Source organism: Rhinoraja longicauda, chromosome 27 (genome assembly GCF_053455715.1).
Source record: "Rhinoraja longicauda isolate Sanriku21f chromosome 27, sRhiLon1.1, whole genome shotgun sequence".
Classification (NCBI taxonomy): domain Eukaryota; kingdom Metazoa; phylum Chordata; class Chondrichthyes; order Rajiformes; family Arhynchobatidae; genus Rhinoraja; species Rhinoraja longicauda.
Window position 1 is genome coordinate 8,311,657 of NC_135979.1, and position 144,179 is coordinate 8,455,835.

At 47.9% G+C, this 144,179-nt stretch overlaps 1 protein-coding gene across 2 annotated transcripts; it reads right to left on the reverse strand.

Moving 5' to 3' along the window:
* Positions 1 to 4,951: 4,951 nt before the first annotated feature.
* LOC144606949 (arf-GAP with SH3 domain, ANK repeat and PH domain-containing protein 2-like) lies at positions 4,952 to 106,035 on the reverse strand. Of its 2 annotated transcripts, none has more exons than XM_078423474.1 (28): positions 105,731 to 106,035; positions 82,379 to 82,451; positions 75,274 to 75,419; positions 71,942 to 72,016; positions 59,893 to 59,942; positions 54,483 to 54,612; positions 52,767 to 52,852; positions 48,211 to 48,286; positions 47,394 to 47,480; positions 43,784 to 43,887; positions 41,388 to 41,457; positions 39,112 to 39,199; positions 38,112 to 38,160; positions 35,744 to 35,910; positions 33,021 to 33,154; positions 32,146 to 32,240; positions 30,496 to 30,676; positions 28,163 to 28,248; positions 26,776 to 26,891; positions 22,347 to 22,414; positions 22,147 to 22,254; positions 19,299 to 19,554; positions 17,515 to 17,619; positions 15,845 to 16,109; positions 13,855 to 13,916; positions 11,542 to 11,630; positions 10,576 to 10,698; positions 4,952 to 7,751 (listed from the first exon to the last, which is right to left on the reverse strand). In XM_078423474.1, exons 1-28 carry the CDS (start codon positions 105,854 to 105,856, stop codon positions 7,677 to 7,679), a joined length of 3,090 nt encoding a protein of 1,029 aa, XP_078279600.1. In that variant the 5' UTR covers positions 105,857 to 106,035; the 3' UTR covers positions 4,952 to 7,676. The 2 variants fall into 2 exon arrangements, with proteins under 2 accessions (XP_078279600.1, XP_078279601.1); XM_078423475.1 differs by lacking the exon at positions 105,731 to 106,035 and adding an exon at positions 103,577 to 103,695.
* Between the last annotated feature and the right edge of the window lie 38,144 nt (positions 106,036 to 144,179).

The following is a 144,179-nucleotide window of genomic DNA, read 5'->3' on the forward strand; positions in this document are numbered from 1 at the left end:
CACACATATATACACACACACACACATATATATATATATATACACACACATATATATATATATACACACACACATATACACATACATACATATACACACACACATATACACACACACATAAATACACACACGCATATATATATATATACACACACACACATACACACACATATACACACATACACACATACATATACACACACACACATACATACACACATACACACACGCATATATATAAATATATTAACACATAAAACAAACAATAATAGTGCAAAAAGACAAAACCAATGTCCCCCAAGTCTATGTAGTTCGGAGCTTATTTGGAGGTTGTAGTGTTTAATAGCCTAATGGCTGTAGGGAGGAAGCTGTTCCTGAACCTGGACTTTAGTTTTCAGGCTCCGATATCTTCTTCCCGATGACAGGAGTGAAATGAGTGTGGGGCCAGGGTGGTGTGGGTCAATGAGAGTGTGGCCAGGGTGGTGTGGGTCAATGAGTGTGGGGCCAGGGTGGTGTGGGTCAATGAGAGTGTGGGGCCAGGGTGGTATGGGTCAATGATAGTGTGGCCAGGGTGGTGTGGGTCAATGATAGTGTGGCCAGGGTGGTGTGGGTCAATGAGAGTGTGGCCAGGGTGGTGTGGGTCAATGAGAGTGTGGCCAGGGTGGTGTGGGTCAATGAGTGTGGGGCCAGGGTGGTGTGGGTCAATGAGAGTGTGGGGCCAGGGTGGTATGGGTCAATGATAGTGTGGCCAGGGTGGTGTGGGTCAATGATAGTGTGGCCAGGGTGGTGTGGGTCAATGAGAGTGTGGCCAGGGTGGTGTGGGTCAATGAGTGTGGGGCCAGGGTGGTGTGGGTCAATGAGTGTGGGGCCAGGGTGGTGTGGGTGTCGCCTGATGCTGGCTGTCTTTGCGGTAGCAACGTCTGGTTATTGAATACTTGCTAAGACATTTTTTGCTGAATTCTGACATTTTACTCCCCCCCCCCCCCGTGAAAGGCCTGGATAGAGTTGACGCGGAGAGGATGTTTCCACTAGTGGGAGAGTCTAGGACCAGAGGTCACAGCCTCAGATTTAAAGGACGTTCCTTTAGGAAGGAGATGAGGAGGAATTTCTTTAGTCAGAGGGTGGTGAATCTGTGGAATTCATTGCCACAGAAGGCTATGGAGGCCGTCAATGGATATTTTTACAGCGGAGATGGATTCTTGATTAGTACGGGTGTCACGGGCTATGGGGAGGAGGCAGGAGAATGGGGTTAAGAGGGAGAGAAAGATCAGCAATGATTGAAGTGGCAGATTAAGGCGATGGGCCGAATGGCCTAAATCTGCTCCTGCACCTTATGAATTTTGTGATCTCTGGGAGAAATGACAGCCAAGGTAAGCAGAATATTCTACATTTCCAATTCCTCACTGTTAAACCTCTTTAATGATTGACCAAGGTCAGTTAAGCAGGGCACATTTGCTTTGCTGATATTAAACGTTACCCCTCGGCTTTTGCACGCTTCAGCGCAGAAGGTCAGGGTCGTTTGTGTGTCCTACCTCCACTGTGCAGTTCCAGCACAACCAGCACACTTTTAGATGCACAGAGTCTCTTGCCCAGAGCAGGGGAATCGAGGACCAGAGGACATAGGTTCAAGGTGAAGGGGAAAAATATTTAATAGTAATCTGAGGAGTAATTTTTTCCACACAAAGGGTGGTGGGGATGTTGGAACAAGCTGGCAGAGGAGGTAGTTGAGACTGGGACAATCCCAAGGTTTAAGAAACAGTTAGACAGGTACATGGATAGGACAGGTTTGGAGGGATCTGGACCAAGCACAGGCAGGTGGGACTAGTGTAGCTGGGACATGTTAACCGGTGTGGGCAAGTTGGACCGAAGGGCCTGTTTCCACACTGTATCACTATGACTCTACAGTGTACGATTACCGATGCTATGTTACTTAGGGCAGAAGTGCGAGTGGCATTGAAAGATGTTGGTGTCAAGCTGATAGCGATGGCCTATGCCCTGTGGGAGACAGTCTTAGATTGACATCTTCATAGCTATAATATTGAAGAGGTTGGATGCCAATTCTGTTTTATAACGATAAGGCGTTCAAGGGCAGACCCGCAGCACAGAGTCAAGCCATCAATCACCGAGGATAGACACAAAAAGCTGGAGTAACTCAGCGGGTCAGACAGCATCTCCGGAGAAAAGGAATAGGTGACGTTTTGGGTCAAGATCCCTCTTCAGACAGTCCTGTAAATGCTTATTAGGAGTGCCAAGCCTTGACATTGGTGCATCGAACACTAACAACCGGAGAGAAATTTGAGTATATTGTTGCAATAGAATAAGAAACTACGGCAAATATCACCAGTCATAAGTATAATGAAAGAATTTCAGTTTAATCATGTCGCTTATTACTGGAGCCAGGATTTTGCCATAAATGCCTTTTTTTGATGATTTCAGCAAGATGATGCTGTGGCGATGCCCGGGGGGATTAGGCCACTCCCTGGGTCATTCCCCTCGGCACTGAGTGGACAGGGGGGGATTAGGCCACTCCCTGGGTCAATCCCCTGGGAACAGACTGGTCTGTGGCTGCGGGGTTTGTTGGAAGGGGCTTGAGTTTGACTCGTGTAGGTGACTGAAGTGACTGAAGGTTCAGATACTGCATTAAAGTTATTGTTAATTCTTGCCTGGCGTCTAGCCCGATTCCTGTCACGCCCAGACCCACTGCAACGCCTTGTTCACGATCGAGTGCCTAAATCAGCCTTTTTTTGCCGTGACTTACAAGAACATTTCCACCACCGGGGGGGGGGGGGGGGGGGGGGGGCACCATCACTCGTTCATTCGTCGGTAGTGGACAAGGTCCCCAGTCTTTTGCAGTCAGGCTGTAAGTGGGTGTTAAGTCAAGTCAAGTCAATTTTATTTGTATAGCACATTTTAAAAACAACCCACGTTGACCAAAGTGCTGCACATCTGATTAGGAAGAAAAAAAAAGAAAAACATACATAGTGGCAGGCAGCCAAACACAACGGCGCGGCCACCTTGAACAAAATGTTTAACTAAAGCAGAATGGTGTCCCGTGGTGGTTGGAGAGGGGTGGGTGGGGAAGGGTTCAGCCTTTTCAAACTGGAGTCAGGCTGTGAGTGGGTGTGAAGTGTTGGTTGGGGGAGGGGGTACCAGGGTTAAGTTTCTGTTTCTCGAACCTGCAGTAGAACTCGTTCAGGTCGTTGGTCAGCTGACGATTGTCCAAGGAGGGGGGGGGGGGGTTTCCTCTTGTACCTTGTGATTTCTTGCAAGCCCTTCCAAACTGAAGAAGGGTCATTAGCTGAGAACTTGCTCCTCAACTTCTCAGAGTACCTTTCCTTGGCAGCTCTGATTCCCCTTCTCAGCTTGTACATGGCCTGCCTGTAGAGATCTGTATCCCCGCTCCTGTAGGATCTACCCCTGCAAGCGTCAAAATGCCTAAAGTCAAGTCAACGCCATGTAAAAAACTGAACGATTTGGTGAGAGTGTACGGGAGTGATATATTCTCTACAGACAACTGTGTGCTGTTTTGCAAAGCATGTGAGAAAGCAGTGAATCATGAGAAGAAATATTTTGTCTCCCAGCATGTACAGATAGCTGAACACATTTTTAACCATATTTTGGTGGTGGAAATACCTGCCTTCTTTTGTCAATAAATGCCCTTTTCATAATTTTATAATGCCTATTTGCCTGCCTATTTCAGAGATTTTTAGCGCCTAAACACCCTGGCTCTACTTATTACGGTAGCCAGATTTTATGGGGTTGGATCCTCGTATCTCTCCTCTCAGCGGCAAATGCATGTCTTTATTGTGGAATTTATTGAAATGCCTTAGCCGATACTCAACCAGAATCGAATTCTGAGCCACACGAGTGTAGCGCAGTGGTAGAGTTGCTGCCTTACAGCGCCGGAGCTCCGGGTTCAATCCTGACCACGGGTGATATCTGTACGGTAGTTGTACATTCTGTAACCCCATGACCGTGTGTGTTTTCCCCGGGTGCTCTGGTTTCCTCCCACACTCCAAAGTCACACGGGTTTGTAGGTTAATTGGCTTTGGTAAAGATTGTAAATTGTCCCTGGTGTGTGTAGGATAGTGCGAATGTGCAGTGTAGGTTTACTAGGTTAATTCACGGAATGGCGGGACTGTCATGTGTTGAAAGGCGGGAGCGACTAGGCTTGTATACACTGGAATTTAGAAGGATGAGAGGAGATCTTATCGAAATGTATAAGATTATTAAGGGGTTGGACACGTTAGAGGCAGGAAACATGTTCCCAATGTTGGGGGAGACCAGAACAAGGTTGCCACAGTTTAAGAATAATGGGTAGGCCATGTAGAACTGAGATGAGGAAAAACTTTTTCAGTCAGAGAGTTGTGAATCTGTGGAATTCTCTGCCTCAGAAGGCAGTGGAGGCCAATTCTCTGAATGCATTCAAGAGTGAGCTAGATAGAGCTCTTAAGGATAGCGGAGTCAGGGGGTATGGGGAGAAGGCAGGAACGGGGTACTGATTGAGAATGATCAGCCGTAATCACATTGAATGGCGGTGCTGGCTCGAAGGGCTGAATGGCGTACTCCTGCACCTATTGTCTATTGTCTATAATGTGCGGGGATCGCTGGTCGTCGCGGACGTTGGTGGGCTGAAGATCCCGTTTCTGTGCTGTATCTTTAAACTAAACTGATATATTAGGAGATAAGACCAATATCCAGACAAAGGAGGTTGATTTGAAGATAAAGTTTAGGGGGGAGGGCGGGGGGGACAGGGGGCGGGGGGGACAGGGGGCGGGGGTGGGAAGCCAGGGAAGTGGAGGTCTTAAGCTTTTGGCAAGGCATGGATGGCAGAGGTGGAGTAAAGGAATTGTGGGATACACAAGAGGACAGAATTAAAACGCAAAAATAGAAAACGCAAATGATACATCAAAGCAGGTATGTTATTAATTTTAATAAATAGTGAATTACATTGCAATGCATAACAAAATGCAATATTTTTCTTCAGTCTTTATACCAGCAAGTCTCACCTCTCCCTCTCTCTCTTTGGTACTGGAGTTTGTACACTCCTCTTTGCAGTTAGATACATCAAACACATTTTTGTGCGAAGAAGGGTCTCGATCCGAAACATCACCCATTCCTTCTGTCCAGAGATGCCGCCTGTCCCGCTGAGATTCTGCAACATTTTGTGTCTACGTTTTTGTATTTCTTGGCCCATTTCACACCCATGCACAAACCTTCAGTTACTCAAGGTTTTCTCAAGAGCTCTCTTGGGAAATACATTGTGTAAGAAAATAACTGCAGATACCAGTACAAATCGAAGGTATTTATTCACAAAATGCTGGAGTAGTTCAGCAGGTCAGGCAGCATCTCAGGACTCACCTGACTCACAGCCTGACGAAGGAGCTCAACCCTATTCCTTTTCCCCAGAGATGCTGCCTGGACCCGTTGAGTTACTCCACCTTTTTGTGCCTGTCTTTCGTTCCTATGCTTGCAGGTGATCAATCACTTCTTTTTCAAGTTGCAAAGTTGGCCCTGGACACTCCATCTTCATCATGCTTCACAGCAGTGACATCAACGGCATTCTCCACTTTGATCATCTCATCTTTATGCTGAATGATGTAGTCCGTGCACAGTTGTTTCAATTAAACGCTCCAGTGTCTTCATGGAAATGTCATCCATTTTGACCTTTGTCAAACAATGGAAGTTTTTGACAGGAAAAGTTCTGGGGTTTATCAATGTTTTGAAAGCTCAATTAATGGGTTTCGTTCGAGAGACGATTCTGATGTTAATACTTCAAGACTGCGAGTAAAAATCCAGACTTGGTGGAACCATTGCTGTTATATACAAGCTGACTTGTACATCTCAATGACAGCCAGATTAGAGACCAGTGAAAAAAAATCAGAGTGCAAAATTCCATCAAACGTAATTGTGCGGACCGATTACTCTACTCTGTTCCTTGGGCATAGAGAAAAATCCCTTCTGATTGTGTCACTCTAATAATAGCTCATCCTGCTTTCTCCCAACCAGAGAGATGGTTTTAAATTGAAATTAATCTAAAAGTCCAGCTGATTTCCTACAGGATGTGCTAGGATAAAAAAGCTTAGCCCATTTTCTGCACGTGACCAAAAACTATTAGCCCCCTTTACTGTGTCACCACTCGATCCATTTATCGTTGGTTTGAGTTAAACGTGCTCTCGCGCGTGGCCTGGGTTCAGAGTGCCAGCGGTTGCGTGACCACCTCACTCAAAAACCACCTACACTCCATACCACCCAAGACCCTCTTGTCTTGTCCCATCCCCTTTTACTTCGGCCATTTTTTTGCAAACTCTTCAGTGTAATATTCTGTCGATATCTATTTGAAAACAATTGATGTTCGTGCGTGCAAATAAGTGAAACCCTCCTACATTTCCCCCCGGCCATCTGCAGGTCCTTCAAGTGTATGAACAATAAACTCTTTGAAACATAAAGGTCGCGTCGAGACTCCATCAGACTAACATTCTTCATTCTTCGTGCAGTTCATGAGGAATTATGGTGAGAAGCAAGGTTTTGGAATGTACACTAGTAAGCTGTGGATTCCTCCAATTGCTATTTACTTCCGAAGCCCCTGTATTTGGCAGCCAACATTGTAGTGTGGTTCAGGTGGTTACAATTCAGTAGATCATGTTAAACATTTAACATCACCTCATAGTTACAGTATTCCTATTCCAACCTATTCTCAAATTGTGCAAAACATTGTCCAAATACGGCAATGCAACCTGTGGATTGCACCATCCAGTTGGCCTGTGCTTTTTATTGGATGTACGCAATACTCCACTCGGTCCTTGCACGCTGATACCACCTGGGCATTTCTCCATTCAATCCATATACAGCACTCCATTTGTTCCTTTGGCCCACCGTATCAATTTAACTAGTGCAACGCTCCACGACGCGCACACACCCTTATCAATCCATGCACTGTGTTTGTACTCCAGTTCAATTTATGACACAAAGCATTTTACGCGCACCTCAACTCTAATCTAGGCAATGCTCCATTCCACCCGAGAAATGCTTTATATACAATCCATAAATCCCAATTGAATCTGGTAGGACCTTTACACTTCTTTCAGCTAGAATCCCATTCCCCATACCCCAGTCCATCGTGGAATGCAACATTCAACCCTTGTTCTTTACTGACCCTACAAAATAGTACCTGTCTAATGTAACGTTTCAGCCACACATCGACAAATGCCTACAAGACTCCTCAGTGAAGCACGGCTCACTCGTGAAGACGCTCCCATTTCAGAGCATCTCCTGTCTGCAGCATCCCCCCGTCATTATTCCTAGAGCTCCATCTACCTCTGTGGACATATATTGGTCAAATGAGGCAGTGAAAGACAAATCCTTTGAAAGGGATAAAGGTTTAAATATCAGGACAAACTGGTCACCGTGGACTGAGGCCCAGCCTTCACATAAAACGGTTCCAGCTTTTGATCGGTACTTGGTTGGAGCAACCAGTGAGTCTCCAATGATTACAGGAACAATTTTCAAAGGGCAGAAATCTTGACACAAAGCTGATGTACCGGGTTGGCATTCCAACGAAGGCGTGGCCCATCGTGCCAAGCCGGGAGAGAGAAACCCAACCTTTCCAAAGGGCTTCCGGAGTTTTCGTTTGAAGGTTCACGCGATCACAAGTCTGTTCCAAATGGAGGATCTGGTCATTCAGACAACAGATGAACATAGTCCACCGGAAAAGCCCCCGCCCTTGACTTGCCTCCTTCTATGTGGCCAAGCTGTGAAAGAAACGGATTCACTCAATTATAAATCATTTAACAATAGCGGGACGGTAGCGGCACGGTGGCGCAGCGGTAGAGTTGCTGCTTTACAGCGAATGCAGCGCCGGAGACTCAGGTTCGATCCTGACTACGGGTGCTGCACTGTAAGGAGTTTGTACGTTCTCCCCGTGACCTGCGTGGGTTTTCTCCGAGATCTTCGGTTTCCTCCCACACTCCAAAGACGTACAGGTATGTAGGCTAATTGGCTGGGTAAAAATGTTATTTTTAAAAAAAATAAAAAAAATTTAAAAAAATGTCCCTAGTGGGTGTAGGATAGTGTTAATGTACGGGGATCGCTGGGCGGCACGGACTTGGTGGGCCGAAAAGGCCTGTTTCCGGCTGTATATATATGATGATATGATAAGTCATTTATCTCTGACTGATGAAAGTTTATGGGGCAGCACAGTGGCACAGCAGTAGAGTTGCTGCCTTACAGTGCCAAGGACCCGGGTACGATCCCAACTACGGATGCTGTCTGTACATTCTCCGTGATCGTTTGGGTTTTTCCTGGGTGCTCTGGTTTCCTCCCATCTTCCAAAGACATGCAGGGTTGCAGGTTAATTGGCTTCTGTAAACTGTCCCCAGTGTGTAGCATAGAACTAGTGTACAGGTGATCTCTGGTCTGCACAGACTCGGTGGGCCGAAGGGCCCATTTTCATGCTATATCTCTAAAATAAAATAAAATAAACTTAAAGTGCATTACGCCATATTGTGTTCACCCGTTTCCAAAATGGTTCTGATGTCCTTGTGTAACCTGTGCTGGAGCTAAAGAGCCATTTGATTTAGCACTAAGTTCTAGACGTATGCCTCCACTGTTAATCAATGTATATTTAACCATTCCCAATGTGGGTCTCCACAATTTTCACTGCAGAGCGCTGGGTTCAATCCTGATACGATACGAGAGAACTTTATTTATCCCAGAAGGGAAATTGGTCAGCCAACAGTCAAAGAACACAACAAGATACATGAAACATGAAATTAAAGTGACGAATGGAAAGGATTGGGGATTGGGGATGTGCAAAGATTGGAGACTCCATAGACATACAGGTTTGTAAGTTGATTGGCTTCGGTAAGATTGTAAATGGTCCCGAGTGTGTGGGATAGTACTAGCATACGGGGTGATCGCTGGTCGGCACGGACTCGGTGGGATGAAGGGCCGTATCACTCTAAACAGACAATTGGGTTGAAGGATTTTTTTTTTGTACTAGAGGACTCCATGAATCGAAAAACCACAAGAAAATGCACCCGGGTTTTGTCATCTATATACTAAAACTCTCGTTTGTTATCTTGTTTGTGACTAAACTTCAGCCAAAACGGTACACGACAGCGCGACAATTTTAGGCCCACCTCACTCACCATTGTCACTTTAGTGATAACGCAAGTAGTTTTATTGAAATCGGTGTTATATTTTTAAAGTTATTCACATTTTAAAGTTTAAAAGGAGGGGAGGGGGAGGAGGGAGGGGGAAGTGGGGGACAAGGGAGAGGGGAGAGGGGGAGGACAGGGTGCTGCACCAATGCAAGAGAAGTTTGGGCCTAACGGGCCTACTATATTACCTCACAGGTAGGGAATAGAGATGAGCTGTTCACAGAGGGGGACTTTATACGAATAAAGTCAATTTTATTTGTATAGCACATTTAAAAACAACCCACGTTGACCAAAGTGCTGTACATTTGATTAGGTTCCAATAGAAAAAAAAAGAAAACATACAGTAGCACGCAAACAGTTCACAGCGCCTCCTCAATGAGCCTCAAACACTAGGGAGTAGAAATATGTTTTGAGCCTGGACTTAAAGGAGTCGATGGAGGGGGCAGTTCTGATGGGGAGAGGGATGCTGTTCCACAGTCTAGGAGCTGCAACCGCAAAAGCGCGGTCACCCCTGAGTTTAAGCCTAGACCGCGGGATAGTGAGTAGCCCCAAGTCGGCCGACCTGAGGGACCTGGAGTTAGAGAGGGGGGTTAGAAGATTTTTGATGTGGGGGGGGGGGAGTGTCCATTTAGGGCTTTATACGTGAATAGGAGGAGCTTGAAGTTGATTCTGTACCGTACAGGGAGCCAGTGGAGAGAGGCCAGAATCGGGGTGATGTGGTCCCTTTTACGGGTACCCGTCAGGAGTCTCGCTGCGGCGTTTTGGACCAGTTGCAGGCGGGACAGGGAAGATTGGCTGATCCCAGTGTATAGGGAGTTGCAGTAGTCTAGGCGGGAGGAAATGAAAGCATGAATGATTTTTTCTGTGTCGTCGAATTGGAGGAAAGGTTTGATTTTAGCTATGGTTCGAAGTTGGAAGAAGCTGGCTTTTACCACAGCGTTGACTTGCTTATCAAATTTTAATGCAGAGTCAAATATCATGCCGAGGTTTTTGACATGCGGTTTGACTAGGCAGGATAGACTTCCAAGACTGCCTGTTATCAATTTGATGGAGTCGGGGTCTCACACGAAAGAGGGTCTCACAGAACTCCCAGAGAAAGGAGGAGACCTCCTTCAAAGTGGGCATACCTTGAGGCGAGATCACAGCAGACCAGTCAAAATTTAGAAACCAGGATCTTCAGATGCTGGTTTACAAAAAAAAGTGTTGGAGTAACTCAGTGGGTTAAGCAGCAAACCTGGAGAACATGGATAGGTGACGTTTCTGGTTTGGACCCTTCTTCAGACTGGTCATCGTGGTAGTCTGAAGCAATGCCAAGTACATGGTGAATGTCCAGTGTCCTACAAGGCACTTTCAGTGTGGTTAGGTGGAAGCTTGGATAACAGTGGGAAGGAGCTTCTGGAGAGCAGATACTCACCCACCAAAACAAGTCTTCCTCTCCAGTTACAACAATGACCTCTCCCTTGGTGAAGGTCAGCTCGTCGGCATTGTCCGCGGTACAGTCCAAGATTGCCTTGACCCTTTTCTGTTTCAGCTTCACCTGTAGAAGTCAACACAGTGAAACACTGCACCATTGCCTCGTCCCCAATATTCTGCCGCACAGGATCGCAAGGCATTTCTATCGTTATTTTTCAATTCTCAGCAAATGTTGAAAGACTGGAGCGACTAGGCTTGTATACACTGGAATTTAGAAGGATGAGAGGAGATCTTATCGAAACGTATAAGATTATTAAGGGGTTGGACACGTTAGAGGCAGGAAACATGTTCCCAATGTTGGGGGAGTCCAGAACAAGGGGCTACAGTTTAAGAATAAGGGGTAGGCCATATTTAAGAGGGAGTTAGATGTGGCCCTTTTTGCTAAAAGGATCAGGGGGTATGGAGAGAAGGCAGGTACAGGCTACTGAGCTGAATGATCAGCCATGATCATATTGAATGGCGGTGCAGGCTCGAAGGGCCGAATGGCCTACTCCTGCACCTATTTTCTATGTTTCTATGTCTTTGGAGTGTGGGAGGAAACCGAAGATCCCGGAGAAAACCCAGGCAGGTCACGGGGAGAACATGCAAACTCCGTAAAGACAAGCATCCATAGTCAGGATCGAACCCGGGTCTCTGGCGCTGTAAGGCTGTAGCTCTACCGCTGTGCCACCGTGCCACACCATTATCATAGTGTCTAGCATAGAACTAGTGAATGGGGTGATCGCTGGTCAGCATGGAGTCGGTGGGCCGAAGGGCCCGTTTCCAAGCTGTATCACTAAACGAACCTCAACTAAACTGAAATGAAAAATCAAGAGTTTGGTCTTCACCTCATCACATTGAATGATTTCTGATCTCCCAATGGAAGAATCACTATATAGCAGCACAAGAAGACACTACACCAACTCACCCCAACAGATTTTCTTGGCAGTGGCACAGGGATTGGTTTGGAGCTCACGGGGACAATATAGACATCTTCATGATTTCTTGAATTTGGCTCTGTTGGCAAAATAATGTTCTTTTTATAAATGAGAAGCACAGAACGTAACTATTTGGCCGTCGTGCCCAGCTATTGTGTTTGTGTAACGATCCAATTAGATGCATCCCTCGCCACTCACAATTCTGCAGCACGCTCTTGGAATTGATTATAACAATTAAACACAACCGAGACCTGACTATGCTTAGATCTTCAACTGATGAAGCATTAATGCTAAAGATTGGATTAAAGTTAAATAAATGACTTAAGGTTTATCGTTTGAGTTCATTGTCACGTGTACAGAGAAAAGTTTTTTGTTGCGTGCTAACCAGCCAGCGGAAAGACAATATATGAACACAATCGAGCCATTCATAGTGTACAGACACATGGTAACGAGAATAACGTTTAGTGTAAGGTTAAGTCAGTAAATTCAGATCAAAAATTCCCAATCAGCAATTGATTGTACGTTGAACTTTGGTGGGAAGATTGGCCAGGCAATTTGGTTTGATATATTGAAGACAGACACAAAATGCTGGCGTAACTCAGCAGGTCAGGCAGCATCTCTGGAGAGAAGGAACGGGTGACGTTTCGGGTCGAGACCCTTCTTCAGGCTGAGAGTCAAGGGGAGAAGGAGACACAGAGATATGGAAGGGTAAGGTGTGAAAACGAGGGATCAAAGGGGAGGAAGTTCAAGGCAAATGTAGGACAGATCACTGTTAGCTAGGGGGAGCTGACACCGAGGCATACAAAAATAAAATGTAATCGTGAGGCCAGTCTGACTGGTCGGAGAACTAGGGTGTGATGAGGGACGGAGAGAGCCAGAGAGCAAGGGTTCCTTGAAGTTAGAGAAATCAACATTCATACCACTGGATTTTTAACCTGCCCAAGCAAAATATGAGGTGCTGTTCCTCAAATTTGTGTTGGGCCTTACTCTGACAGTGCAGGAGGCCCAGGACAGAAAGGTCAGTGTGGGAGGGGGGGGGGTTAAAGTGTTCTCTGAAACTAATTGTTAAGAGACCACCTCCAATTATAACCACAGGAGTGGATTTCTAAAGGACCACCTCCAATTATAACCACAGGAGTGGGATTCAATGCAGTTTGCTTTTGAGTGGTATCTTCGGAAAGCATCAGAAAGTACATCCTGATTCTGATCTAAGGAGGCCATAATGTCCATGTTTGGCAATGTTAAAGAAAAAATGTTTTTCTACTGTTGTTGTACATAAAAAGCAGAATCAATAAGGCCTGGGTGGTGTTTAACATGCCCAGGAAGATCTGGAGTTCCAAATACATCTCAATCAACACCAAAATAACGTTTAGTGCAAGGTAAAGCCAGCAAAGTCCGATCAAGGATAGACCGAGGGTCACCAATGAGGTAGATAGTAGTTCTGCAGTTGGCTTGAAGGTTATTTAAGGTGTGAAATATTCCAACCGTTGGGTTTTGAATGCCACTTTCTTTGCAAACATCTCCACAGTTTGTATAAACTAACAATGGTGTGAAAACTCGTTCCGCGTTGCATGCACCAAGTCAGGTTTGCGGTAAAGTTTGCACATCATAAGATCAAAAATGATAGGACCAGAATTAGGTCACTCGGCCCATCAAGTCTATTCCACCATTCAATCGTGGCTGATCTAGATTTAGAGATACAGCACAGAAACAGGCCCTTCGGCCCACCGAGTCTGCGCCGCCCAGCGATCCCCGCACATTAACACTATCCTACACACACTAGGGACAATTTTTACATTTACCCAGTCAATTAACCTACATACCTGTACGTCTTTGGAGTGTGGGAGGAAACCGAAGATCTCGGAGAAAACCCACGCAAGTCACGGGGAGAACGTACAAACTCCTTACAGACGGCGCCCGTAGTCAGGGTCGAACCTGAGTCTCCGGCGCTGCATTCGCTGTAAGGCAGCAACTCTACCGCTGCGCCACCATGCCACCCTAAAATGTCTCCCTCCTAACCCTGTTCTCCTGCCTTCTCCCATGACCTCCGACACCCACACTAATCAAGAATCTATCTATCTCTGCCTTAAATATATATATCCACTGACGTTGCTTCCACAGCCTCCTGTGGCAAAGAATTCCAGGCGGAGAAATATTGGCCACCACTTCCAGAGAATTCAGCTCCATTGGTTTCAATGGGACTGGGACCAAACCTATGAAGTCAATAGAAATCATTGCATCAAAGACCCCACCTGGCACAGAAAACATACCACCTTCATTACCAGGTCTATGGTGAAACATACCTCTAGGCTTCTTTACTGCATGGCCCCCACTGGGTATCCTGATGAATGTTGTACGATTGGGACTGCAAAACATGATGTAAAATGATATGGGGATTTATTTATTTATTTATTTATGTTAAGGACACCACAGCACAGAATGGACTTCACAAACCAAAAAGACAGACACAAAATGATGGAGTACTACAGCGGGTCAGGCAGCATCCCTGGAGAAAATGGATCAGCGATGTTTCGGGTCGGGACCCTTCTTCAGATTATACTAAACTAAGGAATCTGGTCCTAGGCTTCCTGTGGATGAGACTGTGTAGCCCTGTGAGCAGATACAGTGTGGCCCCAGCTAAGAGCAAACACACCAGAACTACCTCGTTTAATTTAGTTTCGAGATACAGCATGGAAACAGGCCTTTCAGCCCAACGAGTCCGTGCCGACCAGCTATCCCCACACACTAACACCATCCTACACACTCCAGGGACAATTTACAATTAATTATACCTAGCCAATAAGTCTCTTTGGAGTGTGGGAGGAAACCGGAGCTCCCGGGGAAAACCCACGCAGGTCAAGGAGAGAACGTACAAACTCCGTACAGACAGCACCCGTAGTCAGGATCGAACCTGGGTCACAGACGCTGTAAGGCAGCAACTCTACTGCTGTGCCACTGTGCCGCCCTACTTGACATGGCTTGTAATTTATTGTAGCTAATTTAGCACCCATTAGATGATCACACCAGTCAATGCCTACATTCAGATTATCATGCACTAATCAGAAGTGCAACAGGCGAGAAAAGGCTTTTCACTCAGATGCCTCCATCTCTCACGCTGAATTTCCCATGTGTGTGGGCGTCCATCCCAAAAGCACACAATTGGAAAACTTCAGGTTAATGAGCTTTAAGCTCTAACCAGATGCACGGCTCTGAGCTAAATAGCCAAGTCAAATGCAACAGCCATCAGAGAAGCAATGATGGCAGAACAATTAGGCCAGTTGTTCCCATGGGGATGGTACAAGTTTAGGAAGGAATTGCAGATGCTGGTTTACACCGAATATGGACACAAAATGCAGGAGTAACTCAGCAGGACAGTCAGCATCTCTGGAGAGAAGAATGGGTGACGTTTCGGGTCGAGACCCTTCTTCAGACTTAAGTTCTTCAGTTTAAGACCCTTCTTCAGTTTAAGTTTAGACATACAGCACGGACACGGACCCTTCGGCCCACCAAGTCTGCGCCAACCAGCAATCCCTGTACACTAACACTATCCTACACACGAGGAACAATTTACAATTTTCACTGAAGCCAATTAATCTACAAACCAGTATATCTTTGGCGTGTGGAAGGAAACCGGAGCACCTGGAAAAAACCCACGCGGTTACAGGGAGAACGTACAAACTCCGTACAGACACCGCCCGTAGTCAGGGTTGAACCGGGGCCTCTGGAGCAGTAAGCCAGCAACTCTACCACCATGCCACTGTAATAGTAGTTTAAGTGGTGTCCATTGAGCATAAACCCAAGTTTCACAGCTGAAAAGCACAGTCTCCAGTGAAGGAGCCAAATCAAACTCTTTGGAGTTGCATTTCCCATGCAAAGTGGCACAGTGGCACAGCGATAGAATCCCTGCCATATTGCGCCAGAGACCCGGGTTCGATCCTCACTACGGGGGGGGGGGGGTGTCTGTACGGAGTTTGTACGCTATCCCTGTAACCTCGTGAGTTTTCTCCGGGTGCTCCGTTTACTCCCACACTCCAAAGATGTACAGGTTTGTGGGTTAATTGGCTTCAGTAAAAAAAAAAAATTAAATCTCCCTCGTGTGTCGGATGGTGCTAGTGTACGGGGATCGCCGGTCGGCGCCGACTCGGTGGGCCGAATGGCCTGTCTCCGTGCTGCATCTCTGTACGCGTCTCTAGCAAAGCAAGTGCACAATTACGATCTCACAGCAGACCAGCTGAGGCAGGGCTCGGGTGCTGAAAGCACAATGGTCAGCCTGGTGAAGGGAGAGCTCCTTACCTGGTGGGCGGCGGTGGTTCATGCGTGGGTGCTGGCTGCATGGGTGCTGGCTGCATGGGTGCTGGCTGCATGGGTGCTGGCTGCGGCTCGGACTGCTGCTGGGCCGGCTCGGACGGGACCTCCTGCCTCCGGCACTCTGGCAGGTCTGTCGGCGCCAGTGAACCCCAGTGGTGGGACAACCTCTTCTGAGAATTCGACCAGCTCTGGCAGCTCAAGGCATCTGTGGACCCATCAACCGAGTGTCTCCAGGGCAGATCCAGACGGCCTGACCAGAGGTAAAGAGTTGGGATCGTTCATCATTTCAGAGGCAATTTTACTGACAGAACACCGACAAACCAACAGATCATTCCGCACCTCTGCCATGTCACGGGCCAAACGCAGGCAGATGGGACTAGTGTAGGTGGGGAAAGTCAGTCTCCCTGTGACAGCATCATCAGGTCATGTGATAGGAGTAGAATTAGGCCATTCGGCCCATCAAGCGTATTCTGTCGTTCAATCGTGGCTGATCTATCTCTCCCTCCTAACCCCATTCTTCTGCCTTCTCCGCATAACCCGCATAATGGTGTCGTTAGGAAAAGGGGACGTACAACGAGATCTGGGTGTCCTAGTGCATCAGTCACTGAAAGGAAGCATGCAGGTACAGCAGGCAGTGAAGAAAGCCAATGGAATGTTGGCCTTCATAACAAGAGGAGTTGAGTATAGGAGCAAAGAGGTCCTTCTGCAGTTGTACAGGACCCTAGTGAGACCGCACCTGGAGTACTGTGTGCAGTTTTGGTCTCCAAATTTGAGGAAGGATATTCTTGCTATTGAGGGCGTGCAGCATAGGTTAATTCCTGGAATGGCGGGACTGTCATATGTTGAAAGACTGGAGTGACTAGGCTTGCATACACTGGAATTTAGAAGGATGAGAGGGGATCTTATTGAAACATACAAGATCATTAAGGGATTGGACACGTTAGAGGCAGGAAAGATGTTCCCAATGTTGGGGGAGTCCAGAACCAGGGGCCACAGTTTAAGAATAAGAGGTAGGCCATTTAGAACGGAAATGAGGGAAAACGTTTTCAGTCAGAGAGTTGTAAATCTGTGGAATTCTGCCTCAGAAGGCAGTGGAGGCCAATTCTCTGGATGCTTTCAAGAGAGAGCTCGACAGAGCTCTTAAGGATAGCGGAGTCAGGGAGTATGGGGAGAAGGCAGGAATGGGGTACTGATTGAGAATGATCAGCCATGATCACATTGAATGGTGGTGGTGGTTCGAAGGGCCGAATGGCCTACTCCTGCACCTATTGTCTAACCCCTGACACCCGTACTAATCAAGAATCTACTTATCTCTGCCTTAAAAATTATCCATTGACTTGGCCTCCACAGTGAATGAATTTGCAATGAATTCCACAGATTCGCCACCCTCTGACTAAAGAAATTTCTCCTCATCTCCTTGCTTTGTTGCTTGCAGGTTTGCCCAGCCAACCTCCAGGCTGTGGTTTGAGAGCTGGTCTGATTTGACACGCAGGTAGTGAACAAGGACGATAGTCAAAGAGAACTGCAGTCCCAGATCTCAAAAGCACCTTCTCTTTCAGTTCAACTCTGCGTGTGAAATGGTTCATCTGCTCCCTGTACAGGGCGTGCCCTGGTCAAACACGGAAAAGGGTCTGTGGACCAAAGGGAGTGATTACCTGGAGCTTTGGTAGTTGGGGTCACGTAGCTCGAAGCCAGCGAGTGGACAGGGCTATGCCCCGGTGACGAGGAGGCACGTCTGTTTTGCCCATCCATGGAGCCAGCTGAAAGAGGGCATCACAATGCTATGAATCCATTGTGTCCGTAAACTGGGCGGAGAAGGGTCTCGACCCGAAACGTCACCCATCCCTTCTCTCCCGAGAAGCTGCCTGTGTTACTCCAACTTTTTGTGTCTATCTTCGGACCAAGCTTGAACGCAGGCAAAAAATGGCCATGGAGGACATGCACAACCAAGGCGTGGCTGAGAGGCAAGGCCAATGGCTGGGGGAATCAAGCTTAATCCAACCCAGTACAATAACCACTCCTCAACCCGTTAGAAAATCCAGCGGCAGGGACCCACAAGGTGAATATGCCGAGCACACAGAGATGATGGTGAGACACGACACAAAAAGCTGGAGTAACTCAACTTGTGGGTCGGGCAGCATCTCTGGAGAAAAGGAATAGGCGACATTTTGGGTCGAGACCCTTCTTCAGACTGAGATCCAGGGGGAAGGGAAATGAGAGATATAGAGCGTAATATAGAACAAATAAATGAAAGGTAGGCAAAAAGTAACGGTTGTCAAGGAAACGGCCCATTGCTGGGTGTGGGCTAGGGGAACGAGTTATACAGACAATGAAACTCAACAGGACGACAGTGAAACTAGTACGATGACCAAGGTGGGGATGGATGGAGAGAGAGAGAGGGGATGCAAGGGTTACTTGAAATCAAACATCATACCACTGGGTTGTAAGCTGCCCAAGCGAAATACGAGGTGCTGATTTGCTTTTGGCCTCACTCTGACAATGGAGGAGGCCCAGGACAGAGAGGTCAGTGTGGGAATGGGAATTAAAGTGTTTGGCAACCGGGTGAGGCAAGTTGAATAGAAATGCTCAAGTGAAAGTAAACGACCATGAAAGGGAGAAGAATATAAGAAAATAACTGCAGATGCTGGTACAAATCAAAGGTATTTATTCACAAAATGCTGGAGGGACTCAGCAGGTCAGGCAGCATCTCGGGAGAGAAGGAATGGGTGACGTTTCGGGTCGAGACCCTTCTTCAGAGTGAAGAATGGTCTCGACCCGAAACGTCACCCATTCCTTCTCTCCCGAGATGCTGCCTGACCTGCTGAGTCCCTCCAGCATTTTGTGAATGAAAGGAGAAGAGGACAGAATGGTAGAAATGATAGAGATAACGGAAAGGCAGGAGAGCTGAAATGGAGGGTGGACCGAATGCTACAAACAGAGGCAGCAGGACCAGCTGAGTGAATATCACGCCAGCACCTCACGTTGTTTAGTTTAGAGATACAGCACGCAAACAGGCCCTTCGGCCCAACCTGGTCCGCGCCGACCAGCGATCCCCGCACATTAGCGCTATCCCACACGCCCTAGGGACAATTTTCTTTTTGCATTTGCCAAGCCAATTTACCTAGGTACCTGCACGTCTTTGGCCTTGTGGGAGGAAACCGAAGATCTGGGAGAAAACCCGCGCAGGTCACGGGGAGAACGTGCAAACTCCGTACAGGCAGCACCCGTAGTCGGGATCGAACCTGGGTCTCCGGCGCGGCGAGGCAACAACTCAACCGCCGCGCCACCGTGCCGTCCAGTAAATATCATCGTTAACATTTCAGAACTTTTAAGTCAACTTTAAGTCCACGATGGGTTGTGCCCAAGGTGCTGTAGCCCCTATCCAGGTTGACCACATTTCTAAAGGCCTCCTGGTCCCGGTCTACCCTTGAACACTCACCCCTGGTGAACGTCTTGACCGGCAGTGGTGGAGGGACGGAGTCAGAGGATGGAGACGGAGCTACTGTCTTCGGCAGAAGGACCAAGGCCCCGTACGTCTCATTCACGATGTTGGCGCCGGCAAAACTCCATCGTTCCTTCTTGGAGCCGGACGGACTGGGGTTGACGAACGGCGAGGAAGTCACGGAGCCACTCGGAGAAGTGGGCGAGTGGTGACCGGGGCCGCTGGACTTGAAGGATCTCTGCGAAGGGCTGACCTGGTGCAAGGAGAGAGACAACAGTGGTTGCGGTGAGCCAAGTCATCACTACGGCCAATGGCATTGGAATGAACATCACGCAATACAGAAACAGGCCAATGCCTCGCGCTTCCTCCAAACTGGGAAAGATCAAAGCTCACCCTGCACCTCCATCCCTCCCACCCATCCTTCACGTTTCCCCCCATGTCCAAACATCTACCTCAAGAAAGATCCCAGGAACGAGTAGGGTAACCTATGATGGGCGTTTGTCAGCACCGGGCCTGGACTCGCTGGAGATTAGAAGAATGAGGGGGGACCTCATTGAAATGTACAGAATAGTGAAAGGTTTGGATAGAGTGGATGTGGAGAGGATGTTTCCACCAGTGGGAGAGTCTGGGACTAGAGGTCACAGCCTCAGAATTAAAGGATGTTCTTATAGGAAGGAGATGAGGAGACATTTCTTTAGTCAGAGGGTGGTGAATCTGTGGAATTATTTGCCACAGAGGGCTGTGGAGGCCAAGTCAGAGGATATGTTTAAGGCAGAGATAGATAGATTCTTTGTGTGTGGAATTTGCACATTCTACCTGTGACCACGTGGGCTTCCTCCTGCATCCCAGAGATGTGCGGATTTGTTGGTTAATTGGCCTCTGTAAAATTACCCCCCATGTGTTGGAAATGGATGCAAAAGTGGGTTAACGTAGATGGTCGATAGTTGAAGTGATCAAAGGCTGGCATGTACTAGGTGGGCCGAAGGGCTTCCTTCCACGCTCCATCTTCAAATTAAACCAAAAGCTTAACTCTGTCTGGAATTATTCTCCGCACAGAACTCGTGTCAATTTTTAATCACCTAAGCAATTGCCTCATGCTGCAAAATTAACTTGTAATTCTGAGCGGCATAAGAGGGCTAGGGGAAGTAAATTAAGCAACATAAAATGAGCAAAATATGGAAAAAGGAAGCACAATATTCTACTCCACACCACAGTCTAAAGAAGGGTCTCGACCAGAAATGTCACCCATTCCTTCTCTCCAGAGATGCTGCCTGATCCGCTGAGTTCCTCCAGCATTTTGCGTCTATCTTTGGTGTAAACCAGCATCTGCAGTTCCTTCCTACACAGTATTCCATTCATCACAAACAGGCCTCTTGTTGTACGGGACAGTAACCCACCACAAGAGGGCAGCACAGGTTCACCTACCCCATCACGCAACTGATCTCCCGGTGGCCCAGCACTTTAACTCCCCCTCCCATTCCCAGTCTGACCTCTCTGTCATGGGCCTCCTCCAGTGCCATAGTGAGGCCCACCGGAAATTGGAGGAGCAGCACCTCATATTTCGCCTGGGCAGTTTGCGGCCCGGTGGTATGAACGTCGACTTCTCCAACTTCAGATAGCTCCTCTGTCCCTCTCTTCCCCTCCTCCTTCCCAGATCTCCCTCTATCTTCCTGTCTCCACCTATATCCTTCCTTTGTCCCACCCCCGACATCAGTCTGAAGAAGGGTCTCGACCCGAAACGTCACCCATTCCTTCTCTCCCGAGATGCTGCCTGACCTGCTGAGTTACTCCAGCATTTTGTGAATAAATCGATTTGTACCAGCATCTGCAGTTATTTTCTTATAATGCAAGAAGAAATAGAGTTGGTCTTGTGGGATTTTCCCCTTAAGATTAAAACCCGAATCACTTAACAACTTCATTTTACAGAGCACGTTTAACTTGTAAAATGGTTCACTCCACTTCAAAGGTGCATTATCAAACAAATACTTCCCCCCTAATCCACAACAGGAAACACGATCCTGCATGGCATAAACCTTGTTTTAAAGAATAGGCTTTTGAGAACATCTTTAAAGTTGGAAGTGCAGCTTAAAGCTGAGAGATCCGACTTAGGAAAGGAGTTCCAGACCCTTCACTGTTGAAGACACAACAGATCAGAGCAGAACAATTCACCATTTTGAATGTTTCAATCAAATCATAAGTCGGATCAGGCCATTCGGCCCATCAAGTCCACTCCTCCATTCAATCCTGGCTGGTCTATCTTTCCCTCTCAACCCCATTCTCCGGCCTTTTCATAATCCTCCACACCCTTACTAACCAAGAATCTGTTAATCTCCGCCTTTAAATCTCTGTCTAAAATCTCCTCTTAATGTTTTCAGGGCCCTCGTACCATTCTACTAAATCTACTCTGCACTTCCAAGTGGCTTTGATATCCTTCGTGTGTAAGGATGCCAACTGTACTATGGGCAGCACGGTGGCGTGGCGGTAGAATTGCTGCCGTACAGCGTCAGAGACCCCGGGTTCGATCCTGACCACGAGTGCTGTCTGTGCGGAGTTTGTACGTTCTCCCCGTGACCGCGTTGGTTTTCTCCAGGTGCTCCGGTTTCCTCCCACACTCCAGAGACGTACAGGCGTGTAGGCTAATTGGCTTCTGTAAATTGTCAATCGTCCCTAGTGTGTGTAGGATAGTGCTAGTGCACGGGGTGATTGATGGTCAAAACGGACCCGGTGGGCCGAAGGGCCTGTTTCCACGCTCTAAACTAAACTAGATGCAATGATCCAGCAGAGGTGCAAACACTGGATGAAAGGCCAGCAGGCCGACAACAAAACCGCACGGGTCTAACGTTACCTTTTCATCCGTCTCCTCCTCACTGTCGTAAACATAATCCTGGTGCATCCCCCACTCGTACTCCACGTGAACTGAGGGGCCGAACTTCCCCGCCAGCGCTTGACCAATCTGCAAGGAAGCCACACAGGACAGTTCAACCTCTGCTACACGCTCACCACAATGAGCTTAGAAATGGTTGAGCGTTCGTTCCAAGACCGTACCAGTTCCTCGCAGCGTGTGTGGTTGAACTTCTTCGCCACGTCCAGGGCCGTCTCTCCGACCACGTTCCCTGCGAGAGGAAAGGTCAAGAGATTACTTTACTTTCGTTTGGAGATGCAGCAGAAACCGGCCCTTTGGCTCACAAGTCCGCACCAACCAGCGATCCCATACACTGACACTTTCCTACACACACCAGCAACGATTTACAATTTTACCAAGCCAATTTAGTCTACAAACGTGTACATCTTTGGATCGTGGGACGAAACCAGTGCTCCCGGAGAAAACCCATGCAGGTCACGGAGAGAACGTACAAACTCCGTACAGGCAGCGCCCGTGGTCAGGATCTGAACCCGGGTGTCTGGCACTGCAGGGCAGCAACTTGACCGCTGCGCCACCGTGCCACCCGACGGTGTTAATCAAGTCACACAATCCCAGTCAATGATCCCATGTCTTGGCTAGTTTCCAAAATGGGGCCCAACTGAGCAAAGGAGCCACAAGAATGCATCCTGTTCTAAACAAATGCTCCACCCTTCCTGCCCACGGTGGCTCTCTGCTGCAATTATTCAGTTTCAATGAAGACCACCATCCCACAGCTTTGCCCTTCCTGTGGCAGCTGCTTCAAAGTCATCTATGCACGGTGGCGCAGCGGTAGAGTTGCTGCCTTACAGCGAATGCAGCGCCGGAGACTCCGGTTCGATCCTGACTACGGTCGCCGTCTGTACGGAGTTTGTACGTTCTCCCCGTGACCTGCGTGGGTTTTCTCCGAGATCTTCGGTTTCCTCCCACACTCCAAAGACGTACAGGTATGTAGGTTAATTGGCTGGGTTAAATGTAATTGACTGGGTAAAATGTAAGTGTGTGTAGGATAGTGTTAATGTGCGGGGATCGCTGGGTGGCGCGGACTTGGTGGGCCGAAGGGCCTGTTTCCGCACTGTATCTCTAAATCTAAAAAATCTAATTTCTCCTGGTGAACAAGGTAAGGCAACGCAGGAAGATTTCTCAATTTTTTCCTTTTCTCTGTCGGATGGAACTGCAGATGCTGGTTTGCAAAACGATAGACACCAAATGCCGGAGTAACTTAGCGGGTCAGCCAGCATCTCTGGAGAAAAGGAATGGGTGACGTTTCAGGTCAGGACCCTTCTTCAGACCGAGAGTCGGGGGAGAGGGAAACTAGAGTATGAAGAGGTGCAAAGAATAAATGAATGAAAAGGTGTTGACAAGACCAAATCAAAGCCAGCAACGATGATCAAGGAAAGGTGGAGCCCACAATGGTTCATTGTTGGCAGAGGGAAAAGGTGATAACGAGGGGATACTAATGAGTGAAACTAAGCAGGACGACAGTGAAACTAGGGTGATGTCTAGGGTGGGAGAAAGATGGAGATACTTGAAGTTAGAGAAATCAATATTCATACCGCTGGGTTGTCAGCTGCCCGAGCAAAATACACCCCAGTGGTATGAACATTGACTTCTCTAACTTCAGGTAGTCCCTGCATCCCCTCCCCCTTCTCAGTTCTCCCACTAGTCTTCCCGTCTCCGACTACATCCTATCTTTGTCCCGCCCCCTCCCCTGACATCAGTCTGAAGAAGGGTCTCGACCCGAAGCGCCACCCATTCCTTCTCTCCCGAGACGCTGCCTGACCCGCTGAGTTATTCCAGCATTTTGTGTCTACCAGTAAAATACGAGTTGCTGTTCCTCCAATTTGGGCTTGCAGCAAGAAAAATAAATGAAGTGGTGGGGGGGGGGTGGAGAGGAAAGGCGATGGATTGGAAGCTCAACATCAGTGCATGAATGAATAGAATGAGACGCATACTGATTTTTTTCTTTAAACAAACACATGCTAGTAGGCCTGAGGGGGCCCCAAATTCATTCTGCTCAACAAAGGCAATTTCTTGGCCCGGGTTTTGTGTTGATTTACGAGATGATTAACAAACTGAGATTGGAACTCAAAAAAACCACATGAACTGCTGAAGGGAATGCTGGAGCGAAGGGGCCCAGACGGATTGCCAACTGTATCGTATTAGCCGGGACATCCCCGTATTTTTGGCTAAATTGGTTTGTCCCGTGCGAGACCGCCCTTGTCCCGTATTAGTACGGTTGCCAACTTCCAAATAAGGGACAAAGGGTGACGTCACCGCCCCGCGCCCCACGTGACCTCACCCAGCCAGCGGCCACGTGCTCCCGCTCCACCAATGGCGGCCGCCATTGGTGGAGCGGGAGCACGTGGCCGCTGGCTGGGTGAGGTCACGTGGGGCGGTGTGCAGCGTAGGTTTACTAGGTTAATTCCCTGAATGGCGGGACTGTCATATGTTGAAAGACTGGAGCGACTAGGCTTTAGAAGGATGAAGAGGGGATCTTATCGAAACGTATAAGATTATTAAGGGATTGGACACGTTAGAGGCAGGAAACATGATCCCAATGTTGGGGGAGTCCAGAAAAGGGGCCATAGTTTAAGAATAAGGGGAGGCCATTTAGAACTGGGATGAGGAAAAACTTTTTCAGTCAGAAAGTCGTGAATCTGTGGAATTCTCTGCCTCAGAAGGCAGTGGAGGCCAATTCTCTGAATGCATTCAAGAGAGAGCTAGATAGAGCTCTTAAGGATAGCGGAGTCAGGGGGTATGGGGAGAAGGCAGGAATGGGGTACTGATTGAGAATGATCAGCCATGATCACATTGAATGGCGGTGCTGGCTCAAAGGGCCGAATGGCCTACTCCTGCACCTATTGTCTATTGAAGTTGGCAACCCTGGGGCCCAGGGTCTTGCAGGCCAAACTCCACAGGGGCAAGAAAAAAAAAATCTTCGTACAACAATTTAATCCCTGCAAAACCACCGAAAATACTTTGACAGGGCGCTGGAAAATAAAACATAACATTAAAGCACTCTGGTAAAGTAGCCGAGGCAAGTATATCAGTTGTTGCCAAAAAGGGAGCCATTTTGGGCCCCCTATCCGAGGAAGGATGTGCTGCCACTGGAAAGGGTCCAGAGGATGTTTACATGAAGGATCCCAGGAATGAGGGGGTTAACATACGATGAGCGTTTGACAGCACTGGGCCTGTACTCGCTGGAGTTTAGAAGGATGAGGGGGGACCTCATTGAAACGTACCGAATTGTGAAAGGCCTCTACTGAGTGGATGTGGAAAGGATGTTTCCACTAGTGGCAGAGTCTAGGACCAGAGGCCACAGCCGCAGAATTAAAGGACGTTCCTTTAGGAAATTGTTCTGTCAGAGGGTGGTGAATCTGTGGAATTCATTGCCACAGAAGGCCGTGGAGGCCAAGTCAGTGGATATTTTTAAGGCAGAGATAGATATTTCTCGATCAGTACGGGCGTCAGGGGTTATGGGGAGGAGAACGCGGTTAGGAGGGAGAGATAGTGTAAGGAAATAACTGCAGATGCTGGTACAAATCGAAGGTATTTATTCCACAAAATGCTGGAGTAACTCAGCAGGTCAGGCAGCATCTCAGGAGAGAAGGATCAGGAGTGATAGATCAGCCGTGATTGCCTCAGAAGGCAGTGGAGGCCAATTCTCTGAATGCATTCAAGAGAGAGCATTCAAGAGAGAGGCGGCACGGTAGCGCAACGGTAGAGTTGCTGCTTTACAGCGAATGCAGCGCCGGAGACTCAGGTTCGATCCTGACTACGGGCGCTGCACTGTAAGGAGTTTGTACGTTCTCCCCGTGACCTGCGTGGGTTTCCTCCGAGATCTTCGGTTTCCTCCCCACACTCCAAAGACGTACAGGTATGTAGGTTAATTGGCTGGGTAAATGTAAAAATTGTCCCTAGTGGGTGTAGGATAGTGTTAATGTACGGGGATCGCTGGGCGGCACGGACTTGGTGGGCCGAAAAGGCCTGTTTCCGGCTGTATGTATATGATATGATATGATAATAATAATATTCATTTATTGTCATTGCAACGAGTACAACAAAATTAAAAAATAGCCAATCCTGACGGTGCGTAAAAACATATATGCAATAAATGCAAAAACAAATAAATACAATTATATTAAGTACAAAAGTTTTAACAGTGTTGCCTAGTGCAGAAGGTAGTGTTCAGTTCTCGTATGGAAGTGGAGTCTCTGCTGTGCCTTCTTCACTGTGGTGATGGTGTTGGTAGACCAGGTAAGATCCACCTAGATAGAGCTTTTAAGGATAGTGGAGTCAGTGGGTATGGGGAGAAGGCAGGAACGGGGTACTGATTGAGAATGATCAGCCATGATCACATTAAATGGTGGCGCTGGCTCGAAGGGCCGAATGGCCTACTCCTGCACCTGTTGTCTATTGTCTATTGAATGGCGGAGTGGACTTGATGGGCCGAATGGCCAAGTTCTGCTCCTATCACCTATGAATTTATGAAGGCAACTAGAGAAGCAGAAAGGGGAATCCCGAGGCGAAAACTCGAGATTGCCACTGGACACGTCGTTTAGTCAGCCTCACCGATCTGCATGCCGGCCTTCCCCTTCAGTAGCAGCTTGAGGCTCTCGGTTTTGTTGTACAGGCAGCAGTAATGGAGGGCGGTGTTGCCCTCTGATGTCTTCACGTCCAGCCCACCCCTGTGGGGAACACCACACAACTATTTTTACAAGGCTGGGCTAGCGCACGCAAGCAAAATCCCCCGGCTGCTTTTAATCATTTACTCAACTTCACAACCTTGAAGCTAGCCAAGCGATATCGAGTTGCTCGGTGCAGTGAGTGTATAAATAGTCTGTACAGTAAATACGAGTGGGGCATGTAACAAATAAAGCATGTGCTTTTTTATTTCCACATTCCCCCCCTTCCCCTTCCTAAAAAAATCTGCATAGACCGTTGTGGTTTAGCATCTGGCTCGGATGGCAATTACTAGAAGGAGCTCAGAGGGGATACTCTGACTTGGAACAAAGTCCAGCAAACATCAGGAGAGGAATACACCAGGTAGAGGAGCAGAGAACCAGAGGACACAGCCTTGAGGTGAAGGGGGAAAGGTTTAAATAGGAACCCGAGGGGGCAATCTTTTCACACAAAAGAGTGGCGGGTGTATGGAACGAGCTGCCAGAGGAGGCAGTCGTGGCAGGGACCATCGCAACGTTTAAGAAACAATTAGACTGGTACATGGATAGGACAGGTTTGGCAGGATAAGGGCCAAACGCGGGCAGGTGGGACATGTTGGTGGGTGTGGGCAAGTTGGGACGAAGGACCTGTTTCCACGCTGTGTGACTCTAAACAACAACAACAACATAATCTAACACAAGCACTCTGGTGTCGACAGACAGATCGCTGGAATTTAGAAGATTGAGGGGGGATCTTATAGAAACTTACAAAATTCTTAAGGGGTTGGACAGGCTAGATGCAGGAAGATTGTTCCCGATGTTGGGGAAGTCCAGAACAAGGGGTCACAGTTTAAGGATAAGGGGATTTATTCACAAAATGCTGGAGTAATTCAGCAGGTCAGGCAGCATCTCGGGAGAGAAGGAATGGGTGACGTTTCGGGTCGAGACCCTTCTTCAGACTGAGGATAAGGGGGAAGTCTTTTAGAACCGAGATGAGAAAGTTTTTTTTCCACACAGAGAGTGGTGAATCTGTGGAATTCTCTGCCACAGAGGGTAGTTGAGGCCAGTTCATTGGCTATATTTAAGAGGGAGTTAGATGTGGCCCTTGTGGCTAAAGGGATCAGGGGGTATGGAGAGAAGGTAGGTACGGGGTACTGAGTTGGATGATCAGCAATGATCGTATTGAATGGCGGTGCAGGCTCGAAGGGCCGAATGGCCTACTCCTGCACCTATTTTCTATGTTTCTAACAGCCAGAAATACGTATGCGCCAGACTCAGAGAGCAGAAGCAGTACACACCCGTTCTGGATGAGGAAATCGACCAACGCCAGCGAGGATCCGTCTGCCAGGCGCACGGCAAGGTGCAGTGGTATTTCTCCAAGCTCCTAAAGTTTAAAAATAGGGGCAGGAAATTACTTTACACTTCCTGACAAACTTTCAGTTTTAAACCAGCAACCCCAGACAGGACCGGCAACACACAAACTTCAGTTTAGTTTAGAGATACAGCGCAAAAAACAGGACCATCGGCCCACCGACTCCGCGCCGACCAGCGATCCCCGCACACTTACGCTATCCTACACACACAAGGGACAATTGTCATTTTTTTTTAACCATTTCTACCAAGCCAATTAGCCGACAAACCTGCCAGTCTTTGGAGTGTGGGAACAAACCGAAGAACTGGGAGAAATCCCACGCAGGTCACGGGGAGAAGGTACAAACTCCGTACAGACGAGCACCCATGGTCAGGATCGACCCCGGGACCCTGGCGATGTAAGGCCGCAACTCTACCGCTGCGCCACCGTGACGTCACAGATGTTCTTACTAAAAACACAAGATCTATCTATTCAAATAATTTGTTTCCTTCTTTCATTTCCTCACTGGGATCTGGCGCAAAGGGAGAGAAGACAACTCCTCGGCACGTTGCCTTACAGCGCACACAGTGCCGGAGACCCTGGTTCGATCCCGACCGCTGGAGCTGTGTGCAAGGAGTTTGCACGTTCTCCCCGTGACCGCGTGGGTTTCCTCCAAGATCTCCAAGCTCCTGGGATCACGTTCCTGGGATGGCAGGACTTTCATATGAAGAAAGACTGGATAGACTCGGCTTGTACTCGCTGGAATTTAGAAGATTGAGGGGGGATCTTATAGAAACTTACAAAATTCTTAAGGGGTTGGACAGGCTAGATGCAGGAAGATTGTTCCCGATGTTGGGGAAGTCCAGAACAAGGGGTCACAGTTTAAGGATAAGGGGGAAGTCTTTTAGGACCGAGATGAGAACGTTTTTTTCCCACACAGAGAGTGGTGAATCTGTGGAATTCTCTGCCACAGAAGGTATTTGAGGCCAGTCCATTGGCTATATTTAAGAGGGAGTTAGATGTGGCCCTTGTGGCTAAAGGGATCAGGGGGTATGGAGAGAAGGCAGGTACGGGATACTGAGTTGGATAATCAGCCATGATCATATTGAATGGCGGTGCGGGCTCGAAGGGCCAAATGGCCTACTCCTGCACCTATTTTCTATGTTTCTATCTTCGGTTTCCTCCCACACTCCAAAGCGTGCAGGTTGGTAGGTCGATTGGCTTGGTGTACGTGTAAAATTGTCTCTGGTGCGGGATAGTGCTATTGTGCGGGGATCGCTGTTCGGCGAGGACTCGATGGGCCAAAGGGCCTGTTTCCGCGCTGTATCTCTGAAAAAAAACCTTGCAACAGGTGAAGGGCAAAGGTGGGGGCTGAAGGTTGCAAACATCAAGGGATGACAATTTCGAGGGACAGAAGCAGAAGTAGCAACCATCAGAAGGATATATAAGAAAATAACTGCAGATGCTGGTACAAATCGAAGGTATTTATTCACAAAATGCTGGAGTAACTCAACGGGTCAGGCAGCATCTCGGGAGAGAAGGAATGGGTGACGTTTCGGGTCCAGACCCTTCTTCAGACTGATGTCAGGGGGGCGGGAATCCGGGAACCCACCCCTCTGACATAAGTCTGAAGAAGGGTCTCGACCCGAAACGTCGCCCATTCCTTCTCTCCTGAGATGCTGCCTGACCCGCTGAGTTACTTCAGCATTTTGTGAATAAAAAACGTCAGAAGGATCTCAATGATTTGGAATAAAATCCAACAAACAACAACAACAACATAAAATCAAACACAAGCACTCTCGTCTCTGAGGTGAAAAATCCCATTGACATCCAGAAAATTGTATCCATCTAATTCAAACCAGAGACAGTACCCATCTATTCTGGCTCAGAAAATCTTTTATTTTTAAAAGATACTAGACCAAGTTTACCCGTTGGGCCCAAACCTCTCCTGCATCAGCACCCTCTCCTCCCACTTCTCCTCCTCTCCTCCCATCCCCCTCCCCTCCCTCCCCCTCAACCCCTCCCCCCTCCACCGCCCCCTCCCTCAGAGATAGATTGAAACTTAAAAATGTGAATAACTTTAAAAGTATAACACCGATTTCAATGAAACTTCTACCATTAGCACCAAAGGGACGACGGTGAGTAAGGTGGGCCTAAAATTGTCGCGTTATCGTGTACAGGTTTTGGCTGTAGTTCCGGAACAAACAAACAAACGAGAGTTTTAGTATATAGATGGATGAATCTGGGAAACATCATCCATCAGAAGGCTACAAGAATCACCTGCCCATCTGGTAGTGTCAGGGGTGCAGTAAAATCCACACCTTCCCCGTGCATCTGCAACAGAGCCAAGAGGTCCCTGTTCCGAACGGCTTCAAAAAGCTTAAATCCCCCTTTGCAGATGCCTTTTTTTGTATATTTATGTTCCACATATTTTGCTGTAATATATTCTTTCCGGGCATTCCTGTGGATACAGGAATAAAAGATTTCAATTGCACAGTTCCTTTCAGAATACAGCAATCAATAATGCACTTTGAAACACTGCAAGCCTTGCAAATTTAGTTTAGTGTAGCTATTGCTAATCGGCCTCCACTGCCTCCTGTGGCAAAGAAATCCACAGATTCACAACTCTCTGGGTGAAAAGGTTTTTCCTCATCTCAGTCCTAAATGGCCTACCCCTTATTCTTAAACTGTGACCCCTGGTTCTGGACTCCCCAAACATCGGGAACATTTTTCCTGCATCTAGCCTGTCCAACCACTTAAGAATGTTATATGCTTCTATAAGATCCCCTTGCATCCTTCGAAATTCCAGCGAATACAAGTCCAGTCGATTCATTCTTTCATCATATGTCAGTCCCGCCATCCCGGGAATTAACCTGGTGAACCTACGCTGCACTCCCTCAATAGCAAGAATGTCCTCCCTCAAATTAGGAGACCAAAACTGCACACAATACTCCAGGTGCGGTCTCACCAGGGCCCTGTACAGCTGCAGAAGGACTTCCTTGCTCCTAAACTCAAAATCAAATCCCATGCACAAACAGAGTTTTGTAGAAACTGGCATTTTTATTTCGTAGTCTTTATGTTCAAACTCTTTAGGTGGTTTGGATATTGTCTACACACGCGCGCATACAGGCACACACAGCACCCATTCACAGCACCCATTCACAGCACCCATTCACAGCACCCATTCACAGCACCCATTCACAGCACCCAGTTTCGGGTCGAGACACTTCTTCAGAAATCCATGGATCTCAGTCTTCAGACAGGGTCTCGACCCAAACGTCACCCATTCCTTCTCTCTGCTGGACACAGAAAAGCTGAAGCTATGTAAAATTTAATTGAAAAAGATCTCATTCAATCTCTTAAGAATATGAATTACATGCACCCAGGTGCAGTATTTGCTCTCGCTGGCAGTCTGTTTGTCCTTTTTGTTTGTGTGTTGGTGGTGGGGTGTTTTGTTTTGGTTGTGTATGTGGGGGGGGGGGGGGTGGGGGTGGTGAAGGTGGGTGGGTATGTGGGGGGTGGGGGAAATCTTTCTTTTTTTTTTAGGTCTCTTCCGCGGGGCCTTCCATCGCCCGGCGCGGCTCGGCCGCGGGACTGAACAGCGCCCGGTGCGGCTCGGCCGCGGGGCCTTCCATCGCCCGGTGCGGCCGCGGGACACCATTCTGCTTTAGTTAAACATTTTGTTCAAGATGGCCGCGCCGTTGTGTTTGGCTGCCTGCCACTGTATGTTTCTTTTTTTTTTCCCTAATCAGATGTGCAGCACTTTGGTCAACGTGGGTTGTTTTTAAATGTGCTATACAAATAAAATTGACTTGACTTGACTCACAGCACCCACTCACAGCACCCACTCACAGCACCCACTCACAGCACCCACTCACAGCACCCACTCACAGCACCCATTCACAGCACTGGGCCATGTTTAGTACTCACATGTCACTAGTTGGAGTAGGTTTCACACCACACTGAGCTGGCAAGTTTGCCTCAAAGATTTCATTCAATCGTGTGTTGCCAATATTGACAGCAAGCTGCAGGAAACAAGACAAGCTCAGGTCAATGGCACGAACAGTCTACATGGCCAAAACACCAACCAACCACCCAACCACGAAAACAGCAGTCTCTTTGGCTGGGTCACGGCGGGCCAAACATATTATGTGCATCTCCCGACACGGAATTAAAGGATATGGGGAGAAGGCAGGAACGGGGAACTGATTTTCGATGATCAGCCATGATCGTATTGAATGGCGGTGCTGCCTCGAAGGGCATAATGGCCTACTCCTGCACCTACATTCTATGTTTCTACGACGCAACTCACGATGTGCCAACCCACCCCACACTGCCACAGCTGCACAAAAACACCATCCCCAATGTGCCTTCCATGCCAACTCCACCCCATTCCAAAATGGCCAATCTTCAAGATTCTGCAACTCCCGTGCTCCAATCCACAAGGAACAACAAACAAATCCCTCACCCCATTCTTCACCATAAAGACGAAGATAACCCTAGATTTTCTACTGTGTCCAAGACAATATCGATTCTATTAACACTCATCGGCAACAGCATTACCATTATCTGTACGAAAAGCTGTTCTGCCTTTGTCGACCACAGTCTGTGGCTGCAACTCAAAAATGCTTCAGCCCGACCGAAGGGTGTCCTTGGAGAACCCGAGGCCTGAATCCAGTCCTCTTTGACACCTGGGCCGCCGTGATAAACAACGACTGAGAGAAGACGAAAAACTAAGAGGGAAATCCTGGGCATGCTTGGATGGTGGGGGCGGGGAGAGGTGGGGAAGAGAATATTTCACGCACCAAGAGCTCGGAGGTGCTCAGCACATCCAGATTGAGGGACTGGATCCTGGAATAGTGAACCCCCATCTCCCGGTGAATCCCAGAACACTCGATGCAGGTCACGATACCCAGGTTGGTGGAGAGCCAAGTAGGATCTAGAACAAAAAAAACCAGGAGGGATTATATACATTTAGCTGCAAAACAAAAAGATTATTAAGAAGATCAAATTCCTTGAACAATGGTAAGCGCTATCTAACAGATTATCCCCTTGATACCGCTATCTGCTATTTGCTGTTGTCCAATGCAACTCATCTTTATAAACGAAAACGTGTGCAATCATCCTTGCAGCGCCAGAGACCCGGGTTCGATCCCAACTACGGGCGCTGTCTACGGGTACAGTCAGGGCCGTTTTTACAGCATTATGGGCCCCCGGGCAAAGCAGTGTACTGGGGCCCCTACCGTTACTCTCCCCCACCTCCCTTTCCCTACCAGCCCCCCCCTGTCGTGCCGGCAAAAAGCACTTACCGAAAAGCACTTAGCGATGGACTTAGGGTGCTACATTGTTGAGAAAAGCACTTGCAGATCGCTGTGAGAAGCACTTAGTGACCGAAAATGTTGCGAAAAAAGCACTTATTGAACCTACATTTTTAAAGTAGTATTTATTTATTGCAAGTCACTTAACATACACAGATCAGCATGGGGCCCCTATGCTCGTGGGCCCCCGGGCAAGTGCCCATCAGGCCCATGCGTTAAGACGGCCCTGGGTACAGTGTTTGTACGTTCTCCCCGTGACTTGCGTAGGTTCTCTCCGAAATCTTCAGTTTCCTCCCACACTCCAATGATGTACAGGTCTGTTGGTTAATTGGCTTGGTATATATGTAAAATTGTCCCTGGTGTGTGTTAAAGTGCGGGGATCGCTGGTTGATACAGACTCGGTGGGCCGAAGGGCTGGTTTCTGTGCTGTCTCCCTAAACTAAACTATACCTCTTTATCAATTTTAATTTCAATTTCAATTTAAAATACTTTATTGGCATGATAAGATACATCATTATATTGCCAAAGTATAGAACATAACATACATATTTACAATGCATGAATATAAAAACAAGTATACAATGCATGGGTCGATATGCCCCTGTACATATATATATATATATTCACGCAATACATTTATAGCCTTTTATCAATTGCTACTCGTTCTTGCAGTTGTAAACAGTACAGCAAGGTAGCACGTTTAGTAGGTCGATATTAATTTCCTTAGTGTCATAGAAACATAGAAAATAGGTGCAGGAGTAGGCCATTCGGCCCTTCGAGCCTGCACCGCCATTCAATATGATCATGGCTGATCATCCAACTCAGTATCCCGTACCTGCCTTCTCTCCATACCCCCTGATCCCTTTAGCCACAAGGGCCACATCTAACTCCCCCTTAAATATAGCAATGAACTGGCCTCAAATACCTTCTGTGGCAGAGAATTCCACAGATTCACCACTCTCTGTGTGAAAAAAAGCTTTCTCATCTCGGTCCTAAAAGGCTTCCCCCTTATCCTTAAACTGTGACCCCTTGTTCTGTACTTCCACAAACATTGGGAACAATCTTCCTGCATCTAGCCTGTCCAACCCCTTAAGAATTTTGTACGTTTCTATAAGTGTATGAGTGTGAGTGTATGTGTACATGTTGGTCATTCACTGTCTCTCAGGTTGTGGCATGCTGGTACGTATTGTGCGCCAAGATGTGCCGTATTTCCTTCGCCGAGGATTATTCTTAGTTTTGACATATCGTCTAGTTCTTTAAAATCTGGGGTCGCCAGACGGAGTTTTTCAAAATATATTTTTCTTATTTTAATCGATTTTTTTACATTTTAAGAGGAAGTGCACCTCTGTTTCAACCTCGTCTGTCAAGCAGTGACCGCATATTCTATTTTCTCTTGGTTGCCTTTATCCCTTCAACCCAAGATTCATGCAATCCCCAATTTCCATCACTCCATCAATGGCAACCATGCCGTGGTGATGTCTCCCTCTATGCCACCCTCCCTGTACACATAGCCTGTGGCAACGTGCTCAGTAGACCCACCTTGGCTGTACATTTCCCAATACCTCCTGTCTGTCGTATGTTGAAAGACTGGAGCGACTAGGCTTGTATACACTGGAATTTAGAAGGATGAGAGGGGATCTTATCGAAAGGTATAAGATTATTAAGGGGTTGGACACGTTAGAGGCAGGAAACATGTTCCCAATGTTGGGGGAGTCCAGAACAAGGGGCCACAGTTTAAGAATAAGGGGTAGGCCATTTAGAACTGAGATGCGGAAAAACTTTTTCAGTCAGAGAGTTGTGAATCCATGGAATTCTCTGCCTCAGAAGGCAGTGGAGGCCAATTCTCTGAATGCATTCAAGAGAGAGCTAGATAGAGCTCTTAAGGATATAAGAAAATAACTGCAGATGCTGGTACAAATCGATTTATTCACAAAATGCTGGAGTAACTCAGCAGGTCAGGCAGCATCTCAGGAGAGAAGGAATGGGTGACGTTCGGGTCGAGACCCTTCTTCAGACTGATTAAGGATAGTGGAGTCAGGGGGTATGGGGAGAAGGCAGGAACGGGGTACTGATTGAGAATGATCAGCCACGATCACATTGAATGGTGGTGCTGGCTCGAAGGGCCTCCTCCTGCACCTATTGTCTATTGATGTGGCTCAGCAGTAATTACTGTTCGATTCTGTCCCTGATGACAGATTGGCTACACTCACCTGGTGCCCCACAGTCACAGCACACCTCGTTTCCAGCCATCCCTCGGACATCTGCAATGACGGCTTTGGTCAGCTCTTGCACCGTGTCATTGGTGCCATGGCTGACATCTCCTTTGAAGGCATTGTTGAGTGCCTCCTCTTTGCTGTTCTGCAACACAGCGACCCACCTGGCAACACAAGAACATGAATGCATGCCATCAACAAGGAATTCCTGTTTTAGTTTTAGAGATACAAGGAACGGGTGACGTTTCAGGTCGAGACCCTTCTTCAGAACACCTTAGGCCCACCAAGTCCGCGCCGGCCAGTGATTGCCCTCATACACTAGCACTATCCCACACACAATTAGTCTGAAGAAGGGCCTCGACCCAAAAAGGTCACCCATTCCTTCTATCCAGAAATGCTGCCTGTCCCGTTGAATTACTCAAGACACAAGTGTTCGGAGTAACTCTGCAGTCAGCCAGCATCTCAGAAGAACATGGATAGGTGATGTTGCGGGTTGGGACTCTTCTTCAGACTGATGCCCAACCATTTCAGGTACTTAAGGTGCCTTTAAACTATAGAGACACAATGCAGAAACAGACCCTCAAGCTCTCAGAGTCCGCAACAAACAGCGATCCCTGCACACCAACACTATCCCATACACACTAGGGAACATTTACATTTATGCCAAGCCAATTAACCTACAAACCTGCACATCTTTGGAGTGTGGGATGGAGCCAAAGATCTCAGAGAAAACCCACGCGTGTCACGGGGAAAACGTACAAACTCCGTACAGACAAGCACCGGTAGTCAGGATGGAACCCGGGTCTCTGGTGCTGTAAGGCAGTAGCTCTACCGCTACGCCACTGTGCCATCCTGCTTTGGACTTGACATAGATCACAGTGGCCACAGTCTCACTAGATGAGTGTCCTTTGCTGGTAAACTAATAAACAGGATAGGACCATGCAATGTTTGAGGTAGATGTACACAGTTTTATAGGACTCTGATTAGGCTATATTTGGAGTATTGCATGCAATTCTGGTCACCCCTTACAGGAGGGATGTGGAGGCTTTGAAGAGGGTGCAGGGATGGATGGTTTACCAGAATGCTGTCTGGATTAGAGGGTTCCAGCTGCACACAGTTATTGGATAGACTTGGATAATTTTCTCTGGAGCGTTAGAGGCTGAGGGGAGACTTGATACAAGTATATAAAATGATCGTAGGCATAGATAGGGTAGAGAGTCAGAACCTTTTCCCCCAGGTTCTCCAGTCCAACACTAGAGGGCATAGCTATAAAGGGGAGGAGGAGGAAAGTTTTTTTTACACATAGGGTGTGTGGCGGCCTGGAACATATTGCCAATGGGGTGGTGAAGGTAGATGCAATTGTGGCAGTTAAGAGGCTTGTAGATAGGCACATTGATTCTACCTTCGAGTTTCTACGTTCGAGTTTCTACGTTCGAGTTTCTACGTTCCAGGTTCTATGTTCCAGGTTCTACGTTCCAGGTTCTACGTTCCAGTTTCTACGTTCCAGGTTCTACGTTCCAGTTTCTACGTTCTAGTTTCTACATTTCCGTTTCTACGTACCCGTTTCTACGTTCCCGTTTCTACGTTCTACATGCTACGTTCTAGTTTCTACGCTCTAGTTTCTACGTTCTAGTTTCTACGTTTGAGTTTCTACGTTCCAGTTTCTACGTTCCAGTTTCTACGTTCCAGGTTCTACGTTCCAGGTTCTACGTTCCAGGTTCTACGTTCCAGTTTCTACGTTCCAGTTTCTACGTTCCAGGTTCTACGTTCCAGGTTCTACGTTCCAGGTTCTACGTTCCAGGTTCTACGTTCCAGGTTCTACGTTCCAGTTTCTACGTTCCAGTTTCTACGTTTCCGTTTCTACGTTCCCGTTTCTACGTTCTACATGCTACGTTCTAGTTTCTCCGCTCTAGTTTCTATGTTCTAGTTTCTACGTTTGAGTTTCTACGTTTGAGTTTCTACGTCCTAGTCCCTACGTCCTAGTCTCTCCGCTCTAGTTTCTACGTTCTACTTTCTACGTTCTACGTTCAACCTTCTATAAAAGCTCCTATTTTGGCTGAGACATCTGCGCTTCCTTGATTTACACAAACATTACATAAACATGTTGTAATGGGAATGACCTCCCCAGGCACTGACACGAACATTAGGGGTATGAGGGCAACCCATGCAAGTTCAAGGACAAATTTCTACCCTGACACAAAATAACCCACAAATACTCAATTGCACCGATCACTCCAGAGAGAAAACTAAATGGCTTCACCTTGTGCAAGACATTAAAACAAGAAAGGCACTATGCGATTGAACTTCGAGTTGATCTACCATCTACCGTGTGAAATGGTGTATAAAAGCCACCCTTTTTACTCACACTTGACATTCTTGCTCGTCTTCCGTCTGGAAGTGGTACGTTCGATTATCTGCGGGAATTAAGAGATGTTGGAGTTAAGGGAAGCCACTCAGTTTCAGCTTCAGCTTTGCCGATCAGAGCATCAGGCCCACTTTCCCAAAGGTGTGCTTCATTGTCAGAGGTGTCATCCTTCAGTTCGAGATATCACACCAAGGTCACGTTAAATCTCCCAGGTAAATGCAAAAGATTATGGTTGATCTTCAAAAGCATTAAGGGCGTGCAGCGTAGGTTTACTAGGTTAATTCCCGGAATGGCGGGACTGTCATATGTTGAAAGACTGGAGCGACTAGGCTTGTATACACTGGAATTTAGAAGGATGAGAGGGGATCTTATCGAAACGTATAAGATTATTAAGGGGTTGGACACGTTAGAGGCAGGAAACATGTTCCCAATGTTGGGGGAGTCCAGAACCAGGGGCCACAGTTTAAGAATAAGGGGTGGGCCATTTAGAACAGAGATGAGGAAAAACTTTTTTAGCCAGAGAGTTGTGAATCTGTGGAATTCTCTGCCTCAGTGGGCAGTGGAGGCCAATTCTCTGAATACATTCAAGAGAGAGCTAGATAGAGCTCTTAAGGATAGAGGAGTCAGGGGGTATGGGGAGAAAGCAGGAACGGAGTACTGATTGAGAATGATCAGCCATGATCACATTGAATGGCGGTGCTGGCTCGAAGGGCCGAATGGCCTACTCCTGCACCTATTGTCTATTGTCTATTACGAGTTCTCCACAGTGAACAGGGTGAATGGCTATTCCTTATTTATTTAACAGATTTTTTTGGTTACTTATTCAGCTTGGAACCAGGCCCTTCGGACAACTTGCCCACAGTGGCCAACATGTCCCAGCTGCACCACCCCACAGTTGCAAAGAGTTTGGGACATTTGGGAGAGTTTGGGACATTCCAAAGCCCGTGAATAGCCCAACGCAGATGAAAGATCATTGACACATTGCAACAACTACACTTACGTGCTATAAGATCAAAGCATTTTCTTTCCTCGAGGTTTGGCCTCACCTGGCAGGTGAGCAGGTTGAGTTTTGCCGGAGGTCTGTTGATCTGAGAGAAATGTGGAGAACAAAATGAGAAAAACGGGACTGGAACAAACAAATTGGGCAAATTTACTTCCCAACCTTTCCCCATTATAAGAGGCCAGAGATCTTTCTATCCCAAGCTAACTTAGTTAAAAAAAATATTTTTAAACTGTATTTCATACCCAATGCCATTAAGCTAAAAAACTATTTAAACTAACTCGGATTATTCATTTGCGTAAGAACTGCAGATGCTGGTTTAAACCGAACATAGACACAAAAAGCCAGAGTAACTCAGCGGGACAGGCAGCATCTCTGGAGAGCAGGAAGAACCCTATTCTATCTCCATTCAATATCCGCAGAAGTATTCAGGTTAGTTTGGAGATATTGCTTGAAAACAGGCCCTTCGGCCCACCGAGTTCGTGCCGACCATCGATCAACTGCACAGTAGTTCCAGGTTATCCCACCTTCGCATCCTGCACACTAAGGGCAATCTACAGAAGGCAATGGACCTGCACACCAGCATGCCAGAGGAAACAGGAGCACCTGGAGAAAACCCACATGGTAACAGAGAGAACATACAAACTCCACATACAGACAGCACCCGTAGTCAGGATCGAACCTGGGACTCTGGCATTGTGAGGCTGCAGCTCTACCGCTGCGCCACCATGGTAAATGGTCGACCGTTAGAAGACTGAGGGGGGATCTTATAGAAACATATAAAATTCTTAAGGGGTTGGAGAGGCTAGATGCGGGAAGATTGTTCCCGATGTTGGGGGAGTCCAGAACCAGGGGTCACAGCTTAAGGATAAGGGGGAAGTCTTTTAGGACCGAGATGAGAAAACATTTCTTCACACAGAGAGTGGTGAGTCTGTGGAATTCTCTGCCACAGAAGGTAGTTGAGGCCAGTTCATTGGCTATATTTAAGAGGGAGTTAGATGTGGCCCTTTTTGCTAAAGGGATCAGGGGGTATGGAGAGAAGGCAGGTACAGGCTACTGAGTTGGATGATCAGCCATGATCATATTGAATGGCGGTGCAGGCTCAAAGGGCCGAATGGCCTACTCCTGCACCTATTTTCTATGTTGTCTCAACAGCTTGATATCAATAAAGGTACAGCATCCTGGGTCTTACTATCCTCAAGGATAGAAGGGTGAGAGGGGATCTTATCGAAACATATTAAATTCTTTAGGGATTGGGACAGGCTAGATGCAGGAAAAATGTTCCCCATGTTGGGGGAGTCCAGAACCAGGGGTCACAGTTTAAGAATAAGGGGAAGGCCATTTAGGAGTGAGATGAGGAAAAACATTTTCACCCAGAAAGTTGTGAATCTGTGGAATTCTCTGCCATAGTAGGCAGTGGAGGCCAATTCACTGGATGTTTTCAAGAGAGTTAGATTTAGCTCTTAGGGCTAATGGAATCAAGGGATATGGGGAAAAAGCAGGAACGGAGTACTGATTTTGGATGATCAGCAATGCTGACTCGAAGGGCCGAATGGCCTACTTCTGCACCTATTTTCTATGTTTCTAAAACATGTAGCAACTTTAACATTCCCATTCAGACTGGCCAAGTCTATATATCCTAGAGCATTTATCCTGCATGGTTCACCACACATTAGGAAACACTAATGTCCACAGAAGGGCGGCACGGTGGCGCAGCGGTAGAGTTGCTGCCTTACAGCGAATGCAGCGCCGGAGACTCAGGTTCGATCCTGACTACGGGCGTCGTCTGTACGTTTTCCCCGTGACTTGCGTGGGTTTTCTCCGAGATCTTCGGTTTCCTCCCACACTCCAAAGACGTACAGGTAAGTAGGTTAATTGACTGGGTAAATGTAAAAATTGTCCCTAGTGTGTGTAGGATAGTGTTAATGTGCAGGGATCGCTAGGCGGCGCGGACTCGGTGGGCCGATGGGCCTGTTTCCGCGCTGTACCTCTAAATCTAAATCTAATGCCCAACATTACTTCTGCTAGTTATCAGCAACATGACCCTAAAAGCAATTTGTACCTCTAGCAATTTCAATTTGTATAGAAACACTTTAGTGTTAGGGTAGGAGGGATGTCATTCAATATGATATTCCAATAACCCAATTAAAAAGAAAAACATAAGATAGTAGTACATTATTTGATTGCACTGTTCAATAACAGCAGGTTTACATAAAGCAGCCTCCAACATTCTAAAGACTACCCTCTACGAGTTTGTAGCACCACATTTTACTCACAGTACTGTGCGATATCGTAAGATAGCCATATTTAACTCCACATTTTCTCTTCTGCCACACTCTTCGGATCCTGACAATTGAAAAAGATTAAATAAGATTCGCAACAGATGCAGCGAATTCAACACAACTCCGCTTACACAGTCTATTGATGGTTGGTGAAATTGTAGTTGAGGCCACACATTTAATGGAACTTTAATTTTTCAGGTCCAAACACAATGGTTTCTCATATGGAGACACAAGGAACTGCAGTATAAGAAAATAACTGCAGATGCTGGTACAAATCGATTTATTCACAAAATGCTGGAGTAACTCAGCAGGTCAGGCCGCATCTCGGGAGAGAAGGAATGGGTGACGTTTCGGGTCGAGACCCTTCTTCAGTCTGATGTCAGGGGGGCGGGACAAAGGAAGGATATAGGTGGAGACAGGAAGATAGAGGGAGATCTGGGAAGGAGGAGGGGAAGGGAGGGACAGAGGAACTATCTAAAGTGGGAGAAGTCGATGTTCATGCCACTGGGCTGCAAACTGCCCAGGCGAAATATGAGGTGCTGTTCCTCCAATTTCCGGTGGGCCTCACTATGGCACTGGAGGAGGCCCATGACAGAAAGGTCAGACTGGGAATGGGAGGGGGAGTTGAAGTGCTCGGCCACCGGGAGATCAGTTTGGTTAATGCGGACCGGAAAAAAAGACCAAAAAAAAGTGCTGGAGTAACTCAGCAGGTCAGGCAGCAGTGGATAGGTGATGTTTCTGTTCGGGATCGCAAAACGTCACCTATCCACGTTCCCCAGAGACGCTGCTGGATATGCTGAGTTACTCTAAGGCTTGATCTTGTTTTAGCATCACATACGACAGGATATATCAAGGCACAAAGAACTAAAGATTTAAAACTACACCAGAGGTGGATTCCACTGCCTCTCTGCTCTCTTTCTTTCCATGAGTGTGGAAAACTCGGAGCTGGACATCCAAGTTGCTGCCCTGTAGGAGCTGTTAGTTGCCTTAAAGGTTGGAAGTCCAGGGGAAATTGGGTTTGATAACAAAGTCAACAGGAAAGAGAGGACGAATCATGGGCGAAGGCATTAACGGCCCTTTGTACACTAGCAAAATAGGCAAAATGTCACCAGTAAAATTGGAGTAGATTACATACAATTAAGAATATTGTCCATTTTGCAGCAGGGTTACCAAGCTCTGTCTGAAGGAAGGGAATTATGACTGAGGAGGAGAAGGATGAAGCTTGTACTCCACATTCAAAAGGGGGTGAAGGATTGTGGAATAAAATTTAGCGAGCCACTATAGAGAAATACAAGTGGATTTAAAGAACAGTGATAGACACAAAAAGCTGGAGTAACTCAGCGGGTCAGGCGGCATCTCTGGAGAAAAGGAATAGGTGACGTTTCAGGACGAGACCCTTCTTCAGACTGAGCAGTGAGTGAACAGTGAGCTCTCTTAATGGCGAAGCGTTAAAAAGTTTCACTGAAAGCATTATATCATTTTACATCACAGAGGTAGCCACTCGGCCCATTGTGCATTGCCCAGAGAGAAGGCTAACCAATTTACTCTACTGTTTTTCACTTTGTATCCCTACAATTTTTCCCCAGCCAAGTATTTTTCAATTTCTTGTCAAAATTTACCATTTCAATTATCCCACGTCGCATATTCACAGTGTATTCCAGGTCAAAAACAACTGTGGATACAAGGAGCCGAGGATACCAGTTTACAAAACAAAAACACACAGAGCTAAAGTAACTCAATGGGTCAGGCAGCATCTGTGGAGAAGATTGATAGGCAAGGTTTCATGTTCAGCACCCTTCTTCAGTCAGAAGATTATGTGAAATTCTCTGCCTCAGAAGGCAGTGGAGGCCAATTCTCTGAATGCAATCAAGAGAGAGCTAGATAGAGCTCTTAAGGATAGCGGAGTCAGGGGTTTATGGGGAGAAGGCAGGAACGGGGTACTGATTGAGAATGATCAGCCACGATCACATTGAATGGTGGTGCTGGCTCGAAGGGCCGAAAGGCCTACACCTGCACCTATTGTCTATTGACCTGAAACGTTACCTAACCATGTTCTCCACAGATGCTGCCTGACCCACTGAGTTACTCCAGCACTTAGCGCCTTTTCTTGTCACCTTTGCTTTTTTTGCAAACAGGTTTTTTTGGTTGTAGGCGCTCCTGCTAACAGAAACTAGTTTCACCTTGTTTACATTACCAAATCTCTTTACGGCGTTGAAGTATTTTTTGAAATCAAACTTCCCCTTAAACTCCTCTATTCTTGGAAGTGAAGAGAGAATAGAGAAGAGGGGTCTTTTGGCAGCAAAGGATTTGTGTTTAAAACGTTTCCTGGAGGGTAACCCAGCTCCAGGAATCACACAAGATGGAAGCCTCGCAAACTCTCCGTTTCTCACCCGTCACTTTTCTTGTACAGGAAGCCAGATTTTTCTGTTCCATACATGCGGTTTCCTGGTAGAGGGTGGATGCTGTAGCCAGAATTTTTCCGATTCAAACATTCCTTGAAACAAAAATGCAGAAAACCAAATGTTTTACAACAGTTAATGGAAAACCAAATGGAGGGGGGAATTCGCACCCTTAATGGAATTAAAGGGAATTGGCAAGTAATGAGAAAAAATTTCTTCACACAGAGAGTGTTGAGTCTGTGGAATTCTCTGCCACAGAAGGTAGTTGAGGCCAGTTCATTGGCTATATTTAAGAGGGAGTTAGATGTGGCCCTTTTTGCTAAAGGGATCAGGGAGTATGGAGAGAAGGCAGGTACAGGCTACTGAACTGGATGATCAGCCATGATCATATTGAATGGCGGTGCAGGCTCGAAGGACTGAATGGCCTACTCCTGCACCTATTTTCTATGTTTCTATGTTTCTATGTAACATTAATAATGAGATGCATAACATGAGGAGATTTCTGACTTTAAATCATTGTAAAATGGGGGAGGCGAAAAGTTGCAGATTAACTTTAACGTCTTGTATTTCATGACACAGGCCACTCAGATTAATGCACCCTCTTCAAAAATTACAGATGCCTCCTCTCTTTCTATGCTTCCTTCCAACCCTGCCTCCACATCGCATCCAACTATCATTTTCTCCAATTAATGGTGGCGTAACGATAGAGTTACTGCCTTACAGCGCCAGACATCCAGGTGCTATCTGTACGGAGCTCGTACGTTCTCCCCGTGACCTGCGTGGGTTGTCTCCGAGATCTTCGGTTTCCTCCCACACTCCAAAGACGTGCAGGTCGTAGGTTTGCAGGTCGATGCGGACACGGTGGGCCGAAAGGCCTGTTTCCGCATTGTATCTCTAAACCAAACTTAAAATATCTCAAGTTGCAAAGTCGTCCTCTACCATGCCTGTCATGAATTCCACCCTTTTACTATCAACGTAAAGCCGCACTACCTGCGACCAACTTGGGGTGAAACCATGACCTGAAATGTTAATGCTCATCATTATTTCACTTACCAGAATGGTTCCACTCACCCCCATCACTAACACATAGCATCCTATACTCATTCAACCATGCTGGGGTCTTCCTTATCGTATTTCACAAGTTATAGGAGTAGAATTAGGCCATCCGGCCCATCGAGTCTACTCCGCCATTCAATCATGGGTGATCTCTGCCTCCTAATCCCATTTTTCCCCCTTCTCCCCATAACCCTCGACACCTGTTGTAATCATGAATTTGTTGGATGGGCCACTGCACTGCACCGCCGAGAACAAAGAGGGACTTGGCGGAGGGGGGGGGAAGGGGGGGGGGGGGGGGAGGGGAGGGGCACCGAGATCAAAGAGAGACCGACATGATGCTAATGTTTGGGAAACCTGGGAGGAAGATATGTGTTGTGTCAATACTCCAGATGCTGGAAATCTGAAGAGAAACCTGGAAATGTTTAACCCAACAGGAAGTGCCATCTGGGAATGAGGAAAAAAAATCAGATTTCGTGCTTCAAACCAGCGATGTTTCATCAGGATGGAGGGATCTTGGTGAGGTGAAGCATTCACTCTGTCCACAGGAGCTGCCTGTGTTCACATGAACATCTCCAGGTCTTTGTTTTCCTGCGCTGTGTGGCATTTGACTGGCTGGAGGTGGGGAGACAATAGATGCAGGAGGAGGCCATTCAGCCCTTCGAGCCAGCACCACCATTCAATGTGATCATGGCTGATCATTCTCAATCAGTACCCCGTTCCTGCCTTCTCCCCATAACCCCTGACTCTGCTGTCCTTAAGAGCTCTATCTAGCTCTCTCTTGAATGCATTCAGAGAACTGGCCTCCACTGCCTTCTGAGGCAGAGAATTCCACAGATTCACAACTCTCTGACCGAAGTTTTTTTTCCTCAACTCCGTTCTAAATGGCCTACCTCTTATTCTTAAACTGTGGCCCATTATTCTTAGACAGGTGGGAAGAGGTGAAACCAATTGGGAAAAAAAATACCCAAGAGATCAATGAAGTACCTGTCGCCAAGGGATACCAGTTAGCAAGTGGGTGATGGGCAATTAATTCAATGATTCAATTCCATGAAGAAGGGTCTCGACCTGAAACGTCACCCATTCCTTCTCTCCAGAGATGCTGCCTGTCCCGCTGAGTTACTCCAGCTTTTTGTGTCTATCTTCGGTTTGACTCTGTGTTTCTTCGTAACTTTATCTTTGCCATAAACTCTGTGTACTTTGTGCATTATCATATCATATCATATATCTACAGCCGGAAACAGGCCTTTTCGGCCCTCCAAGTCCGTGCCGCCCAGTGATCCCCGTACATTAACACTATCCTACACCCACTAGGGACAATTTTTACATTTACCCAGCCAATTAACCTACATACCTGTACGTCTTTGGAGTGTGGGAGGAAACCGAAGATCTCGGAGAAAACCCACGCAGGTCACGGGGAGAACGTACAAACTCCTTACAGTGCAGCACCCGTAGTCAGGATCGAACCTGTGTCTCCGGCGCTGCATTCGCTGTAAAGCAGCAACTCTACCGCTGCGCTACCGTGCCGCCCAAAAACAAAGAATTTCACTGTACACGGGACAATAAAGTTATCATTGAATTGAATCATTGAATTAATTGCCCATCACCCATTTACCAACTGGTATCCCTTGGCGACAGTTACTTCAATGCTCACTAGGGTATTTTTCCCCCACAATGGATTCACCTCTCCCCACCTGCAGCCAGGCAAATGCCACACAGAGCAGGAAAACAAAAACCTGGAGATGCTCATATCAGGCAGCTCCTGTGGACACAGAGAGTTTAAGTTTCACCTCAGCAAGCTCCCGCCATTTTGAGGAAACATCACTGATTTAAAAGCACTACATCCAACTTTTTTCATCCCCAATGACATTCCTTGATGGGTTAAACATTTCCAGGTTTGACTACAATAGACAATAGGTGCAGGAGTAGGCCATTCGGCCCTTCGAGCCAGCACCACCATTCAATGTGATCATGGCTGATCATTCTCAATCAGTACCCCGTTCCTGCCTTCTCCCCATACCCCCTGACTCCGCTATCCTTAAGAGCTCTATCTAGCTCTCTCTTGAATGCATTCAGAGAATTGGCCTCCACTGCCTTCTGAGGCAGAGAATTCCACAGATTAACAACTCTCTGACTGAAAAAGATTTTCCTCATCTCCGTTCTAAACGGCCTACCCCTTATTCTTAAACTTCAGATTGCCAGCATGGGGAGTATTGGCACGGCACACAGCCTCCACTCTGGTCTCCTGAGCATTCACTGCCTTCATGCACGCCAGTATTCCCCATGTCTTCAGCTGACACGTCTACACGCTCTAGAATTCTCTCCCTTCCCCAACGTCTCCTTGGCTTCTTAAAAGCCTCCGCTTTGACCAAGCTCTTGGACAGGCCCCTCCAAAACCACTGAGAGCCTTTAGAACCCTCCACCGCTCTGCCCCCTTCCCTCGCTACTACCCCACCCCTCAACACCATTGCCTTTCCCCCTCCCGTCTGGCTGGTTTTCCCTGAAGACACTTTCACACTTCAATGTCCGTGACAACAGAGTCACCCACCTCTTTGTGGTCCACCTGGAGCACCGATCTCAGGGAGTCCCGGATCTGTGTGAGTTGCTTCATCTCCTCGTCCTGCACTTGCTTCAGCTTCAGGCCAAAGGGAAGATAACGCTCATTAGAGCAGGGCAGGAGTTCACCCATCAAAGAGGATAACAGAGCATGTACAACAAGCTAACACACAGGTCACTACGAGCTAGGTATTCAAAAAATATTATTTCTTTTCTGACAGGCTACCCTCACGGGAAAACTGGGCAGAAGTTACAAACCTCATCAATGGGGTTAGGAGGGAGAGATAGGTCAGCCATTGATAGGAGCAGAATTGGGCCATTCGGCCCATCACTCGTGAACACATAAGAAACAGACCTCAAAGAATTAATTTTAAAAGCAGGACGATATTGACAAGGTGTGTGGGAAAATAACTGCAGATGCTGGTACAAATCAAAGGTATCACAAAATGCTGGAGTAACTCAGCAGGTCAGGCAACATCTCTGGAGAGAAGGAATGGGTGACGTTTCGGGTTGAGACCCTTTTTCAGACTGATATCAGTGGGGGCGGGACAAAGAAAGGATATAGGCTTAGGGATATTGTGGCATTAGCAGGTAATGTGTATAAATTTGTGGGTGAAAATATTTACGCTGTTCTGGAAAAGGGGATTGGAGTTGAAGGGTCTCAACCCGAAACGTCACCCATTCCTTCTCTACAGAGATGCTGCCCGTCCCGCTGAGTTACTCCAGCATTTTGTGTCTACGTTTGTAGTTGACGGCTTCTGGAACAGAGCACGACCCCGGTGCTGAGCTGAAACATCTCGACAACTCACCGAGTGGATCATCATCGCCAATTTTTCCACAAAAGGAGTTAAGCTCTCAGCTGCCTTGAGACCATCCTGGAAAAAACTTTTGGAAAAAAGAAAGCAGAAAGGGGTTAGGAACACGAGCCCACTCGTAACAGGTGCAGTGGTCAATTCAAATTAGACGTTTTCTGTCATATTTTCCACACTTGTATATAAAGCGGGCAGTTAATGGAATAAATCAAGTGAATGGGAACATTGTAAGTGTGTCACATCACAAAACCGAACCGTGCGTTTCCCCTGATGAGCTAATGGAAATCTTATCGAAACGTATAAGATTATTAAGGGGTTGGACACGTTAGAGGCAGGAAACATGTCCCCAATGTTGGGGGAGTCCAGAACCAGGGGCCACAGTTTAAGAATAAGGGGTAGGCCATTTAGAACTGAGATGAGGAAAAACTTTTTCAGTCAGAGAGTTGTGAATCTGTGGAATTCTCTGCCTCAGAAGGTAGCGGGGGCCAATTCTCTGACTGCATTCAAGAGAGAGCTGGATAGAGCTCTTAAGGATAGCGGAGTCAGGGGGTATGGGGGAGAAGGCAGGAACGGGGTACTGATTGAGAATGATCAGCCATGATCACATTGAATGGCGGTGCTGGCTCGAAGGGCCGAATGGCCTCCTCCTGCACCTATTGTCTATTGTCTAATGGCAATATTTCCACAATATTTCTTGGTTAGCTATCCTATTCAGTACCAGGGTCCAGGACTCTATCCTTAAAAGGGTTTCATCGCTGGGTATCTGCTGGATTAGAAACACGTAATCCCATTCACACCTAAATCTGTACAAAACAAATGAAATTTGAAGGTGATGGGACTGCAGTGCCAATCGCAGTCAGAGATAATAAAAAAAGTCCTGCACTATGTAGGGTTTATATCCTTCGTTCAGTTTCAGTTTAATTTATTGCCACGTGTACTGAGGTACAGTGAAAAGCTTTCGTTGGTGCTAAGCAGTCAGCGGAAAGGCAATGCATGATTACAATCGAGCCATCCACAGTGTACGGAGACATGATAAAGGAATGATATATAGTGCAAGGCAAAGCCAGTAAGGTCCAATCAAAGATAGTCCAATGAGGTAGATTTGTAGGAAAAATAACCGCAGATGCTGGTTTAAATCAAAGGTAGACACAAAATGCTGGAGTAACTCAGAGGGTCAGGCAGTATCTCTGGAGAGAAGGAATGGGTGACGTTTCGGGTCGAGACGGGTCTGAAGAAGGGTCTTGACCCGAAACGTCATCCATCCTTTCTCTCCAGGGATGCTGCCTGACCTGCTGAGTTACTCCAGCATTCTGTGCCTATCAATGAGGTAGATAGTAGTTTTCCAGTTCTCCGGTTGTGGTAGGACGATTCAGTTGCCAGAGAACAGCTGAGAAGAAACTGTCTCTGAATCTGGATAAAGTTGCCTGCAATATTGATATGGGACACTAATATTGCTGCACCCCCAGAGAACTTGGAATCACTCGGACTGCCACAACTCTGCTGAGGAGAGTGGAGAAGTTGTCCCCAGTACACCCTGATGACTTGGAGGAATCTATGGAGACAAGGATTGAGCTCTTCATGGTCTAAATTCCATTTGATGCCAGTCCCTGGGTTCTTGTGGCAGTTCGATGCAGTTAGGACTTGAAACACAGGCACTTCAGCCCACCGAGTCCGCGCTGACCAATGGCTACCCCCTACACAAGCACTATCCTTGCACACCTATCCGGCACGGTGGTGCAGCAGTAGAGTTGCTGCCTTACAGCGAATGCAGCGCTGGAGACTCAGGTTCGATCCTGACTACGGGCGCCGTCTGTACGGAGTCTGTACGTTCTCCCCGTGACCTGCGTGGGTTTTCTCCGAGATCTTCGGTTTCCTCCCACACTCCAAAGACGTGCAGGTATGTAGGTTAATTGGCTGGGTAAAATGTAAAAATTGTCGCTAGTGTGTGTAGGATAGTGTTAACGTGCGGGGATCGCTGGGCGGCACGGACTCGGTGGGCCGAAGGGCCTGTTTCCGCGCTGTATCTCTAAATCTAAAAAAAAAATCTATCCAAAGCCAATTAACCTACAAACCTGGACATCTTTGCAATGTGGGAGGGAACCAGAGGACCAGGAAAAAACTCAGGCGGTCGCCCATGCAGGAGAACGTACAAACTCCGTACAGATAGCACTCGCAGTTAGGATCAAACCCTGGTCTCTAATGCTCTAGCAACTCTACTGCTACACCACTCTGCTGCCTCTATATAAAATTAAAAGAGTAGATACAGTGGACAGACAACCCCCCCCTCCCCACTCCTCCCCCCCCCTCCCCACTCCTCCCCCCCCCCACTCTTCCTCCCTCCTCCCCCCCACTCCTCCTCCCTCCTCCCCCCCACTCCTCTTCCCTCCTCCCCTTCCCTCCTCCCCCCCCACTCCTCCTCCCTCCTCCCCCCCACACTCCTCCTCCCTCCTCCCCCCCACTCCTCCTCCCTCCTCCCCCCCCCACTCCTCCTCCCTCCTCCCCCCCCACTCCTCCTCCCCCCCCCCCACATCCCCACTCCTCCTCCCCCACCCACCACCGCCAGGACGTTTTGCCAAGATATCCTGCAAGGTAACATCATGTGGCGTTTCTAGTGGAATGATCCGCGAGGCAAGACCACTAGCCCATCACGAGAATCAGTTCCAGAATGAAATACAAATGCATGAGATTTACAAAATGAAAATGCATACTGTTAGGAGCAAAAATAGCTCAATACTGCAGAGCTGCTGGGGATGGGAGGCCATGTGACAACATCTCCAGGAATAAGTCCAAAAAAAAGTTGGCAACATCACCCAACAGCTTAGATTAATTTGCAACATTTGGAGATCTTGCTCCAAATTACTATTCAATTCACTGCCACTTTCCTTCCAAGACTGACCACCGTGAAGTTCATCCCTCTCTCCGCACACATTTCCATCTCCCTCTTTAACACGGATCACGTTAATATATATATTTTTTTATTTTTTATTTTCCCTTCATGTCTTTGAAGAGGAGTTGGCCAAAACTCGCTTCCACAGCCACACATCTCGTTCCGTAACAGAGGTCTGCGGCTACAACCGATTCCACATGCATCCCATCGGAATTGTTCCCTTTCAGCTGGATCCACTCATGATCCCAGATACGTTCACACTATCCAGCGAGTCATTAATCACTCCAATCATCGCATCCCGATATGGAAAACAGAAACCATAGAAAATAGGTGCAGGAGGAGGCCATTTGGCCCTTGGAGCCAGCACCGACCGCCATTCATTGTGATCATGGCTGATCATCCACAATCAGTAATCCGTGCCTGCCTTCTCCCCACATCCCTTGATTCCGCTAGCCCCTAGAGCTCTATCTAACTCTCTTTTAAATTCATCCAGTGAATTGGCTTCCACTGCCCTCTGTGGCAGAGAATTCCACAAATTCACAATTCTCTGGGTCAAAGTTTTTTCTCATCTCAGTTTTAAATGGCCTCCCCTTTATTCTTAGACTGTGCCCCCTGGTTCTGGACTTCCCCAACATTGGGAACATCTAGCCTGTCCAATCCCTTAAGTATTTTATATGTTTCTGTAAGATCCCCTCTCAGACTTCTAAATTCCAGTGCCCTAGAACGAGAGCTCACAATCTCAGAATACAGGTTAAATAAAAAAGGACCGAGGCCAAAAATGTTTTCAAGTCAAAGACAATCAGAAATCCTTTTCACCGTGCCTCCCACATCCATCCTTGAGATTTGAACTTTTCAAGTGAAAACTTTGAGACAGAGATAGACAATAGACAATAGGTGCAGGAGTAGGCCATTCGGCCCCTCGAGCCAGCACCGCCATTCAATGTGATCATGGCTGATCATTCTCAATCAGTACCCCGTTCCTGCTTTCTCCCCATACCCCCTGACTCCACTATCCTTAAGAGCTCTATCTAGCTCTCTCTTGAATGTATTCAGAGAATTGGCCTCCACTGCCCTCTGAGGCAGAGAATTCCACAGATTCACAACTCTCTGACTGAAAATGTTTTTCCTCATCTCTGTTCTAAATGGCCTACCCCTTATTCTTAAACTGTGGCCCTTGGTTCTGGACTCCCGCAACATTGGGAACATGTTTCCTGCCTCTAATGTGTCCAACCCCTTAATAATCTTATACGTTTCGATAAGATCCTCTCTCATCCTTCTAAATTCCAGTGTATACAAGCCTAATCGCTCCAGTCTTTCAACATATGAGTCCCGCCATTCCGGGAATTAACCTAGTAAACCTACGCTGCACGCCCTCAATAGCAAGAATATCCTTCCTCAAATTTGGAGACCAAAACTGCACACAGTACTCCAGGTGCGGTCTCACTAGGGCCCTGTACAACTGCAGAAGGACCTCTTTGCTCCTATACTCAACTCGTCTTGTTATGATGGCCAACATTCCAATCAGAATAATTTTGTCAGGGAAAAAAAGATATTAATAACAACAAAACAAAGGCAGGTAGATAGAATTAAGATACAGATCAGACATGATCTCAATGGATAGAGGAAGGCACCCAAGAGGCTGAAAGGTCAAGTGAACATGTCTTACTTCTGCTGAGCATGGAAGTACTTGATGAGACTTTGGAGGAGATCAGGCCCTTCTCGAATCTTTATTTCACTCACCCTGAGAAGATACTGTGAAAGAAACAAAGTGTAATCAGTTCACAATCTTGAGGATGTTGCCAGGGAGAGGTTGAGTGGGCTGGGTCTCTATTCCTTGGAGCACAGGAGGATGAGGGGTGGTCTCATTGAGAGGACGAGATCGGGTTGAGGCACAGAATCTCTTCCTCAGAGTAGGGGAAATCGAGGACAAAACGACATAGGTTCAAGGTGAAGGGGAAAAGATTTAACAGGAATCCGAGGGGTAACTTTTTCCCCACAAAGGGTGGTGGGTGCATGGAACAAGCTGCCAGAGGAGGTAGTTGAGGCTGGGACAATCCCAACGTTTAAGAAACAGTTGGACAGGTACGTGGATAGGACCGGTTTGGAGGGACATGGACCAAGCGCGGGCAGGTGGGACTAGTAGAGCTGGGACATTGTTGGCCGGTGTGGGCAAGTTGGGCCGAAGGGCCTGTTTCCACACTGTATGACTCTATGACTAATCTCAAGAGCACCAAACGCTCACTCTTCCCTAGTTAAGAGTGTATTTTGCAAAGGGTTTAGATAAATGACAGAGAATTTAAAAAGCAGCAATATTTTGCGATGATGCTGGATGCAAAAGATTATTCCCTCCACTGCGTTCGTGGGTTATGAGTGATGGTTGCAACACTGGGGACAGGAAAGTATTTGCTTATTATCCTTCCAGTGGATAGTGAAGATTTTGTAAATACACTTTATGTTTCCCTCCTTCTCCAGTTTCGCAGTGGTAGAGTTGCTGCCTTACAGCGCCAGAGACCCGGGTTCGATCCCGACTACGGGCGCTGTCTGTACGGAGTTTGTAATGTTTTATCTGTGGGTTTTCTCCAGGTGCTCCGGTTTCATCCTGCACACTCCACAGATGTACAGGTTTGCAGGTTAATTGACTTCTGTAAATTGCCCCTGGTGTGTGTGTGGGATAGTGCTAGTGTACTGGACAGTGTGGACTCAGTGGGTCAAATAACCTGTTTCTCGCTGTATCTCCAAAGTCTACGGCAAAAAGTAAAGTCTAAACTATACACCGATCAGCCAAAACATTATGGCCTGATGAGCCAAAACATTATGACCACCTGCCTAATATGCTGTTGGTCCTCCGTGTGCAGCCCCATACGCAGCAGGGTGCGATGCACTGTGTATTGTGACACATTCCTCCCGTGACCACCATTAAAATTTGTGACTTGTGCCACAGTAGACCTTCTGTCGGTTCGGACCAGACAGGATAGCCTTCGTTGCCCTCGCGCATCGATGAGCCTTGGGCGCCCAACACCCTGTCTGTCGCCGGTTTGTGGTTTGTCCCTCCTCGGACCACTGTCGGTCGGTACTCACCATTGCTGACCGGGAGCACCCCACAAGCCTTGCCGTTTCAGAGATGCTCTGACCCAGTCGTCTGGCCATAACAATTTGGCCCTTGTGAAAGTCGCTCAGGTCTTTACTCCTGCCCATTTCTCCTGCATCCAACACACCAACTTCAAGAACTGACTGTTCACTTGCTGCCTAATATATCCCACCCCTTGACAGGTGCCATTGTAACAAGATAATCAATGTTATTCACTTCGCCTGTCAGTGGTTATAATGTTTTGGCTGATCGATAGATACAAATATTTGTTTTAATTACTGGCCTGCAACTTGCCTCACACATCTGGAGTTGGAACATCTTTCTCTCTTTCTCCAAATCCTCTGCGATTTCCGCAGGACTAATTTCAGTACGGTTCAGTCCAAATTGCTTGGCCCGGTCTCTCTTCTCCTTTTCGATCTTGTTCCTAATAGTTGGAAGGAACAAGGAGCTCATCGAACATGTCACACAGATGTTGAAAGGACAGACAGACACACACACACACACACACACACATATGCACAACTGGTCCTGACTTTACAGTTTTCCAACGCCCCCCCCGAGTTTGCCCAGGGACCAGAGTCAGTGATGGCCCACTATAGACAGCAGCATCTGGCAAAAATCAAACCGAGCTTAAAGCAATCTACGGACTATAGAGAGACATCGAAGAAAGACACAAAATGCAGGAGTAACTCGGCGGGACAGGCAGCATCTCCGGATGGAAGGAACGGGCGACGTTTCAGGTCTGCACCCTTCTTCAGAACACCTTAGGCCCGCCAAGTCCGTGCCGACCAGCGATTACCCTCATATACTAGCACTGTGCCACACACTAGGGACAATTAGTCTGAAGAAGGGCCTCAACCCGAAAACGTCACCCATTCCTTCTATCCAGAAATGCTGCCTGTCCCGCTGAATTACTCAAGACACAAAGTGCCTGGGTAACTCTGCGGTCAGCCAGCATCTCAGAAGAACATGGATAGGTGATGTTTCGGGTTGGGACTCTTCTTCAGACTGATGGCCAACCATTTCAGGTATTTAAGGTGACTTTAAACTGTAGAGGCACATTGCAGAAACAGACCCTCAAACTCACAGAGTCCGCATCGAACAGCGGTCCCTGTACACTAACACTATCCTATACACACTAGGGACAATTTTACATTTTACATTTACATTTATACCTACAAAACTGCACATCTTTGGAGTGTGGGAGGAAACCGGAGCATCCAGAGAAAACCCACGCGGTCACAGGGAGAACGTATAAACTCCGTGCAGACAGCACCCGTGGTCAGGATCGAACCTGGGTCTCTGGCGCTATGTAGCAACAGGTCTAGCATTGCACCACAGTGCCTCCCTCATCTTAATCTGATTAGTCATTCTCTGCAATCTTAATTAGCTAGAAGACCCTCTCCCAGCTCGATTGGCGCGTGTCAGGAGGAATCTTACTCTTTACGGAGATCGCTGGTCGGCACGGACTCGGTGGGCCGAAGGGCCTGTTTCCGCACTGTATCGCTAAACTAAACTAAAAATCACAGGAACCAACATGAACAAGGATCTCCCGCGCATTTAAATGGACTTCTCTCGCACTTTACAAGGAACGACTCGGGCAAGGAAGATCAGAAGCTGGAAAGTGTGAAATGTTTGCTTTGGAAAACCAATCACTCATTACACGGAAGTGAGAAATGACAGATCCTGAAAAAGAGCAGGATGTGCCAACATTATGGAAACAAAAGCTCTCTAGGGGAGGGTAGCACAAGGAGGTAGGATGGGAAGAAAGATAAAAAGAGGCGTAAAAGTCAGTGAAATACAGATCCTATTTTTTTTAAGCCTCCTTCCCTTGCCTATCTATCCTTCAGTGTTTTCAATGCCCACCTGTTGAAAATGGTATCTACGTCTTAATCAGACCTAGTCTGAAGAAGGGTCTCAACCCGAAACGTCACCCATTCCTTCTATCCAGCGATGCTGCCTGACCCGCTGAGTTACTCCAGCATTTTGTGTCTATCTTCGGTTTAAACCAGCATCTGCAGTTCCTTCCTTAACAGCTACGTCTTAAGTGCAGGTCAGATTTTAGTTTAGTTTGGTTTAGAGATACGGCGCGGAAATAGGTCCTTAGGCGCACTGATTCCGTGCCGACCAGCGATCCCCACACATCAACACTACCCTACACGCATTTAGGGACAATTGTGGGAGGAAACCGGAGCACCCGGAGAAAACCCACGCAGTCACGGGGAGAACATACAAACTCCGTGCCGACAGCACCCAGAGTCGGGATTGAACCCGGGTCCCTGGCGCTGTGAGGCAGCAACTGTACCACGGCCGATTTCAAATCCCTCCACAGAGTGTCGAGTGTATGGGAGAGTCTAGGACCAGAGGTCACAGCCTCAGAATTAAAGGACGTTCTTTTCGGAAGGAGATGAGGGGGAATTTCGTGAGTCAGGGGGTGGTGAATCTGAGGAATTCGTTGCTGCAGAAGGCTGTGTAGGCAAAGTCAGTGGATATATTTAAGGCAGAGGTAGATTCTTGGTTAGTACGGGTGTCAGAAGTTATGGGGAGAAGGCAGGAGAATGGGGTTAGGAAGGAGAGATAGATCAGCCATGATTGAATGGCGGAGTAGAATTGATGGGCTGAATGGTCTAATTCTACTCTCACTTACGATCTTATGATGTGCTCTATACTGCCATAGCATATGAGATATGGCGCCCCCTTTCGGATGAAGTTTGGGGCTGCAACCCTTTGTCTTTAAGGTGGGTAGAAAGGATCCCATATCATTTTTATTTCTAGAGATCAGGTGTTCTGGAGATTATTTATTCCAACCAACATCACTGCAACTGCACAGATTATCCAGCCATTGTAACATGGCTTTTTTGCAGCAATTCCTAGATACAGCAGTGCTTATACGTCAATAAGAAGTTAATTAACTGCAAAGTTCCCAGACATAGAGTCATAGAGTGTTGGGGTTGCCAACTGTCCCGTATTAGCCGGGACATCCCGTATTTTGGGCTAAATTAGGTTGTCCCGTACAGGGCCGCCCGGGCCTGGCAGGCCGCCATTGGTGGGGCGGGAGCACGTGGCCGCTGGCTGGGTGAAGTCGCGTGGGGCGCGGGGCGGTGACGTCACCCTTTGTCCCGTGTTTGGGAGTGAGGAAGTTGGCAACCCTATCCAGCGTGGAAACAAGCCCTTCCGCCCAACTTGCCCACATGTCCCAGCTACACTAGTCACACCTGCCAGTGTTTGTTCTCCAAACCTGTCCTGTCCATGTACCTGTCTAACTGTTCCTTAAAGGTTGGGACAGTCCCTGCCTCAACTACCTCCTCTGGCAGCTTGTTCCACACATCCACCACCCTTTGTGTGAAAAAAATTACCCCTTAGATTCCTATTAAAACCTTTACCCCTTCACCTATGTCTCTTGGTCCTCGATTCACCTACTCTGGCCAAGAGACTGTGCATCTACCAAATCTATTCCTCTCATGATCTTATACCCCCCTATAAGATCACCCCTCATCCTCTTGCGCTCCAAGGAATAGAGTGCCAGCCTACCCAACCTCTGCCGGCAGATCATACCCTCTAGCCCTGGCAACATCCTTGTAAATCTTTTTTGTACCCTTTCCAGTTTGACACCATCTTAGACAATAGACAATAGGTGCATTCGGCCCTTCGAGCCAGCACCGCCATTCAATGTGATCATGGCGGATCATTCTCAATCAGTACCTCGTTCCGAGAACACGATGTCCAGAACTGAACACAATCTGGGAAGTTATTCAAGGCACTTTGTAAATCTGCTTTGACTGTCCACCAGATCGTCATTGCTCTCATTTTATGGACTTGTTTATTTGCTGTGACATGTTACTGACACTGCATTAATAAAGGGTTATCCTACCACTGTAAGCAACGCTAAAGGAACCAACATTTCAAAGCAGCTTGCGTTTGTCTTTGCTTTTCTTTAAAACGAGTTAACTCTTTTGTCTCGGTTTGAAATATTTCGTGAACATTTTGCAAATCGCTTCCCTTTTCTGGGTCCATTTAATGTGGCTCGTGATGAAATGAAGAAGTTAAAATGGAAAAATAAAACAAGGTGTGGGACGGATTGATCACAAACTGACAGATCAATACACAGCGCGCAGTCATTAATAATCTTTAACATACAAAATATCGATGGGGATGCACATCGAGGATAAATCCGGCACCTTCGGAACAGAAGGACAGAACCAAAGAGTGACTGTTGTGGGAAGGAACTGCAGGTGCGGGACAGGCAGCATCTCTGGAGAGAAGGAATGGGTGACGTTTCGGGTCGAGGCCCTTCTTCAGACTGAGTCAGGGGAGTGGGAGATACAGAGATAAGGAAGTGTAAGGTGGACCGAGACAGGGGAGAGGGAGATGGCCGAATCGGGGGAGAGGGAGATGGCCGACAGGGGAGAGGGAGATGGACGAGTCAGGGGAGAGGGAGATGACCGAGTCGGGGGAGAGGGAGATGGCCGAGTCGGGGGAGAGGGAGATGGCCGACAGGGGAGAGGGAGATGGCCGAGTCGGGGGAGAGGGAGATGGCCGAGTCGGGGGAGAGCGAGATGGCCGAGTCAGGGGAGAGGGGGATGACCGAGTCGGGGGAGAGGGAGATGACCGAGTCGGGGGAGAGGGAGATGGCCGAGTCGGGGGAGAGGGAGATGACCGAGACAGGGGAGAGGAAAGAGTGACTCCCTTCCTCCCACCCCCAACATAAAGAAATTAATGTCAAAACCAACAATGGAAATTATTCCCAATGGAATAACTTCGGAAGATGAAGGAAAGCTTTGTGGTGGAGCATGGAGGATAGATTTTGTTGCCAGGAAATAAGTTTATAGGAACTGGAAATTCCAGCTAAAGAACACCAGAGGCTGTTACTCACACAGGATCAGTGTTTGGTTCTCGGGGCAGCCTTTATCCCATTTTGGACCAATGCTCCTGATAATTTCCAAAAACCTTAGCTTAAAAACATGTCCTCAAATAGTATTTATTCCATCCAAGGGAGTTAGATCTATTTGCCTCCAATTACGCTTCCATCTGTGCGCAGCGGTAGAGTTACTGCCTTACAGCGCCAGAGACCCGGGTTCGATCCTGACTACGGGCGCCATCTGTAGGGAGTTTGTACGATCTCCCAGTGACCTGTACGGGGAGTTCGGGTTCCCTCCCACACTCCAAAGATGTACAAGTTTGTAGGTTAATTGGCATTGGTGAGAAAAAAAAATCGTGAATGTTTTCTAACGTGTAGGAGAGTGCCAATGCACTATCGCTGGTCGGTCGGCACGGACTCAGTGGGACGAAGGGCCTGCTTCCGCGCTGTATCTCTAAACTAAACTAAAGCAATGGAAGGGGATCTTGCAGAGGGCTGTGGTGGCTTTGATATTGCCATCAGCCGGAAACTCATCTTAACCATATGCCATAAAAATATCAAGGAAAGGGGATATTTAGTCAAGAACTTCACCTCCCAATTCCATCATCTAATGATTCTGAATGCAATGGACAAGAGCAGTCAATGACTAAGTACATCTTTGTTTGGTAGAATTAGTTGTGGCACAATGCAATTAAGGAGTTGAGGAAGCCTCTCTTCAAACAGCGACGTGGGACCTTCAATGAAAAGGCAGGGTTCCAGTTCAACCCCTTCCAAAGAACAATGGTGCAAGGAAGAACGAGGAAACATTTCTTCACCATTCTTTCCTCTTATAGAATTGAAACTCACACTTTATTTTCATAATCCTTCCAAGCTTTCTCAATCAGCTTCTTCGGATCCTGTAGACAGAACAAAGACCAGTTGAATTCCCTTCATCTCTTGAAGTAGATATCAGGCTCATATTTATTTTAATATTTCTGTCGGACGTTGGAAGCCCATTGAGTCGACGTTGGCACTCAAGTCAATTCTACCCATCCCATTCTCCCACTTAGTCCTCCACAACCTATTCTCACTCACACCACCTCAAAATGCCCTATTCTCCGCACTCCCAAGAGGGATAATTTACAGCAGCCAATTAACCTAACCAGAGGTAGGGTCGTGGAAGGAGTGGTGAGCACTGCCCAGATCCATCGCGGGTACTGACCTCCCCGCCATCGGAGGGGTTTACAGGGTTTACAGCATCATCAGAGACCCACACCACCCTGGCCACACTCTCATTGACCCACACCACCCTGGCCACACTCTCATTGACCCACACCACCCTGGCCACACTCTCATTGACCCACACCACCCTGGCCCCACACTCTCATTGACCCACACCACCCTGGCCATACTCTCATTGACCCACACCACCCTGGCCACACTCTCATTGACCCACACCACCCTGGCCACACTCTCATTGACCCACACCACCCTGGCCACACTCTCATTGACCCACACCACCCTGGCCACACTCTCATTGACCCACACCACCCTGGCCCCACACTCTCATTGACCCACACCACCCTGGCCACACTCTCATTGACCCACACCACCCTGGCCACACTCTCATTGACCCACACCACCCTGGCCCCACACTCTCATTGACCCACACCACCCTGGCCATACTCTCATTGACCCACACCACCCTGGCCACACTCTCATTGACCCACACCACCCTGGCCATACTCTCATTGACCCACACCACCCTGGCCACACTCTCATTGACCCACACCACCCTGGCCATACTCTCATTGACCCACACCACCCTGGCCACTCTCTCATTATAGACAATAGGTGCAGGAGGAGGCCATTCGGCCCTTCGAGCAAGCACCGCCGTTCAATGTGATCATGGCTGATCATTCTCAATCAGTACCCCGTTCCTGCCTTCTCCCCATACCCCCTGACTCCGCTATCCTTAAGAGCTCTATCTAGCTCTCTCTTGAATGCATTCAGAGAATTGGCCTCCACTGCCTTCTGAGGCAGAGAATTCCACAGATTCACAACTCTCTGACTGAAAAAGGTTTTTCCTCATCTCAGTTCTAAATGGCCTACCCCTTATTCTTAAACTGTGGCCCCTGGTTCTGGACTCCCCCAACATTGGGAACATTCTGGACTCCCCCAACATTAGGAACATATTGACCCACACCATCCTGGCCACACTCTCATTGACCCACACCACCCTGGCCACACTCTCATTGACCCACACCACTCTGGCCACACCCTCATTGACCCACACCACCCTGGCCACACTCTCATTGACCCACACCACCCTGGCCACACTCTCATTGACCCACACCACCCTGGCCCCACACTCATTGACCCACACCACCCTGGCCACACTCTCATTGACCCACACCACCCTGGCCACACTCTCATTGACCCACACCACCCTGGCCACACTCTCATTGACCCACACCACCCTGGCCCCACACTCATTGACCCACACCACTCTGGCCACACTCTCATTGACCCACACCACCCTGGCCACACGCTCATTGACCCACACCACCCTGGCCACACTCTCATTGACCCACACCACCCTGGCCACACTCTCATTGACCCACACCACCCTGGCCACACACTCTCATTGACCCACACCACCCTGGCCACACTCTCATTGACCCACACCACCCTGGCCACACTCTCATTGACCCACACCACCCTGGCCCCACTCTCATTGACCCACACCACCCTGGCCCCACACTCATTGACCCACACCACCCTGGCCCCACACTCTCATTGACCCACACCACCCTGGCCACACTCTCATTGACCCACACCACCCTGGCCACACTCTCATTGACCCACACCACCCTGGCCACACTCTCATTGACCCACACCACTCTGGCCACACTCTCATTGACCCACACCACCCTGGCCACACTCTCATTGACCCACACCACCCTGGCCCCACACTCATTGACCCACACCACCCTGGCCACACTCTCATTGACCCACACCACCCTGGCCACACTCTCATTGACCCACACCACCCTGGCCATACTCTCATTGACCCACACCACCCTGGCCACACTCTCATTGACCCACACCACCCTGGCCATACTCTCATTGACCCACACCACCCTGGCCACACTCTCATTGACCCACACCACCCTGGCCATACTCTCATTGACCCACACCACCCTGGCCACTCTCTCATTATAGACAATAGGTGCAGGAGGAGGCCATTCGGCCCTTCGAGCAAGCACCGCCGTTCAATGTGATCATGGCTGATCATTCTCAATCAGTACCCCGTTCCTGCCTTCTCCCCATACCCCCTGACTCCGCTATCCTTAAGAGCTCTATCTAGCTCTCTCTTGAATGCATTCAGAGAATTGGCCTCCACTGCCTTCTGAGGCAGAGAATTCCACAGATTCACAACTCTCTGACTGAAAAAGGTTTTTCCTCATCTCAGTTCTAAATGGCCTACCCCTTATTCTTAAACTGTGGCCCCTGGTTCTGGACTCCCCCAACATTGGGAACATTCTGGACTCCCCCAACATTGGGAACATATTGACCCACACCACTCTGGCCACACTCTCATTGACCCACACCATCCTGGCCACACTCTCATTGACCCACACCACCCTGGGCACACTCTCATTGACCCACACCACCCTGGCCACACTCTCATTGACCCACACCACCCTGGCCACACACTCTCATTGACCCACACCACCCTGGCCACACTCTCATTGACCCACACCACCCTGGCCACACTCTCATTGACCCACACCACCCTGGCCACACTCTCATTGACCCACACCACCCTGCCCCACTCTCATTGACCCACACCACCCTGGCCCCACACTCATTGACCCACACCACCCTGGCCCCACACTCTCAATGACCCACACCACCCTGGCCACACTCTCATTGACCCACACCACCCTGGCCACACTCTCATTGACCCACACCACTCTGGCCACACTCTCTTTGACCCACACCACCCTGGCCACACTCTCATTGACCCACACCACCCTGGCCCCACACTCATTGACCCACACCACCCTGGCCACACTCTCATTGACCCACACCACCCTGGCCACACTCTCATTGACCCACACCACCCTGGCCATACTCTCATTGACCCACACCACCCTGGCCACACTCTCATTGACCCACACCACCCTGGCCATACTCTCATTGACCCACACCACCCTGGCCACACTCTCATTGACCCACACCACCCTGGCCATACTCTCATTGACCCACACCACCCTGGCCACTCTCTCATTATAGACAATAGGTGCAGGAGGAGGCCATTCGGCCCTTCGAGCAAGCACCGCCGTTCAATGTGATCATGGCTGATCATTCTCAATCAGTACCCCGTTCCTGCCTTCTCCCCATACCCCCTGACTCCGCTATCCTTAAGAGCTCTATCTAGCTCTCTCTTGAATGCATTCAGAGAATTGGCCTCCACTGCCTTCTGAGGCAGAGAATTCCACAGATTCACAACTCTCTGACTGAAAAAGGTTTTTCCTCATCTCAGTTCTAAATGGCCTACCCCTTATTCTTAAACTGTGGCCCCTGGTTCTGGACTCCCCCAACATTGGGAACATTCTGGACTCCCCCAACATTGGGAACATATTGACCCACACCACTCTGGCCACACTCTCATTGACCCACACCATCCTGGCCACACTCTCATTGACCCACACCACTCTGGCCACACCCTCATTGACCCACACCACCCTGGCCACACTCTCATTGACCCACACCACCCTGGCCACACTCTCATTGACCCACACCACCCTGGCCCCACACTCATTGACCCACACCACCCTGGCCACACTCTCATTGACCCACACCACCCTGGCCACACTCTCATTGACCCACACCACCCTGGCCACACTCTCATTGACCCACACCACCCTGGCCACACACTCTCATTGACCCACACCACCCTGGCCACACTCTCATTGACCCACACCACCCTGGCCACACTCTCATTGACCCACACCACCCTGGCCACACTCTCATTGACCCACACCACCCTGCCCCACTCTCATTGACCCACACCACCCTGGCCCCACACTCATTGACCCACACCACCCTGGCCCCACACTCTCAATGACCCACACCACCCCGGCCACACTCTCATTGACCCACACCACCCTGGCCACACTCTCATTGACCCACACCACTCTGGCCACACTCTCATTGACCCACACCACCCTGGCCACACTCTCATTGACCCACACCACCCTGGCCCCACACTCATTGACCCACACCACCCTGGCCACACTCTCATTGACCCACACCACCCTGGCCACACTCTCATTGACCCACACCACCCTGGCCATACTCTCATTGACCCACACCACCCTGGCCACACTCTCATTGACCCACACCACCCTGGCCATACTCTCATTGACCCACACCACCCTGGCCACACTCTCATTGACCCACACCACCCTGGCCATACTCTCATTGACCCACACCACCCTGGCCACTCTCTCATTATAGACAATAGGTGCAGGAGGAGGCCATTCGGCCCTTCGAGCAAGCACCGCCGTTCAATGTGATCATGGCTGATCATTCTCAATCAGTACCCCGTTCCTGCCTTCTCCCCATACCCCCTGACTCCGCTATCCTTAAGAGCTCTATCTAGCTCTCTCTTGAATGCATTCAGAGAATTGGCCTCCACTGCCTTCTGAGGCAGAGAATTCCACAGATTCACAACTCTCTGACTGAAAAAGGTTTTTCCTCATCTCAGTTCTAAATGGCCTACCCCTTATTCTTAAACTGTGGCCCCTGGTTCTGGACTCCCCCAACATTGGGAACATTCTGGACTCCCCCAACATTGGGAACATATTGACCCACACCATCCTGGCCACACTCTCATTGACCCACACCACCCTGGCCACACTCTCATTGACCCACACCACTCTGGCCACACCCTCATTGACCCACACCACCCTGGCCACACTCTCATTGACCCACACCACTCTGGCCACACCCTCATTGACCCACACCACCCTGGCCACACTCTCATTGACCCACACCACTCTGGCCACACTCTCATTGACCCACACCACCCTGGCCACACTCTCATTGACCCACACCACCCTGGCCACACCCTCATTGACCCACACCACCCTGGCCACACTCTCATTGACCCACACCACCCTGGCCACACTCTCATTGACCCACACCACCCTGGCCACACACTCTCATTGACCCACACCACCCTGGCCACACTCTCATTGACCCACACCACCCTGGCCACACTCTCATTGACCCACACCACCCTGGCCACACTCTCATTGACCCACACCACTCTGGCCACACTCATTGACCCACACCACCCTGGCCACACTCTCATTGACCCACACCACTCTGGCCACACCCTCATTGACCCACACCACCCTGGCCACACTCTCATTGACCCACACCACCCTGGCCACACTCTCATTGACCCACACCACCCTGGCCCCACACTCATTGACCCACACCACCCTGGCCACACTATCATTTCACTCCCGCCATCGGGATGAAGATTTAGGAGCCTGAAAACTAACGTCCAGGTTCAGGAACAGCTGCTTCCTTACACCCATCAGGCCATTAAACACAGCAAAAGAGATCAGGATCAAACCCAGAGTCACTCGAGCTGAAAGACAGCAGCACTACCTGCTCCTTCACTTCACAGTGTTCAACTCCAGGCGAGAGTGTACCAGTCCCCACTGTCACCATAGGTGGGCTGTAGAAGCATTAAGGAGCAAAAGGACACAAAGTGCTGGAGTAACTCAGCAGGTCAGGCAGCATCCCTGGGGAACATGGATAGATGACATTTCAAGTTGAAACCCAGTTTCAGACTGATTGTGGGTGATGGGGAAAAAGAAAGCAAGTAAGAGGAGAGGCAAGTTCACACAGTTATTGGTACAATTAGGCCATTTGGCCCATCGAGCCCACTCTGCCATTCAATCATGGCTGATCTCTGCCTCCTAAACCCATTTTCCTCTCTCTCTCATTTTCCTCTCTCTCTCTCATTTTCCTCTCTCTCTCTCTCATTTTCCTCTCTCTCTCTCATTCTCCTCTCTCTCTCTCTCTCATTCTCCTCTCTCTCTCTCTCATTCTCCTCTCTCTCTCTCATTCTCCTCTCTCTCTCTCTCTCTCTCTCTCTCTCTCTCTCTCTGAATAAGTTAATAAGTTAACAGTGTGCCTCAGAAGGCAGTGGAGGCCAATTCTCTGGATGCTTTCAAGAGAGAGCTAGATAGAGCTCTTAAAGATAGCGGAGTCAGGGGGTATGGGGAGAAGGCAGGAACGGGGTACTGATTGTGAATGATCAGCCATGATCATTCGCTGGCTCATAGAAACATAGAAAATAGGTGCAGGAGTAGGCCATTCGGCCCTTCGAGCCTGCACCGCCATTCAATATGATCATGGCTGATCATCCAACTCAGTATCCCATACCTGCCTTCTCTCCATACCCCCTGATCCCTTTAGCCACAAGGGCCACATCTAACTCCCTCTTAAATATAGCCAATGAACTGGCCTCAACTACCTTCTGTGGCAGAGAATTCCACAGATTCACCGCTCTCTGTGTGAAAAAAAACTTTCTCATCTCGGTCCTAAAAGACTTCCCCCTTATCCTTAAACTGTGACCCCTTGTTCTGGACTTCCCCAACATCGGGAACAATCTTCTTGCATCTAGCCTGTCCAACCCCTTAAGAATTTCGTACATTTCTAAGGCCGAATGGCCTACTCCTGCACTTATTGTCTATTGTGCGTGTGTGCGTGTTTAAAAGCCGCGTGTTTGCATGCATGCGTGTGATTAAACTGTGCGGTTAAACCGTGCATGCGTGTGCGTGTCATTAAACCATGCGTGTGCTCCACTCAGCTCATGGCACACACTTGAGGTCAACAGTATGGCAATAAAATATTAGACTTGCAGCCACAGATTCCACATCACCACATTGCTAAGCGCATTGTCCTTTCCTCCTGTCACTGAACGCAGACTGATTTCTCTCCACAGATTTTCTTCAGAAAATCAGGCTACTTTCACAAATGGCTGACGACCAAAAAGACAACGTCGGCAGTTACTTAATATTGAATGAAAACCAATCAGCCAACACGAGTCAAGTAATCTCCCTTTACACCAAAGAACTGAGCCAGTTTGTTGTTCCTTGGACTCGAAACCAATCTTCACTCATTTAATAGATGACTAAATAACTTTCATCTCTGAACAGTTGGAAAAGACCCAAGCACAGATTTGGGACTACACACACAGCTCATTTTGGTAGTTTAGAAATACAGCATGGAAACAGATCTTTGATCCCACTGAGTCCACGCCCACCATCGATCACCCGTCCACTCTAGTTCTATGTGATCCCACTTTCACATCCACTCCCTACACACTAAGGGCAATTTACAGAGACAACTAACGGACAAACCCGCACGTCTTTGGGAACGGGGAGGTACCTGGAGCACCCAAAGGAGACTCACGTAGTCACAGAGAGAACGTGCAAACTCCACCCGAGGTCAGAATTAATCCTGGGTCTCTGGCGCTGTGAGACAATGGTTCTACCATCTACGCCATTGCACCACCCAATGGATTTGGGAATGGCCTCCAAGTCTTCAACTTTACCTTCAGACCAAAGTGAGATCTGCTCAAGGTTTCAGCATCTACAGTTTCTTGTACATATCCTATCAGGCAAGTGGGAAGTTCACACTGGCTAACTACTGTCTGAAGATGCAAACCTTGACGAGGGGGATCACATTGAAACCTACCGAATAATGAAAGCCTGGATAGAATGAATGTGGAGAGGATTTTTCCAGTAGTGGGAGGGTCTAGGATCAGAGGGCACAGCATCACAATAAAAGGACATACGTTTAGAAAAGAGACGAGGAAGAACTTCTTTAGTCAAAGGGTGGGGACCTGTGCAATTAATTGCCACAGACGACTGTGGAGCCCAAGCCTATGGGCATCTTTAAAGCGGAGGTTGATAGATTCTTGATTAGTGCGGGTGTCAGGGGATACGGGGAGAAGGCAGGAGAATGGTGATGAGAGGGAAAGATAGAACAGCCATGATAGAATGGTGGAGTAGACTTGATGGGCCGAATGGCCTAATTCTGCTCCTACGTCTTATGGAACTTGTGGTGCTGCGATTGATACCCACAGAAAATCCCGGATTAAGACACAACGTCAGAGTAAAAAAAAGCCGTGAGGCATATTAGACTAATCATCACAGAATGGGATTGCGACCTTTAAAAAGTTGAAGATGTGAGGAAAATGCGGAAAAAGTTTTGATTTACTGACTTGTTAAAAACAGGTCCAACCAGGGTTTCAACAGTGTCAGCCCGGTGCAGAATGGACAGCAAACAGCCTGCCCAATTACAGACACACCACTTCATCTCAGACGATGAGTCAAGATGAGTCAAGCAGAGGTGACAATCTCAATTCAGAACTTGGCCCAAGCACAAAGCCTTGTTTGTGTTGTTTGAGCTCCAGGTTTCACAAAAGCCCTCAGTATAAATAACTCCATATCAATATCAGTGCTTGGAGTGGCTCCAGGTGAGAGTCCGGGTACCACCCAGAGGCTGGCACCATCCCAGCACACCTCTGCCAAGCTGCCCTGCTCTCCAATACACCGTTGCTAGGGGGAACCAGTGAAGAACTCGCTGAAGCTCAGCAAATGTCCCGACACATGGGCAAGTACATTATGTGCAGGAAGGAACTGCAGATGCTGGTTTAAACCGAAGATAGACACAAAAAGCTGGGGTAACCCAGTGGGTCAGGCAGCATCTCTGGAGAGGAGTGGGTGATGTTTCGGGTCGAGACCTCTTCTTCAGACTGGTTAGGGATAAGGGAAACGAGAGATATAGACGATGATGAGGAGAGGTAAAGAACAATGAATGAAAGATGTGCAAAAAAAGTAACGATGATAAAGGAAACAGGCCATTAGTAGCTGTTTGTCAGGTGAAAATGAGAAGCTGATGCGACTTGGGTGGGGGGTGAGGGGGGGAGAAATCGAGAGAGAGGGAATGCCAGGGCTACCTGAAGTGAGAGAAATCAATATTGCTACCACTGGGCTGTAAGCTGCCCAAGCGGAAAAAAACAACTTTTTTATTTTTATTTTTATATTTCAGATACAGCGTGAAAACAGGCCTTTTCGGCCCACCAAGTCCGCGCCGCCCAGCGATCCCCGCACATTAACACTATCCTACACACACTAGGGACAATTTTTACATTTACCCAGTCAATTAACCTACAAATTTGAGACGCTGTTCCTCCAATTTGCGTTCGGTCTCACTCTGCCAATAGAGGAGACCAAGGACTGAAAGGTCTGTGTGGGAATGGGAAGGAGAATTAAAGTGTCCGGCAACCGGATGATCACGTAGGTTCAGGCGGGCTGAGCGAAGTACATGATGGGTGCCCACAGGTCAGCGTGGACACGGTGAGCCAAATGGACCGAGCAATTGCCATGCTGCAGAACTCTACTGCTCCTCGCCCTTTCCCATCTCCCCCAATATCCCCCTTTCCCCAAATGCCAAACCTCTTGTCTGTGACAAGTGATTCTGGAATCTAATTGGGTTCAAGTTTGGTTTACTTTATTAATGTAACATGTTGTGCCGTGCAAAGCTTTTGCTTGCCCACTATCCAGTCAAAGGAAAGACTCTCGATGAATACAATCAAGCCACAGCTCACAGATAAAGGATAAAGGGTACAACATTTAGTGTAAGATGAAGTCCATTTAAGGATAGTTCAAAGGTCTCCAATGAGGTGGATGGGAGGTCAAGACCACACTCTAGCTGATGAGAGGGCTGTTCAGTCACCTGATAACAGTTGGCATGATTAAATCAACACTACATACACCAACTAAACTTCGAGCCATGAACTGTCTTGGTTGCAGTCGGGACTTTGGACTTTCATTTTCTACTAATATATATACATTTTTTTTTCTGAACCTTTTTTGTTTATTATATTATCTATTGGGCGCTGTGTTTAACTCCTTAATGCTGCTGCAAGCAAGAATTTCAGTTTTCCGTTTCAGTACATATGACAATTAAACGCTCTTGGCTCTCCAAGTTGCAGTACTTTTGCACAATATACATACAGTGCAATTCAATTTTTTTTTTTAAAGCCAATAGGTTAGTAGGTTAAATTTCCATGCCCACCATTCCATGAGTACCACAGTTTACAGCAGCACACTGCGAGACTTTATTGCAGGAAGTTATTGGAGGAACAGCACCTCACATTGGGCAGTTTACACCCCAGCAGTATGAACATTGACTTCTCTAACTTCAGATAGTCCCTGCTTTCCCTCTCTCCCCCTTCCCAGTTCTCCCACTGGTCTTCCCGTCTCCGACTACATCCTAGCTTTGTCCCGCCCCCTCCCCTGACATCGGTCTGAAGAAGGGTCTCGACCCGAAACGTCACCCATTCCTTCTCTCCCGAGCTGCTGCCTGACCCGCTGGGTTACTCCAGCATTGTGTCTACCTTCGATTTTAACCAGCATCTGCAGGGGGTTTTTTCCTACGGAAGAAAGGGTTTTTTTTTTCCTACCCCCCTTGGGCTACTCAGTTAATCTCCAAATCTTACAAGAAGCCGCATGCAGATCCTGAATTGCAATCCCATTATCTGTTCTGTTGTCGGATTGCACCGGCCAATCAGATAACCTTGCTCATTCCAAGCCTTTAGGCCCAGACAATTCGTATCAGAACACGAACATAATTTACAACTCAAATTTGCTCGGATGCTTTAAGAATGAGCACCGCACCTTTCAATATTCCACCCACGTGTGCCCGTTAAGGGTTCAAATGCTCATCACTCCTTCAGCATCTTTTAGGACTCTATCCTTTGGAATGCAGGAACATGAGGGGTGATCTTATAGAGATAGATCTAAGAGATCGGGCAAACGCACAGAGTCTCTTGCCCAGCGTGAGGGAATAGGTGTAAAGTGAGGGGGGGGGGGGGGGGGGGGGAGAATTTTAGTAGGAACCAGAGAGTTAACTTTGGTTTCCTCCCACACTCCAAAGACGTACAGGTTTGTAGGTTAATTGGCTTGGTAAATGTAAAAATTGTCCCTAGTGGGTATAGGATGGTGCGGGGATCGCTGGTCGGCGTGGACCCGGTGGGCTGAAAGGGCCTGTTTCCGCGCTGTATCTCTAAACTAAACTAAACCCCGTGTTTATAAGAAAATAACTGCAGATGCTGGTACAAATCGATTTATTCACAAAATGCTGGAGTAACTCAGCAGGTCAGGCAGCATCTCGGGAGAGAAGGAATGGGTGACGTTTCGGGTCGAGACCCCATGTATGTTCCTGCACTCAGTTGCAGCTTGTGTGGAGATTATACCTCCCCCTTGCGTGGGTCTCCCCCCACATCCCAAAGAGGCGGTGGTTTGTAAAATTGCCCCTGGTGTGCAAGGGGTAGATGAGAAAGTGAGCTTTCTCACTTATAAAACTAGCGTGAACAGGTGAAGACGAAGATCGACACACAAAGCTGGAGTAACTCAGCGGGTCAGACAGCATCTCTGGAGAAAAGGAATAGGTGACGTTTCGGGTCGGGACCCTTCTTCGGACCGAGTTGACCATTGAATGGGTGATCAATGGTCGCGGTGGACTCCATGGGCCTAAGTTTCCGTGCAGTATGTCTGAAGTAAACTTTAACCACACTACACCCTCTGGTAACCAGCAGCCAACATGAAGAGAGGACTGAACAAACACAAACTAAACTGGTATCGTTCCATAGAACTCAGAGACCATGCCTTCGGAAGAAAGGTCTACACTCAAAACTCAACCAAACATGCAATCATGTTCGTCTGCACCATCGCAACATGCAGTTACACACCTGGACTGCACAGAATAATGTTATAATTCTTCAAAGACATAAAAAGAGAAGCAACTTCACCCCTTTTCCTTCCTTCAAATCCCCCTTCAGCAGGCTGTCCAACGGGAAGGAGAGGATGTTGTTCATGTTTTGTGTCTGTAAGCAGATATTCAACATCAAAAACATTATTTTGCAAGGAAAATAACAATCACTTTTGAACAATGAAAGACAAATAGAATGCAAAGGTAGAAAGTGCATTTTGGTTTGGTTTGGTTTAGTTTAGTTTAGTTTAGAGATACAGCGCAGAAATACAGTGCTTGCAACTCCCAAGGCCCGGGTTCGATCCAGACTACGTGCGCTGTCTGCACAGAGTTTGTACGCTCTCCACATGACCGCGTGGCTTTTCTCAGAGATCTTCGGTTTCTTCCCGCGCTCCAAAGACGTACAGGTATGTAGGTAAATTGGCTTGGTAAATGTAAAAATTAACCCTAGGATAGTGTTGATATGCGGGGTTCGCTGGTCGGCGCAGACCCGGTGGGCCGAAGGGCCTCTTTCCGCGCTGTATCTCTAAACTAAACTGAAAATAGGCCCTTGCTGCCTTACAGCACCAGAGAGCCAGGTTCGATCCCGACTACGGGTGCTGTCTGTACGGAGTTTGTACGTTCTTACTGTGACTGCGTGGGGGTTTCCTCCGGGTGCTGCAGTTTCCTCCCACACTCCAAAGAATACAGGTTTGTAGGTTAATTGGCTTCTGTAAATTGCCCCTAGTGTGTGGGATAGGACTAGTGTACGGGGTGAGCGCTGGTCGCCATGGACTCGGTGGGCCGAAGGGCCTGTTCCTACGCTGTATCTCTTAACTAAATGAAACTAAACTTGTGTTCAAGTGATTGCTTAACTGGTTATTGCAGTGATGGGATGTGGCCACAGGATGTTCCGTTGCTTAATGTACTGAGTGCTGCTGCATTAAAATAAAGGGCATTGGTGACTGGAAGGAGAACCACAACCAAAATGTGGCAGTTGAGGATATTTTACTATTTCATAGGGGTGTCTACAAATAGTTTATAAGAACACTAACAAAAAGATCGGGGGAAATCTCATATAGCCCCTCAATCACATTCACTATTCCGATACATTATTACTGGACGAGTAGGAAAGGAGCTGCAGATGCTGGTTTCAATCGAAGATAGACACAAAATGCTGGAGTAACTCAGCGGGACAGGCAGCATCTCTCTGGAGAGAAGGAATGGCTGATGTTTCGGGTTGAGACCCTTCTTCAGACTGATGTCAGGGCAGTGGGAGGTACATAGATCAGGGAGTGTGTAGATAAGGAAGTGTCAGGTGTGAAAACAGGACAAAGGGAATGGAGATCGAGGAAAATGTAGAATAGATCATTGTTAGGTGGGAGAAAGTAACAACAAAGCAAACATAAAACAATGTCAGAGACAGTAAGACTGGTCAGAGAATTGGGAAGGGGAGGGATGGAGAGAGGGAAAGCAAGGGTTACTTGAAGTTGGAGAAGTCAATGTTCATGCTGCTGGGGTGTAAGCTGCCCGAGTGAAATATGAGGTACTGTTCCTCCAATTTGCTTTGAGCCTCACTCTGACAATGGAGGCCCAGGACAGAAAGGTCAGTGTGGGAATGGGAGGGGGAGTTAAAGTGCTGAACAACCGGGAGATCAGGTAGGTTTAGGCGGACTGAGCGGAGATGCTCAGTGAAACGATCGCCGAGCCTGTGCTTGGGGTCTCTGATATCTCTTTCCAAATCCAGTTCTTTCTACCTTACATCTCAGTTTCACACATGATCTTTCAGTGACAGACAATAGACAATAGGTGCAGGAGGAGGCCATTCGGCCCTTCGAGCCAGCACCACCATTCAATGTGATCATGGCTGATCATTCTCAATCAGTACCCCGTTCCTGCCTTCTCCCCATACCCCCTGACTCCGCTATCCTTAAGAGCTCTATCATGCTCTCTCTTGAATGCATTCACAGAATTGGCCTCCACTGCCTTCTGAGGCAGTGAATTCCACAGATTCACAACTCTCTAACTGAAAAAGTTTTTCCTCATCTCCGTTCTAAATGGCCTACCCCTTATTCTTAAACTGTGGCCCCTTGTTCTGGACTCCCCCAACATTGGAAACATGTTTCCTGCCTCTAACATGTCCAACCCCTTAATAATCTTATATGTTTCGATAAGATCCCCTCTCATCCTTCTAAATCCACACCAACCACTCCCCAGTAAAGATTTAAACATTTGAGAGTGAAAAATTATCCTGTCTTTTGTCAGAAGCTACCTGATCCTGACTCTATGATTCATCGATGTAGGCGGAGAGAAAACAACTCACCATTTATCAGGGCAAGCTCTCATTACAGATGTAATCTCTCTCATTCTTTTGAACTCTTTAGAACACCAGACTTTCCGACCCATTTACTCTCAAAATAACTCGCACCCCAGAAATAAATTTTAAAAGAATATTTCTGACTTTTCCAAAAACAGGAATATCTTTGAAGCCTAAACTGTGCAGAACTTTCAAAAAGCCATCACCAAAACTCCACGTGTTTGCAATAGGAAAGTCCTCACTCTTGTTGTCTAACAAGGAGACACAGTATGCCATTTACCTCTCCAGTTGCTTTCCACGTGAGCAGGCTAGCTATTCACTCTTCAAGCAAAAGGACTCTCACTTACAAGTGTCCAACTTTAAGATCTTGCATAATTTCACCATTATCCCCACATAGTACTCCACCCTCGTGTCCCATTACATAATTGGGACACTTCCGTTTGCAAGGACTTTAGACTTGCAGCGTGGAAACAGGCCCTTTGGCCCACCGAGTGCGTGACGACCGGCGTTCACGACGGCCAGCGTTCACCCCTTACACTAGCACAATCCTACATGCACGCGGGGCAATTTACCAATTTTTACCAAAGCCAATTAACCTACAAACCTGTACATCTTTGGAGCGTGGAAAGAAAGCAGAGCGCCCAGAGAAAACCCACGTGGTCACAGGGAGGATATATAAACTCCGTACAGACAGGGTCAGGATCGAATCGGGTCTTTGGCGCTGTGAGGCAGCAACTCTACCGCTGCGCCACCGTGCCGCCCTGTACAAATTGTCTCACTATCTACATAGAAACATAGAAAATAGGTGCAGGAGTAGGCCATTCGGCCCTTCGAGCCTGCACCACCATTCAATATGATCATGGCTGATCATCCAACTCAGTATCCTGTACCTGCCTTCTCTCCATACCCCCTGATAACTTTAGCCACAAGGGCCACATCTAACTCCCTCTTAAATATAGCCAATTAACTGGCCTCAACTACCTTCTGTGGCAGAGAATTCCACAGATTCACCACTCTCTGTGTTAGAAAAACAACAATAAACAACTCGGAGATCGTGGTCGCCCGAACAAGCTTACCAGGTTCTTGAAGAGTGCAGTCACTTCACGCGTGAAAACGCCCAGGTTCAGGAAGCCCGTTGACAACTCATTCTTATTTTGAGTTAGGTGGTGGTTTCCAAAGCTTTCCAGAACTTCGATGTACTGCTCTTTATACTCCACGTGGGCTGGAAACAGCACACAAAGGATCTGATCAGAGGTCGATCCATGGGTCCGATGTGATATTCCGCACATTCAGATAGCTCAACCATCAGTGTCACAAGACTTGAAGTTGGTCCTCTCCCCCATTTACTGTGGAGCAGGGCATCAGGTCACCTCTTACCTCCATGGTCCAGAGCTACAAGGGCCAACATGGCATTGCAGCATCTAACTCAGCTGGAATGTACCAATTCAACACAGTGCGCAGATCGTACAGTAGAAACAAGTGACTGCAGATGCTGGTTTACCAAGGAACGACACAAAATGCACCAACCCCTCTGAGATGTAATACTGAGGCTCCACAAGGCGCTGGTCGGGTCACATTTGGAGTACCACGAGCAAATTTGGGCACCATATCTGAAGAAGGATGTGCCGGCTCTGGAGAGGGTCCAGAGGAGAATGATTCCAGGAATGAGTGGGTTGGCATATGATGAGCGTTTGACAGCACTGAGCCTCTACTCTCTGGAGTTTAGAAGGTCGAGAGGGGTCCTCATTGAAGCTTACAGAATAATGAAAGGCATAGATAGAGTGGACGGGTCCTTTTCAGAATGGCAGGCAGTGGCGAGTGGAGCGCCGCGAGGCTCGGTGTTGGGGCCGCAACTGTTTACCATATATATTAATGATTTGGAAGAGGGAATTAGAAGCAACACTTGCAAGTTTGCGGATGTCACAAAGCTGGGTGGCAGTGTAAACTGTGAAGAGGATGTTAGGAGGTTGCAGGGTGACCTGGACAGGTTGAGTGAGTGGGCAGATGCGTGGCAGATGCAGTATAATATAGATAAATGTGAGGTTATCCACTTTGGTGGCAAAAACAAGGAGGCAGATTATTTTCTCAATGGAGATGGGTTAGGTAAGGGGGAGGTCCAACGAGCCCTGGGTGTCCTTGTACACCAGTCACTGAAAGTTGGTGTGCAGATACAGCAGGCAGTGAAGAAAGCTAATGGAATGTTGGCCTTCATAACAAGAGGATTTCAGTATAGGAGTAAAGAGGTTCTTCTGCAGTTGTATAGGGCCCTGGTAAGACCACATCTGGAGTATTTTGTACAGTTTTGGTCTCCTAATTTGAGGAAGGACATCCTTGTAATTGAGGCAGTGCAGCGTAAGCTTACGAGATTGATCCCTGGGATGGCGGGATTGCCATATGAGGAAAGATTGAAAAGACTAGGCTTTTATTCACTGGAGTTTAGAAGGATGAGAGGGGATCTTAGAAACATATAAAATTATAAAAGGACTGGACAAGCTAAATGTAGAAAAAATATTCCCAATGTTGGGTGAGTCCAGAACCAGGGGACACAGTCTTAGAATAAAGGGGAGGCCATTTAAAACTGAGGTGAGAAAAAACTTTTTCACCCAGAGAGTTGTGAATTTGTGGAATTCTCTGCCACAGAGGGCAGTGGAGGCCAAATCACTGGATGGATTTAAGAGAGAGTTAGATAGAGCTCTAGGGGCTAGTGGAATCGAGGGATATGGGGAGAAGGCAGGCACGGGTTATTGATTGGGGACGATCAGCCATGATCACAATGAATGGCGGTGCTGGCTCGAAGGGCCGAATGGCCTCCTCCTGCACCTATTTTCTATGTTTCTATGTTTCAAATAGATCCAAGGGGAACAGACACTAAATGCTGAGTAACTCAACAGGCCAGGCAGCATCTCTGGAGAAAAAGGATGGGTGATGTAATCGGGACCCTTCTTCATTCATCTAAATATATTGCAATATTTAAGGGATAAATCCTGAAAGAAATTAATTCACAATAATGTCCGTAGGACATGCCCTTGTGATTAGGTTATGACCAAATTACAGTTAGAAACAAGGAACTGCAGATGCTGGTTCACAAAAAAAAGTACACAGTGGGTCTGAAGAAGGTTTCCCGAACCTAAAACGTCACATAGCCATGTTCTCCAGAGATGTTGCCTGACCTGCTGAGTTGCTCCAGAATCTTGTGTCCTGCTTTGAGGTTAAACTTCTCAACTTCTCAATGGTACACTGCTGCCTCTGATACGCAGGTCCAACAGCCAGGGTTTGATGTTGACCTTGGGTGCTGTCTGTGTGGAGGTTGCACGTTCTCACTGCGCTGGCACAAGATCCCCCAACATATTCCACCTTATTCCCACTTCCCAAAGTTACTGGAAATGACCCCTGGTGGAAGTATTGATCACAGAATCAGGGATGAACGGGTGGACATTTAGTTTTAGTTTTTGAGATACAGCGTGGAAACAGGCCCTTTGGCCCACCAAGTCCCTGCTGCCCGTCGATCACCCATGCACTAACACTATCCTGCACACGAGGGGATAACTTATGGAAGCCAATTAACCGACAAGTCTTTGGATTGTGGGAGGAAACTGGAGCACCCCAGAGAAAACACAAGCGGTCACAGGGAGAACGTACAAATTCCGTACAGACAGCACAAGTAGTCTGGATCAAACCTGGTTCCCCGGCACTGTAAGGCAGCAACTCTACCGCTGCGATGTGAAAGATAATACATTGCTAGGAAATAAATGGGGTAGTAGAACTGATCAGAAAACTCCGAGAATGGTGGCGCAGCGGTAGAGTTGCTGCCTTACAGCGCTTGCAGCGCCAGAGACCCGGGTTCGATCCCGACTACGGGTGCTGCCTGTACGGAGTTTGTACGTTTTCCTCGTGACCGCGTGGGTTTTCTCCCAAGATCTTTGGTTTCCTCCCACACTCCAAAGACATACATGTTTGCAGGTTAATTGGCTTGAAATAATTGTAAATCGTACCATGTGTGTGTGTGTGTGGGATGGTGTTAGTGTGCGGGGATCGCTGGTCGGTGCGGTCTCGGTGGGCTGAACGGCCTGTTTCCATGCTGTATCTCTAAACTAAAAACTAAACTGGCATAGACTAAATGGGTTGAATGGCCAAGGTCTATGCCACAAGATAAAAAATGATGCGAATATTGGTACTATTCTGGTGAATCTCCTTCGAAGTACAAGAGGCTTTCAGACTGGCAGGTGGAGGGATGTGGATCAATCAAGATCAGTTTGACTTGACATCATGTTCGGCACAGACATCGTGGCCAAAGCGCCCATTCCTGTGCTGCACTGTTCTATGTTCTAATGTTCTATTAACTCCTCCAAGGTCCTTCACCCCACCCAAGGTCCTCAAGTTTATACGTCAGTCCAATTTAACAGTCATTTGCACTTTTCTCCTTGCAACAAAAGCTTGCCAGACTAATCTTCGCAGTAACATCCACGTCCCACTTGGTCGCAAGTGATCCTTGTCAAAGATTGAGGCGGTATTCACAACATAAAGGAACTTCCTTCCTTCCTTCCTACGTGCTGTGCTGCTAATGACAGGAACGCCCAAATGGAGCCGTTGATCTCTCCCCTCATTGAGATCACCGTCTGATTTGAAATGAGGAATCACGGGCGGCACGGTGGCGCAGCGGTAGAGTTGCTGCCTTACAGCGAATGCAGCGCCGGAGGCTCAGGTTCGATCCCGACTAGGGGCGCCGTCTGTACGTTCTCCCCGTGACCTGCGTGGGTTTTCTCCGAGATCTTCGGTTTCCTCCCACACTCCAAAGACGTACAGGTTTGTAGGTTAATTGACTGGGTAATATGTAAAAATTGTCCCTAGTGTGTGTGGGATAGTGTTAATGTGCGGGGATCGCTGGGCGGCGCGGACTCGGTGGGCCGAAGGGCCTGTTTCCGTGCTGTATCTCTAAATCTAAACCTAAAAATCTAAATAATGCTTGGCATCTTTAGCCATCGCTGGGCAAGGGACTGTTAAGGGGAGAGTGGAATTTGCGGGCCGAGGAAAACTGAGTTACGTTCCCTTCACTTCAGACTCCACACCAAGGTCAGCCACCAGTACAAAACGCCTCTAATCTCCCCCAGCAACTGAAACCGAACTAAGTGAGATTTAATCACAAATTCTTGGCAAGAATTATGTTTTCACAGGTTTCCTAATGTATGATTTGTTTTCTTAATCTAATTGTTGCTCTCTTCAGCCACGGGGAAGGGTGACAGTGGTCACATCTTGGCTCACTGCCCAGAACTTTCCCTCCGGAAATTTTCCTTGGATCTTTCCCCGAAACCTCCGAATGGCCAGGAATTGATTTGGAAAGAGGACTTTGGTTGCTACGTTGGTCACATTGTCAGTTCAGACACAAAATGTTGGAGTAACTCAGCGGGACAGGCAGCATCTCTGGAGAGAAGGAACGGGGTGACGTTTTGGGTAGAGACCCTTCTCTCCAGAGATGCTGCCTGTTCCGCAGTCACTCCAGCTCTTCGGTTTAAATCAACATCCACTGTTCCTTCCTACATATTGTTAGCATAGTTTGTTTAGAGATACAGTGCGAAAAACGGGCCCTTCGGCCCATCGAGTCTGCACCGACCAGCGGAGGGGAGTTCAACGAGATCTGGGTGTCCTAGTGCATCAGTCAATGAAAGGAAGCATGCAGGTACAGCAGGCAGTGAAGAAAGCCAATGGAATGTTGGCCTTCGTAACAAGAGGAGTTGAGTATAGGAGCAAAGAGGTCCTTCTACAGTTGTACCGGGCCCTGGTGAGACCGCACCTGGAGTACTGTGTGCAGGTTTGGTCTCCAAATTTGAGGAAGGATATTCTTGCTATGGAGGGCGTGCAGCGTAGGTTCACTAGGTTAATTCCCGGAATGGCGGGACTGTCGTATGTTGAAAGGCTGGAGCGATTGGGCTTGTATACACTGGAATTTAGAAGGATGAGGGGGGATCTTATTGAAACATATAAGATAATTAGGGATTGGACACATTAGAGGCAGGAAACATGTTCCCAATGTTGGGGGAGTCCAGAAACAAGGGGCCACAGTTTAAGAATAAGGGGTAGGCCATTTGAACGGAGATGAGGAAGAACTTTTTCAGTCAGAGAGTGGTGAAGGTGTGGAATTCTCTGCCTCAGAAGGCAGTGGAGGCCAGTTCGTTGGATGCTTTCAAGAGAGAGCTGGATAGAGCTCTTAAGGATAGCGGAGTGAGGGGGTATGGGGAGAAGGCAGGAACAAGGTACTGATTGAGAGTGATCAGCCATGATCGCATTGAATGGCGGTGCTGGCTCGAAGGGCTGAATGGCCTACTCCTGCACCTATTGTCTATTGTCTATTGTCTATTGCAATAGTCCCACACACTTGCACTATCCTGAAAACTAGGGACAATTTACAATCTTTGCCAAAGCCAATTAATCTATACATCTTTGGAGTGTGGGCGGAAACCGGAGCACCCGGAGAAAACCCACGCGGTCACGGGGAGAACGTACAAACTCCACACAGACAGCACCCATGGTCAGGATCGAACCGGGGTCTTTGGCGCTGTAAGGCAGCAACTCTACCGCTGCGCCACCGTGACAATTCCTTTTTTGAGATAAAATTATTTTTCTTATTTTTGCACATCGATGAGGGGAGGACTGGAAAAGTCGAGGACTGCTTGGGAGATTGCCAGTGAACCGTTCTGTCCTAATGATCTGGGAACAGTGGTGTGGAGGCTACAGCCAAAGGTTGGAGGCAAGGGTTCCTCTCAGGCACACAGTCAGTGCTGAGTTTGGATACCAGCCCCGATCTGGACAGCATCTTGATGGCTCCAATTGCAACTGTGAAGCAGCACATGGGGGCAGCGGCACAGTTGGTGCCTTACAACGACAGGGAACCGAGTTCGATCCTGACTGTGGGTGCTGTCTATATGTTCTCCCGAGGAGAGCATGGGGTCAGGTGCTCCAGATTCCTTCTACATTGCCACTTTCATTTCACTGCACATCGTGTATGTGTACGTGACAAGTAAACTTGACTTGACCAAAGACATGCAGGTTTGGAGGTTTACTTTCCTCTGTGAATTGTCGCTAGCGTGTAGGGTATAACTGGCGTACAGGTGGATCGCTGGTCGCCATGGACTCAGTGGGCCAAAGGGCCCATTTCCACACTGTATCTCTAAACAAACAAACTAAACTAAGGTATTTATTCACAAAATGCTGGAGTAACTCAGCAGGTCAGGCAGCATCTCGGGAGAGAAGGAATGGGTGACGTTTCAGGTCGAGACCCTTCTTCAGACTGATGTCAGGGGGGCGGGACAAAGGAAGGATATAGGCGGAGACAGGAAGATAGAGGGAGAACTGGGAAGGAGGAGGGGAAGAGATGGACAGAGGAACTATCTATTTTTTTTTTCTTTTTCATATTTCAGATACAGCGCGGAAACAGGCCTTTTCGGCCCACCAAGTCCGCGCTGCCCAGTGATCCCCGCACATTAACACTATCCCACACACACTAGGGACAATTTTTACATTTTTACCCAGTCAATTAACCTACATACCTGTACGTCTTTGGAGTGTGGGAGGAAACCGAAGATCTCGGAGAAAACCCACGCAGGTCACGGGGAGAACGTACAAACTCCTTACAGTGCAGCACCCGTAGTCAGGATCGAACCTGAGTCTCCGGCGCTGCATTCGCTGTAAAGCAGCAACTCTACCGTTGCGCCACCGTGCCGCCCTGCTAAAATGGGAGAAGTCGGTGTTCATACCACTGGGCTGCAAGCTGCCTTCTTCAGACGAGTTTGGGGAGTTCATTGTTGAATGAATTCATACTTCAACCTCCTCCCCCCCCCCAAATGAACAAGCAAGGAGGAGTGCTCAAGACGAAGAGACACCCAGAATGCTGGTGAAACTGAGTGGGTCAGGCAGCATCTCTAGGGAAAAAGAATAGGTGACATCTTGGGTCGGAACCCTTAATCAGACCCTCCAAGGAGGAATGCTAATAATTTACCCTTTCTCCCTTCCTTTGTGATCTTTTTTTTATCAAAGTACACAAAGTTAACGCTTTCAGAGTTCAATGTCTTTCCTTCCTTCCAGAGGGTGAAATAATTTATTTTTGTAAAATAGATTTTTCCCCATCATTGTCTCAATGACTATGTTTGGACTGTAATCACACCGTCGATGTATCAATCTGGGACTTACCAAGTCCAGAGGAGTGAATAGCCTTAACCAACTTCTTCATCTTCATTAAGATGGTCTGGTCTGCTTCCAGCGACTACAAACAAAAACACAAGAGCAGAATTAGTCATGAACATGTTTAACAGAATTGTAGCAAAGAAGGCTACTAGTAGAATGTGCTTGAAAAACTATGCACCGATGGAAGACTTCAAAAACAGCCACAATGGAAAAAGAATGAATTTCCATAGGTTCACAAGTTCTCGGTGCAGGATTGGGCCATTCGACCCATCGAGTCTACTCCGTCATTCAATCACGGTTGATCCATCCTTCCCTCTCAACCCCATTCTCCTGCCTTCGCCCCATAACCCCGGACACACGTACTAACCAAGAGTCTGGCAATCTCCACCTTAAAAATATCCATTGACGGCCTCCACAGCCGTCTGTGGTGATGAATTCCACATATTCACCACCCTCCGGCTAAAGAAATCGCTCCCCATCTCCTTTCTAAAGGCACGTCCTTTTATTCTGAGGCTACAGCCTCTGGTCTTAGACTCTCCCACTAGTGGAACCATCCTGTCCACATCTATTTTTATGCATCATCACAAAAAAAGGGAGGAAAATTGCTCAATAGCTCCTCAAACAAAAGGTTTTCTGCCTTTATTCGTTCTGCAGAAGGGTCAGAATGTCTTGCGAGTGGTTCAGCAACAAGAGTCCAACAGAGTCTAACCAAACACTGCACAATCTGATCAGAAATGGCTGTATCTCACACCCTAATTGTCTGCGCTTTAATAACTGTGTCCATTTGCTACCTGACATAGAGGCAAATCTACGAGATTTCAGCAGAATCAGGTCTACTCCACCATTTAATCATGGCCGTTCTACCTCTCCTTCCAAACCCCATTCTCCTGCCTTCTCCCCATAACCACTGACACCCGTACTATTCAAGAACCTATCTATCTCTGCCTTCAAAATATCACTGACTTGGCCTCCACGGCCCTCTGTGACAATGACTGGAGTGTGAAGGAATACTCTCCATTTACGTGGATCAGTGCAGTCCCGACAAGGCTCAAGAGACCCCAGGTAATCCTGGATCATGCACTTTGATGACAGTTCTCCACTCTCAGCAGCTTATATTCATTCCTTCGACCATAGACATCCAGGCCTTCAACGTGCACAATCTGCAAAATGGACTCCAGCAACATCCTGTGACTTCTTTGACACCCCCCCCCCCCCCCCCCCCCCCCCCCCCCCCCCCCCACCCACCCCCAATCAGCAATATGGGCAGCGGAGAAAGAAAATGTAGAAACAAGGAACTGCAGATGCTAGTTTACCAAGAAAAGACAAAATGCTGGAGTAACTCAGCGGGTCAGGCAGCATTCCTGGAGACCGAGGAAAAACCCAAATGCTGAATTAACTCAATGGACTAGGCAGCGTCCCTGTAGACCAAAGAAAGACACAAAATGGTGGAGTAACTCAGTGGGCCAGGCATTAATCCTGGAGACCAAGGAAAGTCTGAAGAAAGGTCCTGACCTAAAACATCACCAATCCGTACTTTCCAGGAATGCCGGCTGGCCCGCTGAGTTACTCCACATTTTGTTTCTTTCCTCGGCAGTGGGCACAAGCACAGAGATTCACCAAGCCTCCCACCCTTCTGACAGAAGTTCCTCACTCGCTCTTCAGTAACCTCTGGGGCAGATCCCTACAGTGGAGGTGCCTTCTGCAGAATGACTGCAGCGGTTCAACACATTGGCCTACCTCCTAGGGTTGCCAACTGTCCCGTATTAGCCGGGACATCCCGTATTAGCCGGGACATCCCGTATTTTGGGCTAAATTAGTTTGTCCCGTACGGGACCGCCCTTGTCTCGTATCAGTAGGGTTGCCAACTTCCTCACTCCCAAATACGGGACAAAGGGTGACGTCACCACCCCGCGCCCCACGTGACCTCACCCAGCCAGCAACCACGTGCTCCCCCTCCACCAATGGCGGCCGCCCGGGTGAGGTCACGTGGTGCACGGGCCGGTGACGTCACCCATTGTCCCTTATTTGGGAGTGACGAAGTTGGCAACCCTACTGCCGCCTTCCTTGACGGATATCAACCCTGGCCTTGCCAATGACACCTACATTTTACAAATGAATACCAAAGAGCATCCTTGGCCACCCAGACTCCCCGATCTCCAACGTTCCAACATTCCCCACGCGGCATTCATCTTAAAATCTCAGCCTGTGGCTGAAACCAGTCGTGAGGAGTGCATTGGGAGGTCTCCATGCCCCGACAATAGAAGAACATCCATGGTTCATTCTCCCGATTAAAATCTCCCCAGCAACCCTGGCCAATCCCCGTCCCTCAGGGTGAGACAGATAAGATAAATAGCCACTATTTATTGCTTGAACAAGGCCATTTTGAGAAGGTGCCAGAGGGCAGCACAGTTGGGCAGCGATAGAGATGCTGCCTTACAGCCCGAGACCTGGGTTCGATCCTGACTACGGGTGCTGTCTGTACAAGATTTGTACATTCTCCCCACTCTGGTTTCCTCCCACAGTCCAAAGACGAACGTGTCTGTCGGTTAATTGGCTTCGGTAAAGATTGCAAATTGTCCCTCGTGAGTGTGTGTGTAGGATAGTGCTGGTGTACGAGGATCGCTGGTCAGCAGGGACTAGGCGGGCTGAGAGCCTGCTTCCAAGCTGCGTCTCTAAACTAAACAAAAGGCGGCTACCAAAATCTATGGAAAGTAATGAGTCAGTCAATGCATGCTGGAGTCAAATGGGAAGAAGAACAAAATAATAAATACACAAACGAACATTCGCCTATTGTTTACAGCACGTAGATAAAGAATTACTGGCAGCAGCTTGTTTCATCAACTTGGACTCCATCCAGACATACAGAAACAATACAGAGCTTGCTTTGTCATCCAGTAACTTTGAGCTTCAAAGGGCACTTGTTCTTAAGCATAAGCTACAACCATTTTAATTTCCACACCCCCTCCCCCTCACCCTACCTCATGACATGGCAGTTTCCACCAGACCCCAAAGCCTTGCTCGAGTCCCAACCTGCTTTGCACAAAATCATTAGATTGAAGCACTGAAGGGTTTTGATGGTTACTCCTAATTTACTCCATCTCTACCAAAAGAGGTGGGTTGTAGCTAATGGTCAATAACCGAAAGACACGCGCACACGCACACGCACACACGCACGCACGCACACACGGCGACTGGTAAAAAAAATCAGCGGAACGAGGTAAGATACAAGGAACTGCAGATGCTGGTTTACAAAAAAGGTACAAAGTGCTGGAGTAGCCTCATTGTGTCAGACCAGCATCTCTGATGGAGAAGGATCGGCGACATTTCAGATATGGGGGAAAAAGCAGGAATGGGGTATAGATCTTGGATGATCTAAGGAGGTGCCAGACCACCAGTTGCCGGGATAAATCGGTGGTGGGCCTGTACTCCATCCAGTACGTTGTGTTCTGCACAATATTCCAGCATCTGCAGTTCCTTACGTCACCTTATGTACACAACTGTACCACATCAGGTTTGGGCGTCACGGTGGCGCAGCGATAGAGTTGCAGCCTTACAGCGCTTGCAGTGCCCGAGACCCGGGTTCGATCCCGACTACGGGCGCCGTCTGTACAGAGTTTGTACGTTCTCCCCGTGACCTGCGCGGGGTATCTCCGAGATCTTCCCTTTCCTCCCGCACACCAAAGACGTGCAGGTTTGTAGGTTAATTGGCTTGGTATAGTGTAAAAATTGTCCATTGTGTGTGTAGGATAGGTATAGGGTTACCGTGCGGGGATCGCTGGTCGGTGTGGACCCGGTGGGCCGAAGAGCCTGTTTCCACGCTGTATCTCTAAACTAAACTAAACACTCTGTAATAGTCCAGCTAAGATTTCACAGCTGAACTCAATATCGGGTTTCCCCTCACCAAACAAACAAAATGAACCATTATGGTTACCAGGTAGTGAAGTCGGAACAGAAACCACATCCCTCCTGCAGTTTGGGACAGATAAGAATATGACCAGCACCTCGGCTGAGATTGCAAGGCCGGGAGGGATAAACTTGTGTATGGGTTATGCTGTTAATCCAGGTCAGGACTGTCACATCTGGCAGCTATTTTATGCACCAGAGAAGTCTCAACTGGCAAATGTTTTGCTGCATTCCTCTGCTCCCCCTCCTAGGGCAGAAACTTACTCATTAAAATGGATAGTTACATTTTTTTTAAGCAGCATACAATACTTCAGGAGGTTTTTTTAAAAAAAATATCGAAAGCGTTCAGGCACACAATATTTGGGGCATCTTGGCTGCCACAGTCGCGCTGGGCCGAAGGGCTCGTTTCTGTGCTGCTTGTCTCTTGAACTCTAAAGGACGAAAAGCAGAATAGCAACAGCACAGAAGTTGGGGCTGGGACTCGAACCCACAAACCTTTGGGCAACAGGTCGTGTAGGAAAATAACTGCAGATGCTGGTACAAATCGAAGGTATTTGTTTCACAAAATGCAACGGTTGACACCTAAAGCCGGAGTAACTCAGCGGGTCGGACAGCATCTCTGGAGAGAAGGAATGGGTGACGTTTGGGGTCGTGGGACCCTTCCATTGAGCCATGGCTCGCACGAGCCTTTCTGGCAAGAGAAAATAAAAGCAAGGGGGGTGGATGCATCTTTAAAAATGCAAGTTAGATTATTTTAAAAGGAAATCGGAGAAAGTCTCTTCCGCCCCACAAGATAAAGTTCAAAATCTAAATCACTCCTACTGTGGATGTTGGGTGGAACATGGAATGGTCCACCACAGAAACAACCCTGCGGCCCAGAATTTCTGTGCCGACCACGATGCCAACTTAAATTGCACAGGGCTGCACGGTAGAGTTGTTGCCATGCAATGCCAAAGACCCAGGCTCGATTCCAACCAGAGGTAATGTGACCGCGTGGGTTTTCTCTGGGTGCTCCGGCTTCATCCCAAAGATGTTCAGGTTTATAGGCCAAATGCCTTTGGTAAAAAACATGTCCCTAGTGTGTGGCATAGTGTTTATTGTATGGGGATCGCCGGCCGGCGTGGACTCAGTGGGCTGAAGGGCCTGTTTCAACGCTGTGTCCAAACTAAGCTGCCTGCACGTGTTCTATATCCCTCCACCTGTTTATGTGCCAGTCTAAATGCTTCTTAAATATTGTTATTGTCTCTGCTTCCAGACACTTAGCACTCTGTGCGTTTAAAAAACGTCTCCTTTAAACATCTCCCCCTTTTCAACTTAAAGCTGTGCCTTCTAGTGTTTGGCCATCTATCTTACCTTTGCCTCTTAGTTTTATTCATTTCATAGTCACCTCCAGAATTAAACTTTCCACACAGAGATCAACAAATTTATTTTGCTCGGTGGGAGTGCCAAGGAAACATGGCGAAGGGAGTTTAAACCGTGGTATAATTGTCACGTAGTGCAGGGGGGAGGGTATGAAGGTTGGCCACCGATCCTAATGCTGCTTCAGCCTCTAAACTGAGAAATCGGCTGCAATGTTTCATTCAACAGTGGAAGGGCAAGTCCAAGGGAATTGCCAGCATGAGAAGCAGGTTAGTTATTACCAAACTTGAGAGTTCAAAGTTTGCGTTTCAAAGGTCAATAAGATGCTGATAACCACGCCACACTCAGCTGCCTTAATCTTCCCCTTGTCATAACTCCTATTTTCCTATTCATATACCTGTGCAAATGCTTTGAACACTGATAGTTTAGACATACAGCGCGGAAACAGGCCCTTCGGCCCACCGAGTCCACGCCAGCCACCGATCCCCGCACACGAACACTATCCTACACACACTCGAGACAATGTACACCACACCAAGCCAATTAGCCCACAAACCTGTACGTCTTTGGAGTGTGGGAGGAAACCCACGCAGGTCACAGGGAGAACGGTCAAACTCCGCACAGACAGCGCCTGGAGTCAGGAACGACCCCGGGTCTCCGGCGCTGTAAAGCAGCAACTCTACCACTGCGCCACCGTGCCGCCCCGATACTCACTCATCAACCAGCAGCCGCCTCTCTGGAACTATTGGAGGCACGAGGGGAAACTTAGAGACCACCGGGATTAACCTCAGAGGGCAGCACAAACCTTCAGAACGACCATTCAAAATTTTAGATGCCGTTACCCTTGAGAAAAAAAAAAGACTACCTGCTCCATCAACCCTATAGTTTGGCCTTACCTCATTTCCCCAGCTCTTGGGGAATAACTTTGTAGCTTTTGACACATCACATCAAGTGCTCAAAAACAATTTTTATACATGAAACTCTCCAAACTTGCTAGGAAAATAATATTGTCAATTCACCTCAAGTGTAACGGGTGGCGCAGCGGTAGAGTTGCTGCCTTACGGCGCTTGTGGCGCCAGAGACCCGGGTTTGTTCCCGACTATGGACGCTGTCTGTACAGAGTTTGTACGTTCTCCACGTGACCGCGTGGGTTTTCTCCGAGATCTTCGCTTTCCTCCCGCACTCCAAAGACGTGCAGGTCTGTAGGTTAGTTCGCTTGGGATGTGTGTAAATTGTCCCTAGTGTGTGAAGGGTAGGGCTAATGTGCGGGGATCGCTGGCCGGCGCGGACTCAGTACCTCTCCATTGCCATTTCCTTCTCAAAGCTGTCAGTAAAACTGCTGCATGTGTACGAAGGAACTGCAGATGCTGGTTTAAACCGAAGATAAGACACAAAAAGCTGAAGTAACTTAGCGGGCGGGACAGGTAGCATCTCTGGAGAGAAGGAATGGGTGAGGTTTCGGGTCTAAAGAAGGGTCTCGAGCCAAAACGTCACCCATTCCTTCCCTCCAGAGATGCTGCCTGTCCCACTGAGTTACTCCAGCTTTTTGAGTGAATCTGCTGCCACCATCTTCTGTTAACCATTGTTATGATGTTTTCAAGAGAGAGTTAGATTTAGTTCTGAGGGCCAACAGAATCAAGGGCTATGGGGAAAAAGCAGGAATAGGGGTACTGATTTTAGATGATCAACCATGATCATATTGAATGGCTGTGCTGGCTCAAAGAGCTGAATTGCCTACACCTACACCTATTTTCTATGTTTCTATTTTTTCTCCATCTGAACCCATTGTACTGAAACATAACAGTCCCTTCATCACTTTGCTTAGACTTTTAGCCGATTATCCAAAATGATACAACTCACGGTAGCGCAGCGGTAGAGTTGCTGCTTTACAGCGAATGCAGCGCCGGAGACTCAGGTTCGATCCTGACTACAGGTGCTGCACTGTAAGGAGTTTGTACGTTCTCCCCGTGACCTGCGTGGGTTTTCTCCGAGATCTTTGGTTTCCTCCCACACTCCAAAGACGTACAGGTATGTAGGTTAATTGGCTGGGTAAATGTAAAAAAAAAAAAAAATTGTCCCTAGTGGGTGTAGGATAGTGTTAATGTACGGGGATCGCTGGGCGGCACGGACTTGGTGGGCCGAAAAGGCCTGTTTCCGGCTGTATATATATGATATGATATGATTAACCGATGGTGCGATTTAAATTAATTTATTCATTTATTTGATCAATTTTAAAGCCAACATCCTCAAGATGAAGGTATTCACAGAGCTCTGGCTAGGAAGCTTCAGGACTGAGAACAAGTGACACTGAAGGAGTCATGATATATTTCCCAAATCTGAATGGTGTGGTACATTTTAAAAATGCAAGCACGGTCCCTTCAATCTGTACCTTGCAAAACGTCAACAAAAAAACCCCAGCAAAGACAAAGCAACATTCATCTGTTTGCCCAGCTGACAGCGAATCTTAATGAGAACCATTTACCACAAGACCAAGACACGCAGAACTGCAGATACAGGTTTATAAAAAATGACACAAACTGCTGTACTTTAGTACTTTAGAGTTACAGCGTGGAAACAGGCCCTTCAGCCCACCGAGTCCACGCCGACCACCACACACTGCAACACTTTACAGTTTTTACCAAAGCCAATTAACCTACAAACCTGCACGTCTTTGGAGTGTGGAAGAAAGCCGAAGCACCCGGAGAAAACCCACGCGATTACAGGGAATAAGGGGTAGGCCATTTAGAACTGAGATGAGGAAAAACTTTTTCAGTCAGAGAGTTGTGAATCTGTGGAATTCTCTGCCTCAGAAGGCAGTGGAGGCCAATTCTCTGGATGCATTCAAGAGAGAGCTGGATAGAGCTCTTAAGGATAGCGGAGTCAGGGGGTATGGGGAGAAGGCAGGAACAGGGTACTGATTGAGAATGATCAGCCATGATCACATTGAATGGTGGTGCTGGCTCGAAGGGCCGAATGGCCTCCTCCTGCACCTATTGTCTATTGTCTAAAGTATAAACTTCATACAGACAGTCCCTGTAGTAAGAATCGAACCTGGGTCGCTGGCTGTGAAAGGCAGCCACTCCACTGCTGCCCACTGTGCTGCCCCAGCGGGTCAGGCAGTATCTCTGGAGAACACGAATAGATAACATTTTGGATCAGGGCTCTTCTTCAAACCGACAGTTCAAGACAGGACCCCTTTTCATTCTGAAGAAATATCCCGACCCGAAACATCACCTATCCATGAGGGGCTCACGTTGTCGACCTCCCCGTGGTCAACCCTGTCAACTGACCTCAGTCAACTGACCTCAGTCAGGCCAACGACAACAAACAGAGACAGCAGAAGCAGAAGCAGCTTTCATAACAGGCGGCACGGTGGCGCAGCGGTAGAGTTGCTGCCTTACAGCGAATGCAGCGTCGGAGACTCAGGTTCGATCCTGACTACGGGCGCCGTCTGTACGGAGTTTGTACGTTCTCCCCGTGACCTGCGTGGGTTTTCTCCGAGATCTTCGGTTTCCTCCCACACTCCAAAAGACGTACAGGTTTGTAGGTTAATTGACTGGGTAAATGTAAAAATTGTCCCTAGTGTGTGCAGGATAGTGTTAATGCGCGGGGATCGCTGGGCGGCGCGGACTCGGTGGGCCGAAGGGCCTGTTTCCGCGCTGTATCTCTAAATCTAAAAGAAAAAATCTAAAAAAAACTTCTGCTGCCTCAAACGCCAGAAGAAGAAGAAGACCTATCCATGCTCTCCAGAGATGCTGCCTGACCCGCTGCACTACTCCAGCACTTTGAGACTTTTTCTTCCCCTCAAGATCAACATCCTCTTGTCATTAATGTTCACGGGAAACTGGAATGCTGTCTGAAGATCCAAACTTTTCAAATGGAATTTGAGCAAAAAAAAACCCCAAAGATTGAATCATGAGTAAACTGGCTATGACTGTTCTGTCAAGGGACCAGCCAATAATCTCCTGTACTGCGTGGTATGGTTGTATGAAAACCTTTGGGTAAACCATAATCTCCTGTACTGCGATCGACTTTTCACAATGAGTTACACACATTTCATAAATGTAGAGAGTGATTTACTTTGATTTTTGTTTTCCCTCCCCACTATTCCTTTAAAAGAGGGAAATAAATCAGTGTGAGATTTGGAGTTGTGTGGAGTATGTGTACACAGGGAGGCAGGCTGGGAAAACTGCATGCCTTCAAATGTTTTTCTGTTTGTGGTTAGGGCTGTTAAAGCATCATTGTACCAGTTGAATCAGACTTAGTCTGTGGTAAACATGGAGACAAGGAATCAAAATCAACTTTAGTGGGAAGTAATAAGTAGTAACTCAATATACCCCGAGCGCAAAAAACGTTTTTTTTTATTTTTTAAATCAAATGTTGATTAGTTTTTCTGTTTACAACTGCAATGGAACCAGAATCTTTCAATGGGATTTACTGTTCCATATGAAACCATTTAAGCTGCTTGGAGAGGCTGGAGATAAGGTCACAGTGAACAACAAAATTCACTGCAAACCTACCAACGCTGGTAGACACCAAATGCTGGAGTAACTCAGCGGGTCAGGCAGCATCCTGGGAGAGAAGGAATGGGTGACGTATCTGAAACTTCACCCATTCCTTCTCTCCCGAGATGCTGCCTGCCCCGCTGAGTTACTCCAGCATTTTGTGTCTACCTTCGATTCAAACCTACATCTGCAGGTTTTTTTTCCCTACACAACCTACCAACTTTGCTGGCCCATTGAAGAATTAACAAAAGAAAACTAATTACTTCCTGGTATTTTCTCACCCAAGTTTTTCTCCCCCCGATTGGTATTATTTGATTTTATTTGAAGCCGGTTAGAATTACATCAACTCAAACGACATCCGGAGGCTGCAACGGATCGTTCGCACAGCTGAGAAGGTTGTTGGCTGCAACCTTACCCCCATTGACGAACTGTACACTGCAAGGGCCAGGGAGCGAGCGGGCAAGATCATCTCTGACCCCTCTCACCCTGGCCACAAACTCTTCGAAGCATTTCCCTCTGGAAGGCGACTCCGGACTGTCAAAGCAGCCACAGCCAGACATAAAAACAGCTTTTTTCCACAAGTGATAGTTCTACTCAATAACCAAAGTCTGTAGTCTCTTTTTTGCTCTGGCTTATTTTCACCCACATGTTTAGACCGTAATGTTGTATCCTTACTGTTTTGATGTGGTTATGCTTTATTCTTAATTGTTAACTGTATGTTTGTGTTGTCATTTGTGAGCGGAGCACCAAGGCACATTCCTTGTATATGCACATACTTGGCCAATAAACATTCATTCATTCATTCATTGTGTCAACCATGGATTAGTTGACAACATTCTCAACGTCAAGGCAGAAAGTGGAGTGAAACAAAACTGATCTAGCTCGATGGCAAAGTTGCTCCTTTCTCAGAAGTGCCAGTTTTTAAAAATCAGCCATCAAGCGTATTTCAAAGGAAACTGAAACCACCCAAACCTATAGTCAATCCCCATCTAACAAAAGCAGATTATTTAGTAATGTCCTGCAGTATTACTTTGCTAATTTAATTAGTCAAACTGTTTCACGGAACCTTCTCAAAATGGCACTGCACAGATGCAAGTCAAACTATTTTTCAAAAGGCTTTGGTCTTTTTGGGATCTCACTACGCGAGCTTCCCCTACCAACGCTCAGTTTAGTTTAGTTTAGAGATACAGCACAGAAACAGGCCTTTGGCCCACCGAGTCTGTGCTGACCAGCGACCCCCACACGCACTCAGGACAATTTACATTTATACCAAGCCAATTAACCTACAAACCTGTACATACATAGAAAATAGGTGCAGGTGGAGGCCATTTGGCCCTTCGAGCCAGCACCGCATCTTTGGAGTGTGGGAGGAAACGGAAGATCTCGGGGAAAAAACCCTTACCTAAAAAAGACAACTGTGTAAAATTTCTGCTAGTATATAATAGATACAATAGGTTTAGAGGGACAAGTTCATAAGTTATAGGAGCAGAATTAGGCCAATCGGCCCATCAAGCCTATTCCACCATTCAATCATGGGTGATCTATCTTTCCCTTTCAACTCCATCTCCTGCCTTTTCCCCCATAACCCCTGACACCCTCACTAATCAAGAATCGGTCAATCTCCGCCTTAAAAATATCCATTATCTTGGCCTCCACAGCCATCTGTGGCAATGATTTCCACAGACTCACAACCTTCTGACTAAAGATATTCCTCCTCGTCTCCTTTCTAAAGGTACGTCCTTTTATTCTGAGGCTGTGACCTCTGGTCCCAGACTCTCCCACTAGTGGAAACATCCTCTCCACATCCACTCTATCTATGACACGGGCCAAAACGTGAACAAATGGGACTAGCGGGGATGGGGCATCTGGGTCAGCATGGATGAGTTGGGCCGAATGGCTTCTTTGCATGCTGTACCACTCGATGCTGAGACAGTTTATCATCTCTGTATCAACCCGAATTCTTACTCCACTGTGTATATTTTGGACACTTTGGTAGAGGCTGCTTTTAAATATCCTCACCCTGTCACTGAGGGCCATTTACTCAAAAAACTGGACCAAGGAATTAAATATTTGGAAATCAAACAGCTCTGCTCTGTTCAAATGCACCAGACAGGTGTGTCTGAGGTTTATTGCACTGTTTATCTGGAAAATAAATCGAGTGCAAATTGAAGGAGAGCTTTCGGATTGAATGTGATGTTTAAATGTGTACTGCATAAAGGGGCTTCTTTCAGGCTTTCCGAATGTGACTCACACCTCCCTTGTCCAAACCATCCTTCAACAACAGGCACCACTGAGATCATTGCCTGACTGCCTTAGCAGGAAAGGATTTTTTTTTTTTTTAATCTACATCCAAGCCAATTTCCACCGACCCACCAGTAGATCTGACGAAAATCAACAACTCCCCGCATTTATTCAGCCCTGTTTCGTACACCGTTAAAACATCCCAAATCTTTTCATGTGATCGAACAATGGGAAAGAATTGGCTTCAGTTCTGAGCCAGAAGAGGGTTTGCAACAAGAGAACAAACGCATAGGCGAAGAAAAATATATTACAAAGCAGAGTCTTAAAAAGGAAGACGGAGAGGCAACAAGGGAAGGCGATGGAGACACAAGGATCTGCAGAGGCTGGAATCTTCAGCAAACCAAAGAGCTGGAACAGCTCATTGTTTAGTTTAGAGATACAGCGAGGAAACAGGCCCTTCGGCCCACCGAGTCCGTGCCGACCAGCGATCCCCACACCCTACGATTTCCTGCACACATTTGGAACAATTTGCAATTATACCAAGCCCAATTAACCTATAAAACCTGTACGTCATTGGAGTGTGTGAGTAAACCGGATCACCCCGAGAAAACCCACGTAGGTCACGGGCAGAACGCACGAACGTCCGGTCAGACAGCACCCGTGGTCAGGATCGACTCCGGGTCTCTGGCGCTGCAAGGCAACAACTCTACCGTTGCGCCACCGTGCCGCCCAGTGTGTTGGGCGGCATCTGTGGAGGGAATGGACAGGCAACTCTCCGGGTCGGGACTATCCTCCAGTACTTGGTATTTTGCTCAAGAGTCTGCACCGACTCTTGGTCCCGAAACAAAATGTCACCTATCCATATTCCCTGCCTAGGAGGGAGATGCATTGTTCGAAGAAAACCCACGCAGGTCACGGGGAGGACATACAAATTCCATACAGACAGCACCCGTAGTCAGGACCGAACCTGGGTCTCTGAGGCTGGGAGGCAGCAACTCTACCACCGTGCTTCCCTCAGCTTCAGGGTGACTTTTAACATTCCTGTTTCTCTTAAAGATCTTGTGATTCACACGCAGAAATATTCAGGCAAGGACAATTTTCCAACACTCCATCACATCCTTAATATTTCCACCTCCAGTGAATGAATATCTGCTGGCAAACCAGTTCAGGGTAGCTTCCAACATTCGTACAAGTCCTGCAGAAATTATTTGTGAAATAAGGAAAAATTCCACGGAGCAATTTCACTTTCCGAGTCAGTTGGACGCCTGGACATTGCAATTACCACCCTGGCAAATATCAGCACAGGCCGACAGGGAAGGAACATAGGGATCTTGTAGTTTTCCATTGCCACGTAACTAACGCGAGAGGCGGTGACTGATATCCATAGAACAAGCAGGGAAATTCAGGAAGAGTTCTCTAGCCACGACAATTCCCCCAAAAACTTACCACGGGAAAGCACACACACAACTGCTTGCTAATCACAACCTACAAGACCTCGCATTCAATTAAGTACTTCCTTGAAGTACAGTTATTAAAAATAACTCTCGTGATTATAGAAGGGCAAGTGTAGCTAAAAATCAGGAGCCAAAATGGGGCAGCACAGTGCCACGGCTGTAGATTTGCTGCCTTACGGCAACTGAGACCAGGGTTCAATCCTGACTCCAGGTGCTGTTTTTACAGAGTTTGGAGGTTCCCCTTGTGACCACATGGGATTTCCCCGGGTGATCCAGTTTCCTCAGACGTTAACAGACGTGCAGGCTAACTGGCCTCCGGAAAATTGTCCCCAGGTGTGTAGGATGGAACTAGTGTAGGGGGTGATCGCTGGTCGGCACGGACTCAGTGGGTCGAAGGGCCCGTTTCCATGCTGAATCTCTATACCAAACAATTGAGTGCTTTCTTGGACTATAGTTATTACAAATAGCCTCAGTGCATGCAAGGTGCAGCTACAAATCAGGAGCTGACACGATGTAACTAATAACTGCAAAATGGCCCCTACACACATACTGGCACCAGATGTGGAATATTGGGGAAAGTTGCCACAGGCAGACTTAGCAAACCCCAAAAAAACAATCAGCAGGTGCACCATTTCCAATGTTAAATGTAAATTAAATCATTTCCTTGACGCTGTTTTAAATGCCTGTCATTCTTGACATTGAATGTGACAGCACTGCTAACTGATTAATTGTTTACCTTAGTTTTAGTTTAGTTTAGAGAATGCAGTACGGAAGCAGGCCCTTCAACCAACCAGCGATCCCCGCACACTAACACTATCTTACACATACTAGGGACAATTTACAATTATACCAAGCCAATTAACCTACAAACCCTATATGTGTTATGGTTATGGAGTTTTTTTTTTTAAAGTAGGAACTGCAGATGCTGGTTTATACCCAAGATAGACACATAGTACTGGAGTAATCAGCGGGTCAGGCAGCATCTCTGGAGAAAGTGGATAGGTGATGTTTCGGGTGGGGAAAGAGGAAGGGTTCTTTGTGACAGTGACTTACTCCAGCAATGTGTGCCTATCGGTCTCATTTTGTTGCACTTCTCAGAATCTAGGTACCAACATTTGAGTTTAGTTTAGTTTACTGTCACGTGTACTGAGGTGCAGTGAAAAGCTTTTGTTGCGTGCTAAACAGTCAGCGGAAAGACAATACATGATTACAATCCAGCCATCTACAGGGTACGGATGCATGATAAAGGGAAAAACGTTAAGGCAAGATAAGGCCCAGTAAAGTCCGATCAAAGATAGCCAGAGGATCTCCAATGGGGTAGATAGTTGCTCAAGACTGCTCTCTAGTTGATGGTAGGATGGTTTGAGGAAGGATATTCTTGCTATTGAGGGCGTGAATAGCTTAGGTCTACTAGGTTAATTCCCGGAATGGCGGGACTGTCGTATGTTGAAAGACTGGAGCGACTAGGCTTGTATACACTGGAATTTAGGATGAGAGGGGATCTTATCGAAACGTATAAGATTACTAAGGGGTTGGACACGTTAGAGGCAGGAAACATGTTCCCAATGTTGGGGGAGTCCAGAACCAGGGGCCACAGTTTAAGAATAAGGGGTAGGCCATTTAGAATGGAGATGGGGAAAAACTTTTTCAGTCAGAGAGTTGTGAATCTGTGGAATTCTCTGCGTCAGAAGGCTGTGGAGGCCAATTCTCTGAATGCATTCAAGAGAGAGCTGGATAGAGCTCTTACGGATAGCAGAGTCAGGGGGTATGGGGAGAAGGCAGGAACGGGGTACTGATTGAGAATGATCAGCCATGATCACATTGAATGGCGGTGCTGGCTCGAAGGGCCGAATGGCCTATTCCTGCACCTATTGGTTCAGGTGCCTGATAACAATAGTCTCCATTTTACCTGTACCTTATTGTACTTGTGCAAAGGACAATAAGCTCAACTTTATAGTGGCCCAATGTGCCAGTGCGAATGCCAGGCTTATAATCCTGAGCAAGAGATGCCACCTGGATCATCCACCTCATTCTCTTTCCAAGGACGTGCACTAAGTGAGCAACCAGGAGCATGGGCTTCCCCATAACCTTGTGCGGTTGTGCGTCCACATGCAAACGTTCACCTGACATTGTAAAAAATGTCGGCAAATCACCTGCCAAAAAACAACAGTACAGAGTCTTGGCCGCGTGCCACAAGATGGTGGCAGCACTCAGTTTGGTTGTCTATCTCTTGATATCGCAAACATATTGTTGGGGGTGGCAGTGGCACAGCTGGTAGAGCTGCTGCCTCACAGCACTAGTGAACCAAGATCAAGTTGATCCAAATATCATGGCTGCCTTGGTGCAATCATGGCACAAGATGTGTAAACAACCACTGCTCTTGACATCAAGACAATATTTTCTAGTGCTTAGGATCAAGGAGATCAATACTCCACTGGCTGTAACAATATAGGGCACAAACTAACATTGGAGTTGGTTTTGGGAAGCCGATCAACTTGTCTCATAATGTCGCTGAAGGACAAATCTCTCGGCCAAACAACATCAGCGTCTCCACTATGATCTTCCCGACTCAGCAACATCAGGAGTTTAGTTTAGAGATACAACACAGAAACCGTCCCTTCGGCCCACCGAGACCACACCGACCAGTGATCCCCGCACACTATCACTATCCTACACACGAGGGACAATTTACAATTTTGAACCCAAAGCCAATAAGCCTATAAACCTGTACGTCTTTGGAGTGTGGGAGGAAACCAGAGGACCTGGAGAAGACCCACGCGGGATCGGGGAGAACGTACAAACTCTGTACAGACAGGGGGTCAGGATCGAACCCGGGTCTCTGGCGCTGTGAGACAGTAGTTCTATCGCTGTGCCACCATGCTACCTCTGGGGGGGGGGGGGGGGGGGGGGTGTTCATGGATGATTGTACATTAGGTTCTACTTGCAATTCTACAAGATAGTCCACACCCTCATACACAAGAAAAACATTTGGGTTCAGGCAAGTAACTAGCTCCCAACAAACAAGTCATGGACAATAATTATTACCAACAAAATTGCACAGTCACTTGCCCTTGAGTTTTAACGCACCATTGCCAAGCTACTAATCACCAACAATCTTCAACCCAAACCTTCACCCAATTAACATTCCAAATAACAAAGCTATAAATGCAAGTCAAAGTTTAGGCATATTGTGTCTCATTACCTGACTGCCAAAATCTTTCATCCCCGATTGTAACTTCATTAACACTAGAAGTTTGACGATTAACTTATCTATTTTCAAAATAAAAATCATTCCTTGCATCAATTGCGTACAATGGTGAGAGAGTGCACTGTACAAAAGGCATCACCACCTCCAATGCCCAAACCACAGTAAGCACAGCAGATCCACTGAATGGGACATCTCTACCTGTAGGTTCTTCTCGAAGTCACATCTCATTGCCTTTACTTCCTTAGAAGGCCGAGGATGTTCGGCTTGTCCCCAACAACTCTCACCAACTTCTACAGATGCGCCGTAGAATGCAAAATTTGAGCAGGATGCATCACAGCATTGTTTGGGAACTGCCCCACCCAAGACCACAAGAATTTGCAGAGAATCGTGGACGCAGCCCAAACCACCACACCAATCACCCTCCCTTCCAATGACTCCATTTACACCTCACGCTGCCTGGGCAAAGCCAGCGGCAGAATCAAGGACGAGTCTCACCTCGGCCACTCCCTCCTCTCCCATCAGGCCAGAGGTAGCGGAAACACACACATCCAGATTCGAGGAGGGTTTCGTCCCAGCTGTCATCAGGCAACTGAACCATCCACAGAGGCACGGTGGCGCAGCGGTAGAGTTGCTGCCTTACAGCGAATGCAGCGCCGGAGACCCGGGTTCGATCCCGACTACGGGCGCCGTCTGTACGGAGTTTGTATGTTCTCCCAGTGACCTGCGTGGGTTTTCTCCGAGATCTTCAGTTTCCTCCCAAACTCCAAAGACGTGTAGGTTAATTGGCTTGGTGTAAATGTAAAAAGTGTCCATAGTGGGTGTAGGACAGCGCTAGTTGTGCGGGGATCACTGGTCGGCGCAGACCCGGTGGGCCGAAGGGCATGTTTCCGTGCTGTATCTCTAAACTCTTTAAAAAAAACAACTGGAGAGCAGTCCTGAGCCATTATATTTCATCATTAGAAACCCTCGGACTATCTTTAATCAGGCTTCATATTGCACTATAGGTTATTCCCTTTATAGACAATAGACAATAGATGCAGGAGGAGGCCATTCGGCCCTTCGAGCCAGCACCGCCATTCAATGTGATCATGGCTGATCATTCTCAATCAGTACCCCATTCCTGCCTTCTCCCCATACCCCCTGACTCCGCTATCCTTAAGAGCTCTATCCAGCTCTCTCTTGAATGCATTCAGAGAATTGGCCTCCACTGCCTTCTGAGGCAGAGAATTCCAGAGATTCACAACTCTCTGACTGACAAAGTTTTTCCTCATCCCCGTTCTAAATGTCCCATCTTATTCTTAAACTGTGGCCCCTGATTCTGGACTCCCCCAACATTGGGAACATGTTTCCTGCCTCTAACGTGTCCAACCCCTTAATAATCTTATACGTTTCGATGAGATCTCCACTCATCCTTCTAAATTCCAGAGTATACAAGCCTAGTCGCTCCAGTCTTTCAACATATGACAGCCATCATGTATCTGTACACTCTGGATGCCTCGATTATGATCATCTAGTGTCTTTCTGCTGACCGGTTAGCACGCAACAAATGCTTTTCACAGTACATCGGGTACACGCGACAATAAACTAAACCAAACCAAACCAAATCATCCCGACGTAGGAACTTGCTTCCTTTCACTTGGACAAAACTCTGGAGCAATCTGCCCAAACTACTGGCGAGTCAATTCACAAGTACTGCAACCATTCAATATTTCCTACCGTGAGTTTCAATGGGCAATCAACACTGGCCTTGTTCTTCTTAAGGAGACACGTCATACGTCATGGTAACGGGTCATTCAGCAACCAAGTACACATTTACACAAATCCTGCTTTTATTCTCCCTGCACTTGTCATCGTCTCCCCCATGAGTCTACAATTTCCCTGCACACCAGAGGCACGGTGGCACGGCGGTAGAGTTGCTGCCTTACAGCGAATGCAGCCCCGGAGACTCAGGTTCGATCCTGACTACGGGTGCTGTCTGTACGGAGTTTGTACGTTCTCCCCGTGACGTGCGTGGGTTTTCTCCGAGATCTTCGGTTTCCTCCCACACTCCAAAGACGTACAGGTTTGTAGGTTAATTGGCTGGGCAAATGTAATTTTTTAAAAATCATCCCTAGTGGGTGTAAGGTAGTGTTAATGTGCAGGGATCGTTGGGCGGCGCGGACCCGGTGGGCAGAAGGGACTGTTTCTGCGCTGTATCTCTAAATCTAAAATCTAAAATATAACGCCATCCATTATCCTGCCAACCTGCTCATCTTTAGGATGTGGGAAGAAACTGCAGCACCTGGAAGAAGCCTATGCATCCACATCAATAACATGCAGACTTCACTGTCAGCACTGTACTGGTGAGCCACAGGATGCATTTTTATTGGGACGCATCACAGCTCGGTTTGGGAACAGCTCCACCCGTGACCGCAAGAAATTGCAGCGAATTGTGGACTCAGCCCAGAAACCAACCTCATCACACAAACCAACCTCCCTTCCGTCGACTCCATTCATACCTCGCGCTGCCTCGGCAAGGCCAGCAGCATAATCGAGGACGAGTCGCACCCCGGTCACTCCCTCTTCTCCCCTCTCCCATCGGGCAAAAGGTAGAGAAGTGCGAAAACGCACGCCTCTAGATTCAGGGACAGTTTCTTCGCAGCTGTCATCAGGCAACTGAACCGTCCTACCAACAACCAGAGAGCAGACCTGAGCTACGATCTACCTCATTGGAGATCGTCGGAGGACCTTTCCTTGCACGATGCTTCATTCCCTTGATCATGTACCTGCACATTGTGAATGGCTCGATTGTAATCGTGCATTGTCTTTCCGCTGACTGGTTAGCACGCAACAAAAGCTTCTCACTGTACTGTGGTACACGTGACAATGAACAAACCTGAACTGTAGTTCAGTATTGAGGCTGGGTGACCGGATTAGTGAAATAGCACCTCAACTACTCACCTGGGACACATCCTTGGTATATTTATTCATTTTAATTTGGCGCCTTGAACATAAATCTCCACACCACCCCAACCAAAATTCTCCTTCTACCAAGATTCCACCCAAAATGTACCTCTTGGATCAAACCTTTGCCCACCTTTCCAAACGTTAACATCTTATTACATTTAAAAAAAACTTTGCTATGTTACTTAGACAGCAGTTTAGTAGAAGATTTGAGTTTTCATTGCCACGTGAGGCTGTGGAGGCCAAGTCAATGGATATTTTTGAAGCAGAGATAGATTCTTGATTAGTTCAGGTGTCAGGGGTTACGGGGAGAAGGCAGGAGAATGGGGTTAGGAGGGAGAGATAGATTAGCCATGATAGAATGGCGGAGCAGACTTGATGGGCCGAATGGCCTAATTCTTCTCCTATCACATGAACTGATCTCCTGATATAGTCAGATGGTTATGAAATGCAGGGCATTACATTCCACTGCTGGCTAATGTTGGGACTCAAACGCATGATCTCTGTGGTTGTTGACTCATAACCACAACCATGATCATAGGGCAATCATGTGCTTTGGCTCAACTGGTCTGGGTTCGATTCCCAAACTGGAAAAGGAATCGCCATTGATTGTGGTACCATCAGACCAGTTCATGATCAATAGGTACAATACTTACAAGCTAAAACAAGATACACACAGATACACACAAGCTAAAAGTAAAAAACAAAATCTAATCATAATAATAGACCCATGGGGTTATACAGTGTGGAAACAGGCCTATCGGCCCAACTGGCCCACGCCGACCAACATGCCCTATCTACGATAGTCGGAGGGCCGATGACAGAGGTCCGAATCCTGAGGTCAGAGGCCCAAGCCCCGAGTTGACTCAGGGGGCCCGAAGAGGACAAAGGCGGACCCGGAGTGGAGGGGCGCAGAGAACAAAGTGGGAGAGGGGACCCAGCGAGGAGGGGGGGGGCTCCAAGAACTAAGGAGTGTAGGGGGGGGGGGGGGGGCGTTGGTGAAAATAAAAAGAGGTACTTTGTAACTTTGTCACAGCCCTTTACATGACAACTCATTGTTTGCAAAACAAAGCATCTCACTGCGACTTGTCACATGTGACAATAAAAGTATCTAATCTAATCTAGTCCCACCTGCCTGAGTGAGTTTGGTCCATGTCCCTCTGAACCTGTCCCATCCATGTACCTGTCCAAATGTCTCTTAAACATTGCGATAGTCCCTGCCTCAACCTCCTCCCCCCCCCCCTCTCTCTCCCCCCCCCCCCCCTCACCTCAACCAACTCGTTCCATACGCCCACCACCCTTTGTGCAAAAAAGGTCACCCCAAAAGATTCCTATCAAATCTCTCCCCCCCTTCACCTTGAACCTATGTAGTCCTCTGGTTCTCGATTCCCCTCGTATGGGAAAGAGACTGGCTCTGTGTACGTCTACCCGATCTGTTCCTCTCGTGGTCTTAGCATTTTGTGAAGTTTATCTCCTGAGATGCTGCCTGACCTGCTGAGTTACTCCAGCATTTTGTGAAATTTATAAATACCTTCGATTTGTACCAGCATTTGCAGTTATTTTCTTACACCTCAATAAGAAGATCACTCACCCCTCACCCTCCTGCGCTCCAGGGGAACATAGTCCCAGCCAGTTCAACCTCTCCCTGTAGCTCAGGGCCCTGGAGTCCCGGCAACATCCTCGTCAAATCTCCTCTGCACCCTCTCCCTGCCGACTTCACCTCTTGTTTGTCAGGGCAGGGAGGCATTAGTGTCATAGAAACATAGAAAATAGGTGCAGGAGTAGGCCATTCGGCCCTTCGAGCCTGCACCACCATTCAATATGATCATGGCTGATCATCCAACTCAGTATCCCGTACCTGCCTTCTCTCCATACCCCCTGATCCCTTTAGCCACAAGGGCCACATCTAACTCCCTCTTAAATATAGCCAATGAACTGGCCTCAACTACCTTCTGTGGCAGAGAATTCCACAGACTCACCACTCTCTGTGTGAAGAAATGTTTTCTCATCTCTGTCCTAAAAGGCTTCCCCCTTATCCTTAAGCTGTGACCCCTGGTTCTGGACTTCCCCAACATCGGGAACAAACTTCCCGCATCTAGCCTGTCCAACCCCTTAAGAATTTTGTAAGTTTCTATAAGATCCCCCCTCAATCTTCTAAATTCCAGCGAGTACAAGCCGAGTCTATCCAGTCTTTCTTCATATGAAAGTCCTGCCCATCCCAGGGATCAATCTGGCGAACCTTCTCTGTAACTCCCTCTAAGGCTAGAACGTCTTCCCTCAGATTAGGAGACCGTGTCTGGGGCAGTGAGGGGGAGTTTGCCACCCCACTATTGCTGCTGTTATTCCCCTCCAGTCTCGCTTGCCTTCGACCAGCTGCACAAAGTCCCCCCGAGGCGGCGGCACCTGCTCGAGAAAACGCTTCCACTTGCTTTTATATGTGAAAGAAAGAAAAAAAACCCCAGCAGCGCATATAAAGCGACTTTGTCCCCCCGTGTTGCCTCCTTGGCCCGTGTGAGCAGGGACGAGGAAATGGGAAAGGGAAAGTCCAGACAGAGAGCAACGCAAGTGTTTCAGGGCTAATCTCAAAAACCATTGCCAGCCCCCACTGCAGGAACCGCCAGTGCGAACAGAACCCGCACTGGGCTGGAGAATTGCTACATTAATGATATCATAGAAACATAGAAGAAATAGGTGCAGAGTAGGCCATTCGGCCCTTCGAGCCTGCACCGCCATTCAATATGATCATGGCTGATCATCCCAGCTCAGTAACATACCCCCCAGCTCAGTAACATACCCCCCAGCTCAGTAACATACCCCCCAGCTCAGTAACATACCCCCCCATCTCCATACCCCCTGATCCCTTTAGCCACAAGGGCCACATCTAACTCCCTCTTAAATATAGCCAATGAACTGGCCCTCAACTACCCTCTGTGGCAGAGAATTCCACAGACTCACCACTCTCTGTGTGAAAAAATACCCTGCTGAACAAGAGACCTACTTCGTTGCCTCTCCCCCCTCCCTCTCTCTCCCCCTCTCTCTCTCCCCCCCCCTCCTCCCTCTCCTCTCTCCCCTCTCTCCCTCCCCCCTCTCTCCCCCCTCCCCCCTCTCCCCTCTCCCCTCTCCCCCCCTCTCTCTCTCTCTCTCTCTCTCTCTCTCTCTCTCTCTCTCTCTCCCCCTCTCCTCCCCCCCCTCCCTCTCTCTCTCTCTTCTCTCTTCGTCTCTCTCTCTCTCTCTCTCTCTCTCTCTCTCTCTCTCTCCTCTCTCTTCTCTCTCATCTCCCCCCCCTCTCTCTTCCCCCCTCTCTCTCTCTCTCTCTCTCCCCCCCTCTCTCTCTCTCTCTCTCCCCCCTCTCTCCCCCCCCCCTCTCTCCCCCTCTCTCTCTCTCCCCCGCCTCTCCTCCCCCCCTCTCTCCCCCTCTCTCTCTCTCCTCCCCCTCTCTCTCTCTCCCCCCCCTCCTCTCTCTCTCCCCCCCCTCTCCTCTCCCCCCTCTCTCTCTCTCCCCCCCCCCTCTCTCTCCTCTCTCCTCTCCTCTCTCCCCCCCCTCTCTCCCCCCCTCCTCTCCCCCCCTCTCTCTTCTCCCCCTCTCATCCTCTCCCCCCCCACCCTCTCTCTCTCTCCCTCTCCCCCCCTCTCACTCCCCCCCCCCTCTCCTCTCTCCCCCCCCCTCTCTCCTCTCTCTCTCTCCTCTCTCTCTCCCCCCCCCCCCCTCTCTCTCTCTCTCCCCCCGGCACGTTATCGTCCCCACCTCTTCCAGGGCAGTCACCGTGTTCCTGCAGTTGGTCATTTTCGATGTGAAGTTGGAGGTGGTCGGTGAGTTGATGTCTTCCAACGTCTCGCTGACAAACTCGGAGACGCTGATCTGTTCCGGCATCCTCGCCCTTGTTGGGGTTGGTTTGTTGGTTTGTTTGTTTGTTTTTTAAACTTGATGATTTTATATAAAATAAAATAAACGAGCCCGATGTATATAATGGTCCTGCCGTCTCCACCACCAGCGGTACAAGACTGTGAACCACCACCACCACCAGCAGCACCAGAGTCAGGCGCCAGGGTTACTTCGTATCAAACATCCTCGCTACAGTCACGTGGAATCGAGTCGGATACAATCTAAGCAACATTGGGCAGTTTGGGGAAGGGAGGGGAGGGAGGGAGGGAGGGAGGGAAGGAAAGAAAGAAAAGAAAGAAAGATCACACCCTCTCTGCGACCACATGGCTTCACCCTTTTGTTTAACTGTGTGTACTTATATGTGTGTGTGTGTGTGTATGTATGCATGTGTATAAGTATGCATACGTATGTCAGTCTGAAGAAGGGTCTCGACCCGAAACGTCACCCGTTCCTTCTCTCCCGAGATGCTGCCTGACCTGCTGAGTTACTCCAGCATTTTGTGAATAAATCGATTTGTACCAGCATCTGCAGTTATTTTCTTATACATATGTATATAAGTATATGTATGTATGTGGGAGACGTTCCGGGTCAAGACCCTTCGCGTATATATGTGTGTGTATGTATGCGAGTGTGTATGTAAGTGTGTGTGTACATGTGTGTGTGTGTGTGTATACATATATGCTGTGTGTGTATATGTATGTGTGTGTGTGTATGTAAGTGTGTGTGTTTACACATATGTGTGTGTTTGTGCATTTGTGTGTGTATGTAAACGTGTGTGTGTATGTATGTGTATATTTGTGTGTATGTAAGTGTGGTGTGTATGTATGTGTGTTTATATATATATATGTGTGTGTATATTTATGTGTGTATGAATGTAAGTGCGTGTATGTATGTGTATACATATGTGTGTGTATATTTGTGTGTATATGTGTATGTGTGTGTATACTTATGTGTGTATGTGTGTGTGTTTTGTGTGTATGTATGTGTGTGTATACTTATATGTGTGTGTATGTATGTGTGCGTATGTGTGTATGTGTGTGTGTATGTGTGTGCGTATATATGTGTGTGTGTATATTTGTGTGTGTGTAGGTGTGTGTATACTTATGTGTGTGTGTGTGTGTGTGTGTGTGTTTTGTGCCTTTCTCTGCCCTCACGCATGGATGGATGTTAATCACTGTCCATATTTATAACTACAGAACATGTTTTAAAAAAACCACACCGAAGATGGACACAAAATGCTGGAGTAACTCAGTGGGACAGGCAGGATCTCTGGAGAGAAGGAATGGGTGGCGTTTCGGGTCGAGACCCTTCTTCGGGCCCACCTAAATAAACCACACAGCAGGTCAGACATCTGTGGGAAGAGAAATACATTTAACATTTCATGTTAAACTAGACTAGTTGTCTAAACCTGCCCTAGTTTAGTTGAGTTAGTTAGTTAGTTGAACTAAATTAGACTATGACAGGTTTGGAGACATATGGGTTAAACACAAGCAAGTGGGACTAGTGTAGTTGGGACATGTTGGCTGGTGTGGAAGGGCCTGTTTCCACACAGTTTGACTCTGTGACTCTACAAGATGTTGCCTGACCCACTGAATTCCTCCAATCCTGTCCTATCCATGGTCTCGAGTTGATTGCTGGTTTAGGATTAACACACCATGGGAGAAAATTGAGCTAATGTGTGATTCTCTGTGTATCAGAAGCAGTTATTGGATATTAGTCAGCAGCAGAAGATGTCTGGCACATAGCCCCGACTTAACACCCTTTCCCCTTCGGCAAAACACCAAGTGTTGGAGTTACTCAGCGGGTCAGGCAGCATCTGTGGAGCGAATGCACCCCTTACTTCACTGTTGTCACCCCCAGCTGTAATGGTAACTGACACGCCGAGAACAGACACAAAAAGCTGGAGTAACTCAGCGGGGGGATAGGCAGCTGGAGAGAAGGAATGGGTGGCGTTTCGGGTCGAGACCCTTCGTCAGACTGAAGTCACGGGGAAGGGAAACGAGTGGCGTAGAAGATGATGTGGAGAGATGAAGGACAATGGATGGAAGATGTGCAAAAAAAAGTAACGATGATAAAAGAAACAGGCCATTGTTAGCTGTTTGTTGGGCGAAAATGAGGAGCTGGTGCGACTTGGGTGGAGGGGGTGGAGAGAGAGGGAATCGACCTGGGTGGGGGGGGGTGAAGAGAGAGGGAATCGACTTGGGGGGGGTGGAGAGAGAGGGAATCGACTTGGGTGGGGGGGTGGAGAGAGAGGGAATCGACTTGGGTGGGGGAGGGATGGAGAGAGGGGGAATCGACTTGGGTGGGGTGGGGGGGGGTACAGAGAGAGGGAATCGACTTGGGTGGGGGGTGTGGAGAGAGAGAGGGAATCGACTTGGGTGGGGGAGGGATGGAGAGAGGGGGAATCGACTTGGGTGGGGGGGGTGAAGAGAGAGAGGGAATCGACTTGGGTGGGGGGGTGGAGAGAGGGGGAATCGACTTGGGTGGGGGGGGTGGAGAGAGAGGGAATCGACTTGGGTGGGGGGGGTGGAGAGAGGGGGAATCGACTTGGGGGGGGGGGGGGGATGGAGAGAGAGGGACTCGACTTGGGTGGAGGAGAACTTGCTGATTCAGCACAGACTTTCCCAAACGTTGCAAGACTCTTGGATTTGCAAAATCAGCCACCAGGGGATTTAATTCAAGGGAGCAACACGTCAGACCGACTGAGTTTGTGAGCAATTGTGAACCCCCGAGATAATTTATCATAAATTAGTTCTTGTTTGGCGGGAGAGTTCAGAGTGGTGCCCGAATCCTCTGTTCCCTTAAAGTACAGTTTTGCCATTTAATCGCTATGCTTTATTAACAAAGACAAGTGTTCCGTTCAGTGTTAGAAAACAGAATGACATTGCAGGTGCTGGAATCTGAAACTGAAACACAAAAGGCTGTAAGATTTCAGCCAGTCGGGCAGCATCTGAGAACAGCCCAGGAACGGGCACTTCGGCCCATCGTGTCTATGCTAATTCTGCAGAAAGAGAAACCAGGAGACGTTTCGGGTCAGGGGGAAGACAGGTGCTGGAATCTCGAGCAAAACACAAAAGTGCTGGAGGAGCTCAAAGTGGTAGACAAGGGCAACCATTTGGTTGTGTAGGAAATCTCAATGCCACAGAAATCTACGCGGTGCTAGTTGAGGTTACATATTCCCATTTTCGACCCACCAGCTCGTGTTGAGTAAACTGTTTTCAACCCTGCACTAGTTGATTCCTACACACTAAAGGACAATATACAGAAGCCCGATCCACCTGCAAATCTGCACGTCTTTGCAATGTGCGAGGAAACCAACGCGGGTCACAGGGAACAACGTACAAACTCCGTACAGACAGCACCCGGTAGTCAGGATCGAACCCGGGTCTCTGGCGCTGCGAGGCAGCAACTCTACCGCTGCGCCACCCCATGTATAACTCATATGTGCGGTGGGAATAATTCACATCAAACTCCCATTCATTTCATTCTAACAGGAGAGCTTTTCATCCCTTTCTGCCTCGGATATCACATCTCTGTGCGTTTACTTGCTTGCAAATTGGCAGCGGTGTCTCCAACCTCACATGAGAGATAAACAAATAGTGGCAGAAATGCTCATTGTGTGTTGCACAAGGTGCTATAAATGCAATTTCTATCCTTAAGCTTCATTCATGCATGAGGGGCTGCACGTTTATAGCCCAACAGCGGGGGTCGGTGCCGTATCAACAAGACAAGACAAGACAAGATTCTGGGTTAAGCCAAGACACATAGAAACATAGAAAATAGGTGCAGGAGTAGGCCATTCGGCCCTTCGAGCCTGCACCGCCATTCAATATGATCATGGCTGATCATCCAACTCAGTATCCTGTACCTGCCTTCTCTCCTTACCCCCCTGATCCCTTTAGCCACAAGGGCCACATCTAACTCCCTCTTAAATATAGCCAATGAACTGGCCTCAACTACCTTCTGTGGCAGAGAATTCCACAGACACGACTTGAAGTGCAGATCAATAATGAAATAGTTAATTCCCTGTGTAATCCAACGCCCCTCTGGTCTGTCCAACGCAGTATGTGTGGTCTTGGACTCAGAATAACGCTCCTCGTATATTTATTGTATCTCTGAGCGAGAGGCGCAACTATCAACATCAGACTCACCCACCCAACGTGGATCAAAAGGTCCCCTACACACCCAGCGCTATCCCTCCACTCCCCGCCTCCCACCATCAGTTCCTGGCAGCCACACTGGATCTCAGCACTCCCTACAACATATTCCAGCACAGATGGTGTGTTGCCACTACGTAAATGAACCGCAAAGACGGAGAAAAATTACACAGATGCATGGAAAGTGGCCCCCATGAATATTCCTGTGCTCATTGCTTCCCTTCCCTTCCACAGACTGTGAGAATCCTAAAGGTGGAAGAGGGAATTAGAAGCAACACCAGCAAGTTTGCGGATGACACAAAGCTGGGTGGCAATGTAAAACTGTGACGAGGATGTTAGGAGGTTGCAGGGTGACCTGGACAGGTTGAGTGAGTGGGCAGATGCGTGGCAGATGCAGTATAATATAGATAAATGCGAGGTTATCCACTTTGGCGGCAGAAACAAGGAGGCAGATTATTATCTCAATGGAGTTAGGTTAGGTAAAGGGGAGGTGCAGCGAGACCTGGGTGTCCTTGTACACCAGCCACTGAAAGTTGGCGTGCAGGTACAGCAGGCAGTGAAGAAAGCTAATGGAATGTTGGCCTTCATAACAAGAGGATTTCAGTACAGGAGTAAAGAGGTTCTTCTGCAGTTGTAAAGGGCCCCGGTAAGACCACATCTGGAATATTTTGTACAGTTTTGGACTCCTAATTTGAGGAAGGACATCCTTGTAATTGAGGCAGTGCAGCCTAGGTTCACGGGATTGATCCCTGGGATGGCGGGATTGTCATATGAGGAAAGAATGAAAAGACTAGGCTTGTATTCACTGGAGTTTAGAAGGATGAGAGGGGTTCTTATAGAAACATATAAAACTATAAAAGGACTGGACAAGCTAGATGCAGGAAAAATGTTCCCAATGTTGGGCGAGTCCAGAACCAGGGGCCACAGTCTTAGAATAAAGGGGAGGCCATTTAAAACCTAGGTGAGAAAAAACTTTTCCACCCAGAGAGTTGTGAATTTGTGGAATTCTCTGCCACAGAGGGCAGTGGAAACCAAATCACTGGATGGATTTAAGAGAGAGTTAGATAGAGCTCTAGGGGCTAGTGGAATCACGGGATATGGGGAGAAGGCAGGCACGGGGTATTGATTGGGGACGATCAGCCATGATCACAATGATAAAGGAAGGGCCGAAGGGCCGAATGGCCTCCTCCTGCACCTATTTTCTATGTTTCTATGCTGGAAGATTTACGTTCTCGCCCAGCGAACAGCTAACAATGGCCTGTTTCCTTTATCGTCGTGACACCATTACGAGTCAGAGTCAGAGAGTGATACAGTGTGGCCCTTCGGCCCAACTTGCCCATACCGGCCAACATGTCCCACAGGCTACACTAGTCCCACCTGCCTGCGCTTGGTCCATATCCCTCCAAACCAGTCCTATCCATGTACCTGTCTAACTGTTTCTTAAACGTTGGGATAGTCCCAGCCTCAACTACCTCCTCTGGCAGCTTATTCCAGACACCCACCACCCTTTGTGTGAAAAAGTTACCCCTCAGATTCCTATTAAATCTTCTCCCCTTTACCCTGAACCCATGTCTTCGGAACCTATTTTGGTGCAAGAGATTCAGTGCATCTACCCAATCTATTCCTCTCATTTTGCACAGTACAACCACTGTATAATAATAATAATAATAATAATAATAATAATATTCATTTATTGTCATTGCAACGAGTACAACGAAATTAAAAAATAGCCAATCCTGACGGTGCGTAAAAACATATATGCAATAAATGCAAAAACAAATAAATACAATTATATTAAGTACAAAGTTTTAACAGTGTTGCCTAGTGCAGAAGGTAGTGTTCAGTTCTCATATGGCCCTGGGGTAAAAACCGTTCTTAAGTCTGTTTGTTCGGGATTTGATCGGCCTGAAACGTCGACCAGAGGGCAGATGAACAAACAGACGGTGGCCGGGGTGGGATGGATCTTTTATTATTTTGCCTGCTCTACTGAGGCAGCGTAGGCTGAACAGGTGCTCCAGGGAGGGCAGTGAGCAGCCGATGATCTTCTGGGCCGTCGTGATGACCCTCTGAAGGGCCTTCCTGTCCTTTTCTGAGCAGCTGGCATACCATGTGGTTATACAGTATGCCAGCACACTCTCGATGGAGCAGCGAAAGAAGGACATCATGAGCTTCTCCTGCAGGTTGGTTTTCCTGAGGATCCTCAGGAAGTGGAGTCTCTGCTGTGCCTTCTTCACTGTGGTGATGGTGTTGGTAGACCAGGTAAGATCCTCTGCGACACATGTACCATTTTGGCCTCACCTTTCCTTGATCATTGTTACCCTTTTTGCGTATCTTTCATTCATTTGTTCAATATCTCACTACATCACCATCTATATCTCTCATTTCCATTTTTCTTGACTCTAATCTGAAGAAGGGTCTCGACCCAAAACATCACCCATTCCTTCTCTCCAGAGACGCTGCCTGTCCTGCCGAGCTATGCCAGCATTTTGTGTCGATCTTCGGTTTAGATCAGTTTTGCCCACCGATTTCAGTTCCAGCAGCCAGAAAGATCCTTGTTCCTTTTCACAAACACAATGGAAGTATTTTTCCTTCTTGGGTGCAGTCATCGTTATAAGAAGTAAAAATGCAATTTGCATACGGTTCCCATAAACATAAAGTAGCCATAGGATCTGTTTTGGTTAAGATAGACACAAAATGCTGGAGTAACTCAAAGGGACAGGCAGCGTCTCTGGAGAGAAGGAATGGGGAACGTTTTGGGTCGAGACCCTTCTTCAGATGTCTATCTTCGGTGTAAACCAGTACCTGCAGTTCCTTCTTAAACCCCTGTCTCACTTAGGCGATTGTTTAGGCGACTACAGGTGACTAGTCTGTGGCCACACGGTTACCGGGGTGTCGCCTGTACGGTCGTAGCTTGTCGCGGGTAGGCGTGGGTTGACTTCAGTTGTCACAGGTTGCCGCCTGTGTGGTCGTAGGCTGTCGTAGGTGCGGTCGTAGGTGGACGTCCTAAGTCGCGACGATTGGGTCGCCGGTTGTCGGTAGCTTGCCGTAGCTTGACGTCGACTAGGTGCTAGGTTGTTGTAGCTTGTCGTAGACATTGTCGTAGGGGGGTCCAGTCGCCGGTTTTTCAGCGACCTGCTATGACTATTGTAGTCGCCGGCAGTCGCCTAAAAAATCGCCTAAGTGGGTCAGGCCCCTGACACTTCTTACTTTGGTGATGTTGATTAGGCAATAGACAATAGGTGCAGGAGGAGGCCATTCGACCCTTCGAGCCCACGCCACCATTCAATGTGATCATGGCTGATCATTCTCAATCAGTACCCCGTTCCTGCCTTCTCCCCATACCCCCTGACTCCGCTATCCTTAAGAGCTCTATCTAGCTCTCTCTTGAATGCATTCAGAGAACTGGCCTCCACTGCCTTCTGAGGCAGAGAATTCCACAGATTTACAACTCTCTGACTGAAAAAGTTTTTCCTCATCTCCGTTCTAAATGGCCCACCCCTTACCTTATTCTTAAACTGTGGCCCCTGGTTCTGGACTCCCCCAACATTGGGAACATGTTTCCTGCCTCTAACGTGTCCAACCGCTTAATAATCTTATATGTTTCGATAAGATCCCCTCTCATCCTTCTAAATTCCAGTGTATACAAGCCTAGTCACTCCAGTCTTTCAACATACGACAGTCCCACCATTCCGGGAATTAACCTATTGAGGGATAAATACTCACTGGGCAGGAGGCCACATGCCCCCTGTTCTTCCTTCAATGGGTATATGGTGGTTTAATGCCCATCAGAATGATAGTGCATCTGAAACGCATCGCTCCGTCGGTGAGGCACTGGATTGACTGCCTAGATGGTATGCTCTGGTTGTGAGCTGACTGCAGCTAAATAATGTGTAGGAAGGGACTGCAGATGCTGGTTCACGAGACACAAAAAGCTGGAGTAACTCAGCGGGTCAGACGGCATCTCTGGAGAAAATGAGTAGGTGGCATTTTGGGTAGAGACCCTTCTTCAGACTGAGAGTCAGGGGAGTGGGAAGCGAGAGATACGAGCCAGTGTGGGGTGGCACGGAGGCTGAGTTGCTGCCTTACAGCATCCCCTAAATGTCACTATCATATCTACCTCTGGCAGCACGTTCCAGGCACCCTTCTGTGTGTTTAAAAAAAAACTTGTCCTGCACTTTCCATTCAAACTTTGCCTCTCATCTTAAACCTACACCCTGTAGTATTTGATTGTTTTTCTTCCATCCTTGGGAGATTGGAGGAGGTAGAGAGAGAGAGAGGTCTGTCTGCCTACTGTATCTATGCCTCTCTTCATTTTCTATACTTGTGCAATGGGGCAGCACGGTGGTGCAGCGATAGAGTCACTGCCTTGCAGCACTAGAGGCCCGGGTTCGACCCTGAGTACAGGTGCTGTCTGGACAGAGTTTGTACGTTCTCCCCATGACCACGTGGGCTTTCTCCGGGCGCTGCGTTTTCGTCCCACGACGTACGGGTTTGCAGGTTAATTGGCTTCAGTAAAAATTGTAAACTAACCCTCGTGCGCAGGACAGAGCTCGTGTACGGGGGTCGCTGGTCGGCGCGGACTCGGCGGGCCGAAGCACCAGTTTCCACGCTGTATCTCTAAACCAAACTGAGGCCATAGTGGGTACTCTGTGCTAAATCACCTGATCTCATCCATAACAACAATTGTTTCATGCTTACATCAGCCCTGATACCCTGAAGCAGAATTCAGAACTGGGCTCCACCTTGGATTGAGGCATTATATACACTGTGATCATAATTCACTCACTGTATTATGTCTGAGTTTGAGGTGGTGGCTTTGGCTCAGTGAGTAGCTCTCTTGTTCGCTGAGTCAACAGGATGTCAATTCCACTCTGCTGCTTTGACACACAGACAGGTGACACTCCCAGTCCAGTTCTGGAGTAACCTTGGCTTGCCATCTTTTCTGTGTTGCGTTAAATTAAGGCCTCGTCTGCCTTCTCTCGTGGATTCAGAATATCCTGCAACTTTGCTCTAAAGAAAATTAAGAGTGGAAGAAGGGTTACATTTCCCTATTCGACGTGTCTGGATAGCGGGCAAAACAAAGCTTTTTCGCTGCACCTCGCTCGGTACATGCGACAGCAATAATATTAATAAAACAAAAACCTCAAGCAGCAAGTTTGCCGAGCCTTATCGGGCACAGTCGGTGCCCTCTATGTGGCCACTCTTTGCATACTTGTGTGTGCAAAACAAAGGGAGCGCTGGTGCAGGATTCCCAAAAGTTAACTCGCAAGTCGAATCGGTCGGTAGTAAGGATGGCAAACGCAATGCTAGCATTTATTTCAAGAGGACTAGAATACAAAAACAGGGATGTAATGATGAGGCTCTGTGAGGCGCTTATTCACAAAATGCTGGAGTAACTCAGCAGGTCAGGCAGCATCTCAGGAGAGAAGGAATGGGTGACGTTTCGGGTCGAGACCGCATTAGGAATATTGTGAGCAATTTTGGGCACCATAATCTGAGGAAGGATGTGCTGGCCCTGGAGAAGGTCCAGAGGAGGTTTACAAGAATGATCCCAGGAATGGGTGGGTTAACATATGATGAGCGTTTGTTGGCACTGGGCCTGTACCTGCTGGAGTTTAGAAGGATGAGGGGGGGGACCTCATTGAAACTTACCAAACAGTGAGCGGCTTGGAGAAAGTGGATGTGGAGAGGATGTTTCCGCTAGTGGGAGGGTCTATGACGAGAGGTCACAGCCTCAGAATTAAAGGACGTTCCTTTAGGAAGGAGACGAGGAGGAATTTATTTCGTCAGAGGGTGGCGAATCTGTGGCATTCTTTGCCACAGAAGGCTGTGGAGGCCATCAATTGATTTTTTTAAGGCAGAGACAGGTAGACTATTGGTTATTACGGATGTCGGGGCTTATGGGGAGAAAGCAGGAGAATAGGGTTTGGAGGGAAAGATAGATCAGCCGCGATTGAATGGCGGAGTAGACCTGATGGGCCGAATGGCCTAATGCTGCTCCTATCACATGACCTTGAGACCTAATCTCGCTGTGATATGACACATGTGATAATAAAGTATCATTCATTCATTCATTCCTCTAGAGGTGCTGCCTGACCAGCTGAGTTGCTCCAGCACAAAGTTCCAGATTCCGCATTTTCTTGTGAATACGTGTCTGATGCAAACCACTCACTCTTTCCTATCTGTTTTGTGAGGAAACCTCTTGAGGAGAAAAGCTGACTCATCTGTGAATTCTCCCTGCCCCTCCTCACACGAGTTCCCTTCCAAGCCATCTGCCACCTTTGTTCAATAACTTGCTGGCACTTATGGAGTGGGCTCACACGTGAAGGGTGGCCTCCTGGTGGGCTGACGTGATTGTAATATCACAGGGAGCCGCCCAATGTAATGTGTTACATGCAAACAGCTGTGCGGTGAGACAACAGACTCTGGCATTTCAGCAAACCAGCTGCTTTTGTGCTGATCATTCCATATGCAAGAGTGGGAGAATATTCCCAACATTGGAGGTTTCCCCACAGGGAATTTTGTTCTGGGAAGGACGTTGGGTGTAGATGATTCATCAGCATTAGCCCCTGAATCTTCAATGTGCATTCAAATCTACAATGAACTTGAGTTCATTGATTGAGTAGCAATAAACATCCACTCCTGCAATAGGCTACAATGGCAAGGCGGCACAGCAGTAGAGTTGCTGCCTTACAGCGCCAGAGACCCGACTTCCATCCTGACTACGGGTGCTTGTCTGTACGGAGTTTGTACGTTCTCCCCGTGACCTGCGTGGGTTTTCTCCGGGATCTCCTGTTTCCTCCCACACTGCAAAGACGTACAGGTTTGTTGTCGAATTGGCTTCGGTATAATTGCAAATCGTCCCTAATGTGTGTAGGATAGTGTTAATGTGTGGGGATTGCTGGTTTAGGTTTAGAGATACAGCGCAGAAACAGGCCCCTCGGCCCGCCGAGTCCGCGCCGCCCAGCGATCCCCGCACATTAACACTATCCTGCACACACTAGGGACAATTTTTACATTTACCCAGTCAATTAACCTACAAACCTGTACGTCTTTTGGAGTGTGGGAGGAAATCGAAGATCTCGGAGAAAACCCACGCAGGTCACGGGGAGAACGTACAAACTCCGTACAGACGGCGCCCGTAGTCAGGATCGAACCTGAGTCTCCGGCGCTGCATTCGCTGTAAGGCAGCAACTCTACCGCTGCGCCACCGTGCCGCCGCTGGTCAGCACGGACATGGTGGGCCGCTGGCTCTGCTTCTGCGTAGTATCTGTAAACGAAACTAAAATCAAGCCATCCATAGTGGGCGGATACACGATAAAGGGAATAATGTTTAGTGCACGATAAAATCCAGTAAAGTCCGATTAAAGATAGTCTGAGGGTGTCCAATGAGATAGATGGTGACTCAGGACCACTCTCTAGTAGTCTAGTTGGTCGGATGGTTCAGTTTTAAACCATCATTTTAGTATTAAGGAGCAGATTCTGTGCACTTCAGTGTCATATTATTATAGGATCACGAGACATAGGAACTGAATTAGGCCATTCGGCCCATCGAGTCTGCTCCGCCATTTGATCACGGCTTATCTATGTCTCCCTCTCAACCCCATTCTCCTGCCTTCTCCCCGAAACCTTTGACACCGGTACCATTTTGTTTGATAATGCCTTTCTGAAATGCCCTGGAGCATTTTGTGATGTTAAAACCGATGCAAAAACCCAAGCTCTTGTTTCACACACACACATACACACACACTGGTCTCATTTACTAAATGGCGTGTTATAGTTGGAATGTTTGTCACGAGAATGAGTAAAGTTATCTTTCTCTAGGAGTTGTTTTACTTTCTCAAACATCTGCACCAGCTGCCCAGCTATCTGTAGATTTGTTTTGGTGATGAACTCTCCTCTATATAATTTCAGCTGTTCTCTAACAGTGTATCATATCATATCATATCATATACATACAGCCGGAAACAGGCCTTTTCGGCCCTCCAAGTCCGTGCCGCCCAGTGATCCCCGTACATTAACATTATCCTACACCCACTAGGGACAATTTTTACATTTACCCAGCCAATTAACCTACATACCTGTACGTCTTTGGAGTGTGGGAGGAAACCGAAGATCTCGGAGTAAACCCACGCAGGTCACGGGGAGAACGTACAAACTCCTTACAGTGCAGCACCCGTAGTCAGGATCGAACCTGAGTCTCCGGCGCTGCATTCGCTGTAAAGCAGCAACTCTACCGCTGCGCTACCGTGCCGCCCACAGTTGTAATTCACAACTGCCCCCTTGCCTTTGTTTTAGACTATGTGCCACTTCACATGACCGCTGCCAGGGGTGGGGATGGTGGTGGTAGGTAGAATAGTGGCCTTTAGATTGGCACATGGATACGCAAAGATATTGGAAAGATATTGTCAAGCTTGAAAGGGCTCAGAAAGGATTTACGAGGATGTTGCCAGGACTAGAGGGTGTGAGCTACAGGGAGAGGTTGAGTAGGCTAGGTCTCTATTCCATGGAGCGCAGGAGGATGAGGGGAGATCTTGTAGAGGTGTACAAAATCATTAGAGGAATAGATTGGGTAGATACACAGTATAAGAAAATAACTGCAGATGCTGGTACAAATCGAAGGTATTTATTCACAAAATGCTGGAGTAACTCAGCAGGTCAGGCAGCATCTCAGGAGAGAAGGAATGGGCGACGTTTCAGGTCGAGACCCTTCTTCAGACTGATGTCAGGGGGGGGCGGGACAAAGGAAGGATATAGGTGGAGACAGGAAGATAGAGGGAGACCTGGGAAGGGGGAGGGGAAGAGAGGGACAGAGGAACTATCTAAAGTTGGAGAAGTCAATGTTCATACCGCTGGGCTGCAAGCTGCCCAGGCGAAATATAAGGTGCTGTTCCTCCAATTTCCGGTGGGCCTCACTATGGCACTGGAGGAGGCCCATGACAGAAAGGTCAGACTGGGAATAGGAGGAGGAGTTGAAGTGCTCAGCCACCGGGAGATCAGATTGGCCAACACGGACCGAGCGAAGCGATCGTCGAGCCTGCGTTTGGTTTCGCCGATGTAAATGCCAACTCGGACCACACAGAGTCTTTTACCCAGAGTTGGGGAATCGAGGACCAGAGGACATAGGTTCAAGGTGAAGGGGAAAAGACTTAATAGGAATCCGAGGGTTAACCTTTTTCACACAGAGGGTGGTGGGTGTATGGAACAAGCTGCCAGAGGTGGTAGTTGAGGCTGGGACTATCCCATCGTTTAAGAAACAATTGGACAGGTACATGGATAGGACAGGTTTGGAGGGTTATGGACCAAGCGCGGGCAAGTGGGACTAGGGTAGCTGGGACATTGTTGGCCGGTGTGGGCGAGTTGGGCCGAAGGGCCTGTTTCCACACTGTATCACTCTATGATCTTATGCAGGGAATCACAGCATATGGATCATGAACAAGCAGGTGAGATTAGCATATCTTGGCATCATGTTCAGCACAGGTGTTGTGGGCCGAAGGGCCTGTTCCTGTGCTGCACTGTTCTATGTTCTACGATTAGGATCTATACATTGTTTGGACAACTAATGTCAAGAAGCTGATGTTCCGATTTGCACGGATGGACTGGTCTGACATCCACTTCTGCTGCAATCTATTTTCTTCCCCGATCTCTTGAAGGGTTGGGTTAGTACCCAGTAGGGTTTGCCAACTTCTGCAGACACGGGACAAAGGGTGACCACCACAGCTGGGCGCAAGGAAGGTGCAAAGAGAGAGAATTTAGTTTACAGCAAAGATACTAGAGGAACAAGATGGACCATTCGGCGAAATCGCCTATACTGAAGTATAGTACGCAAAGGAGCGTAAGCAAAAGCCGCCGTTCGCTCTGCCTCTCACAGTGTAATCAGTGTTTTGGGGAACAGTATGTGTGATGATACCATAAAAATGCAGGATATAGGTCATCGATCAATTCACAGATTTTTGTTATTTTTCTTTTAAAATGTTTCTGCAAGTTTCTGCCTACTAAAATGGCGCCTTGACATACTATGGTTTTTAGGGTCGAGTGGTCTATCTTGTTCCTCTAGTTTCTTTGGTTCCTACCACACTCGGCCTTGGCCTCCCAAACCAACTATTCTTCGAAACGAGACAAAAGACACAAAGTGCTGGATTAACTCAGACGCTGCCTGACCTGCTGAGTCAGTCCAGGGCTTTGTGTCTTTTTCTGAAAACCAGCATCGGCAGTTCCTTCCGTTTAACCCTGTGCCACACCACCTTTCCACAGGCACCTGTTGCCCGAATAAACCCTTTGCAACGTGACGGGGTGAATCTCAGCAGAAGCCAATGTTGTCAAGTACATGTAACAGATCCCATGTAATGTTACTGTGAATTGTCAGACAGTCTTCAACCATCAACAGTAAGATGATCTCTTCATTAACCACCAGACTCACTGCAACCAGGCTACTGGGTTTCAGAAATTGCAACAGCATAAACACTTCAAAAGTGATTTATTGCGAAGCATTTTTGTGATCATAGAAGATGTAAGACTTTCCAGGTGAACACAAGGATAGGAATTTAAGATTTGGAAGTGATTCCAGTGCAGGTCAGTGAGCTCCATGGAGATTGTTACGAAGCAATTAAGGTTAATACTGTGAGTCATGTTTTTGAGACATCATGTGGGGGTAAATTCATAAACATGACCCTGCCTTGAAACTCTCAAACTTCCTGGAAGAGTGGTTTAACCATCTAACTTCAAAACTCACCCGGACACATCCAGCTGGACTAGCATTTATAGCATAACTCCCATACATCCTATATTCCTTAATCACAATTAAAAGTGGTCTTGTGGTGTAGTTTAGTTTAGTTTGGAGATACAGCGCGGAAACAGGCCCTTCGACCCACTGAGTTCACACCAACTAGCGATCCGTGCACATTAACACTATCCTACACTCACTAGGGACATTTTACATTGACACCAAGCCAATTAACCTACAGACCTGTACGTTTTTGGAGTGTGGGAGGAAACCGAAAATCTCGGAGAAAACCCACGCAGGTCACGGGGAGAGCGTACAAACTCCGTACAGTACAGCACCCGTAGTCAGGATCGAAGCCGGGTCTCTGGCGCTGTAGGCTTGTATACACTGGAATTTAGAAGGATGAGAGGAGATCTTATCGAAACGTATAAGATTATTAAGGGGTTGGACACATTAGAGGCAGGAAACATGTTCCCAATGTTGGGGGAGTCCAGAACAAGGGGCCACAGTTTAAGAATAAGGGGTAGGCCATTTAGAACTGAGATGAGGAAAAACTTTTTCAGTCAGAGAGTTCAGTCTGTGAATCTACGGAATTCTCTGCCTCAGAAGGCAGTGGAGGCCAATTCTCTGAATGCATTCAAGAGAGAGCTAGATAGAGCTCTTAAGGACAGCGGAGTCATGAGGTATGGGGGAGAAGGCAGGAACGGGGTACTGATTGAGAATGATCAGCCATGATCACATTGAATGGCGGTGCTGGCTCGAAGGGCCGAATGGCCTCCTCCTGCACCTATTGTCTATTGTCTATTAACTCTACCGCTGCGCCACCATGCCGCCCAAATAGCACGCAACAAAACAGCTTTTCACTGTAGTGCGGTACACGTGACAATAAACTAAACATTTGGGCTGACATCACGACACAACAAACTAGCAGACAATAGTGGATGTATTTCAGTTGGCCTTTGTGGACAGATAGTTCTGGGTGTCGGATGTGGGGAATCTGGGAGTCTGATAGTCCTCCAGACATCCACATCTGCGCCAGGTGTGACGAGATGGGGCTCCTAAGGGACCGTATTAGGAACCTGGAGCGGCAGATTGATGACCTCCGTCTGATCAGGGAGAGTGAGGAGGTTATAGATAGGAGTTACAGGGAGGTGGTCACTCCTAGACCACGGGAGGTAGACAAGTGGGTCACTGTTAGGGGGGGCAAGGAACAGAGGCAGGGACTAGGGAGTACCCCGGTGGCTGTACCCCTTGGAAATAAGTACTCCTGTTTAAGTACTGTTGGGGGGGACAGCCTACCTGGGGGCAACGACGGTGCCCGGGCCTCTGGCAAGGAGTCCGGCCCTGTTGCTCAGAAGGGTAGGGAAAGGAAGAGGAGAGCAGTAGTAATAGGGGACTCTATAGTGAGGGGGTCAGATAGGCGTTTCTGTGGACGCAGTCGGGAGACCCGGATGGTGGTTTGCCTCCCTGGTGCTGGTGTCCGGGATGTGTCTGAGCGTGTCCAGGATATCCTGAAAGGGGAGGGAGAGGAGCCAGAGGTCATGGTACATATAGGTACCAACAATATAGGTAGGATAAGGGAAGAGGTCCTGAAAGGAGAATTCAGGGGGCTAGGAAGAGAGTTAAAAAAAAGGACTTCCAAAGTAATAATCTCAGGCTTACTGCCTGTGCCACGCGATAGTGAGAATAGGAATGGAGTGAGGTGGAGGATAAATACGTGGCTGAGGAACTGGTGCAGGGAGCAGGGTTTCAAGTTTCTGGATCATTGGGACCTCTTCTGGGGGAAGTATGACCTGTACAAAAAGGACGGGTTGCATCTGAACCCGAGGGGAACCAATATCCTGGCGGGGAGATTTGCTAAAATAACTGCGGAGACTTTAAACTAGTACGGTTGGGGGGAGGGACTCAAACACAGATAGCTAATAGGCAGTGTGTGAGGCAGGAGGCAGAAAAGGGAAACACTCAGACCCAATATGTAGGAGAGAAAGACGGGAAAAGAAATAAACTGAGAATAAGAAATGATGGGTCCCTTAAATGTGTATATTTTAATGCTAGGAGCATTGTAAGAAAGGTGGATGAGCTTAGAGCCTGGATTGACATCTGGAAGTATGATGTTGTGGCGATCAGTGAAACATGGTTGCAGGAGGGTTGCGATTGGCAATTAAATATTCCAGGATTTCATTGTTTCAGATGTGATAGAATCGGAGGGGCAAGAGGTGGGGGTGTTGTATTGCTTGTCAGGGAGGATATCACAGCAGTGCTTTGGCAGGACAGACTAGAAGGCTCGATTAAGGAGGCTGTTTGGGTGGAACTCAGAAATGAGAAAGGTTTAGCAACACTTATAGGGGTGTATTATAGACCGCCAAATAGGGAACGAGAATTGGAAGAGCAAATATGTAAGGAGATAGCAGATATTAGTAGTAAGCACAGAGTGGTGATTGTGGGTGATTTCAATTTTCCGTATATAGACTGGGAATCACATTCTGTTAAAGGGCTGGATGGTTTGGAGTTTGTAAAATGTGTGCAGGATAGTTTTTTGCAGCAATACGTAGAGTTGCCTACCAGAGAAGGGGCAGTGTTGGACCTCCTGTTAGGAAATGAGATGGGTCAGGTGACGGAGGTATGCGTTGAGGAGCACTTTGGGTCTAGTGATCATAATGCCATCAGTTTCAATATCATTATGGAGAAGGTCAAATCTGGACCAAGGATTGAGATTTTGGATTGGAGAAAGGCTAATTTTGAGGAGATGAGAAAGGATTTAAAAGGAGTGAAATGGAAATTGTTGTTTTATGAAAAGGATATAATAGAGAAATGGAGGATATTTAAAGGTGAAATTTTGAGAGTACAGAGTCTTTATGTCCCTGTTCGGTGGAAAGGAAAGAATAATAATTTGAAAGAGCCGTGGTTTTCCGGGGAAATTGGACACTTGGTTCGGAAAAAGAGGGAGATATACAATAAATATAAGCGGCAGGGAGTAAATGAGGTTCTTGAGGAATATAAAGAATGTAAAAGGAATCTTAAAAAGGAAATTAGAAAAGCGAAAAAAAGATATGAGGTTGCTTTGGCAAGTAATGTAAAAGTAAACTCCAAGGGGTTCTACAGATATGTCAATAGCAAAAGGATAGCGAGGGATAAAATTGGTCCATTAGAGAGTCAGAGTGGACAGCTATGTGCTGAGCCGGAAGAAATGGGGGAGATATTAAACAATTTCTTTTCTTCGGTATTTACCGAGGAGAAGGATATTGAATTATGTGAGGTAAGCGAAACAAGTAGAGTAGTGATGGAAATTAGGAGGATTAAAGAAGAGGAGGTACGGACACTTTTGAAGAATATAAAAGTGGATAAGTCTCCAGGTCCTGATAGGATATTCCCTAGGACATTGAGGGAAGTTAGTGCAGAAATAGCAGGGGCTATGACGGAAATATTTCAAACGTCATTAGAAACAGGGATGGTGCCGGAAGATTGGCGCATTGCGCATGTTGTGCCTTTGTTTAAAAAAGGTTCTAAAAGTAAACCTAGCAATTATAGACCTATTAGTTTGACGTCTGTGGTGGGAAAATTAATGGAAAAGATACTTAGGGACAATATATATAATTATTTGGATAATCAAGGCCTGATTAGAAACAGTCAACATGGATTTGTGCCTGGAAGGTCATGTTTGACTAATCTTCTTGAATTTTTTGAAGAGGTTACCAGGGAAATTGATAAGGGCAAGGCTGTGGATGTTGTCTATATGGACTTCAGTAAGGCATTTGACAAGGTTCCACATGGAAGGTTGATTAAGAAGGTTAAATCGTTGGGTATTAATAGTGAGGTTGCAAGATGGATTCAACAATGGCTGAATGGGAGATACCAGAGGGTAACGGTTGACAATTGTATGTCAGGTTGGAGGCCAGTGTCTAGTGGAGTGCCCCAAGGATCTGTGTTGGGTCCACTGTTGTTTGTCATTTACATTAATGATCTGGATGATGGTGTGGCAAATTGGATTAGTAAATATGCAGATGATACTAAGATAGGTGGAGTAGTTGATAGTGAGGTAGATTTTCAAAGTCTACAGAGAGACTTGGGCCTTTTGGAAGGGTGGGCTGAAAGATGGCAGATGGAGTTTAATGCTGATAAGTGTGAGGTGCTGCATTTTGGTAGGACAAATCAAAATAGGACGTACAGGGTAAATGGTAGGGAATTGAGGAATGCAGTGGAACAGAGGGATCTGGGAATAACTGTGCATTGTTCCCTGAAGGTGGAATCTCATGTGGATAGGGTGGTGAAGAAGGCGTTTGGTATGCTTGCCTTTATAAATCAGAGCATCGAGTATAGAAGTTGGGATGTAATGTTGAAATTGTACAGGGCATTGGTGAGGCCGAATCTGGAGTATGGTGTGCAGTTCTGGTCGCCAAATTATAGGAAGGATGTCGACAAAATGGAGAGGGTACAGAGGAGATTTACTAGAATGTTGCCTGGGTTTCAGCACTTAGGCTACAGAGAGAGGTTGAACAGGTTGGGTCTTTATTCTTTGGAGCGTAGAAGGTTGAGGGGTGACTTGATAGAAGTTTTTAAAATTTTGAGAGGGACGGACAGAGTTGACGTGGGTAGGCTTTTCCCTTTGAGAGTGGGGAAGATTCCAACAAGGGGACATAGCTTCAGAATTGAGGGACAAAGGTTTAGGGGTAACATGAGGGGGAACTTCTTTACTCAGAGGGTTGTGGCTGTATGGAATGGGCTGCCGGTGGAAGTGGTGGAGGCTGGCTCGATTTTATTATTTAAGAGTAAATTGGATAGGTATATGGATAGGAGGGGATTGGAGGGTTATGGTCTGAGTGCAGGTAGATGAGACTAGGTCAGGGAGAATGGTCGGCGTGGACTGGTAGGGCCGGACAGGCCTGTTTCCATGCTGTAGTTGTTATATGTTATATGTTATATGTTATAGTGAATCAGCCATTGGCACTGCAGGGAGGTATTACGAATCTCCCAGCATACACGTCCGTGTTTATTAAACTCTGGCATCTATATCCAGTCAGCCAAACCGGTTTTTCTGGTATGTGCCTGAGCTTGTGTTGTGTGCAGTGCAAATATAACACAGCAAGTGTCAACATCTGCCCAACAGTTTAAAAAAAAAGTGTGTTTGCATTTTCTCCCTCCCCCCCTGCCCTGGCAGGAGTCAGTCTTCCAGCTAATGTTTATCCCAAAACCAACACGAAAAAACCTTAGTAACCTTGCACTTTGTGAGGAAGATAGACACAAAATGCTGGAGTAACTCAGCGGGACATTGAAAAAGGGTCTCGACCTGAAACGTCACCCATTCCTTCTATCCAGAGATGCTGCCTGGCCCGCTGAGTTACTCCAGCATTTTGTGTCTATCTGAAAGCTGGAGTAACTCAACAGACCAGGCAGCATCTCTGGAGGAAAGGAACAGATGACGTTTCGGGCCGAGACCCTTCTTCAGACTGAGAGTCAGGTGAACGGGAAGAGAGAGAGGGGTGAGAGGGGTGAGAGGGTGAGATGGGGAGAGGGTGAGATGGGTGAGAGGGGAGAGGGGGAGAGGGTGAGATGGGGAGATGGGGAGAGGGTGAGAGGGGTGAGAGGGGTGAGAGGGGAGAGGGGGGAGAGGGTGAGAGGGTGAGAGGGTGAGATGGGGAGATGGGGAGAGGGGGAGAGGGGTGAGAGGGGTGAGATGGGGAGAGGGGTGAGAGGGGGAGAGGGTGAGAGGGGTGAGAGGGGGAGAGGGTGAGAGGGGTGAGAGGGGGAGAGGGTGAGAGGGCGAGAGGGGGAGAGAGTGAGAGGGGGAGAGGGGGAGAGGGTGAGATGGGGAGAGGGGGAGAGGGTGAGATGGGGAGAGGGGGAGAGGGTGAGAGGGGGAGAGGGGGAGAGGGTGAGATGGGGAGAGGGGGAGAGGGGGAGAGGGGGAGAGGGGGAGAGGGTGAGAGGGGGAGAGAGTGAGAGGGTGAGATGGGGAGAGGGTGAGATGGGGAGAGGGTGAGAGGGGGAGAGGGGTGAGAGGGTGAGATGGGGAGAGGGGTGAGAGGGGTGAGAGGGTGAGAGGGGTGAGAGGGGGAGAGGGGTGAGAGGGGGAGAGGGCGAGAGGGGGAGAGAGTGAGAGGGTGAGAGGGTGAGATGGGGAGAGGAGGAGAGGGTGAGAGGGGTGAGATGGGGAGAGGGTGAGATGGGGAGAGTGAGAGGGGGAGAGGGTGAGAGGGGGAGAGGGTGAGAGGGGGAGATGGGGAGAGGGGGAGAGGGTGAGATGGGGAGAGGGTGAGAGGGGTGAGAGGGTGAGAGGGGTGAGAGGGGGAGAGGGTGAGAGGGGGAGAGGGCGAGAGGGGGAGAGAGTGAGATGGGGAGAGGGGGAGAGAGTGAGAGGGGTGAGAGGGTGAGACGGGGAAAGGGTGAGATGGGGAGAGGGTGAGAGGGGTGAGAGGGGTGAGAGGGTGAGATGGGGAGAGGGGTGAGAGGGGTGAGAGGGGTGAGAGGGTGAGATGGGGAGAGGGGGAGAGGGTGAGAGGGGTGAGAGGGGTGAGAGGGTGAGATGGGGAGAGGGGGAGAGGGGTGAGAGGGGTGAGAGGGTGAGATGGGGAGAGGGTGAGAGGGGTGAGAGGGGTGAGAGGGTGAGATGGGGAGAGGGGTGAGATGGGGAGAGGGTGAGATGGGGAGAGGGGTGAGAGGGGTGAGAGGGTGAGATGGGGAGAGGGGTGAGATGGGGAGAGAGGGAGAGGGTGAGAGGGGTGAGAGGGGTGAGAGGGTGAGATGGGGAGAGGGGTGAGATGGGGAGAGGGTGAGATGGGGAGAGGGGGAGAGGGGTGAGAGGGGTGAGAGGGGTGAGAGGGTGAGATGGGGAGAGGGGTGAGATGGGGAGAGGGTGAGATGGGGAGAGGGGGAGAGGGTGAGAGGGGTGAGAGGGGTGAGAGGGTGAGATGGGGAGAGGGGTGAGATGGGGAGAGGGTGAGATGGGGAGAGGGGGAGAGGGGGAGAGGGTGAGAGGGGTGAGAGGGGTGAGAGGGTGAGATGGGGAGAGGGGTGAGATGGGGAGAGGGTGAGATGGGGAGAGGGGGAGAGGGGTGAGAGGGGTGAGAGGGGTGAGAGGGTGAGATGGGGAGAGGGTGAGATGGGGAGAGTGAGAGGGGGAGAGGGGGAGACAGATACATAGGACAAATGAATGAAATCTATGCAAATATCAACGATGATCAAAGAAAGGTGGAGCCCACAATAGCCCATTGTTGGCTGAGGGGTAGGTGATAGAGTTATACAGCCAGTGAAACTCAACAGGACGACAGTGAGGTCCCTTTGCTTAGTACATTAAACTAGTCAAGTCACCTGCACAAGTATGGAGAGGTTCAAGTATAATGCAAATCTTGCTTGCAGCATCATCAACGACACTTAATAATGAGGTTCCTACTGCTTACTTTTGCCTCACGTTTCACGAACCTCATTGTTAAGTGATGCTGTTGCAAAGCAAGATTTTAGACGTGGGGAAACGAGAATGAAATGTTGCCCCATAAAGAGCAGATATGCACAACAGCTTCATCAAGTGACATCAATTAACACGGTGTCTGTCTGTTCTTGAAGGTTGGTGCATGGAACAAGAGCGTCATGAGACAAGGTATATTAATGAGACAAGGTATATTAATGCTCTGGGTATGGTGGTTAGTTTTAGTTTAGTTTCGCTTAGTTTAGAGGTACAGCACGGAAACAGGCCCTTCGGCCCACCGAGTCTGCGCACGCTAACACCATCCTACACACACACACTAGGGACAATTTACATTCATAACCGCCAATTAGCCTACAAACCTGTACGTCTTTGGAACGCGAGAGAAAACCGGAGCCTCCCGGGAGGGTAAACCCACGCAGGTCATGGGGAAAACGTACAAACTCCGTACAGACAGCACCCGTAGTCATGATCGAACCGGGGTCTCTGGCGCTGTAAGGCAGCAACTCTACCGCTGCGCCCAGAATTCAAATATTGGATTTTTGATGAATGTGTTTACCTGTGTGTATTGTGTTTACAGACTTGTTAAGCTGCTACAAATAAGAATTTCATGATCCCATACGACAATTGACACTCCTGGCTCTTGAGATCCCAGTCATATACACAAACGCTCTCCCTTTTCCATTGATCTCTTAATAAGCCTTCAAGTAAACCCAGCTCCACGGTTCACTGTTGGGTTCACTTGCCCCATGGATGGTTGCACAAACCAATCCAGGCATTAGTGCTATAAGAAAATAACTGCAGATGCCGGTACAAATCGAAGGTATTTATTCACAAAATGCTGGAGTAACTCAGCAGGTCAGGCAGCATCTCAGGAGAGAAGGAATGGGTGACGTTTCGGGTCGAGACCCTTCTTCGGACTTCAGGCATTAGTACTGGGGAGATGCCAACACAAATTGGTGACTATTTTTATTAAAGAAAAGACAGAGCGCAGCGGTAGAGTTGCTGCCTTACAGCGCCAGAGACCTGGGTCCGATCTTGACTACAGGGGGCTGTCTGTACGGATTCCCTTTGACCATGTGGGTTTTCTCCGGGTGCTCCGGTTTCCTCACAAATTCCAAAGACGAGCCGGTTTGTAAGCAGATTGGCTTCTGTAAATCGTCCCTGGTCCCTAGGATAGAACTTGTGTGTGGCGTGATCGGCTGGTCGGCATGGACTCGGTGTTTTTTCCACGCTGTGTCTCTAAACTAAACTAAATCTTGCTCGAACTGTGGTGGGATGAACTTATTTGTCCACTGAAAGAAGGAGCTCAAAACAGTGGGAAGTTGCAGAATTCATTCACAAAATGCTGGAGTAACTCAGCAGGTCAGGCAGCATCTTGGGAGAGAAGGAATGGGTGACGTTTCGGGTCAAGGCCCTTCTTCAGACTGAAGAAGGGTCTCGACCCAAAACGTCGCCCATTCCTTCTCTCCCGAGATGCTGCCTGACCTGCTGAGTTACTCCAGCATTTTGTGAATAAATACCTTTGATTTGCACCAGCATCTGCAGTTATTTTCTTAAACTAAAAGGAATTCAATGCGAGACATTCAGCAAAAAGGACGAGGTTATGAGAAAAATGATTTAAATGCAGCAGATTGCTAAAACCGCAACTCCTGCCAGAAAGAACTGGCAAAGTCTTTCAAGATATTTAAAAGTTTTTCCTTTGCAAATTTTAAAGACTGAGGATGTATGGGTTTAGGCAGACTGTGTTTTCAAAGAGAGGCAACAATTATGAAGCCAAACCATGTCCTCCAGGCTACTGGCCTCCGTGGAGAAAAGCTTGAAAGATGTAACACTGTTTACAATGCTGTGTCTTTTCTGTGGCTCTGAGCCCCTCATCCAATGCATTATAGTGTTTACCGTGAAGAAATAGACCAAGGTTCACTGGGTCTGAGTTGGTGCTTATACTCCACGCATGTCTCTTCACACTCCACTGTTCACCAGCTGACTGGCACACCCTATCAATACATGGCATGGATTGCCAATGCAATGGGCATCAGAGGTTATGGGGAGTAGGCAGGAGAATGGGGATAGAAGGATGAGATCGATCAGCCATGTTTGAACGGTGAAGTAAACTTGATGGGCCAAATTGGCCTAATTCTGCTCCTATCACTTATGGTGACCATTAACTTACTAATCAAGAATCAGTCAACCTCTGCTTTAAAAATACCCTTTGCTTTGGCCTCCACAGCCGTCTGTGGGAATGAAATCCACAGATTCACCACCCTCTGACTGAAGAGATTCCTCCACAGTTTAAGAATGTGGGGTAGGCCATTTCGAACGGAGATGAGGAAAAACTTTTTCACTCAGAGAGTTGTAAATCTGTGGAATTCTCTGCCTCAGAAGGCAGCGGAGGCCAATTCTCTGGATGCTTTCAAGAAAGATTTAAATAGAGCTCTTAAGGATAGCGGAGTCAGGGGGTATGGGGAGAAGGCAGGAATGGGGTACTGATTGTGGATGATCAGCCATGATCACATTGAATGGCGGTGCTGGCTCGAAGGGCCAAATGGCCAACTCCTGCACCTAATGTCTATTGTCTATTGGCCTCATCTCCTTTGTAAAGGTACGGCCTTTCTGATGGCCTTTTCCTTTTTTCACATTTATCCAGCTTTCTCTTCAATCCACACTGCTAATCATTTTAGTTGCTGCATGCAAGTGCATTCGAAATCAGTTTAGTTTCGTTTATTATCACGCGTACCGAGGTACGGTGAAAAGCCTTGGTTGCGCGCTGACCCAGTCAGCAGATAGACAATACACGGTTACAATCGAGCCATTTACAGTGCACAGACACACAATAAGGGAACAGCGTTTAGTGCAAGATAAAGCCAGTAAAGTCCGATCAAAGATAGTCCGAGGGTCTCCAATGAGCTAGATAGTAGTTCAGGACTGCTCTCTGGTTGTTATAGTATGGTTCAGTTGCCTGACCACAGCTGGGAAGAAACTGTCCCTTAAACTCTGTGGCTGGAGTTTCTCCTGACTGCATCCATTAATGGTCACATTTACAATCTGTGGGTTGAACTCCCCCAATAGTGCCAACAGTTTCAACTTTGCCTTCACTCTTTCAATCCTTCATCATTTAAAAATTCTCCACATCATTTTCTTGAGAAAAGTGCGCAAGTATTTTCCCCAAAAATCTCGTGGCAGAAATAACCTATAGATTGGTGGGGTGAGAACAAAGGAGGACCTGGCCTGGGGGGGGGGGGGGACTGTTAGGGGTGGGGGAGAGAGAATAAAGGAGTACTTGGCATGGGGGGGAACTGTTAGGGGTGGGGTGGGGGGGGGGGAGAGAGAGAATAAAGGAGTACTTGGCATGGGGGGGAACTGTTAGGGGTGGGGTGGGGGGGGGGGGAGAGAGAATAAAGGAGGACCTGGCCTGGGGGGGAACTGTTAGGGGTGGGGTGGGGGGGAGAGAGAATAAAGGAGTACCTGGCATGGGAAACCTTGTAACTTTGTTGGTGCCCTTTATGTGGCGACTCTTTGCATACCATGGGCTTGCAAAACAAAGAATATCATTGTGACTGGTCAAAAATGTATCATTCATTCATTAATTTTGTACTTTCATATTAAGTTGCTGCTTTCAATGTTCTGTGAATCTATATTTCCAGGTTTGATTGCTCCTCGATCACATTTAATTAAATTTCCCAAAAGTACACATCAACTCCGAATTACTTCTTCTATTGCACTGTCATATTTATGCGCACTTTACACAGTTTAACACTGCACATCTCCCAGATGTTCCATGTTCTGCAGAGGTCCTGCCCAGGGCAGTCTCTTCTATTCCACACACCAGGTGCTCCCCCCCAACCTCCCTTCAAGAAGGTACAAGTAACATGCATGCCACTAGTACACATGCCACTACAGCATGATGTTGTAGAACAACATGTTTAGTTTAGTTTAGAGATGCAGCGCGGAAACAGGCCCTTCGGCCCACCGAGTCCGCACTGAACAGCGATCCCCGCACATTAACATTAACTAGGGACAATTTACTCTTGTGCCAAGTATACAAACCTGCAATCCTGTACGTCTTTGGAGCGTGGAAGGAAATCGAAGATCTTGGAGAAAACCCACGCGGTCAGGGGGGGAACGTAAAACTCCGTACAGACAGCGCCCGTAGTCGAGATCGAACCCGGGTCTCCGGCGCTCCAAGCACTGCAAGGCAGCAACTCTACCGCTGCGCCACCGTGCCACCCTTGTAAGTGTTGTAAACGTTGCATGAACCTTTTGTAAGCACAAAACTCCTTTTGGTAAGAACAAGGTAAATCATATTGGGAGATCCCAGACGAGAAATGATCACCACAGTGGAGCCTGATATTACACATCAACATAACGTCAGCTGGTCAATTCATACTAGACCCAGTGAACTCACCACAGGTGAAGACCAGTCTGAAGATGGGTCTCGACCAGAAACGTCACCCATTCCTTCTCTCCAGAGATGCTGCCTGTCCGACTGAGTTACTCCAGCATTTTGTGAATAAATACCTTCTGAATCAGTTTGCTATTCAGACCCTCAAACAATGGCTAATTTGTGACCCCATCTATCGCTGTAAGATTTATTATCAACATTTCACCTGCCATTGATTGCCAATTGAAATGGGGTTCCAAACTCAAATTATTTCTCTGAAGAAATGTGTTTTTTTGAAAAAACTCCACTTCTAAAAGGGTTGGCTTTTGGCAGTGGTCAATAATAAAATTATACTTTAGACTGGTTACCTAGTTTAGCTGAATATTGTACATGTACTTATGTTGTTTTATTGTGTTAATGTGCCTGTAAAGCTGCTGCGTAAAGCAAGAATTAACTTACATGCTCTGTTCCAAGTTCACATGCCAATTAAACATTCCACTGTAGCTAAAAACAAATCTGATTAATTAGATACCATTACCATTTTGATTAAACATTTAGCGTGTTTGTTGACATGTGGATAGCTTATTACTGAATATAAAGTTAGTTATTGTCCTATAGCATGTGTGTACAGGTAGTTTAGATACGATGTGGAGGGAAGAACTAACTGCAGGTGCTGGTTTGAACCGCAGACAGACACAAAAAGCTGGAGTAACTCAGCTGGTCAAGCAGCATCTCTCTGGAGAAAAGGAATGGGTGATGTTTCGGGTCGAGACCCTTCTTCAGACTGAGAGTCGGGGGAAACGAGAGATATAGACGGTGATGTAGAGAGACGGAACAAAAGAATGAAGAAGGAAACAGTCTGAAGAAGGGTCCCGACCCGAAACGTCACCTATTCCTTTTCTCCAGAGCTGCTGTCTGACCCGCAGAGTTACTCAAGCTTTTTGTGTCCTTCTTAGTTTAGATACTACTTTGGCACTGGGCTTGGTTTTCTTGGTTGAGTGCTTGTCCTGGTTAGAACACAAGTGCCTTGTGTTTTAAGAGTAATTTGATTCAAATCATCTTTTACGCCACAATATGACAACAAAAATTATGCGCATTATTACATCTCATTAGTTAACCAGGGGGAATCATGTATGATTGGACAATAGGTGCAGGAGTAGGCCATTTGGCCCTTCGAGCCAACATCACTATTCAATGTGATCATGAATACCTCAATCAGTACCCCGTTCCTGCCTTCCCCCCATACTCCCCTGACTCTGCTATCCTCAAGAGCTCTATCTAGCTCTCTCTTGAAAGCGATTCTCGTATATGTCCACGCTAAAAGGCCACCAGGGCGATTATATAGCAAGGTGGCTACAAGGGAATGCAGCACCTATTCCTTCTCCCCAGCGATTCTCTCTGGCCCGCTGGTTTTTGTCTCTATCTTCGGTTTAAACCAGCATCTGCAGATTCGTCCTACACAGTATTCTAGGGGCAGGGTCCTGACCCGAAACATCACCTGTCCATGTTCTCCAGAGATGCTGCCCGACCCGCTGAGTTACTCCAGCACTTTGTGTGTCTATTCTCGGTGTGATTGTATTGCTGCAACTTTTTGTTTAATCTTTTGTATTTTTCATCCTGTATAAAATCCAACATTCACCCCACAGTATGATCATTGAATTCTCCAAATGTTAGGGTTGAACACCCCACCCCCCCCCACTCCAATTTCTCTTTCTTGTGCCCACCCACAAGAAACTCCTACCCACATCACCTACTATCTTTGCCACCCCTGCCTGTCTCCCACCACCTATAATCTCTCCCTGTAGCGATACATTTCACCTCTTCTCTCCTTACCTGACACCATTTCACCTCTGGCCTTTGTCACCCACCCACCAACCTCCCTCACCTGTATCCACCTATCACTTGCTAGGCTTTGACCCACCATTCTCTCTCTTTTATAGTCCCCCCCCCCCCCCCACTACAATCAGTCCGAAGAACGGTACCGGTCGCAAATGTCGCCTGTCCATCTTCTCCGCAGATGCTGCCTGGCCCACTGAATTCCTCCAGCACTTTGTCTTTTGCTCAATGTTCGGGTATCTGCGGTTCCTTGTTTCTCCATTCCAGCAGGCCTCTTTTGGTTTTGGAGTAACTCAACGGGTCTGGTTGACGTTTGGAATGGGCAAGCAAGATTATGAGGGACCCCTGCCACCCCAGCAACGGACTGTTCCAGCTGCTACGGTCAGGCAAACGCCTCCGCTGTCACGCTGTGAAAACGGAGAGGATGAGACGGAGTTTCTTCCCACAGGCCATCAGGACTATTAACTATTATAACTCCAGGGACTAAATTTTGTCTTTTCTGTATTAACTTTAATTTATATGCTGTGACTGTAATTCTTTTTTTTTGCACAATCCGCAGGCATTGCCACTTTCATTTCACTGCACATCGTGTATGTGTACGTGACAAATAAACTTGACTTGACTTGACTTGGGGTCGAGACCCTTCTTCAAACTTGCAGTCTGGTTTGGATATCCCCTTTGGCTCCACACCCTTGACAGGGATTATTGAGAGAGTTAATGACGTACGTTAAAGCAGAATTGTGCAATGATGCACAATTTAACACACTGATTCAGAAAAAAGCTCCCAACTTGAATTGCACGCACGAAGTGCAAGGTCAGGCACTTGAGACCACAGAAAAACAGATCAGATTACACAATGGATGGTTGCAAAGCTTCGAAGTATGGAGGGAACAAAAGACTCAGAGGCCAGAAGGTTCAGTACATGAATCATCAAACGCAGGTGGATGGAAATGAAAATGATTTAAAAGGGCAAGGTTGTGCTATCCTTTATCAGGGGGATTGCCAAATTTATATAATTGTTATATGAAGATCAAGCCAGGTCCCATTTGTTCATTTCAGGGCACCAAGGCTGTAACTTTGGAAAGATGAGGAGGAATTTCTTCAGTCAGAGGGTGGTGAATCTGTGGAATTCATTGCCACAGACGGCTGTGGAGGCCACATTAATGGATATCTTTAATGGGGAGATGGAGATGGTATTTTTGTAAAGCAGAGTGACTGATTCTTGATTAGCAAGGGCGTCAAAGGTTATCATAAGTGACAGGAGCAGAATTAGGCCATTCGGCCCATCAAGTCTATTCAAGGCTGATCTATCTGTCCCTCCTAACCCCACCCTCCTGCCTTCTCCCCATAACCTCTGGCACCTGTGCTAATCACAAGGGAGAAGGCAGGAGAATGGGGTTGAGAAGGAACAATAACCCAGCCGCGATTGAATGGCGGAGTGGACTCGGGCCAAATGGCTCCTACATGACTCTTGACTGTGATGTGTGGGTATCACCCTTTCCTGTCCCCTGCAGCCTCACCTGCATCACGAGGGCAAGTCGTTCTTGCAGACTGTGGGAATATTAAGGCAGACGTGAACGGCAGGCACTGACTTGTGGCCGGAGAACAGGTTTGACTTCAAGTCTGAAGTCAGTTGGGTGTCAACCAGCAAAATGAATAACGATTTAATCTGAGACAACCCACTCTCCCCCACAGCATCACGAGCTGCTTTTGTTGCCGTTTCTGAAGAAGGGTCTCCAACCTGGTTTCCTTTCCACAGATGCAGCCTGACCTTCCGAGCATTCGCAGCGTTACTTACCATTTTAAAAGTGTATAACTTCTCTAAAAGTTTTTAACATCTCTAAAAGCTTTTTTTTCCACAAGTAGTAGTTCTACTCAATAACCTAGTAGTATGAGAAAATAACTGCAGATGCTGGTACAAATCGAAGGTATTTATTCACAAAATGCTGGAGTAACTCAGCAGGTCAGGCAGCATCTCGGGAGAGAAGGAATGGGTGACGTTTCGGGTCGAGACCCTTCTTCAGACTGAACTCAATAACCAAAGTCTGTAGTCTCTTTTTTGCTCTGGTTTATTTTCACCCACATGTTTAGACTGCGTTAGAGGCAGGAAACATGTTCCCAATTTTGGGGGAGTCCAGAACCAGGGGCCACAGTTTAAGAATAAGGGGTAGGCCATTTAGAATGGAGATGAGGAAAAACTTTTTCAGTCAGAGAGTTGTAAGTCTGTGGAATTCTCTGCCTCAGAAGGCAGTGGAGGCCAATTCTCTGAATGCATTCAAGAGAGAGCTAGATAGAGCTCTTAAGGATTGCGGAGTCAGGTGGTATGGGGAGAAGGCAGGAACTGGGTACTGATTGTGGATGATCAGCCATGATCACATTGAATGGTGGTGCAGGCTCGAAGGGCCGAATGGCCTACTCCTGCACCTATTGTATCCTTATTGTTTTGATGTGGTTATGCTTTATTCTTAATTGTTAACTGTGTTTGTGTTTCCATTTGTGAGCAGAGCACCAAGGCACATTCCTTGTATGTGCACATACTTGGCCAATAAACTTATTCATTCATTCAATTGTCCCTGCCACACCTTCAGGTAAGGTGTAAGTCTTGTTGAAGAACTGCAGAAGGAAGCCACTTATATGTGGAGAGGTCCACCCTCAGCATCACCCTTGGTGCTTGATCTCCAAAGACATCCGTTGGGTTGACTCACTTCTCCATGCCCAGGGAACGTTTGGAAATAGGAACGGATCCATCAAGTTGCTCTGCCACCCTGCCAGATGTGGCACATCTGTCCCGTAACCCTATCGATCTTTGCTCCATTTTCTTTAGCAGGTTGGCGAACAAAAACTGAATGATCACGAGGCTTCAATCAACCCTATGAATCTACATTCAGGCCTTGAGAGCCTGAGCTTTAGGGAGAGGTTGAGCAGCCTAGGAGTCTGTTCCTTGGAGCACAGGAAGATGAGGGGTGATCTCATAGAGTGTGTGAGAAAATAACCGAAGGTATTTATTCACAAAATGCTGGAGTAACTCAGCAGGTCAGGCAGCATCTCAGGAGTGCAAGAGAATCTGTGCGTCTACCCAATCTATTCATCTTGGCTGGTGTGGGCAGGTCAGTCCGAAGAAGGGTCTCGATCCGAAACATCACCCATTCCTTCTCCCCTGAGATGCTGCCTGACCTGCTGAGTTACTCCAGCATTTTGTGAATAAGTAGGTGATCTCATAGAGGTGTACAAAATCAGGAGAGGAATAGATTGAGTAGACACAGATTCTCTTGCCCAGAGTAGTGAAATCAATAATCAGGCAGGTGGGGCTGGGACATGTTGGCTGGTGTCAGCAAATTGAGCTAAAAGGCTTGTTCCCATGCTGTAAGATACTATGACTCTGACTCTATTAGTCAGCGATATTTTTAAGATGCCACCCTTAAACCATTCTGGCATTGAATTTTACACGCCTCCTTGTCCAGGATTCTCCCCTTATAAAATAAATCTGTTCCCCTTAATCCTGTAGACATCGTGAAAGCATTCGGTGGGCCGAAGGGACTGTTTCCGCGCTGAATCTCTAAACTAAATTAGACAGCCAACTCGAAGCCACTGATCAGATCTTTTCATGAATGGGGGGGGGGGCAAGATGGAATTTGAGATCAAAAACAATTTCAGTTTCACATTCCCACTGGGAATTCAAGGCCACCCTAAAAGAGCGAGACATTGCTAATATTAGAGTAGGGTAAAGGTCAGACGTGACACGCCATGACAAGTTCCAGGCTCCCCCTCCCATCCCCGACATCTGCACTGTCTGGACTAAGCACCACAGACCTGAAGCCACGAGCACGGATGACATCACTGTTAATGCCCGTAAGTTCACAAGTTCGAGGAGCAGAATTGGGCCCTTCGGCCCATCAAGTCCACCCCGCCATTCAATCACGCCTGATCAATCTTTCCCTCTCAACCCCATTCTCCTGCCTTCGCCCCATAACCCCGACATCTGCACTGATCAAGAATCGGTCGATCTCCACCTTAAAAATATCCATTGAGGGGGCGTGGCTGTGTTCTGCAGCTCACCGGCAGTCGCTGTCTTTTTTTGTCTTTGTCATCGTTTAAATGTATGCTTTGATTTATTTTTAGCTGTGTATATGTGGGGGGGGGGGGGGGAAACCTTTTTCTCTAATCTCCTCCTTAACAGAGATGCGACCTTTTCCGTGTGGTACCTCCGTTCGCGCTACGGCCTAACACCGTGGAGTCGGTGGCCTCCAGCTGGGATCGACCTTGAAGACTCCGGTCGCAGGGCCTGGACTTACCATCTCGGAGGCTTTGGCCGTGGGCCCTGCAGACCGCAACATCGGGAGTTCGCAGGTCCCTGGCTGGCGTCTGGCTTTCGGGAGCTCCAGCCGTAGCAGCTTCGACTGCCCCGAAGCACGAGGTTCGATCGACCCGCTCGCAGGCCCTTCATCGCCCTGCATGGCTCGGGCTGCAGCACTTTCCATCGCCCGGTGGGGGCTTAGGACTTTCATCGGCCTGCTCGGCTCAGGGACCTTCCATCGCCCGGCGGGGGCTTCAAAAGTCGGGAGCATTGATCGCCTCGAGGCAGCAGTTTGACTGCCTGACCGCGGGAGAAAAATGAGGAGATAAGACTTTTCTTTGCCTTCCATCACTGTGATGGCTGTTTGTGTTAAATTGTAATTGTGTGTCTTGTGTTCTTTATTGTTTATTGCTGGACCCTGACGTGAGAGGACGCTGGCGCTGTTTGTTCACCGCTTCTCCGTCCTCTTTGAGTATCTTGAAAAGCGCTATATAAAATAAATGTATTATTATTATTATTATTGACTTGGCCTCCACAGCTGTCTGTGGCAATGACTTCCATTAGTGAGACATTAATAGAGTCTGCATTTGCCATCCTAGATGGGTGTATAACCCCATGGCATTAATCCAAAAGGGGCAGCACAGTGGCACAGCGGTAGAGTTGCTGCCATGCAGCACCACAGACCCGGGTTCGATCCCAACTACGGACGCTGTTTGTGTGGAGTTTTGTACGTTCTCCCTGTGACCTCCTGGGTTTCCTCCCACACCCCAAAGACGTGCGTGCAGGTTAATTGGCTTCAATAAATTGTCCCTAGTGTGTCGGACAGAGGATATTATGTCTTCATGCATTGCATTATGATCTTGGCCTTGGCACAGCTCCCAATTCGTGGCCTAACCAAATGGAATGGGTGATCAATGGTCGGCATGGACTCGGTGGGCCGAAGGGCCCGTTTCTAAAGCAGCATCTTTAAACTAAAACCGAACCAAACGCAGAATCATGAAGGCTTCTGGGCCAGTGGCAAACATGATGTTCCATTACCCAAACGGTTAATTCTGTGGGACTTGTTAAGATCGCCTTCATTACATAGCCAATTAAACATGTTTTTGTGGTTGTGAAAGCATTCAAGGCATCCTTACATTCTAAAACATGTTACAGATGTCTTTAGTTGGTTCGCTGAAGGCCCATGAAAATGTCACACAGCAACACGCACTTTGCTAAACAAAATACCGCAGGGAGAGAATTGAGCACAAGGCAGTGTCTTCCAGCACCTTAAATGGAGACGCAGAGACTTGGGAGAACCAAAATCATTTATTTTCTTTTTTTTTGGTACTGATTCAAGTGCCACACTTGTTGTTCTGCATCTTTACAATGCACACACGCACACACAAACTTTTACACATTCAATATCCTAGCAATCCCCTTTCAGCTTAAAAAAACAACATTTAAATACATCAGTGGGAACTAAGGCAACAGTCAAACCTGGGTAAATACTATACAAAATATTCCTATGTACAACTATACAATTGCAGGCCTTCACCTGAGAGAGAATCCTTTCCCGTTCACGCAAAGTTTGGCCGAGGTGCTTTCCCACTCCCATTCCTTGTCTCCTCTCATTTCTGAAATTGTTAGAAGTGTTCCTATTGTGTGGTTTCAAGAGTGCTGGAGTTGGTGGCTGCAGAACTAACATCCAGCTACTCTAGTCAGACAGGGCATTAATACTGACCGTGCATACGATGCTGGTACAGTCTGAGAGATTCCAATCACTCCCTCTACTCTTCACCGAGAGAGGAGTAGGCATGGAAAACCCAATGCTTACAGATGCAAAATATATATATTTTTTAATTAAAAAAAATAATAAAACCTGATACGCTCTGAAAAGATATCTCACTGGACCAAAGTGAATTGCTCTTTCGGAGGGATAGTATCGTACCAGATGGCCCGAAATGCTCGGCGTAATCATCTTCTGGTCAACCTCCGCCATAGAAAATATATGCAGGAGGAGGCCATTCGGCCCTTCGAGCCATGCCGCAATGCGAAACTGGGTTTGAAGAGCAGCTCATACTAGGGATTTAGTTTAGTTATACAGCGCGGAAACAGGCCCTTCGGCCCACCGAGTCCGCGCTGACCAGCGATCCCCGCACATTAACACTATCCTACACACACTAGGAACACTTTACACACGCACCAATTAACCCACATACCTGTACGTCTTTGGAGTGTGGGTGGAAACCGAAGATCTCGGAGAAAACCCACGCAGGTCACGGGGAGTGCGTACAAACTCCGTACAGACAGCGCCCGGAGTCAGGATCGAACCCGGGTCTCCGGCGCTGTAAGGCAGCAACTCTACCGCTGCGCCACCGTGCCGCCCCGATGCTCACTTATCAACCAGCAGCCTCCTCTCTGGAACTATTGGAGGCACAAGGGGAAACTTAAGAGACACCACCGGAATTAACCTCGGAAGGCAGCACAAACCTTCGGAACTCTTTAAACCCTGATGCAGAGACAAATTAGGCTCTTTATTACTAGATCTGGCAACTATTTAATTAAATTACTTATCAATTCACAAACAATAAAACGTATATTTACAGGCAAATTTGGCCGAGTCAACTTGACCACTGTTCCAATGTAGAACAATAGACAGAGAGAGATCAATACATAAAATTAATAGTTATGTTTGGATTATATCCAAGACTGAATGATTGAGGAAGGGAGTAAAAAACATCACACACACACACACACACACTGGCATTAATATCAATCACTCCACCAAAGGAAACCAAGCATAAAAATACATATTTATCCACCAACCAAGTAAAATTAAGAACACCCTGTTTGGTCAGTGCTGTTAAGACAAGAAATCTTGTTAAGGTGAATGTTAAATACAAGACAAGGCCAGGGCAATTATAGGCAAGACTGATAAAGAGTCCTCAGAGCCAAGTGCCTACAAAGGCAACGGGTGTCGGAAGGAGCTTTCAGATGCATGTTTAAACCGAAGATAGACACAAAAAGCTGGAGTGCCTCAGCGGGTCAGACAGCATCTCTGGAAAATGTGGCATCATGCGTCGAGTCTGAAGAAGGGTCTCGACCCGAAACGTCACCGATACCTTTTCTCCAGAGAAGCTGTCTGACCCGCTGAGTTACTCCAGCATGTTGTGTCTATGAGGAACTGATCACCGTGAAGATTCAATGCTTCAGAAAGGAAACAGGAAACAATATGGCTTCATCTTGCAGAGATATCGGGAGGATTCTTGAATGGGAGAGGGATGGGGAAACAGATAATTGGGGGGGGGGGGGGTGTTGGAAGGAACTGCAGATGCTGGTTTATACCGAAGATAGACACAAAATGGCGGAGTAACTCAGCGGGACAGGCAGCATCTCTGGGGAGGAATGGGTGACCTTTCTGGTCGAGACCCTTCTTCAGACTGAGCGTCAGGGAAGAGGGAAACGAGTGATATGGAAGGGCAAGGTGTGAAAACAAGAGATCAAAGGGCACAAAGTTCTAGGAAAATGTAGAATAGATCAATGTTAGCTAGGGGAAGGTGATGAGGCATACAAAGTGGGGGAAATTGAATGGGTGTGGAGTGGGGGGGGGGAGGTCTTAAGGGGTCTGGTTACCACAATCACATACAAGATCTAGTTTAAAATGGAGGCAACTCACTCTCACAAGCAGAGATCTTGGCAATGGACAATAGACTGCAGCAAATGTGACATTCGACACCTCTCCAATCACCACCAGAGCACACTCCAACTTCATAAGGTTTTATGGCATTGTGCAAATTGAAACTCCAATCCCCAGTCACCGTTCAAGCTTTCATGAACAGCTGGGATGACTTGACCCAAGGAAATTTAAAAGGGCAACTGTCCACCAGGGTGTAAACTCGACAGAAAAGTGGTCTCCAGTCTTAGTTTAGTTTAGTGATACAGTGCAGAATCAGGCCCTTCGGCCCACCGCATCCATGCCGACCCGCACACTAACACTATCCTACACACACTAGGGACAATTTTACATTTACACCAAGCCAATTAACCTACAAACCTGTACGTTTTTGGAATGTGGGAGTAAACCGAAGATCTCGGAGAAAACCAACGCAGGTCACGGGGAGAACGTGCAAACTCCGTACAGACGGCGCCCGCAGTCAGGATCGAACGTGGGTCTCTGGCGCCCTAAGGAGGTAGCTCGATCACTGCGCCACCACGTTGACCCGAAATTAAAATAATATATATTTCATTTATATGTCTATAATTAAAAAAAATATTAAAATAAAAATACTACACGTGTTGGAAATCTAAAGCAAAAACAGAAAATGCTGGAAACACCTAGCAGGTCAGGCTGCATCTGTGGGAAGAGAAAGAGACAATTCTTTTCAGGCCCCAGACTTCATTACACGTCATGCTAGACACAAAAAGCTGGAGTAACTCAGCAGGACAGGCAGCATCTCTGGAGAGAAGGAATGGGTGACGTTTCGGGTCGAGACCCTTCTTCAGACTCTTGACCCAAAACGTCACCCATTCCTTCTCTCCAGAGATGCTGCCTGTTACTCCACCTTTCTGTCCTTTTATGTATCAACCAGCATCCGCACTTCCTTGTTTCTACGTTATGGAGGCGGTTAATGGACATTAATGTGCGCCATTACCTCAGCAGGCGCACAAACCACCAATATCAAAGTCTAACTTCTCTGGCCTCTTGATCTGCAGGTTGATTATCCTCTCTCTCCCTGTTGAGCAAGCAAAGGGCCTTGGGAGCACTACTGCTCTCTGGTGGCAAATACTAGCTACTGCAGAGGGCTCCCCATATTTTTCTAAACATAGCTCCCTTTGATTGAACTTCCCGTGTAAATCTAACGGGCCGGGGGAAATGTTTGATGATCATTCATCCCAATTTATACCTTTGCCAGAGAGTGCGGATTCCTGATAGAATCACTGAATCGTAGAAGGGTCTCGACCCGAAACGTCACCCATTCCTTCTCTCCCGAGATGCTGCCTGACCTGCTGAGTTACTCCAGCATTTTGTGAATAAATCACAGTAAGGGACTATTTTAGTTTAGTTTTAGAGATACAGCGCGGATGGAAACAGGCCCTTCGGCCAAACAGAGTCTCCGCCGACCAGCGATCCCCGCACACTAACACTATCCTACACTGAAGACAATTTACATTGATACCAAGCCAATTAGCCTACAAACCTGAACGTCTTTGGTGTGGGAGGAAACCGAAGATCTCAGAGAAAATGCTGGCATGGCACGGTGGCGCAGCTGTAGAATGCAGCGCCGGAGACTCAGGTTCGATCCTGACTACGGGTGCCGTAGATCTTCGGTTTCCTTTCTCCGAGATCTTCGGTTTCCTCCCACACTCCAAAGACGTACAGGTATGTAGGTTAATTGGCTGGGCAAAAGTAAAAATTGTCCCTAGTGGGTGTAGGATAGTGTTAATGTGCTGGGATCGCCGGGGCGGCGCGGACCCGGTGGGCCGAAGGGCCTGTTTCTGCGCTGTATCTCTAAATCTAAAA

What these genes read in the sequence shown, in the direction of transcription:
- LOC144606949 (XM_078423474.1), bottom strand. Translation starts at nt 105,856, where the DNA reads ATGCCGGAACAGATCAGCGTCTCCGAGTTTGTCAGCGAGACGTTGGAA. An exon ending in ATTTGAAGGAAGGAAAAGGG is followed by an intron (nt 59,943 to 71,941) that starts GTGAAGTTGCTT and finishes TTCTGTCTACAG; the next exon opens with GATCCGAAGAAGCTGATTGA. An exon ending in GACGAGCAAGAATGTCAAGT is followed by an intron (nt 35,911 to 38,111) that starts GTGAGTAAAAAG and finishes TTGTGTTGCCAG; the next exon opens with GTGGGTCGCTGTGTTGCAGA.